Source organism: Plectropomus leopardus, chromosome 8 (genome assembly GCF_008729295.1).
Source record: "Plectropomus leopardus isolate mb chromosome 8, YSFRI_Pleo_2.0, whole genome shotgun sequence".
NCBI lineage: Eukaryota > Metazoa > Chordata > Actinopteri > Perciformes > Serranidae > Plectropomus > Plectropomus leopardus.
The window spans coordinates 128,189-267,086 of record NC_056470.1 but is presented as its reverse complement, the minus strand read 5'-3'; the positions used below and the strand labels follow the sequence as shown (position 1 = coordinate 267,086).

Genomic DNA, 138,898 nt, shown 5'->3' with positions numbered 1-138,898 from the left:
AAGAGGTAATGCCCTGCCCGGATCTGGCCGTCTCAGCGGACCATAGCTTGCCTTCCGTTCTCTCCTGTGGTTGGTCCATCAGCCAAAACCAATTAGCAAAGTGAGCTCGAACATTCGCTGCTACAAAAATGGACAAGTCAGATATGGAAGAAGGAAATAACCCACCACCAAAACGTCATAGTCAACAGGAATTGAGTTGAAATATAAATGTATATAAATAAAATAGAATATTTATAATATTTCCCCTAAGTTGAAATTCCTTTTTTTTCTTTTTTTTTTGCAAAAAGATAAAAAGGAATTGTCTTTCATATTGTGTTTCTAGAGTCACTCAGCTTTTTAAAATACTGCCCGATTGTATATTGTACATACATTTGGGCATTATAGAGTTGAATGGAGTTGTGTACAGCTCAACAGTATAGACTCATGACATTGGTCTTTAAGTATACCATAGCTTTTGCTGATTGGTCACATTAGGCAAAGGTGATAAAAAGTGGAAACATTTTTAATTGCGTCAATCAAGTTTTAGTGAAAGAAAAAAGAGGAGAGAGAGAAACAGAAAACAGAGAGGAGTGGGACAAACTCTGACATGAGTGAATATGTGGTATATGTTTAGGTTTATCTGTTTAAATGTTGTGTATTGTTTTTTACAGATACATCGAAATGCCCAGGCCATTCTGTTTCGAGCCCAGTAATCGTTACGTGGTTGCAATCCGGTTCCAGCGTCACGATGTCACACACAGACACCTCACTGCCTTCATTCTCATTGACTCGGTGAGAGTTATTCGACACCTTTAGTACAAATTAAGAGTTTTGCCAACAAAACCTAGAGCTCATGTTTCGTTTAAACTTAAGCTACCTAATTTTTACTTGATTGGTAGAAAATTAGTCAGCAACTATTTTGATAGTCAAATCATTTTCATGTAAAAACATTTCATGGCTTTAGCTTCTCAAATGTAAATATTTGCTTCTTTTCACCATAAATATTTTAATAGTTGAAATATAGATTTAATCATTTTAAAATGTTATATTATTGATTGGACGTTGTTAAGACATCACTGAGGGCTGATAACTTTTTTAAAGGATTTTTACAAACCAAACAATTGATCAATTAATGTAGAAAATGTTCAGCAAATGAATCCATAATGAAAATAATCATTAGTTCCAGTCTGATAGAAGGATAGAAGAATAGTAGGTGAAATTCAGAAAAATCAAACGGACTAGTAAAAAAGTAAAATCCTGATTTTACATTCATGCATGAGTAATAGTGATCTTAAGATATAATAATAACAGTCAAAAGGGACTTTTGTCTGCAGTGAGTACTTAAACCTTTAATGCTTTAAGTCAGGGCTGCTCAAAGTGGGATCTGCAGACCAAAGTTGGCCCACCATAAGGTTCTAGTGGACCCACCAAATGTTTCTAGCAAAAGAAATTAAAAAAGGTTTAAAGAATATAATATAAATCATTGTTCATGCCGTTTCATTTTTTTGTGAGGTAAAATGCTCTTTAAATATGTAGGATACCAAATTATAAGTCATTTTTCCTAATCTACAGTGACACTTAGTGCAGGAGGACAGCCTGGCATGGGTGAGACACGAAAAATGGAGCCAGAGACAATGGCACATTGACAAAAGCATTTCAATGAAAAGAACTTTGGATTCTAGAGTTATTTTTGCGTATTCACAATACAATACATGTTTTTTTTTTACCTGTCAAGTTTAAGTTTGCCCTCAAAGGTAAAACATTTGGGCATCCCCTTTTTTAAGTACATCTTCCTGGTTATACTTTCATAGTTTTAACTTCAGTTACATCTTCAATGCAGGACTTTGACCTGTAAGAAGGTATTTTTACAGTGGTACCTCTTCCACCAGAGTGTGTCACTGGGTAGTAAAACCTGGAAACTGACACACCTATTTTAACAGGATAGGTAAAGATGTGCTTTTGCTCTGTGAGTTTAGCTCTCATAATTAAAAGAGCTAAAGAGTCAAAGCTTTCTTGTTTCAGGAGAAGTGACTTTGCCAAGATGTTGCTCACTATGAGGTTTCCCCCTTGTGGTGAGAAAATTCAAATGCAAAATGTTGACTATATCAGAGTTTGGAATTAGATTTTCTAAATAAGTTAAGAAAGTCTCTTTAGGGAACTTTTAAAGATACTGAAGTGTCTTTTTAAAACATGAACTGATTTTGGTAGTGCAGTATTTGACTGTCCTCCTTTTAATCACTGTCATTCCTGTCAGTATAAAGTACATTTCTGTAAAAAGTGTGGACAGATCTCTGGCTTTTACAGTTGTTTTCTTTCTTCTTTCTTTTCTGTCATATTTTTCTGTCTTTTCTGCAATAGCAATGTTAGCTTTACTCCCTCCTTTTGCTCATACTCCCAGACATTAACTGTAACTACAATTTAATCCTTTTCTTTTTAAACCTTTGCTTCTCTCCTAATAGCTGGTTTTGATCCCCAAATACACTGAGCTTCCTGGTTTCCAAGGTAACGAGCCGGAGGCAGAGGAGCGGCGGGATGAGATGATTCGTTACATGTGTCTGGATTCCTTTATGATCACACCGATGCCCGCCCTGGCTGAGATGTGCTCCAAACTCATTTGCAGTATTTCATCCATCATTCATGATGGCGCTCTTTGTAAGTACATCGAGAAACACACAAAACAAGCACAGATTTAGAGAATGTGCGTTAAAACTTATTGATAGCTCAAATACTTGGTTGCTTTTGAAATAATAATAATTGGCTGATATTTTCTGCATTGTATCCAGCGTGTCAGTGTGACCCTCAGGGCTCCCTCAGTGGTGAGTGTGGAAAGGTGGGAGGTCAGTGTCGTTGTAAGCCCAATGTGATGGGTCGACGCTGCGACCAGTGTGCGCCAGGAACCTACGGCTTTGGAGTGAATGGCTGCACTGGTGAGTCTGTTCGCTGATCAGTCTGTCTTTTGATAAGACCTTTACCCAACACTGTCAGTCCCACAAGGTCATACCAAAGCTGACATCAAAGCTGAAGATGCTGTCCTCCTCATAATTTCCCTGAAATGTATTTACATTAAATACATGACTCTAATCTGATCCAAATTTGTGCTGAAAAAATAGGTCTAATAGTATATTTCATAAAATAAAATGTTTTTATATTAAAACATGTATTAGAAGCTTGGGGCTGGCATGTTTCCTCGCACCACTTCTCTTTCTATTCTTCCTTCTGTTTGTCTGTCATCTCGCGCATGACAGATTCGGCAAGCAGGCTGCGTCCCTCGGTGTGTCTTGTACAGAAACTGCCAACCAATTTGCCTTGCAGCCCCACTTTCTCTCTCTCCGATTATTCACTGTTGATTAATTAATGGCGAAGCTCCAGAGCCCAGAAAATGGAATTTGGGACAGCCCTAAAAAATACACACATATGATAGACCTACTGTCTGTGCTGGGCCACTTCTTGGGTTTGTTGTTTAGATGCATGAACACAACACAGTCTGTTTCAAGCAGGAAATATTCATTGCTTCAGCTTCCATTAACTGCATCGAGCTCGAGTCAGGTTTAGACAATAAAACAGAATGCCTGTCAGGTTCAGGTCGGGCTTGGACAGAAATATGAGACCTGACTCCAAATCAGATACCAATACAAAATTTGAAAATGGAATATTGACTTTGCTGAGAAAAGTCATTTTCTAGAGGTCCTCCAATCACATTTCTATCAGTCCCAATTTAGATTAACTCTTAAGTAATATTTAATCCCATATTTTGCATTGAGTTTAGCTGTGTAGGTTTGATGGTGATTGGTGCTAATGAAACTGCTGCGTAGCTCTGTTTGCTAGTGATGATGATGATGATGTGCTATTCATGTAAAAAGAAAGAACTTTTTTTTTGTTCCCGATGCAGTAGAAAAACACTGGATATCCCTTTAATTTCTCCTTTCCAGCCTGTGACTGCCACCCAGGCGGCTCATTGAGCCACCAGTGTGACCCAGTCACAGGCCAGTGCCAGTGCAAGCCAGGAGCCACTGGGCGTCAGTGCTCAGACTGCCAGCCAGGCCAGTGGGGCTTTCCCAGCTGCAGCCCCTGTCAGTGTAACGGCCACGCGGACCTCTGTGACCCCCGCAGCGGAGAGTGTAGAGACTGCAGGGACTACACAGCAGGACACCTGTGCGAGCGGTGAGAATCACTCCGGCTCAGACTTGACTTGACTTAACTTCGTCTGTGGTAATCAGACTCATGGTAAATGTCTTCGTCATTCGTCCCAGGTGTGTGGATGGGTTCTTTGGGAACCCGGTGCTTGGTTCAGGCGAGCACTGTCGGCCCTGCCCCTGTCCTGGTAACCCCGGCTCAGAACACTTTAACGGGCTGTCCTGTCACGCTGACCACACCTCCAACCAGATCATCTGTGACTGCAAACAAGGCTACACTGGTAGGCGTTCACACTGCAGTGTTATTTTATTTTTTGACCACTTTTAAATATTCTGTTGGTCAACTGACCTTGACTCATTGAAAGTATACAAAACCATAAAAACTGTGACTGACTTTGCAATTAATATCCACTACCAAACTCTCTACTGTAGTCTCACATCAGTGAAAAGCACCTTTAAGCTAACTGTCATGTTCTCCCTTTTTCTCCCCCAGGGCCCCGCTGTGACCAGTGTGCCCCTGGTTACTATGGCAACCCAGAACAATCCGGTGGGCAGTGCCTCTCCTGCAATTGCAACGGCAACATCGACACCCAGGACCCCGAGTCATGTGACCCCAGGACTGGCCAGTGCCTGAAGTGTCTGTACCACACCGACGGCCCGTCCTGTGCCCACTGTCAACACGGTTACTACGGCAACGCTTTAGCCCACGACTGCAGACGTGAGTGACCATGGTAGAAGCGGACCTGTTTTTGTTGTTTTATATGATTGCAAAGCTCAAATTTTATCTTGACACCAACTTTTTTTCTTCTTATTTTGGCAAGGCTGAAGTTGCAGTACTTGTATCATTAAGTTCCTTGTAAGTTGCCTTGGATATGTGCAACTAAAATATTTGATTTGATTTGGATTTATTTTGAATGTATAAAAAAGGACAGAGAAATTATTACACAAAAGCAAACAGACAAAAGAAGTAATATTTACAGACAATGAAAAACAGAATGCAAGACAAATGGTCAAAGACACGATGACTTGCTTTACATGTTCGAAAAGGAAAGCGAAAACTCATTTAATCCCACCCTTTCTCCACAAGTCAGTGAATTTAAATTGACAGTGTCTATTAGTTTAAACAGAGACTCTAATTAAATAAACACAAATATGCATACACCCACATACCCCAAATCAAATATCTATAATTTTTCATTATTAATTTTAGAAAAAAGTAGAAGATAAACTAGAAAAATAAGTAATAAGTAGCAAAATAAATAAATAATAACCCCTGTAAAAAACCTGGTCATTGTCTAACCCCCTTTTCATCCCTGTACTTTGTGAAAATCATGTTTTTATACATTATTTTAAAACCGGTTTGTGTTTGGACATTGCTTTAGCTCCACATTAAAACTGTTCAATAGAAGATTGAGTAACAAAAACTTCTCCTGGTCTGTGAACACTGTACATTTTGAAATTAAATTTTCCCCTTGAATTGTAACCCCCCGATCAATTTCTCTCAATATAAGTAAGTTGCCTTGGATATGAGCAACTAAAACCTGTCTATGTATTCCTGTGCCGTGAAAACATGCTGAACGCACAGAGCAGAACCTCTTTGTCTGTGCACTGAATTCATGTTTCTCTACTCAGGCTGCACCTGTGTGACTGCTGGCACCGTCCAGTCTGCTTGCAGTGATGGACATTGTCACTGTGACCGGCAGACTGGAGCCTGCTCTTGCAGGGAGAATGTGGCCGGCCACAACTGTGATCAGTGTGCTCCTAACCACTGGAACTACGGTCAGGACCGAGGCTGTGAGCCCTGTGGCTGCGACCCACAACACGCCCTGGGAGCTCACTGCAACATGGTGAGGAGGCATGAAGTACAATGCAAACGTGAACTCAAACAAAAAGCAATTTTGTCTTCTTATTCAGTAGATATTTTTGTCTTTCTGACTTTGGCTTGTTGTGAATCTGTCTTTTATAGTTCACAGGACAGTGCCGCTGTCAACCGGGCTTCGGAGGTAAACAGTGTACTGAGTGTGAGCAGTTTCACTGGGGAGACCCGAAGGTGCAGTGTCAAGGTAACTATCCTTGTGCTAATATTAATGAATAAATACCACTTGTGATTTCTTTGCTCTGGCAGAAGAAGAAACCAATCACAGATGTTGATCTATTGCACGGTGCATTTCAGATGATGACTCACAACTTGCTCAACGTATGCAAAATATGTGATAATGTCATTTTTGGCATCGCAACGCAGCGCAACCTTGCACCGTGAACACCACAGCTAATATTAACCAAATTTTCCTTAATTAAGAGGAGCAACCCTGAGGCATTTTTTAAAACACTCAAGATGACTGCAGCTGATGTGGAACTATCCATTTAAAGGTTCAGTGTGTGGGATTTTGGGGGAGATATTGGCATAAATGCAATATCTTATGATGAGTATGTTTTCGTTCCTGTCTAATTCTTGTGCTTTTGTCACCTTAGAATGAGCTGTTTATATCTACATAAGGAAGCAAGTTCTCTCCCACAGTCTGCCATGTTACACCACCTTTTTCTACCGTAGCTCAGAGCAGATACACCAAACTCTGGCTGTAGGCCCATTCAGTTTTTCATGTTTTAGCTCCTCTGTGATGATCTGGACGGCATCAGAAAAACTAATTAAAAAAAAAAAAATCTGCATTTTTACCATTTTAAATTAGCTGGTAGATTTCTTTTTGGAGAGGAGACCTCAATGGATAGTTCGGCTAACGGTAAAAACATCCTGAACAATGAACACTTAAAGATTCCTAGCCGGGAGTTCACAATTATCACAAGGGAGAAGTCTTAGCTGGTTGCAATCCTCAGGCCACACCACAAAATGCCCCTTAATCCTGCGCAGTGGTCCGTTTTAAAATTCTGATAGTAAAAATGGCAACACTTAATCACATATTAATGCTACACCATCACAGCTCATCTCTGCATCCTGTAGTGTGGTTATATTCGTCTATCACTAAAGACTATGTGACGTTTCGTTGTTCTGATTGCTTGTAGGCCTATTCAGTGTCCACATGCATTTTGATCTATGGCCATTGGTAACGCCTCTAAAACTAAAATTCCAATCTATCACATAAAAGGCGATATATTGGCTTCCTGTCATGAATTGATCCAGCCTTGTTCACCTCAGCTTCAGCAGCGGCTTAGATCCTCAGCCTGTGTCCACACAAAGGCCTGATTCCTTTTATAGGTTTTAATATATAAAACCTAAATATTTTAACATCATCATGCACTGTGTAATCATTGTTGATAAATCTGGAGAAAAACCCTTTGTGCCGTGTTCTTTAAGACATGACTACATTTTGTCTTATACTCTTTGGACCTGCAGACCATTTTGATGGGTTTTTTTTTCTCTGTGTCCCGCCCTCTTGTCTTTTTTCTATCCCCTCCTCCCTCCGTCCACTCAGAGTGTAACTGCCACCCACTGGGCTCAGAGATGGCCCAGTGCGACCGATCCACGGGGGCGTGCGAGTGCAGGGAAGGAGCAGCGGGGAAGCGCTGCGATGAATGCGCTCGTGGCTTCACTGGCGAATTCCCCAAGTGCGTCCAGTGTCACCCGTGCTTCCAGCTGTGGGATGACGCTGTATGCCAGATTAAAAGGGACCTGGATCACATCCAGTACACCGCGCAGAAGATCCTGGAGAGCGGGGTCACGCCGGGAGTCGGGGACACGCGCATCAAAGAGCTGGAGAGGAAGCTGAAGCAAGTGCAGGATCTAATCAGCAGGGAGGACAGGGACAGGATCCACCAGCTGATTGGACAGAGCATCGATGACCTCAGGTGATGACATCACATAGTGTTTGGATGTTCATTGAGTTTGGTTAGGTTGATTTTTTTACCTGCCACCAACCTCCTGGACATTTTATAAATATCCTGTTTTATGTGTTGCAGGGCTGAGATTGCTCTGACAGACGGGCGTCTGATGAGCGTCACCCGAGAGCTAAATACAACCGCAGAAGAAGAAGGGGCACTGAGGCATACATTGAGTGACCTAGAGAGAGAGTTGCGGGACATCAACACCACTTTGGCCCACAAACGACGCCTGCTGGATGATTACCTCACCTCAGGATTTGCAGGTAGCAAACTTAAAAACAGCATAAGCATACATTAAAAAACATGAGTGATACCCCATGACTGCAAAGAAAAAAGTAATAAACATAAATGTATATTATTTGAATCTCAGTCAAGCAAAAATATTGTGAAAGAAATTCTGATATTAAGTATTATACATAATACTATAAATACCAGCGCTTGTTTCCTCACAGATCAGTTTGAGAAAGTGAAGAAGTACTATCAGGAGTCGCTGGAAGCTGAGGAGAAATGCAACGCTTCAGTGTCCGGTCCTGTCAGTCCTGTGGAACAATCCAAAGAAACCCGAGCTATCACTGAAGAGCTGCTGGACGCCAGTAAAGACAAGTTCCTCCGCGCTCTGGCTGCCCAGAACAAATCATTAAACGAGCTGCAGCACAAAGCCCACGACCTGGATAAGAAAGGCCACCACCTCAGTCGCAAGGTAGGAGACACTGGAGGTTTCACTCATGCATTATTTTATTTATTGTCCTGGAAGACGATCATCTTGAAGTGGATAATCTATTTAACAAAAAAAACCTTCTGATTTTTCTGTTATTTTGTTTCGTACTGCATTTCTCCATCATGCAGAATCAAAGAAAAACATTTAAGAGGAAATATTTTACACGCGTTTTTTAAGTGTTATTTTCAGTCACTGACACATCTTTATTATTGACGGTTCAATTCAAAGTACCCTGGAAAACAATACTGGTTCCATTTTGAGATGTTTTTGCAAAAACAAGGAACACTTCACCCCCAAATGACTTTCACATTTCACATTTTTGGATTCTTCGTTCACTGTGGAGGCATGAAAGAAAAACAGTTTTCTTCACAAATTCAAAGTAACACAGGGTGACCAGTTAAGAAACAAAGGGTCACTGATTGTATTTTTATTCATTTCCTTATTCCATCGGTCCAATCATTTTATGTAAATGATAACGCACTGTTGTTCCCTCCAGGTATGCGGTGGACACGGAAATGCCACTGTCAATGGCAGCTGCTCAGACAGCCAATGTGGAGGTGCCGGTTGCCGTGACGATCAGGGCAATCGTGTATGTGGAGGAGAGGGTTGCAACGGGACAGTAAGCACCTCTATAGCAGCACTGAATCTCGCCAAGAACGCCACTGACAGTGTAAACGCTGCCAACGAGGAGCTGCAGAGCATGGCCAAAAAGGTCATTTTTATTGAATATAGTGCGATGGTGTGCCCCTCTTACCTGTCATGACTGGAGACTATAAAGAATCTCTGTCTGTCCCTTGACGTTCTGGTTTCCTGTTTCCAGCTTCAGGATATTGCCTCCCTGACTCAGGATGTGAAGAACCAGGCAATGAACACGCTGGAGAAAGCCCAGAAGAAGAAGGACCACTTTGAAAACAACAACAAGAAGCTCAAAGATTTCATTAAGAAGATCAGAGACTTCCTCACTGGTATGTGTTGCTGTTGTTGTTATTATTATTATTATTATTATTATCATTATTACGCACCTGCAGCGACTTCGAGTCCAACCTCTGCACTTTCAGCAAAAGTATCAAACAAAGAAAAGTGAAACATTAATTAAGAAAGGCGCTAAAAATCACTCTCACACAGAGGAAATGCAAAAACTAAAAATTACTCTACAGAGGAAGCCAAACCTTAACAAACAAAAAATCACTTGATTGAGGAAAAACTACTTTCACTTGTAAACAAGGATCTCTCAAAGTAACAAACAAAACTTGGTACTTGACCTGATTGAGAAGCTGAAGCATACAAACCAAAACTTGACTTGACTTGACAAAGAATCTAGGCATGGAAATGACGCTGGTTCACTGACTCAATGGACAAGACAAACTGGCACAGGACAAAGGGAGACGCTGACTATATATACATAAGGTAAGGGGGAACAGGTAGAGACATCAGGGCGGGGCCGACAATCACACTTTTGGGAGAACACACAAAGGGAGGAAGTAAGTGACCTGAAACGAGAGGAGAGTTAGGATTTCAAAATAAAACAGGAAATCACAAGACAACATAGACACAAGACAAAAAGCAAGTCAACATAATTTCCTAGACATGACACAGTGGCAGGAGTGATTTTCTGGTATTTAATTGATTTATATATTTCTCTTCTTCATCCCTTCTGCTGTCCAGAGGAGGGAGCCGATCCACAGAGCATAGAGAAAGTTGCTCAACAGGTGTTGGCCATCACCTTGCCGAACAGGACCGCTCTGGACAAAATGGTCATGCAGATAAAGGACAGCCTTTCCAACCTCACCAACATCGAGGGGATCGTCAACCAAACCTCGCAGCACATCGGCACAGTCAAGGAGCTGCTCAACAAAGCTAAAGAAGCAAAGTACGTAAAGCAACTGTTTTTTGTTGGGTTTTTTTTAATGAAAATGCACAACAAATGCAAATGCAAAACAATCTCACTCGTCTTCAAAAAAACCTCACAGTTCTGGTGTGAAACGCAGGCTTTAAGGCTGCCCAAACAAAAGTCGTGATGAGACACTGGTCTATGCATCTCCACAAACACTGGACGCTGCTCACGCAAGTTAGATCCTATTTCTTGTGTGGAGTGAGTGACACAGGAAATGACATATTGCAAATTTTGTACCACTTCGTGTGTCCACTGTGTGGTGCAAAAGTCACACAACAGAAGGTTCCACACAGACCTCTCTGAACCGACTGAGGTATAGTGAACATTTATGCACATGGCATGGCAGCGGTAACTTTATTAATAATGTAAATCTCCTCAGGACGATGTAGGCGCTGTTTGAAGTTTTTAGCAGCGTGTCCTCCTGACAGTTCTGGCAGTTGACTCGTCAGTTTATCTTATCCAAAGACATTTATTTCCTGTTCACGACCACAGGTGATGATGCACCAGTCAAACCTGTGCAGTGTCACCAGACTATCAGTAACACACAGACACACACACATTAAGACTGTTGCACCACCTTTTTCTGTTTTCACTTTTTGTGCCATCGCTATGAAATTTGGGGGTGTTGTTGGTGCCTCTCCTGTTGCTGTTTTTATAAAACTTGTTTGTAATTTTGAAGTCTCTGTGACCTTAAAAAGACTTACTTAATTCATTTATCTAAAATTAAGGCCTTAATTAATCTTTCCAAAATCTTAAAAAAAACTCAGACAGGCTAAGCAGGATATTATTAACTGGTTTTTTTTTCTGACGTTGCGTTGTAAGAACTTTTTTAAATGATTTAATAAATTTCTTGTACTCATCTTGATGGGAATTCAAGCAGTGCCATCTCACATGCAGACTGAGAAAAACAAAACCATCTAGAAACAGACCAGGAATGCCAGATACTTCCCAATTCTGTTGGTAAACTAAAGATACCTTTATGATAATATAATATATTCAAGTCTTCCATGAGCTCCACTCTAAAAAGGGTTATTTTTCCAACATTTGACAGGTTATCTAGCTTTTTCTTTGTTTTACAATAAACATTTGGGCAAAATAAAACTGTCCATGTTCAATTTTGGGTATTAGAAAATTGGTCTCCATGTAGCATTACAGGTACAGTAGGTCTAAAAAGTTTCAAATCTAACTTGCCTTATGTTGTAGGAATCTTACAAAAAGAACCTTTAATTAAGTTGAATCTCATTTCCTACACTGATGACAACATATACTCATTACTTAAGACTATAACAATAACTTTTTTTTTCTGTCTACTCTCTGGTGGCACTGTGCAGGAAGCGAGCAGAGGGAGTGAAGGATGCAGCCAACAACACCAGGCAGGCTCTGGATGTGTCTGAGAAGGCCATTCAGAAAGCACGCACAGCCCTGCAGGAGGCCCACGACAACCTGAACAGCACAAGGAATGCCACAGTTGAGGTAGAGCACACTGGAAAATTAGCTCTTTCTTGTTCTTTGTTTCACACTCTCTCCCTTCTTACAGGTTACAGTCAGAGAAGCTGCTGCCTAGTGAGCACTTTATTTTAAGCACTGTTGTTTCTCGCCGTCATCAAATTACCGTATTTTTCCATATCTCTCCATTCGCACCATGAATTCTGCTTCATGTGTCTTTCTTTTTTAAGGTGGATGAGAGGCTGACGGAGCTGCAGGATAAGCAGATGGATGTCATGATGCGTTTGAACAACCTCTCCATGGAGGTGGAAGCTCTGAGGAACAAGACGGAGCAGAACAGACAGATGGCAAAAGAAGCCAAAGTACTGGCTAACAACGCGACGCACCTAGCATCCTCACTGGAGAAGGTCTGTGCTTTTATTTTGAAAAAAAAAAAAAAACAAACCTGGTGCTCGGCCCAAAATGTATGAAAGGAAACAAAATATTGTGAACAGCGCCAGGATTTCTTTATGATAAATAAAGCAAAATCATAAGTAACAATATTGTGTCTTTCAGAGTCTCAACGACACAGAGAGCCAGTACCGGGAGCTGCAGAAGAAGGTGGACTCTCTCGGTGGGGACGCTGGAAGTCTGAATAACATTAACCAGAAAGCCAAGGACATGAAGAAGGAGGCAGAAGACCTCTTAAACAAAGCCAGCAAGGGGATAGAACAACTCAGGAGTGAGTACACGCAGCTGCTCTCAGCGCTGACAGTTGAGCAGTGCACAGTTTTGCACTGCTGTTTTGTGAATGATTTGCTGTGATGATATAGTGATATCTGTCAGGTTGTATCAATGGAATAATGTACATTAAAGTGGACTTAAAAGGATAGATCATCAAAAAAATGAAAATTCAGTCATTATCTACTCACCCTCATGCCAGTGGAAAGTCAGGTGAAGTTTTATAGTCCACAAAACACTGTTGGAGGTTCACAGGGACAAGGAGTAACAATCATCTCCCAAACGATTAAAGCAAATGGTCCAGGTTTCAAATGTTAAAAAACACACAATAAAACCACAAAATGTCTCCATACTGCTCGTCCAAAGTAATCCAAGTGTCCTGAAGCTCTAATGTGCCAGGTTGTTCTGAGAAACGTCACTGGCGTCATGTTTTGAGCCTCGTTGTAGCCTGTAGCTCCTGGTGTTTGAGCCATGTTCACATATGCACACTCGTGTGAGACCAACAAGAGCTCGCAGTAGCTGCACACCAACACACACTCCAACCATGGATTATAAATCAGTCTTTTTGAAAGAAGCTACAAAAATTGGATAACAGAAAAACAGAAAATATAGTTTCAAATTTGACAGACTTGCTGCTTGCTGTTAACTCCACAAGTCTCTCTTTGCGTGTGCGGGAGGCTTCCAGATAGCATGTAAATACTGGCGTGCAGATACCGCGAGCTGTCGTTGGTTCCCTGTGAGCTCGCATACGTGAACGCGGCTCCCACACTAGGAGCTGCATGCGTTAGAGATTCATTGGCTCTGATTTGGTGCTTTCACTCAGCTGCTGTGGATTCTTGCAAATGCCATGAAAAGCACTGTCAGGAGGAGGAACAAAAAGTATTTTTTTATAAAAGTTAGCAACTGCAGCTTTAATGACTCCTAAAGGATAATTTGATTAACCACTGATAGTGTTCATCTGTTAGGGATCCCCCTGTTGTTACCCATTTTTGAACCCTCTTTTCCTCTCCGGTGTTGCAGAATTGGAGAAAAAGTTCAAGAGTAACGAGCAGCGGATGCAGAAGCAGCGCATGGAGCTGGACCAGCTGAAGGAAAACGCCACAGTGGTGCGGGACGAGATCCGGGAACAGGTGCAGAAGTACAGTAACTGTGTGTGAGGATGCTCCAGTTCCCCGTTTACCATTTGCTGCTGTAGAGCCAAGCAGATATGACTGAAGCTGTGACTGGGACAGAAACACGACATCACCCATGGAAATAAAGCACTGCTTTGGTACCTCCATTCTTTCACTGGTTATGCATCAAGTTTTACACATTACCTGTCAAGTGTTATATCACAGAAATGCCTTCCTCTGTCCATGTACTGTATCTCTTTTTGACTCCAACATATCAACACTGTCCTATATGGTGTTCATGTCTTTAAGCTATTATAACAGGTGGATGACCTGTGGAGAATATTTGTTTTATGATATTTGATTACTAAACAGAAGAGATATATCAGATTATGTTATCAGAAATTTGTTATTTTGACCAAAAGTTCTTAAAAGATTTTGTGTGTTTTTTTGCTGTAATTTGACCACATTAGTATATTTACAATATGACATTCCTATTAAGAAATATATGGAGAAGCTTGATTTTTTGGAATTAAATGTGTCTATTTTTACTACAAAAGAAACTTAATTAAATACATATTATTACATATACAAGTATTCTTGTAAGCAAAGTTCATTCTGAGGAGTGATGGTGGAGACAAATAAATTTGATACCGTTTATGTAAATTCATCACATTGTGTGTCCTATTTGTGTGTATGCAGTATTTACAATATTAAGTTTACATTTTTTAACACATTTGTTACAGAAGAGCTGTTGTTTTAATAAATCACTGTCACCAGGAGGCGCCCTTTCCGTATCAAAGCAGTGTGCTCCACTTCAGCCTCTCTGTTCTCAGACAAACGGACTCCTCACAGCAGACAGGTCGCAGTGGTGGAACTAAGTAGCTGCATTTACTCTAGCACCGTATGTACGTATGAATTTGATGTACTTATACTTTGCTTTAGCATATTCTTTTCAGGCCACTTTCTACTTTTACTCTGCTACGTTTCAGAGGAAAATATTACACAAAAACAACTGTTCAAACAGTTTATATATTTGCTAAGATTAGTGAGTTATCAGTTCACAGAAAATTAATTGCCAGTTAGTTTTTGTTTTTCTTATCTTTTTTCTCCTTTTTTTCTTATAATTTTGAGTTTTCTGGATTTTTTTGTAATCTTCTTTTTTAAAAATAATTTAAAAAGTTTTTTGTGGTGGTTTATTTTCTATTTTTGTAAAAATTTTTGGATGCCCCCTCTCTTTTCTTCTAATAATTTTGAGCTTTTTCGATTTTTTTTTTTAATTCTGCAATGGGTACTCTTACCTTTTGCTTTTAATACTTTCAGAACATTTTCTTGCTTCTATTTACTTTTACTTAAGTACCATTTTCAATGCGCAACTTTTACTTGTAACTTGTTGTATTTTTTTGTACTTCTTCCACCGCTGATAATTTGACATGTTATAGCAGGAAAGGCACAGGTGTAATCAAATAATATGTGCGTTCCATGTAGGTGAGCCTGTTGCAGGGTCCTTGTATTGTGCATGCTCACTTATAGGTAAAGCTTATAGGACACGATCATTAACATTATTGTTTTCAGCTGTGTATTATTTTCAGAATGCCAGCTGTGAAAAAAGCCTGTAACAAACCCACTCAGGTGTTCTCCCTTCATTTGACTGCTTAGACTTTTAGCTGAAGCCTGTGTGGTTGACATTTCCGCTGTGAAGTCAAAGCAGAGACCCCAAATTAAAGTGCGGCTCCGATCAACATTTTTATAATAACCATTTATTAAATGGCTTCTTGTACATGTTCGCTTGTTGTCATGACCCCACAGATAATGATCACCTGATTGCCCCTCAGCCAACTACAGTGGCGTGTCCTTTTTTTTGCTGGGGTGGCCCAAGTGGGGCACTGACTTATGCAGGGGTGACATGAAGTAGGAGCACTGCTGCAGGCACCAGCCCTATATATATACTTTAATTACTAACACTACAGTGTCTTACATTCCTGTTTATGATTTAGTTTACAGTTTAGAGAGACGCAAAAAAAAGAGGTTTAGAAAAACAATTGGATTGTAAATCTATCTTTGCAGATAAACACTTTTATGTGAAAAGAATTAAAGGCCTGTCCCATATAGACTCCTTTCCCAAATATAAGCTTGTTTAGTTTAGTGGTTAAAGCAAATAATAGCCCAGGCTATTAACTGAAGTTTTACGGTTTTGTCCCATTCATCCCTCTGCTGCTCTCAGTATGAAGGAGCTCTGCTTTTCTCTGTTGGGTTCTGGCACTGGAACCTGAGCTCGAACAAAGAGTGGCTGTCCTCCGGCTGCACAGGGAATGTGTAATATGACAGAGATTTACAGCAGCCTGCAGCACCTGTACACATCACACATGCTGTAACACAGAGTGAGCACAAATAAAGAAAAATGATTAAATTCAACGTGCAAAATGTGATAGATTGTATTTCAAATGTGATGTCTAAAGCCCGCAGAAGATGAATGTGCTGGGTCAAATGAAAATAGAGTCTGTCTCTGTGTCCCTCTGCATGACTGTGAGCAGTGGAGACAGTCTCAGCCACCTGTTGGACCAGACTGATGTTGTGAGACTGAGCAGACTGCCGGGGGATGTGGTATCTGTGCACGCCCATGGGTTGCTCACTGGGTGCAATCAAAGGGAATCTAATCCGTCCAGCAGGGAGCGCGCATTCCTGCTCTCAGACACACACACACACACACACACAGACACACACGCACAGGGGCTTGCTGGAAAACACGCACTGGGTTTGTTCAAGAAAACTTGCGAGGGAATAAAACTTTCATATCAAGTAGTTGAAACATTCTTTCTGGCCACTAATATTAACCTCTCAAGACCTAAGCAAATTGGCTTAATCTCTAAAAAATTACCCAAAATTAGTAAGGAATGAATTAAAAAAAAACAAGAAAATGACCTGCACAAAAAGACAAGAAAAATGTTAAAATAAATATACATTAATTAAAAAAATAAATAAATAAATACAGAACATTGCTTGAAAAAAAAGTACAAGAAATTTAACAATTTTCAACATTAAATGAATAATAATAATTTTCTGATGTTTCTCTCTCTCTTTCTCTCTCGCTCGCTATCTCTCTCTCTTTTCTGTCTTTTTTAAAACTAATTTTCAGTTAATTTTCTACCCAGCTTTTCCAATTTCTTGCAATTTTTGGGACATATCTTGCCAGATTGTTGTAACCTTTTTAGCTTTTTTTTTTTTTTTTTTTTTTTTAAAAAAAAAATCAAAAATCAGACCAATTTGCAATTTGGGTTTCAAAGTTTTTAATGCTGTGAAAGGCATCTGAACGCAACATGAGAAACTAATGTCAGTCAGGATTTTAAAGTTTTTAAACAAGATTTTTTAACAACATTGTGCAACATTTTTTTAGCAATTATGACTTGAAAGCCATGGAAGAGTGTGTCTGTAATATCAGTTTATGTAGCTCATATCATTGCCTACTTTATGTTTATCCTGTTACAGAATAACATATCTGTGTTTCTTCTGCCTATGAAAAGTTACTGAGAGTCATATATATATATATGTGTTGAATCAAGAATTAGCCCATTTCCCCCCAAAACAGTAGGCAAGTAGGATAGGGATCAGATATGATAGCGACACTGATAGTGATTGTATAGGCTTTTTATATTATATCCCCAGTGATATTATGAAATCGTTCTGGCACAGTGCATTTATAGCTAGTTGATATATATTTTTTTAGTTTTAATTTTTAGGACCACTAAAGTCTATCGTTTGCTAGTGTACATGAAAGAAGCAAATAATTGCTTAGTCTCGAACTACTCGAACCAAAAATAAATAAATAAATAAAATATTGGTATATAATTTAGTAGTTCACCACCATAAAATTATAATGTTCTATGAAGGTTCTATCTGCATTCTGAGTGATTTTGAGATAATGAGCTTCAAAGGTTTGCATTCCAAACAGCATAAGTGCAATTGACCTTTAATTAAAAAAAAGTTTAATACAAGCCCAAAAATGCATATATCTTAAAACAAAACAAACAAACAAAAACACCTCAAATAATATTAATGAGGTACTATAGAATAAGAATATACGAATAACTCATAATTCTAAGGTGAAGAGTTAAACTAATCGATTAATCGTTGTAGCTCTTGGTTTAGCCTAATAATTAAAGAGGTATTATCTCGATTGGTACATCCCCACGGTTCCTACGCCCACCCGGGGACTCGCACACGCGCCCCTCTGCACCCCCCCAATCCCCCCCGTAGCTCGCGCCCTCCCCTCGCGCTGCTCTGCTCCGCTCCGGGAGTCCAGCTCGGGGTTTCCGGGGCAGAGGAGCAGGAGCTGAGGACTCCTCACAGCAGAAACGCCGCTCAGCCTCGCATCCGTCCGGTAACTCCGCAGCAAGTGGACCGAGAGGGAGACTGTGGCCGGACAAAACACAGAACCGGACACCAGAAACGGGACGGTGAGTGGCGTCTTTGTGATTAACCGCTAACGTGTGAAGTGTAAAGACGACAAACAGTCATTGGACAGCTGAAAACAGTCTGTTGTAAAGAGTCCCATCCGAGAGGAGAGTTTTTAATTAACCGGTTTAAGCTGCTCAGAGGGACTCACCGAAGTATCCGCAGACATTTTTATATCGTGGAAAGTGACGGTGAATTCAGAACTACGAGAAAACACAAGGACCCCCGTGTGTCTCTGAGTCTATGCACTGTGTACCTCCTGCTGGACAAAATAAAAGTCAAAGTGTCCAAAGTCAAAGTGTGTTCTCCTCTGCACGCACTTTGAACTATATTTGTAATTATTTTTTTAATCAGTGTTTCATTTTCATCCAAAAATCCAGACATTTTTTCTGCTTGTTAAAAGTCTGTGTTATTTCACTGTTATTTCATCCCAAGCTGTTGTCTCGCGCAGGTTCAGGTCGCCTGCAGCCTCGCGGGTTGATGTGCGCGCGGAGATGCAGGCGTCACTGCTAATGCTCGTCTGCGGTAAGTCCACTGTACTCCAACGAGCTCTTTAAAGTCAGCCCGTGTTTTCTGCTCATGAACAAATCCTCAGAAGTGATCCGCTGAAGGCTGAAGACTGTCTCCAGGTCACTGGGTTTTCTTTGATTAGTCTCTGGAAAATATGGAGCTCGTGCATTCCTGCTAAACATGTGGATGTTGGGTTGAAATCTTGACTTAAAAGGCCATTGAGGTGATTTGATGTGAAGCCATATCAGTTATTTTTTTGGTAATGGTTTTAAGATCCTGACTTTTGTTCTAGAGAGTGACAATGCTTTGAGAAGTGGTGGTATTATGCAGCCCACTGGCAGACATGCTCACTTGTTTTTATGACAATAAGGACTTAAACACTGGCTACTTTGCCCTTTAGAGTAAATTTTTTTGCAGTGACATGGCATATATTTTCTGTTTAATTGTGTATTGATTTGTTTTTGTGTTTAGATAGTTATATATTTACTCTTTGATAGATTCATACATTTGTGTTTCATGTATGTATCTAATTATTTATATATGACAGACTGACTGACTGACTTGTTGAATGAATGTGATTCACCCAGATGGAGCTTTTATTTTAAAGTCTTACACGTACTTATAATGCCTATTATATACACAAACTCCCAAACAAAGTGGTGGCTAGTTAGACCATTTTTTGGAGTGAAGGCTAGTTTGATTGCAGTCTGCATTTTGCGTTGCGGCGTGGATATTGATTGGTTGATCGCATCAGTGCTGATCAAATGGATGGATGAGAGGAGAAGCAGAGTGCAGAGTGAGTGAATGCAAACTTTTAGACCCAGCACAATGAACTGTTAAGTTTCTCTTTCACTGCGTCTGGTGTTCTGCAGTGACAACAACGCGCTGGTGACAACAGTGTGCTCTACGCGTAAAGAGTGTGGTGTGATGAATAACCATTCATCAGTGCCAGAAAATATGGGTGTTTAGGGTGTTTTGGGGGTGGCAGAGGTGCACTGTATAGTGCCAGTAAATCACAGTAGGCCCCATGATTCGATAATCAGAATACCTCAGTCAACATTATTACAATATATTGAGATTTTAAATGTTTTGTGATACGCTTCGTATTGCGGTAACATATATATTGTGATATATTGGGATTTATTACATTTTTCAACTATAAATGATGTCTCCAAAGGAAATCTTTATTAACATAATCTAATTAAGATGAAGTTTTGAAGATAAAATTTCTCACCTCAGTTATTATTTCTGTTGCAGCAAAATGTAGTGGGCTGAAAAAGCAATTGATTTGATTACTCTAGTAGGCTGCCAAAACTTTAGTTTGTATTTGCAACATCTTTAATTGAAATAACAGCAAAATTGATACTTGGTGTCTGTGTACTAATACAATATTGCCACACAAAATATTGCGACATTACATGTATCGATTTTTTAAAATGATTATTAGTTTTTGCCCCAACCCCAAATAGTGCTTTTATTGTACCTCTTCCTTTGTTACCTCTGTGAATCATAATTGGAATCAGGATTTGCTTTCCTATACAAAACAGCACAGAGTTTTCTGTATTTAATTCTTCCAAAGTGAAGACAAATGTAGATTTTTCAATCCAAGTCAGGAATAAAAGAAACATTTGTGACATTGACTTCCAGCAGATTTTATAGTAACATATCTTTTTCTCTGTCAGTATACAGAGCAGTCAGCACGGTGCAGAGAAGCAGCAAAGGCTGTGGGCAGAAACAGTAGCCTGAACATGCTGGATGTAAGACTGATGGGAGTATCGGCCCCTGCATGGAGATAAGATAGCTGTGGTTTCTTTTTTAGGGCCCCTGGTGCCCTGCGGGTCTCTGGGGTCGTCCATGCCTCTCTTTCTGTCTCTGTCTGTCGGCCTCTCTCTGTGGGTGGTGTCGCTCTGTTTATGGTCCTCCTAAAACAGCCCAGCTGAATCCGCAAATAGAGACACCCACTCCACACTTACCTCCAGCTCTGTTTAGGAGCCTTCTGGATGCTTGCGTGCTCAGTGCTGCATGTGTACAGTATATATGTGGGTGGGTGACAGAAATAAAGAAAGGCTGGTAAACTAACAGATTTAAAGAAAATATAACATAGCACACATTATTTGATTCTTTTCACCAAATCAGTTGTATTTATCTTATTTAAAAATGACACAAAAAACTTCTGACACCTGCACCACTCAAACCAAAGTGTGTGTGTACTCAGTATTATCAGTTAGCCAAAGATTTATCTGAGTAATGACCCTCAATAAAATGCCTCCTGATGCTTTGTTCCCTGTAGCCGAAGACAATGGGCTCATTGCTCCAGTTAAAGTCTATTAGTGCCTGCTGTTAGCTCTCAGGGTGTCCCCTCACATATCTCTGCTGCTCTTTACGGTGGCTGAGAGTTTTCGGGACACACAGCACCCACCCACCCAGGTTTTTGCAACTCTGTCTTTTGTAGATGAAGAGGAAAGACACTGTAAAGTAACAATAAATATAAATAAATTTGCCTTGCCTTGCTGAGGAAAATGCAAATATGTTTGAAAGTGGTGCTACATGACCATAGAAAACAGAAAAAAGGACGCTTTTGCTGAAAGGTAGAAAACCAGAATGCACTGCATTGCACCAGACCAATAAATGCTCCTACAAACTTGTACATGTTAAACAATACTGGCCAGCTGAAAAGAACCCACCTCAAGGCCTTGAAAATATAATTTTCTAATATGTGTTTTTGGTAGTATCCTTCATAAACACAATATTTTTTAAGAGCAGTTTTGGGATATTTACATTCTGTCAGTGTGGTTGTTGCTGTCATCTCATCACTGGTATGGATTAGGTGAGGCTCAGTTGGAAAAAGGTGATTTCACATACTTTTTCTGCTATATTGGGGAGCAATTTACACACTGATTTATAGGTCCAGTGTGTAGGATTTAGGGCGTTATATAGAAATAGAATATATCCGGGTAAATAATAGGTTTTCTTTTGTATGTAATTAAATGAACATTAGAGTTGTATTTTCATTATATCAGAATGAGCTGTTTTTATCTACATAAGAAGCAGATCCTTGTTTATGAAGGTTGCCATGTTGCACTGCCATGATTCTGTAGTAGCCTAGAACAGACAAACCAAGCACTGGCTTTTAGATAGGGACTTTCACATATTCACCACAGTTCACAGCCCCTTTTTGACGAGTGTCGGTAAAAACAAATCTGTGATACAGCTGTATTCAGTGTTTTTCACGGTTTTATTTGGACAGGAAGAGACCTCTGCGGATAATTTGGCTCCTGGTACAAACCTCCTGAATGTCTGGATCTTAGTGAAAAAAGATGAACACACATCATCAGGTGCTGGGCGAGCGATCCGTCTCCAACTCACCAAACAGGGTCTGAGAAACCGGATTTGTCACATGAACCTGCTTTATTTGGTGTTTTTACTGGTTTAAAGCACCTCATCTGCTTGTTTTGGAGATGAAGAGACCTCTGCTGATAACCTGGGCTCCTGGTCAAACATTTCCGAAAGAAAGAACACTGAAAGAATTCTAACCAGGAGAAGTTTTAGCTGGTTGATATCCACAATCCTCACCACTAGAGCCACTAAATCCCCCTAAATCTCACACTCTCACACGCTCTTTTAAGAAAGACTTGAAAAAATGTGAACCTGTTCTTTGAAAGAAGAAAGGCTGACCTCGTCAAACAACACAGTGGTTAAATGGATCAGAGAAATAGATTCAGCTATCTCAAAATAGGTTCAGGTTTCTACTAGGTAGCTGATGGCTGGATCTTGTTTCATCATTTTATTATGTACTGAGTATTATGTTCTTGGCTGCGGTCATGTCCCACATTAATGTGTGGTGTTTGCTTTACAAAAAGAATCCTTCTCATTGAATCTGGTTCCCAAATTCATCTTGTACCTCTGAAGCCCATTCGTCCCAAAGATTTTTATCATATTCCTCAGAAGTAAAGAATCGCAGTGAAAAGATAAAGGTGTAAGAGAACTTCTTTTGCAACCTCTGAGCGGTGTGGAAAGACTGAAGAGTGTCTGGAGAGGAAGTTAGTGAAAACAGAGAGAGAGACTGGATCAGCTGAGAGAGAATGAGAGGAGGAAATGGGAGACGAGTATGTGTTTTCAGAGTGGAAAGGTGAACAAGTGTCTGACATGACATGTGTGTCCATAAACCTCACACACTGTCATTATACAGATAGGGAGCTGTCCATTCAGACTCCTGACGCCTCTGAAGACAAGCTCCAAGGTCAGGGGTCGTGTCTGAACCCCTGGGGTGGAGAAGGGGTTAATTGGTGTGTGTAAGAACGTATGGATGTGTGTGTGCTGAGTGTGTGTGTGAGAGAGAGTGAAAGGTCTCAGGCTCTCAGGCTGATCACAGGGACAAAAGAAGCAGCAGTGCCTCTTCTCTTCTCTTTCTCTTTTCACTTTCTTTTTCTATTCTTCTACTTAGGGGGTGGGGATGGAAGGAGGACCTGTAGGAAGCTTGTAGAGTGTGTGTGTGTGTGTGTGTGTGTGTGTGTGTGTGTGTGTGTGTGCATGCGCGTGTGCGTGTGCATGCTCATATGCATCTGCAGAAGTGTTTGCAAGCAATTTTAATTTTGCGTTAAAAAATAAGGCAAGTGATCTTTTTTTTAAGCCAAAGTACTATGGTAATACTATACTACTCCATACTTGCTGAGGGTGTCATTTGCAACTTTTCAAGAAGTGATGTGATTTAGATAAACTCAGAGAGGGATCAACTAATTTCGGAAGAAGGAAGGAAGGCAGGGAGAATGTAAGGAACTGAGAAGCAAGCAAGAAAGGAAAACTCCACATGAAAGAGGATGGAGGTAAATCCTCTGTAATTCACCTTTCTTAGAGGAGTGTGTGTGTTTTGTCAAACTGCTAACACTCTCCTCAGATGTGTGTGTGGGCAGGTGAGGGCCGGCATTAGGCAGCAGGAGTGAGAGAGCGTGTTCCCCCAAGCCTTTGTAAGCGACAGCCTCCGGAAATGTGCGGATAGCAGAACAATGGTGCGGTAAAGCCCACTAACCAGCAGCAGTAGAGACAGAGAGGCTGAAAAATTAGAGGAGGGGGGGCTGAAAGGATTGGGACAAAGAGAAAAGAGGGAGAGAAAGACTTTATGCACAGGGGGAAGGGGTGGAGAGAGAGGAGAGGGAACAGGTTTGTTTCTGTGAAAGGACAGTGAGTTAGGTTTCTCCGTTCCTGTTGGCAGGGGCTTTTCTGGATGAAAGGGGAGGTGGAGATAGAGGAGGAGGAGGAGGACTTGAGGGGGAGGATGAAGGGGCATGGAGGAGGAATAGGAAATGGAGATGGTCTCATTAAAAACAATAGGGTGGCTGGTACAGTGGTGAACCTGAGTGGAGCTACCATGTGCTTACAGTGTGGAGTGGAACAGTACAGTGTACCAGCAGAAAATTTTAAAGAGTCATATTGTCCAAAGTTTTTGGACAATATGACTTAATACATCATGTTTCCATCTTCATTTTTTGGGTTGTGTATGTTATTTGTGTTGCTGTATACTGACCCATCATAACTTGCCCTGATCCTTAACTTTCAGTTTCCAGTGACCCTGCTGTGAAACAGAGAATTCACTGCTGGAAAGATGGACTTAAATAATAATTGGCTGGTGTATGCAGTAGAAATGTAGTAATTATATTATTATACTTTGTGACAGTAGACTTCAAAGATCACATTGAAGTTGAAATTAAATTACTTTTGCACAGCTGTTTGGGGCATACTTTATGATTGGGCTACAATGAACTTTGACTCGATAAACCTGGAAAGCACTTTGGGTTGCCTTTGGGCATGAAATATGCAATATAAATAAATTTGCCTTGCCTTGCTGAGGAAGACACAAATATGTTTGAAAGTGGTGCTACTTGACCACAGAAAACAGAAAAAAGGACACTTTTGCTCAAAAGGTAGAAAACTTACAAGTACCGTACATGTTAAACAATGCTGGCCAGCTGACAAGAAACAATCTGTTATAACAGTTAAAAGTTAAGCTTAAAGAGTTTGAGGAAAAAAATATGCAACTCTACAAAATCTTGGTTTATATTTGATCAGTGCTACTTTGTTTGATCTCTTTTTTGGCCTCCGTGTTCACTGTGCACAAACCAGTATTGTGCCCACTTCCTGCTCACAATTTCTCGATAATACAGCCAAACATGGCACTAAAATGTGTTTCTAAAAACATTTGGGGTAAGAAGTAGGCAATGCAAGAACATCATCTTTATTGATCAGCACTTGATTCATCAGCACTGCCTAGTTTCACTGTTTGATTAGATTTCGGTCCATGTTTGAGAGAGAGAGGCGGGTCTGTCTCTTGATCCACTTCTAAACTCTTCGTGTCCGTGGTGGCAGCATGGGTGGTGGGCAATACGAAAATGTGGAAGTATAGCCTGTAGTTTGAGCAGCAGCCTGAGAGCCAGGGAAACAAATTTTTCAGCAGTTTGCATCATCTGGTGGAGCTTTACCGGGGGAGAAGGTATACCTGGTTAGACAGAGGGAAGTTTACCACAGTTCATTTACACATATTACCCACATTGTTTTGATACAAAGCTGCTTGAAAATGGGCGAAGTATTCCTGTAAGACTAAGACAAATCGTAAGTGCTGGACCAAGCACATACAGCGCCTTAGGGAAGCCCACTGCCCACTCCACCGAAGTCGAGCTGACTGATTCTGGTCCAGCATTGTGACATGAAACAGTGGTTTCTGGTTTAAAATGAAGAACAACGAATGAGCACGGGTGACTTGACTAGCCAATCAATGCCATGGGTAAAATAACACTTGTCAACTGCTGCGCCAGAACCAATCAGAAGTAATAAAAACAATGGTGAACGCTATTGACAAGATAGATGTGCTATCAAGGCTGTTGTAAATCCAGATCTTCTCAGTATCACAAGACTTTGTTGTTTCCACCCTCCTTACCTCTCACATATTACTTTGTGATTGTGTTTTTGCTCTCAGGCACAGGCCAAATCTAATAACAGGTCGTGTTGTGTAGCTTGTTAAAAAGCACTCTCAGACACCTCCGCACCTCTAATTACCTAATAGCAGACAAGCAGCAATTACAGCACTGCACTTTACTGCAGCATGTCAGGATGGAAGGATGGAAAGAGGGAAGAATGGAAGGAAGGAAGAGAGAGGAGAAGAAAGTACTGTGGAGAAAGATACAAATGATGTGATTTTTTTTCATACTTTGGCAGATTTTGACAGAATGTCTTTAGTGACAATGTGTAGTGGTGTCATATTTTAGCCATGTAATCACACACGCACACACACACACACACACACACACACACAGAGGTCTAATATAATCTTATAAATGTAGGCCAGTTGTCTCATGTCACCTGTATTTTGAATGATAACGACGTGACAAGTGTTTTTATCTGAAAAGAAGCAAAGAATAAGAGCAGCGTTGGTTAGCTTATTGGGGATCTATGTGTGATGGATCAGTATCTTATCTATGTGTTTTGATAGGTCTGATTTTTAATGTAATACTACAAGTTAGCCTGAAATAGGTACCCTGGCAATTTAGTTTTGCACCCTAAACTTTGGGGGCTTTGGAGAGACTTTTTTTTTTTTTTAAAGAATTGTCAAAATTGAGAAATTGAGCGCAGGTTTCACAAATACCAGAATCTAAATTTCTCATCATACAAATTGATAGTGTTTTGTATTTGTTTTCATGAGATTCTCTTCAAACTTTGTAGCCTCTTTGTTGTTCCTCTCATCTCTGAAGTATTTCTCTCAAACTTGACAAAGCTCATCCAGAGCAACAGAATATCCCATTATGCACTAATATAGCCCAGTAACACTCACAATACCATGAAAGCAGGATGTAACATTGACTGCATTAAATATACATATATGCAGATTGGATATTTACTTTGAGCACACAGCATTAGCTTTCGGAATAAGTTTCTAAAGTTTACTAATTGATTTTTATATCATGCAGAAGATGATTTTTTTAGAAACACTGGGAAAGTGTACACATGATTTGAAGTTAAGGAGGCTAAACAGCAGAGGTTGGATGAAGTCTGTTTTGCAAGCCACAAGTAAGTCTTTGCAAACCAATTTGCCTATGTTTCAAAGGGGTAGATATCATGCTTTTCAATCTTTGGGCTTGGGGGAAGGTATCAAGTATTTTTTAAATTAAAAAGGCTTAAGTCCAAATAAAGTATTGAGTTGCAAATGTTTTATGATTTTGTCTAGTTGAATCTTAAGTCATCAGATTCATGGTTGGACTCCACACCTCTGCTAAACAGTCAGCTCCTGTTAGCCTGCAGATACTGTACCTGGAGAGAGGGGGACATATTCAAGCATTGCTTGGCAGATTTGTTTTTTTCCCCACTCTTTTCCCGGGCTCCTCTCCCTGGGGAGACTTGGGGTCATCATCAGTTCAAATCGAAGGTTTAAAGATGCCTTCACACAAACACAGACGCAGTACTCCCCTGTGTGTTTTAAATTATACTCAGAGTATGTGACCTTTGCCTTTGACCACACAGAGGATACCCTCTTTTCTCTTAAACAGGAAATTATTACGTTATTACACTCATTACTGGTCATATGCTTACATACAGTCATGCAAACGGAAAAACACAAATGCATGCATATAGCTAAACACAAGTGCACTAGACAGAAAAGTATTTGTAATTGTGTATGTGCACACACACATTAGCCTGATTCATATGGCTCAAACAACACACAGGCAAACACACTAAACGCTTCAACTAATGAAATGTGTTCTGTAGTTTTCTCTGTTCTTTCCCTCTAAGCGGAGCCAGATTTTCCTCATCAGAGCTCTAGCACCTATAGTGAAGCCATCATGCACTCTGAATAGTGCTCCATGTCTCCCTGAGCAGCTGCTGGGCACCAGGGCAAACACATAGCACTTTAATCACTAACCAAACCCACAGAAATTCACTCTCTCCGGCTGAGTAACTAGTGGACAAGCTGGTTGACCGACAGACTGCACCCAACATCTGCTGGCCATGTGTGCATTTTAGGCAGCATGGCAGGCACTTTGTTATCAGTGGCTGGCTGCAGAGGAGAATTTTACTGATAGGATCATCGTAATCATCTATGTCCCACTGCACCTTAAGTTGTATGTGCTATGGCTGCACTATTGCACAATTGTTTGTGGTGGGGACTTTAACTTTAACATTTGCTGAGCAGAGCTAGGGATAAAGAACATAGGTTGTTTTTTAATATTATCCAGGTAATAGGGATTTGTTTATCAATTTTCAAATGTGGTCTGACAATACAAACTTGCAGTAGTCTGATCACAAGCCTGCATTTTCCCAGGGTGAATGCAGAGGTCTGACAGACTGTTATGAATGCCGTTTTCTGTTGATCTCCATTAGGGAGTGTTTGTTATTTATGAGAATGGTGTGGTGATGCAAAAAGGGGGAGGCGTATCAAATAAATTTTTAAATACTGGGGAGGGACTTGTGTTTTTTATTTTGGCTTAGGGGAGGGGCACATAACTTTAAATGGTTGTATTTTGTATTTATTTTACCGTTGATTTATAAGATTTTAAATAATGCCAAAATTACATCATTTATCATAGCCAGAATCTGTAAAAACAGAATTTTTTTATTGGATCAGATCTTCAGTCGTTGGATACATCAGGTGTGATGATTTAATCTTCAACTTTTGACTCTTTACTTAAAAACAAAACAACAACAACACCACCCCAGCCACCCCTCTCCTCTGATAAATCAATAACAGTCCTCTAGAATGTGAGTAAATCATCAGTTGCTGCAGATATGTGGGAATGAAGGCTGGGCAGAAGCAGGATGGACAGTGAATGTGTTTTGCGTGTCTGCTGAGTATCAGTCCGTCCTCGCTCTTCACTGTCCACCTGTTGCTGACGGTATTCCATGTTTCCTTTCCAACATGGAGTGATTCAGACGTCTCCAGGATGGGACAGGAATGTGAATGTCTCCTTCAGTGGGACCAGCTGTCTCCCAGTGCCAGGCCTTGTTAATCTAACAGCCTGTGTAATAGCCAGCGTCTGGCCACACTCACTGAAAGCCTCTGTCTGTTTGACAGCCAGGCAGTCAGTGGCAAACACAGGAACAGCTGAGGAAACTCAAAGTCCATGTCAGGCCGAGACAAAACATATAATGAATGCAGTCCAAGTATATGAACAATGGCAAGCTGCTACAAATAAGCTCTGCCTGGATTGTGGAGTATAAAAATTATTAATATAAAATACAAGTTTAAACATATCTGGGCTGTCCTGTTCTTTCATATGAATTTGATATTCAATTCGGCCAGATAGCTCATATTTCGTCGTTTTACAACACATTAAAGATTAAAAACAAAGCAGAAAGAACTTTTCAGAGAGAAAAGTAAAAAAAAATTAATAATTTTAAAGTCGATAAAAAGAACAGATTTTAGTACCAAGGTTTTGTGTGCTCTCAGTTCTGTTGTGGTGAATTCCTCAGTGCGGCATTTTTAGACAGTTTTACATATTTGATTAGGTTTAAAAAAGGCCTTTGAACAGAGAATTACAATAATCGAGATGAGTAGTTGTGTGACTTAGCAAGTTTCTTGTTCAATGCATCTGTTTTGCCCTGTTCATCGGAACCAAAATCTATTTTGTTTTAATTAACCAAAGAAATGTTTGAACCATCCAATTACTAATTAATGAAATGCGGTTTAGAAGAATTAAAGATGTAGGGCTGAGTGAATGGATGGATGGTTTTCGGTTGATAGACTTTGATAGCAGCATTTACAAACAAAAAAAAAGCGGCCCAAGATTGATCCATGGGCCATACCACAAAAAATCTTTACAGAATCTCAGTATTTTATCTATACATTTTAAGCTTCTAGCCAACTGAAAAACACATTGCTCCAGATTAGGACTTAAACTACATAAATCAAATGCTAAAATATATATTTAATTTCCCAAAGTACGAATGTTATGTAGACCAGGCCTCGGCACTACAGCCTGTTTCTTGATATCTCCTTTTTTCTGTCCAGCTGTGGGTCTTGTGCCTTGTCACCAACTTTTACACCACTACCTCTCATACTCTAAAATAATACATGGCATTAAGGTCAGCGATTATTTTCATCAGTGAGGCCCTTGGGGCTGATTAAGGAAGGGAGGAAGTGAGGAAGGTGAACAGAGGGGAGTTGGAGCTGCTGACATGCAGCGGACATTAGAGGAGAGATGGGAGGAGAGAGCTGAGAATAATAAAGAGGTAAGGAGGGAGGAGAACAGCTGGATGTTTGGCTGTGGGGAGTTGACCATCCATCAGTTAAGTGCAGAGCAAAGAGAGAAGAGAGAGACAGAGAGGGAGAATGTAAACTAATTAGCTGGGGGGAGTTGAAAATAAAAAGGCTGTTGACTTTTCTCTGCCCGTGGTTTAAAGTAGCTGTCTGATGGTGAATGCTAAACATATCTGTGCCGCGTTCTAGCACCACACTCACTCCGGTCAGGTATGCAGCTCATTGCCTGTCTTAAAACCATGCTATTCTTGTCTACTTTCTGTCATAAGCAAGCTGATATTGGATCTGACCATGCTGTCATTTCAATATTCTTGGCAACAGGTTTTGTATAACTCGTAACACCCCTTCTGTGTGAGCAAATTTGTCCTCGGTGTCCATGTGTGCTCTCTTGTCCATCTGTTTGTGTGTTTTTCTTGGTTTCCTTCGTTGTTTACGCTGGTGGATGTGACAGCAAACTGTGTCTTGACAGTCTGTACCAGTGGAATGTGTCATGTTGATGCCACATCCCCTCCCCAAACCTGACACATAGAGCTGGAGAGTTATTTACTCTGTGGGCTCAGATAGATACAGATGGGTGACAAATTAAAGGTAAAGCCAACACAAAATAAGACACTGGTGCACAACTGGCCTCTAAAACAGATTCTACTGGAATTTGGAACATTAATGCAGGAAACAAACAGCTTTCTTCCAAACTAAATTCACTCCATGAGTTTTATTTTTAAATGATGACAGAGTGCTAACGTGTTTGTGCAAACTCTCACATAGGTGTTTCATCTGGGGAAAAAAAACATTTTCTCATAGAGAATTAGGTGAGAAGACTGATAACGCTCTCATATTTCTAAGCTAAGTAGAAGCTACAGCCAGCAGGTGATTAGCTAAGCATAACGGCTGTAAAACAAACAACAGCTCCTCCCATCTAACTCATGAAAGCAGAGGTAAACATTTTCTTTTATAATTGCTGCTGCACCTGTGAAGCCTTCACAGTCATTTTTGAGACAGTGTGTCCTTGATTTCAGACAGATGTTGTTATATGCAGCCTTCCTTTTTTGTCAGCGATAACTTCCCCTGGCAGATTTTATCTACTGTAGCTAATGCTCTGTCTCCTCCTGCCTATTTTTAAATGTTTCCAGCTGACTCTTATCATTATGAACCCTGCCAAAGGATACAAAATACTACCTATGTACTCAATGATGTGTAATGTGTTTTAAAAATGAAAAATAGCCTGAAGCTAAAGCTAACAGCATCTAATAGCTCAATTATGATTGGAAACCTTTGTATGACATCAAAATTACATGAACTGTGTATTATTTCCAGTGAAATATTACAGTATGCAAACGCTGGTTACTACACTGGCATAACTATCCCACAATGCAATGTAGTAGTGACTACATCATCCAAAACAGACAGTGATCAAGACATATCTGTAACATCAATAAAGCCTCAGTTTAAGTGTAAGATTAAGATTTCACTTTTGAAATGATTTTTAAATTAGCAGTAGAGCTGAATTAAGGTTGGTACAGGCTACCGTGGTTGCACATTTCCAACTGGCAAGGACGCTCTTATGAAATGACACGGCAATTACAGCTCCGTGCGTACAAAAAGAAACATACTGCTGTCTATTCACACATTAGTATGTTCAACAATAGCACATGTATTGGGTATGTAGTGCATAGTATATAATCAGGCATAATGCTGGTGATTGCACGGGCCACAGCATATGATTCACAACCATGACAGTACTCAATAAACCATTCACTGTATAGAGGCATTTGGATTTATTGTGTTTCTTCCCTCATTTATCAATTTGCCACCCATCTGAAGATAATCAAAATATAATAAATGTAAAAATGTAGAAAAAAACGTGTTACTTTTTGGAAAGAAAATCATCTAGTTGCTCCAGTCCCATGACTTGGACTAGAGTCAGACTCAAGTCACAAATTTGATGACTTTAGACTCAACTGGACAAAATGAAAAAGACAACTCGGACTTTAACAGCAATGACTCATGACTTCACTTGGACTGGAGTCTTTTAACCTGACAAGACTTGATGCCTTTCCCCTAACCCAAAGAATAAAAAATATCTTGTTAAAAAAATGCGTGAAGAATAAATTCCTTTGCCTTCATGTCCTTATGACAACTATCATGAACACTATTACCAGGAAGTCAACACCCTTCCCCAGATGATCCAGTCTTTTTGAACCAGTCTGACATCCAATCAAGTAACGGCAGAGAACCATGAAGAACTAACGTTACGCCAGTCGGGAAAAATGATAACAAACATAATTATGTGTGTGTGCAAAAACTACAGTTGGTCAACAAAAACGGTATTGCAGTATGCAAAATGTGCAGGTCAAAAACATACAGTGTGAGATGCAACTTCCAACAACAGAGTCTTGACAGAATGGGACTTGACACTTTACCTCAGCCATTTACACAGTCCATCCTGCAGGAACCTCCATCTGTGACCGTCCCAACAAACAAACTGACCTGCTCTGTGTCCCTGTTCATCTGTTAGTGAGAGTTTTTCTTTCGCTGCCTCACATGTAGCAGCACTGTTTGTAAGGAAATGAATGACAAATAAATGTTGTCACATGCTGGCAGCTGAGGCACTTTTTAAAAGGTTTGGTGAAGGCTGCTCTTGTGTGCTGTACTTTCTGTTTACTGACTGGTCCAGAGCAGGAGGGAAATCAAAGGCAGGGATGAAAGCTGGGAATAAGAGCGGAGCTCACCTGGGGGGGGGGGGGGGGGGGTGGAATTCATTTGTGGGAACTTGGATGCCCTGCAGACTACACAGTGCGTTCTGTATCACTGCCTCTGACAGTTAAAGCATTGCCTCATGTGGAAGACCTGTTGGCTCAGAGTCACGTTTCATCTCCCTCTGGCATCAACAGAATGATATCATGTCTTTTTTAAGTGTTAGCCAGAATAAGTTAACAACAGCAGACAGTTTGTCACCTGTTTGGCATCCTGAACGGCGTGCTGCAGTAATACAGATGTAATATCATACATCTGCGTGAAAAGCAGTCTTTGTGGAATGATATGAAGGCTGTCACCTTTATGATACCAAAAGCAGGTCAATAATGGACCCTAATGTGGTGTGAGGCTACGAGCGGCTAAACAGCTCAATAGTGCACAACATGGTGCAGGGCTACAGTGCACAGCCTGCTGTTACAGGCGAATGGCTGGTTGAATAGCAGTGCTTTGTGAGCGGAGACCCTCCCATACGCGCACACACACACACACACCTTCTCTTCTCTCAGCTGTCAGCCTGCATTCCTCTCGGCTTCTCCATTTATGGCTACAGACGAAAGATAAAGAAGAAGGAAAGAAACTCTGATGTCTAATCAACCACTATATCACCCCCGTCCCTGTCAAAGCTACAGTATTGAGTTTTATTGTTGTTTTTAAACATTATGTTGTTGAGCTTTTATTGCCTGTAATGGACAGGCGTGAGAGGGAGAGACAGAGGGGGGCGACATGCAGCAAAGGGTCGAGGCTGGAATTGAACCCACGGCCGCTGCGGCGAAGATACAACCTTCGTTTTTGGGGTGCCGCTCTATCCACTGAGCCACCAGGTGCCCCACAATATTGACTTTTAATTTAAAGAGAAAAAAAATCTCTCTCAGTCTTGACTTTCCTCACAGGGGAGTAGGAGCCCACTTACATCTTGTACAGTAAGCCACAGTGTCAATACTCAGCCTCCCACTTTATCCACAGCAAAGCATAACATGAACAATGAAATCCAGAACTAGGCAAAATTTGGGATTTAGGAAGTAATTGGACATTTTTGCACATAACATAACCTCATTTTCTTGCCAAAAGTTAGATGAAAAGATCAATAGCGCCCTTACACATGAGGACTCAGGTATTCATTCATTTTATCCTTTGTACGTTTTTGTGAAATTCGTATTACTGCTTAGTCTTGAAATTTTGATCAACTTTGCAATCTTATGAAAGATTATAGTTATTTAATAGGGGAGGTATCTCAAGAAGCCACCTGTGGCTTCTGACCTCTCCTGCACAGTGTTTCAACTTTTTAATTTTCTTCTTTTTCATTCCTTTCTATACATATATAAAACTTAACTAAATTACACTGAAGCAGGGTTGCACCAACAAGGATTAAAATAATCTGAGATAAATTCTAATCGGAGTTTAGCAAAACTAGGTTTTAAACTAGAATACAGATTTCAAGTTTTAACTTTCACCTGCTCTGTGTTCCTTCACAAAATGTTAGAGGAGGCAAAGGACAGATATGACCATTTTCTTCAATTTTCCCAATAAATCAAAAACTGTTAATATATAATTAGCTTCAATGTGTCAGCTAATGGAACAATGTATATAAAGGGTCTTATGAACTATGCACAAGTTGCAAAACAGATTTAAATGCCTGCTCTGTATTCTTTAACAAAATGGGTGACTACAGTGTTTGCTAGCTAAAAGTCAGTTTACCTCTTGTACACACAATAAGTCTGTAGACAAATTCTAATTTCACCTCCTTTTCAAAAAAAATAGAAGACATAACAAAGACAGCAGCACAGGAAAAAAGAGACTGCCTGGCAGCAACTGGCAGGCAGCTTTAATGGAAAACGGTAGAGAAATTGAGCAGCATCATATAATTCACTGAAGTTGAAAGTTTTGGTGCAAAAGAATTAGATTTAATGTCGGTTTAGAATAAAAACTAGACATATGCATAAATACAGGTTCAAATGAAATCTTTCATAATAATTATAAGCTTATTTTAAAGTAATCTAAAGTTAAACTATGATCAATTGTGTTTAAAAGTGAATATTGTTAGTGAAGCTAGCCTAGACTTTTATAGCATCAAAATTAAATTCTCTTAAGAAAAATCAGTCTCTGAAATTGTTTCTTCTGATTTGGTGGGGAACGGACTGTGGACAGGCATTAAGTAGCCAATCTCCTTGCTGATGGTCTAATTTTCTTATATAGGTCATATGGAGGCATAAGTGTTATACTGAAGCTGTTTCATAACCAGTTAAAACTTCTTATAGCTGCCTTAAATGCCAAATGAATCCTGAGTTTAGACACAACAGACCAGTGTTTGATAGAATAGTCTATGTCTGTATTGTTCATGTCATAAAGTCACATTTGGCATCTTAATGTACTTTCTAATGCTCAAAGTGCCCGCTTGCTTCTCACTACATCTTTCTGCTCACTGTCTTCTCATCTTCCTCCTACCTTTTCTGTCCACATCCTGAGTCTACAGCTTCTGCACGTCATGAGTGTTGCACTTAAACAGCTACAGCCTCTACACTATTACTCAGTGCACTGTAAAGTGTTTTGAAATCACCTAATGATAGATGTCGTCCATTTATCTCTCCTTCATCCCTCGCTCTCTCCACTGAGCTTTGCCTACTCCTCTGGTTTGCATCAAGGCAGCGGCGGTCTGATCACTGTCCACCATACAACCCGAGAAGGCTTTGACGTCACCCAGCCAGCCCTGTTTGTGACAGCTTCAGCGTGATAAGAATAAGAAATGCATTGGCCTTAACATTTAATGTTTGGACTCATGAAGTTCTGGATTGTATCGCACATAAGTATGAAAATGGTGCGTTTAAAAGGGAAAATGTATAACTTTGAAGTGGTTTAAAATGTCCTAATGTGTCCACCTTTTCGTTCACACACCTCTTATTTGTGTGTAATAATAAGTAATTCATCATTCTGCGTCTTGTTTTTATGAGACTGTGGTCAGCCCAGCTCGTGCTAAGCCTGTGTAGATTTCACAGGCAAACAAACACAGGCAGAAACACAGAGATAAAAGACAACAAGAAACCTGTGATTATACGAAACATCAGATGTCTGCTTCGCTCCCCCACCCTCCCTGCTCTCCCTGCTCTCTCTCTCTCACACACACACACACACACACAGACGTTTGAGTGTGTGCCAGCAGTTTCCAGAATAGATATCAAGTTGTGTCTGGATGGTTCTTCCAACTGTCATTACAAAGACTCTGTACTGTGTTTCTCTTTTTCTCTCTCCCACCAACTCACCCATCTGACCCGCTCTGTGTTTTTTCACACTCTCTTCTTGCTTTTAGACAAAGGTGAAGGGAACAACCTCAGGCCTTTTCTTTCTTTGTCATTATGTCATTTCGCTGATAATGATGTGAAGCAGCTCAGATCTTATTGTTGAGGAAATCCTCTAAAAGGTTATTTTCATGTAGTCAACAAGCACTTAGTAGATGCTTACATTTGCCTGGAAATTAGAACATCTGTACAGTGTTATGTGTCTGTCAGGTTTGAGTAAGGCAGCTAGCTTTTCATTTTGTGTTGATTTTGGTACCCCCTGTGGATAAAAGAGGTGGTGTTTCCATGACTACTGCCTCATGTCATAAAGTAGTGTTGTATCCAAACCCATATTAAAAATGCTCTCACTGACTAAAACAATGCATAGGATATTGCCAAGTTTGTGTGTTTATGCACCGCTGATACCTTGTAATTTATTAATAATTTTTACAATAGTTTACATATATATGTGTATATATATTTTTTTTTTTTTAAATTCTCTTTGCCCTGATCCTGCCCCTGTATCAGCAATAACCACAAAATATAACGTCAAAAATAAAAGTTTCCAAAGAAAAATCTCAATATAAATTGTTAAGCCTGATTTGGCAGTAAATCAGACTTGACGACATTAAAATCTTCTTGCTTAAGGCTCTATTTTTTTTCATATAGGTCACTTAGAGGCAAAGGTGTTAAATTGAGACTGTTTCATAACCAATTAAAACTCATTTTAGCTGCCTTAAATACCAAATGAATCTTGAGGTTTGATTATGTAACTATGATTGAGTGTGTATATATCCAAATGTGGGTACATGTCTCTTTATAGATGTGCAGGTGCACATTGGGGCCCTCTGTACTGTAGGCGTGTGTTTGTGACCTACAGTATGTGGCTCATATCTTCATGTTGCTCACTTGGCTGGCACCAACATGAGACTTGTCCCGATGCCAGGCAAACAGGTTTCCTCTGGACTCAATGTTTATGTGAAATCCTCCTCTGCACTGTTCCCAGCAGGCTCTCTATCTACAGCTGGCCCCATGGCAGTGTCAGCCTGTGATATTGCACTGTCTCTGTCCACCTTAATCAGCAACTGTAGACCTGCACTGTGCATCCAGGCACTGACAGGTACAGCAGCCTGTCTCACTGTACTCCGGTGCAGTGTGCAGGCAGCAGAGACACACAGTGATAGAGGAGGCTCACATCATGCCAAGCTCACAATATAACGACCTGTGAAGTAACTGAACTGAGTCTACAGATGTTATTGAAGTCTACAAGGAAGGACAAGTGCTGCAGCGGTGGTATAATAATTGACTAAATGTGTGGTCTTTGTTGTATTTGCCAGGTAATTACAATTTGCTAGGCTAATTTGTTGAATTACTTCTTCATAGAAAATGTGGCTTTATTTATCTAAGAGTTTGAACCAGGGTGGGAAGTTAACTGTAAAGGCTCAGACACATCAAACCAACATCAAAGAACTGGCTGTGACCAAAGTCAACCGTTGCAGTTGCACATGATCATATCGCAAAGACTACAACCAACAGCCGAAGTGCATGTATGTTCTGCGTCTGCATGAGAGGAAATAAGGCTCCATTACAGCAGATTTTGGTTGTCTGTAATTATTACTCAAAAAGGGAAACCAGAAGACCGCCATGTTGCTAATTAGCAAGTGAGCACATTAACAACACAATCCAGTGCTGAAAGAATTGAAACTACCTTTATGTAACAAGTTTTTTTTAAGCTCACTCCCTCTTGACTTCAGCCATTTGTGTTCCTCACTTCTGTTTCTCTTTGCATGTGCTGAGCTGAACGGCCAATCAGAGTGATTTCAGTCACCGTCAGGGTTTGCCGTCTCCAACGCCAATTCAAAGTGCTGAATTGGCGGGAAAAAATAGCCGACGTGGGCCAGCAAAGCCCGATGGGGGCCAATAATTAGGGACACAGTGTAGGGACTAGGGCGACAGATGCTCACCAACAGCCCAACACTGACTGACGGCCAACTGTTGGCTTGGTGTGTCAGGGACTTAAAATGTGAACATCCACCAGGCACTGACAAATACATGTTTAAATTCACAAGCCACTCAAAATAAATCATTATTTTATGAATGAAATCTACAAGCCGCTTTCCTATTTTATTAGTATTATGGCTGATTAAAAAAGTCATATAGCAGACTCTTAGTAGTATTGTCCAAAGAGCCTTACAGTGAAAGATTGCTGATCCTGATCTGTCTTAGAAAACGTGGGAAAATGTCATCTGGAATTATATTTGTGCCTTTATTTGTATGCAGTGAGACATTTGTATTACAGTGAGGAGTTTTTTTTTTTGCAAACACATAAATTGCAGATACATTTTTACGGCCCAAGAAGAGTGCAGAAAAAAATCAATACAAACCAACATAATGTATTTCTATGTTTGCTATTATTTACATAAGCACACAGTAATAATTCTCACTGAAGTTTCCCTCCAGCCAGCTTTATGTCATAATAAATTGTGTCGTTTTTTTTTCCTTTTTTCTTTTTTCAAAATGTCCTGTGAAAAAAAGCTTTTGAGTAGCACTAACTGCTGAAGCAAGAGCCCTGGTTTGATCTGTGTTAATATAAAGCAGACTGATGCAGGAAAAGAGTTCATCTTTTTATCTTTTGGGAAATGTGAACCTTATTCTCCAAAGCTTTTGGAATTTCACCCTCAGTGTAGGAGTGTTTTCCGGAGAGGTTAATGTTGCTATGTTGTCTGAATACATATGAGGGGAGGATTAGAAACACCTGTTGTGGACAGACCATAGACTGACAGCAGGACCCCCTGGGTCACCACTCTCCTCATAGCAACAGACACAGACCACAGCTCCCACAGGGATGTAGGAGGAGAAATTCACGTCAGGATGTCCAGTGGAATGTGTTGCGGCTGCTGCTGGTTGTCATGAAAGTTTATACGTTTTTTTTTAACTCCCACACATAGCTACTCAGTCGCACCAAGGCTCCAGTACTGTATCAAAAAATGACACACTGTGTTCATTTTATAGCTCAACATTCATACCAAGTCTATAAAAAACAGCTTTTCTGTTACATATTTATCACTTAGCAGTAAATAATCATTCATTTGAGAGATACTCGTGCCTGATGGTCTTTAGTTGACCTCTGTGTGACCTGCATTAGTTGGTGTCCAGATTTAGCCTGTAGCTGGGGCCTCTTGTCAGCTCACTTGTTTGGGACTCCTGCAGACGGCAGAGCCTGCTGACCTGCAGGGTAGCCTTGAAATAATCCCCCTCCCACTGGATGTTGTCTCAACATTGAATGGGCTCTTGATCAAGCAGTAGCTGTCTAGTTGCAGGGGGCCAGCGTCCAGCTTATTAAACCCTTCATCCTTCATTACCTTTATGAGGCTTCTACACAAGAGGTTTGTAGAAAATGACAAATATGATAAGTTACCAAAATTTGCTAAATTGTCCACAAAAACAATAGCGAATACTTCTGCATTTTTAAGTTTCTGCACCTTATATTGCTTCACGTCTTTTGCTTGTTATCAGCCCATAAACTGGTCGTAATTAGTTGTTATCACTACCATAAAAATGCTCCAGTCAGCTATCAGCAGGCCAGAAGGTGCATATCCAACAGTGTGAATTGGTTGCAATTTAGGCCTCAATAGGGCTGTCTGTAAGCAAACTTTCCATATTTTAGATCTCGTGTGTGTGTCCCTTTTGTATCACGTTGTGTCCCCTGTCTGAATTCGTTTTAAGGGTCCGTGAGCACAGCGCAGATGGAACTTGTCAGCAGTTTGAGTGTGATTCGCATTGTGGATAACTGATCTATTGATGTACTCAGAGCTGATCAGATCAGATTGATGGATGAGAGGAGGAGAGTAGAGGCGAGTTAATGGAAACTAGACCCAGCAAAATGAACAATTAAGTTTTCACTGCACCTGGTGTTCTATTGCTCAGTCTGTGCCACGAGTATGCTCTGCGCTCGAGAGCGAGAGTGTGGTGCAATGCACAACCAAATAGTGCATATATTCCAGTAGTGCACATAGTGAACAGTCCTGCTCCAAAAATAGAAAATCAATACATGGTGGCAGATGTTTTAATTGTGGCGGGCCACCTCAAATAAATGATTATTTGGGAAACCCTGAAGTTGAATTACGTACGCCAGTTTCAATAAGTCAGCATTGAGTCTTGGTTTCATATAGAACACAAACAGCATTCTCCTGGGTTAAAGTCCTGTTTTTTAATAAATATGTTTGGCACGTAACTTAAGTTACATGCCCAAGTTAACTAACGTTATGTAAGTAATGTAACTTAAGTATGTTACGTAAGTTAAAAGTTCTGTGTTTATTTGACCCAGCCATCCATTCTCCCCAACCTCTCCCTGCGTGTGTTACGCTCGTATATTATGCCACCTGTTCTCCTTTGCTCCCGTCATAATTACTACAGCCACTAGAGGTCATGGCCTAACATTAAATATCAAAAAAGGAGGAATAGGGATTTATCTTCTAAAATCTATCCTCACGGTGACAAATGACAACAGCCGTTTAATCGGCTGGTAACAGTCGAAGAATGTCCTTAGTTGTAATTTCTAAGATGTAATGTCTCACACATCAAACAGATTTTTTTTAAATGCCAAACTGAAAAATAAATTAATGATAAGAACTTGCTTTGGTGAGCTCACACCAAACAAAGATAAACAAAAGCTGCATTATAGGATGACACTATGTTTCCGAAAAGATGGCTCCAATGCAGGTTTCATCCTGCTAAACAAAACCTTCCACCAAACCATAACCATATCTCTAACTAGTGGGTGACATAATATGTACGATTTGGGACTGAAATTGAAATTATAATTTGAAAAAAATCTCAAAAAACATTAATGGATTTCTTAAATGGCATAACCAAAGCATATGAATGGTTTTTCAGATTTTTTGGCATTTCCAACAATATGTTTAATCTCTAAACCCAAGTCTAAAAATTATGGATGGGGAATCTTCATCCTTATTACTCTGATTTTAAATCTAGAGACATGTCCTTGGTATTTTTGAAGTACAGAATCCTAGTCTGTCTTCCATTGCCTCTTTATTTGCTTCTTCATGCCCATGACATTTTTGTGCTGACAGAGCACAACGAAGAACTTCAGGTTACTGTAACAGAATGAAGTAGAGCCAGACAGACCCACAAATTTGGCTCTCAAATTTCCTGCAGTTTTGCTTCCCATCCTTTAGTCTGCCTTCCCCAGGAAGCAATATGAACTTTTGATGTCTCTGTTTTTTAGGACAGAAAGAAGGCCACTGATTTCAAGAGTTTTATTTGCCAACACAAGCTTGTGAATGGGTCCTCTATTAAAGGACTTTGCAGTGCTGTTTCCTGTTTTTTGTGATCAAAATCCTGTTTCCCTCCCTCCAGCCCTGGCTGCTGCCGTTGGCCAGGAGCCTGACCACAGCCACGGTTGTGCCCATGGCAGCTGTTACCCGGCAACAGGGAACTTGCTGGTTGGACGAGAGAAGAACCTGAAGGCCTCGTCCACATGTGGGATGAGGAGAAAAGAGCCCTACTGCATTGTCAGTCATCTGCAGGTCAGTGTGTGTGTGTGTTTGTGCGTTTGAATGCATCTCGGTCTTTCTTTACATTTTGGGCTTCTTGTTGATCCCTGAAGTCCTTCCCCTTTGCCCGTGTAACCATGACCTTTTCCTTGTCATGCTGCAGGATGAAAAGAAGTGTTTTGACTGTGACTCCAGACGGCCATATGACCCAGTGTACAACACCATCAATCACCGGATAGAAAATGTTATCACCACCTTTAAACCTCACCGCAAGAAGTCCTGGTGGCAGTCTGAGAATGGTGAGAAGACTTTGTTCTTAAAATGATCGTTTTTGACTACTACCTTATCCACATCCATCTACAAGTGCGATCATCCGATTAGCGATTAGCCTACCTGTCTCACACTCATGTTTACTTGGTCCAATCAGTAAAATCCAGCTCCACTACAAAACTGCTCACACTTCCTTTAAGGCACATTTTATAAAGAGTTTCTAAAATGTATAAAAGCTTTTTTTAACCCTTAGGGTCTGCCTTAATATTACACACACTTGTGTCGCTTTGTGCACAAAATGCACTTTTCAAAATCAAGCAAAAATAATGTTCATCAATAAATACACATTATTATACAGGTATTATTTTACAAGCTTTCATTCTTCATTTCTTGACAATTTTGCCTGTGTTCATACATATGGCATACATTTTGGCAAGATTGTATATTTTTGTTTAATCTTGGAATTTCCAGCTCAGCTCCTACAATAAGTCCAAAATACACTGTGGAAACAAAACTGTTGCATTCACACTGTTAAGTGCAATAAATGCACCATTGAAACCCATTCAAACTGACATTTTGGATCTCACAGCCATCAAAGCATAAAAACATGCACTGTATTATTTCTGGGTGTCATTCTGGGCTTTTGCCCTTAGATTTGTAATGACATCATTTTTTACCATATTTGGCATGTGGAGAAAATACATGCTATTTCCACTAGGTGCACTGTCACAGTCAATGTTCTGCTAATAACTGACATATCCCAGGCTGTGTTAATAAAATAAAAATCTACTTTCCATGAAGTGCATTGAAAATATATATATTATTTTTTTCATCTAAAAAAACATAGGTGCATCATGACAAAAACTTGACATTTAAAGGGTTGAAATTCTGAAGATTAATGAATATTTGATATTAATGATTAGGACTGATGTTGGTTAAAAAAATAAACTCAATAAAAATAGAAAATCATATGAATATATAATATTTTTGATGATTTTGCCTGATTTTGAAAAACGCATTTTGTGTGCAGAGCGATAGGAGTGTGTGTGATATTCAAAGGGTTAACAATCATGATCTTTAAAGCACTAGTAAATGACATGTTAACATGATTAAAGAGCCATTAGTTACGACTTGTATCTCTTTATTGAGGGTGCCTTATTAGAAAGCGGGACTATATATTTCATGTTGCAATGGAAAAGGGCAATGCACAGAAGGATTGTGGGAAATGAAGGGGGACTGGATACACTCGAAAGCAATGGATTGTCCACTCAGGTTTGCATTTATGCATGTCTAAACTATTCTGCGAGCATCACTGTTACATGGCAAACATATTCAACTTTATTGCCATTGCACATGGTAAGTACGACTACTATAAAACACATTCTGAAAACAACAGTAAAAGTACATATAGAGATACAAAAAAGATACACTAATAAACAGAATGAATAATATTCCAGAGGTGATAGAAAGAGGGGATGTAGCTGTGATTTGTCCAGTATAAACAGAATCTAATTAACAGTATGCACAGGAGAATGATTATGTAACATAATATGAACTTGAAGCCATCAGTCGTGCTTTAAATAAAATCCCTGTGAACTTGCAGTAGTCGCTATTTGAGATGGAAGATCCTTTCACAGACTCTCACTTTCATGACTACACATTTGCACTGAACCTTTAATTAAAGCTTAAATAATTAATAGGCTCCTAAAAGTATTAACAAACAATAAAATACAATAAAAGGGACATAAAAAGATGAGGTAGTGGATATCATGAAGCAAAAATAACTCAATCGGAAAGTAGGAAAATATTGGAAAAGGATCAAGATCCTAACAGTTGATTGAAACCACGAACAGTAAGAAACTGGTAACTTAGAGAACTTAAGAAGCAATATTTTGTTTGCACACGCACCCTGTGGCTAACGTCCTCTGACCAGCTGCAGATGGGCTTAATAACAGAGTAGGCCCTGCTCTGGCATCTCCACCGAGTGAAAGAAGGAAGATGACAGGGGGAGGAGAAACGTAAAGGATCTGATTGCAAGAGACAAGTGAAAGTTGGGGCATTATTCAAGACTGAGAGACAGTAGTGAAGACAGTAAGGGGGACACATTTGATTGATTTTCACTCATAATGACAATGAATGACTGTGAAGCTCTGTGCTGGGGGTTGAACACAAGGCTCACTTCAGCTGTTTGTGAGCCACATTACTGTAATGGAGTGCTGTTGATGAGTGCAGCGTGCAGCGTGCAGCAGTGCCAGACCCAGAATAGAACAGAGAGAAACAGAAGAAGAAGAAGAAGGAAGTGTAGTGGTTATTTTTACTCCTGGTTGCTACTGCTTTTCCATGGCATCTTTGTGGCGTTTCCATGGCGGTGGTGGCACAGTACACGCATTTGATATGGATTACAGAGGTTTGATTGTGTGCAGTTATTAATTGGAATTCATGCATACACGCAGGCATTATAAGGCACTGTGAGTCAGTGTCGGCCAAGCAAAAAATGGAACAGGTGCTTTCTGCATGTTGTGTGTGTATTTTTCCATTCCAGTTTTGTAGGTATGACTTGCCCAACAAACCTCAGTATTAGCAAGGCTTAAATCTTTCTCTTTAAGTTGTCCTCTCCCTCTCTTTTCCCTCTGCTGTAGCTGTGTTACACCCTTCCTCCTCTTTCTTTTGCATCTTTTCCTTCCTGAACCTTGTCAACTGTTGATTTGTGGTTTATTGTAGAGGTGCTAGTGCCTGTGCGTGTGTGTGTGTGTGTGTGTGTGTGTGTGTGTGTGTGTAGCTCTGGTTTGAGAGATTGGCTGGCCAAACCCTTTAAAACGTGAACCTGTTTTAGTTTAGTTTAGTTTAGCTTAGTTTAGTTGCAAAAAATCCAGATGCATAATATCTAGATTCATTTTTAAAAAATGTGTCTGGAGAGGTCAAGAAGCTATAGGCTTGTACAAACAAACACCGCCACAACTTGTAAACAACAAACAAAAGCAAACAAAACCCCCTAAATTAACATTTCACAGAAAAATTCAACCAAAGATAAATGACAACCAAGAGCAGAAAAAGTAACCACTCAGTAAACATTAATCCAACCAAAAAGTATTTAAAAGTCAATACAAAGTGCAAAGACAGGAGGATAGATAGATAGATAGATAGATAGATAGATAGATAGATAGATAAAGGGATAGATAGATATGATACCTCCTGCATTTCTTCTTTGCTTGGGCTTTCACTGACATGCCTCAGGAGAGTGCTGTGTGCCGTTCACACTGTCATTAGCTGTGAGTTATATATGTTAAAAAGGTGATTTCCTTTTGACTCCGAGTAAGAGTCAAAAGAAATTCCCCGTCTTTCACGTGTGTATGAAAGAGCTGCACTGTGATTTGCCTCCAGATCAACAGTTTAAACATGCAGTTGTAAAGTACAAAATTCACATGGTGCCTCTGTTATGTGTGAGTATGCAGGGATCGGAACGTCCTCCTGGCTTTGTGCTGCAATGTAATATAAAACAACGAGAACAAGAGTGAGAGTGGTCTTTCAGAATATTTGGTGCTCTACAACTCAGGAAGTGTGTGGGCTTTTCCGACACGCTCTCTACATTTGTCCTGCCAAGACTGAGTGCCTTTTCCTGTCAAGATGCCATTCCCTGAGCCAAAATCACTGTTGCTACTTCACTTACTGCAGCTGGCTTATTCCCAGTCATCCGTCTGTTAGAAATAGATGATGCAGATGGAAAACGGATGCTTTATGAGTTATTAATACAATGAAAGTGACTTGGCTTAAGGTGAACATGACATGTCTCTCTCTGTCACTTTCTCTCCCAGGAAAAGAGGAAGTCTTTGTCCAGCTGGATCTGGAGGCAGAGTTTCATTTCACTCACCTGGTCATGACATTCAAGGTAGAATAAAAGCTCTTGTCATCGGTTTGTTGACCTGTATCACCAAGTAGCTAAAAAAGTGACTTACAGCTTCATTTATTGTGCTCTACTGGATTATTCTACTTAACAGAATGCACTTTTGGCGACAATACTCTTCTCTTGCAGACCTTCCGTCCGGCAGCCATGGTGATTGAACGCTCCGCAGATTTTGGTCGCACCTGGCAGGTCTACCGCTACTTTTCCCATGACTGCGCTTCCAATTTTCCCAGAGTCTCCCAGGGTCCTTTGCGTAACATTAATGATGTCATCTGTGAGTCACGCTACTCTGACATTGAGCCGTCAACAGAGGGAGAGGTGAGTGGTTAGTTAAAGGACTGGGACAGCTCAAATGATTTGCTCTTGATGGACACTAAACTTATTTTGTGTTAATGAATAAAAAAATTGAAATTTGACATAGAAGGTTTATTGTTTTACATTAATATTGTACAAGACACAAACCAGTACAAATGAATGCACGTACACATATATAATGTATAATAATAGTAATGATGTATCGCATAAATTAATTAAGAAAAAACAGTTAAATAAAAAAGTGTATTGATTAAAAATATAGAAAACATGAAAAAAAGGAAATTGATGATGGATGCCATCTTAACTCTTTCAGAATATTTCAATTAATTTAAGTTATCTATAAAAGGTTGCCATATTTTGTAAAATGGCTCTTATTTGGGTTTTTTTCAGAGGTAATTACATTTCCTCGTGTTTTATTCCATCATTCATTAGATTTTAATATGGATGTGCAGTAAACTGTTTTCAATTGAGTAAGATCAACCAGTGTGCCAGAACACTGACAAATGATACCATAATGTGTTCCACAATTATTTTCCTATTTTAGACTCTGTACCTCCTGGAGCTGCCATCAGAGGCTCTAAGTCAATAGGTCTTTGTATATTTCTTGATAAGGTCTGAGAAATATTGCTCCATTAGTTAAATTTGCTCAGACAACTCCAGAATAGATTTGTTAACAATTCTGGTGCAAGCCCACAGCGATCATATGAGGGATCTACTTCTGGAACTATCCTGTTGAGGTTTTGATTAGACCAGTATAAGCCATGTATTAGCATAAATTTCAGGTGGTTCCGCCTGTGCACGCTGAAGATTTATGAATCTGTTCTGGAGCTGTCTCCCAGTGGTCTTCTGTAATCTCTTTACCCAGTTTATCCTGCCAAGCTGATCTCAAGTGTCCATATTTTTTAAACTGAGATCGTTTCTCATATATATTTGATATGCCTCCTTTACTATGAGGATCTCCCAAAGTGCCCATTCCATTACCAAAGTGTCAATTTTTCTGGTTGCTGTGACCACAGACATGACCTGACATGAAAAAATAGATCCACATTTTGAGAAATACCCTTATGTGCTTTTTTTGCTGAGAATTAGATAACACCTTTCTAAGTTTAGCTGAACAGCCAAAAACAAAGACTAGACTACTTTTTGAAGTTCTTTTCGAACATATGTTATGCGTACGAGATATAACATTTTGATAAGGGAAATTCAGAGGTGTTGATAGACAAATTTTGCAGTTGCTGTCCCTGCTGTTTCCAGTCTTTATGCTAAGCTATGCTAACTGTCTCCAAGTTATTTCTTTTTTTATCATACAGACACAAGAGTGGTTTCAGTCACCTCAATTCTTAGCAAGAAAGCAAAAAAGACCAGTCACACTATAATTTTTGAACCATAAGTAGCATGTGAAATGATCAGTTTCCTAATCAATCTTTGTCCCAAAGAGAATTTAATTTCAAAATCCTGAATTTAAAGGGATGTTTGGCAAAAAGCGAAAAAACAGAGAGGACAAAGAACCCGAGCTTTTGAAAAGCACAGCACAAATCTATGATGCACACACTGAACGCTGCTCAGACATGCAGACCACAGAGTGCAAAGTCTGATTCAGACTCATGCTGCATTTCTCACTGCTTGTTGCATTATTATTTTAAGTCTCAGATAGTTTAAATATGTGATGTGAGTAATAATATAATATGTATATCCTGGCCTAGGTCATCTACAGAGTGTTGGATCCAGCCATCAGGATTGAGGATCCATACAGCCCCAGCATCCAGAGTATGTCACGCTGATGTTTTTAACAGCAGAGTGATGGTGTAAAATATTACAGGGAGGAAGAAAATAATTTAAAAAAAGATACAGAAAATAGAAACTAAAAATCACTTACATGTTTTAGTTTGTCCATGTTTTTGGGTTAATGTTGCTTTATAGGCAGAAGGCTCTTTGATGTAAGGAGCTATAAGAGCTCTACAACCAGTTAAAGTAGAGCATATGTTGTAAAAAAAAATACGCTTTTATTACAAACATATTATTGCATGCATCATACTAAAGTGCACTTAGAAAAGTGCCGCTCTCTGCTGTTTGGGGACATGTGGGGGAGGAACAGGGAGTGCAGGGCAGACTGTGTGTTCAGTTTGTATGCATGACAGTAGTGGAATGAATGGGAGACAATATGCAGGTTACATTATCATTATGAAACCAGAGTAGACACACTATATGAAGACAAGTCTAGGATACAATGTCTAATAAAACCCTCTCCCTAAAGAGACTCTTGACTCCATTACAGTCAAGATGGCAGCAAAGATTTAAAAAAGATTTATTCATCTTGTATCAGGTCAACTTTAATGACTTAAATCATATGGGGTGTGGAGTTAATGTGTAATGATATCTGAATGAAAATGGGTTCTATGGGAACCCACGAATCCCCCCTAAACTTTAGAAGGCTTGTTCCTAATAAATTTGGTGCAGAATCAGAATTTTAGTTTGAATTTAATCATTAAGTTTAACAAATTATTCTGCAGAGTGCTATCCTTTCCCTTTGACACATTTGTCACGATAAATCAAACTCTAGCCGACACAGTGAGCTCTTGTTATCCAGCTGTGACACATTAGGGACTGTAACAGCCCCTCTGTCTCTGTGGGGTGTGAAACATGGCCCTGCTGTGCAGGAGACATGGAGAGATGTGAAAAGCAGCTGTTTCTCTCCCACACAGCCTCACTGTCCAAGCCCTCATGTTTAGACTGGCAGGACATGAGAGCTTTTCCCAGAAACCCGAGATTGGTTTCCAAATGCAGCAGCAGCAGAGGTTGTCATGTTCTGATGTTAAATTTCTCACTGCAAACGGCCCACGTGAAGACCCCTGACCCTCTCACAGCTGAGCAATCCATATTATCTGTCTGCTGTTGTCAAGACAATGAATCAAAATCCAAAGTTATTCCTGTTGGGTAGTTTTTTTTTTATTTGTTTCTGCATCACTTGTGTGAGAAACTTTTTGCCATAAGTTATTTTTATTATTATATTCTGCTTCTTTGACTGAGGGACCTTCACCCAAATCACAGCACTGTTTTCACCCACAGGGATGGATTACTGAATGGGCCAAGGGGGTCACAACCCGAGGGCTCAAAGTGTCAGGGACCTACGCTGGTCTTTACCTGCAAAATGACACACAAATTAGCACTCGCCCAGCAGCAAGGCTACAATAGACAAAAACATGCAAAGGAACTGCAAAGAAACACAAAGCCTACAAAAAGTAGCAAAACAACCACTGACAGAAAATGACCAAAAACTACACAAACTTACCTGAAACAGAACAACAAACATTAAACAATAAAAAAGAGCCACAAAAGAACCACAAAAAAAGTCACAAAATTACCTCATAGACCCATAAAGCAATCACAAAGAGACTCAACATTATATCAAAGATACACAAAACAGCTCAAGGAGACAAAAAAAAAACAAACACTTATCAACCACAAAAAGATACAAAATTACCCTAAAGACACACAAGAGTACCATTGAAAGACAAAATTTACCTTAAAAGACACACAATTACCTCAGGGAGACACAAAACAGCCACAAAGAGAAAAAATGTGCCCATGTTTAACCATCTATAAACTAAAGCATTTGACTTGTAGAGGTTTTTGGGATAATACACAGCTTGGGGGAAGCGTGTAAAGGAGGCTCCGTTGCGAACAAAAAGTCCTAAATATTCATCTTCTGTCTGACTAATTCTCTGTGTTACAACAAAGTGGGAAGAAGTGACTTGCTGCATTCTTTGTAACTTAGTCACAACATTTCCGAAGTATTATAAAGTAAATCAGCTAGTCATCCAGTGATAGTTGTGTGTACATCCATGGGAACACTGCAAACGGAAAAGTCTAATATCTAATGTTGCCAAGAAACAGACAGTGTCTCGGTGCAGTGGAGCTGGAGGGATTAGCTCTCGTCTGTCAGAGAGGGATTCTGTTACTGCAGATAAAGTCTGTGGGGTAGGGTCAGAATTTGGACCCAAATAAAGCCTACCATGAAACATTTCATCCATCTCATTGTAGCACCACTGCTTCAACTCCAGCAGGATTTAAAATGACAGGAAACTCAGGAAGTGGAAAGGTTTTTAAATGCTGGTCATGACCGAGGCATTTCCTTTTTTTTCTGACGAGGAACAGTTTGTAAAGAGGGCACTGTGCAGGCTGTAGCTGATATGATGCTAAAATTATAGATGTTTATAATCCTACTAATTACATTTATCATTTTGGTAATGATGATGATAAATTCATTTTAAAATTACCTCATTTTCTGCCTCATTTACTCATCAAAAGTGTTGTATGTGGAGTTATTTTTTATTTCTACTATATGAGAACCAGCGTTTTTGTAATTTCAGTAATAGCTAGAATAAAAAGTTATATTTGATATTTATATTTTTATATATATATATTTGTATATTATATGTGGCCAGTCAGAAGCCTATCAAGAGTCAAAGAGGAAATAGGCCTGGCCTTTATTTGCAATATGTCATGCAAATTAACACTTACTGGCCAGCAAGAAGGACACAAAAAGACCACAAAGAGATGTGAAGAAACTGAGAAGCGACACAAAATACGAACAAATTGTAGCATACAAACCACAGATAGAAATTGTCCAAAAAAGACACAATATCACCTGAAAGAGACACAAAAATACCACAAAGAGCCAAAAGATTCCCATAAAAAGACATAAAACAGCCACAAAAACACAGACTCTGAGTCTGCCGCTGTTTGTTGTTTTTTGTATCTCTTCATGGTTGTTTTGTGTCTCTGAGGCTGAGGCTTGTGTCTCTGAGGTCAGTAGCTAATGTTTCCTCTGCTGCTGGGAAAGTAGCCCCTCGGAAAGAGGAACATTGCCAGTGATTGTGTATAACAAAGAAGGAAAAGGTGTGTGTGCCTTTGTGAAAATGTGCTTAAAGTGTGTTGCTATGCTTGTATTTGCATCAGTTTGTATTTGCGTGTGTGTGTGTGGGTGGGTGCGTGCGGACTGTGTAGATGTCGACAGGTGAGCAGCTGGACTGTATCAGCTGCTCTGACCACAGCTTTTGCAGCAGATTGATAGTGTTTAAAGACAGACAAATCTCCCTGGAAAGGAGTTTCTTTCAAGAGAAACTCAAATAAATAATTTGAAATGATAAAGAGGCAGGATGTTTATTTAATCATTTTAACATCACATTTGTCTATTGATGGTCATTTTCGGATTATTCCTCTCCTGGAAATGAATGTGGGAAAAAAGGAAATTAACACGAAAGTTACTACTGACGTTTGGTGTCTTGCTTTAGCAATCCCATATTTTCAGTTATATTCAGAGACTATTCAGTTCAGTTACAGACACCTACGTCAAGGAATTGACTATTTATAGCAATTGGTTATACAGTAAGATTCAGCAGATAAGGTTTTGCTTTTTGTGGGAACTCTCAAAATATTCAAACAGCAACAAGGACTCAGCTGAAGAGCCAATCAAACACATAAATCAACACTGCATTTTTAGCAAAGACCAGTATCAAAAAAACTGTCACTTAAGGAAGAGATTTTGATGGTGGAGGAAATCGCTGCTGCAAACAGTGTTGAAGGTATATGTGGAGCAATGGTGAAGGGTCAGGTTATAAATAACTGTGCTGCACACAGATACGGATGCTGAATGAGCCAGTGATTGCAAAGCTTGAATGAAACAACAGATGCCAGTCAGCTTATGCAAGTAAAATGAGAAAAAAAAGAACACCCAATAATAAATTTTCCTCATCAGGTTCATGTTACATTGTTGTGATGTTGCAGTTTTGGTTTGCAATTTGTAGTACAGAGATGTACCTACCAAATGTAGGTACATCCAGACAAAGGCAAAAAAAAAACCTCATTGCAGGGCACAGAGGAGGTCCGCACACTGTGAGTGTCCAAATAAATTGTTTATCTTTTTCTTTTTTGAATATTTTGAAAATAGAAGAATATGAAGAAACCATTCCTTCTTTGTGCCTGCAAGTTGTAGCCATGCTAGCAGCATGGTGCTACTTCAGTCCGAACTGTAATATCTCAATACCTGTTAAACAGATTGCCATGAAATTTGGTATAGATATTTAAGGTCCCTGGAGGGTGACTCATAGATATTGGTGATCCTCTTAACTTTTTATCTAGCACCACCATCAGGTCAAAATTAGTCTTATTTAGGCATTTGCCATTACCCTTAGCTGTACTTTGTCAAGTGAAAATGATCAAATATCAGCATTCTAACACGCTAAACTAAGATGGTGAACATGGTCAACATTATTAGTATTATATATGTCAGCATTTTAGCTTACAGCATTACTGCACCTACATGCAGCCTCACAGAGCGTGGTTGAAAAGTAGTTCATGTTTTTTTAAGTTTCTCTACAAGCCCATATGCACATTGAAAGTTATTGGTCATAGTAATCACTCGTCCTGTCTTTACTGCTCATAGATGAATCCCACTCTAAAGAGACTCCAATGTAAGAGATGGAGGACAAATGCAAAATACTTTACAAAGTTCAGATGAAGCTAATTCGGTGAGAAGCTTCACCAATCTGAGTCAATTTAAGTGGGAATCTTCAAAGATTAAAGGCAATTTAGTACTTTGCTTTGCCACACACTCAGGTCTGTCATGTTCCACCAGCCTTGACTTCCTCTTGTTAGTGCAAAGGGGTTTTTTTAAGCTTTTAACCCATTCTTTAGCTGCCATCCTTTATCTGTAACCTCACCAACGTGTGTATTGCCAGCTGAGCCTTCAGACCTTCACCAGACTTCAGCCTTATTGTGAATAAATACCTGCTTCTCTCCTACTCATACTCCTCATGTCCTCTCCCCAACAGACCAGCTAAAGATCACCAACTTGAGAGTGAACTTCACCAAGCTTCACACACTGGGAGACAACCTGCTGGACCCCAGAGCTGAAATCAAAGAAAAGTACTACTACGCCATTTACGAGCTTGTTGTACGCGGAACTGTTTTTGCTACGGCCACGCTTCAGAGTGGCCCCCATCGAAGGCATCAGGGATGATATAGAAGGAATGGTGAGTGACAAGGCTTCAGTTACACCGCAGACTTTTAATTTGCAGTTTTTCTTTAGTTTTCCTCCTGTAATTTACTGTCAGGATTTCAAAGTGGTTTATTCTCCATCTCATGCAGATTGCTTTAATCCCCCCCCTCACATCTTCTTTTAAGGTTCACGGCAGGTGTGTGTGTAACCACAACACCAAAGGTTTGAACTGTGAGCAATGTGATGACTTCTACAACGACCTGCCCTGGAGACCAGCTGAAGGACGCAACACCCACGCCTGCAAGAGTGAGTACACAGAAGGGAGGAAATGGGACATTAAAGGAATGCTTCACCCTTAAATGGTCATTTTTATATCAATTACTCATCCCTTGTTATGTAGAATTTGTGAGGAAAACATTCTTTTTCTTGCATGCCTTGTGGGGTTGCAGCAATATACCTGTTTTAAGGTATACCATGATATAAATGTTGACAGTTATCATATTGTGTACATTTGCTCATCTATGATATTGCAGTCCTAGTGCCTTGACAGTGAACAAAGAATTCAACAAAAGAGAAAATTCTGGATGCATTAAAGTCATAGGTGTCTGCGTTTAACATCAGCAAATCTATATCAAACATCCCTTTACAAACTCTCACACAACTCGGGCAGTATAAACTGTCACTCTGTATCTGCCCGGGAACAGTAAACACTTGAAAGTAAAAAACAGAATGAAAGAGAGTCAGCAATGACTGATTCATTTGAAACAAATGTCTTTTTTCTAGAATGTAACTGTAACAGCCATTCGAGCTCGTGCCACTTTGACATGGCGGTGTATATGGCCATGGGAAACGTCAGCGGAGGAGTGTGTGACGACTGTCAGCACAACACCATGGGACGCAACTGTGAGATGTGCAAACCTTTCTACTACAAAGACCCTTTTAAAGATATCAGAGACCCACGAGTCTGCATCGGTGAGTGTTTGTGCACTTTGGTTTTTTGTACAGATTGAACAAACAAGATACAGGATGTTATGAGCTTTAGAGGTGCCTGGAGGTGGATGTTTCTTATGGGAATGATTTCAATCTTTCAAACTTTTCAGCAGAAAGCAAATGAGCATATTTTCTAAAAAGCGAAGCCACTCCTTCAAAGTTATATTTGTACTGTTGCACCATTAAGTGACATGCCATCACATTGTAAAGAACTGCAAGAGGCTCATTTACGTACCGTGAATTTGGCTGCATCTGCATTCTGAATTTTAAGACAAGGTTTTACCCTGAAGCCACGCCTACCAAACTCTTGCAATCAGTTAAGAAAAATGAGGAATATTGGGAAACAATCTGATAACATTTTTCGACTTATTGATACTTTATGTAGTAAAATTAGTCAGGTTTCCATCCAAATGCAGCACAAACTAAAACTGAATTTTCTGAAAATCTGCAGTACTGCGGGGGCATTAGAGCTCAGGCATAGTTTAGTTAAACTTTTCATGCAATTTAACTTGTCATTTAAACTCACTGGAGCCTGTTTGTCCCATAGCTTGTGACTGTGACCCAGATGGTTCTCAGAACGGCGGGATGTGTGATAGCCACACTGACCCATCCCTCGGCATGGTGGGAGGTCAATGCCGCTGTAAGGCCAATGTCGAGGGGCCACGCTGCGACAAGTGTAAGACCGGCTTCTTTGGTCTGAGCGCTGAAAACCCTCAGGGCTGCCAACGTGAGTACAGTCTCTTATAATTCACATAAACATAGCAATGTAAGAATGAACCAGATTGTACTCTGGGTCATTCTAACATTTGCCTATTGTATAGAAATGAATCTACAAATCAGATCATGTAGAAATTGATTTAGAAGTTTGCTTGACATTGGTGGCAGGTCGTTTTTCACTTGAAAACCTGTTTTTCAATGTTCTGCAGTGACTAGTTATCTACCTGTAAAAAGGTAAGGTCTCAGTTTTTCCCTCTGCCCTGTGCCATCAGCTTGCCGGTGTGACCACAGGGGAAACAGTGTCAGGTAGCTCCCAGTGTGACCCTGTCAGTGGAGACTGCTTCTGCAAGCGTCTTGTCACTGGACGCAGCTGTGACCAGTGTTTGGTAAGAAGGGCCTTTTTTTTTTTTTCTTTTTTTTTTTTTTTAGTGAGTTCAAAAACAATAGCAAAACATACACAAACACATAGGCAATGCAAAACATGGGGGTAAATGGAGACAGAATTTTTGACAAGACAGGCTGAAATGGGACAAATAAACAAACAAAAAACAACAACCAACATGCAAAGAAATGATCAGGCATGATGGTAATCTTACTGTTGTTGATATGCAATCCGGCTATTTTACTCTTATTGAGGTCATTCGTGTGTATGTTTAGGTGCATGTGTGTTTGCAGCTGAAAAAGAAGAGAGAAGATGGACTGAGCAAATAATACTTAGAGGACAAAAATAATGGATATAAAAAATGATAAAAGATATATATATATATATATATATATATATATATATATATATTGACACAAAACATAATGCATATAATCTAACAACATCAACAAGATATTATTAATATTATTGTTATTAATAATAATTATAATGATAGTTAAATTTAAAAAAATACTGGCTGCCTTAGTCATCCTCTGAGGTCCTGTGGTGTACTTAAGCTTAGGCAGAGGTCAGTTGGGCTTGGCCTGCTAGTTCTCCCATTTTACTCATTTTCTTTTGCTGCCCCGGGAGTTGCACCCTGTTTTACATTGAATTTGTGAAAAGAAGGGCACAACTTTTGTATTCTGGCTTGAATGGAAAATCTCAGATATCTTTATCTGTCATTTCCTCGTTGTCTTTCTCTCCTCACCACTTACTCTCTGCTTCTGTCAGTGAGGCCTGCTGGTGGTAATGGTCCTGTGTTTGACACAAAACATGATACATTTCCATTTTCAACATAATCTAGATCCCATACATTTAACTCCAGTACACATCACCTTTCTTTTTTTCCTTGTCATTTCTAAACCAGTGCTGCTGATTTGGCCGAGATCTTTGGTTGCTGATCAGCGTCCTGTTATAATTTAACCTCTTGTCCCAAACCTACCCAGCTAGGAATAGTATAAGCAGGAATGTGAGCTCCTGCTTGGGCCCTGTATCTAAATTTAGCCCAGGGATTTGAGGCTTGTCCGGTCGGTGCGGGTTACAGCAGGCCTAAAATGGTCAGGGCTTGGACCTGGTCCGAAAGTGGATTCTGTCTTAATAACCCTGGGAAGCCTTATTTTAGTAGCAAAAGTGTGATGTCAATATTGGACAGATTTTTTTTTAAAAAATCATCCAGAATATAAAAATTGCCTTACTGTCACATGGTCAAAGCATATTTAAAACAAACGTAAATATAATAAAAGTAAAACTATCTTACGCATAAAAGAAGCTGCCTCGATAAAGAGCAAAAGCTGATGTCATTACTGCCTCTGACTTTCTCTTATTAGCTTTCCAAATAGCTGTCCAAGTCCAGCTACAGGATGGATGGATGATTAGATTCTGTCCACAAACTTTGTGGACAGAATCTAATTATACTGTATTTTTGCAAATACAGTATAAAAGTAACCAGCTTTTTATAAGGGAGAAACCACAAAATGTAGTACAAACCCATCAGCCAAAACATACTCGAGAAAGAAAGGGAAATTGCTGACTGCAAAAGATCCAGTATTCACACTGTCAAGTCAGCTCTTTTGGAAAGAGAAGAACATCTCACAATGCCAGTTGAAAGGAACAGGACTGTAATAGTTTGCCCCAAAGCTATGAATGTTTGGTTTACTGGATTAGAGAGCTAGAAACAGTATCTGTGACTCAGTTAACAGCAGTCAAACTGTAGTGGAAGTTCCCCTCTCACTCTTTAATAGTATGGAGAGTGATGCATCCTGTCTGCCTGGAGCCAACTGTTTAACTGTCTGTCTGTTGAGTGGCTGCTCTGTCCTCCTCTGTTTCTGTCTGTCAATCACTCTGCCCTCTGTCTGTCCTTCTGTGTCTCCAGCCAGAACACTGGGCTCTGAGCCACGACCTGAACGGCTGCCGAGGCTGCGAGTGCGATATCGGAGGAGCCCTCGACAACCAGTGAGTGACGCACGTGAAGTCTGAGACTTTTATGAATAAGAAATCAAAATAATAGTAGCTGAAGCTTTGTGTATTCAGATTTGATGGCCCCACCTTTACCCTGGAAGAATGAATTTGTTACATCTGTTGTCATATTGATGAATTAATGGATGAATTTTCTATGCCACCAGACGTAACGCAAACGTCACAAACTATTTCAGCTTCCATACGATAACAAAAACTTCACTTTTTTGAAGTTAGCCACCCGAGGTGGTGACATAGATCTGTCAGTTAACCACACTGGTTCAAACTGAAATATCTCAGTAACCTTAAGATCTATTGTTATCAAGTTTTGTACTTATATTCATAGTCCCCAGTGGATGAATCCAGACGATCCAGACGATCCCCTTACTTTTCCTCTTTATTAGGTGAACATTTGTGGTTATAAATGAAATTTCTCACTAACTATTGGGCAGATTTTTATGACATTTGGTTCATCCTTAAGCTTTTCCACCAGTGCCATCACCCGCTCATAATCTTAATTTGTTCAATACTTTGCAAAATACTTTTTAAATGTTGAAATGGCAAATGCTGCTGCATAACAGAAATGACCAAGTTATGCTAACATGCGGAGCTAAAATGAACATGTTAAACATCATACGTGGTAAACATCATCATGTTAATGCTGTCGTGTGAGCATGTTAGCTTGCTGATGTTAGCATGTAAAGCACTGCTGTGCTTAAGTACATCCTCACAGAGCAGCTAGCATGATTGACTTTTTAGTCTGAGCTAAAAATTGAAATAGTGATTGTTTAGCGATTAAAGGCAAAGCACCCCACATTGGCAGCTAAACCACATAATATCATAGTAATAACAAAGCAATTCATATCTTCTCTGTAGATGCTCCATGGAGAGCGGCCAGTGTCGCTGCCGCAGTCACATGACAGGACGCCAGTGTATACAGGTGGAGTCCAGATATTTCTTCATGGCTCTGGATCACTACCTGTATGAGGCTGAGTTGGCCAAAATGGGGCAGGTGAGTCCATGTCTATTCTTCATCAGAACACTTTTGTATTGGAGTGATTATGTGGCTTTAGAATGGAAATATATAAAAAATACAGTACATATCTGAGTACTTCTGTCTGTTCTCAGGGCTGTGCAGTGGAGGTCAGGGAGCACCAGCTGGGTCGCCCCGCCACATGGACGGGCATTGGGTTTGCTCGGGTTCCTGAGGGTGGCACTCTGGAGTTCCTCATCAGTAACATCCCCTACTCCATGGAATATGACCTGCTTATCCGCTACGAGTCACAGGTCTGTGTGTGTGTTTGTACATGTACACTTATCCTTGCTTGTTGTAGACTGCTCAGATCAAAATGAAGTGATAAAAACGGATAGTTCAAAGTTTTGTGCAACACGTGTACTGCCTCTCTTGCTGAGAGTTAGATGAGAAGAGCAATTCTACTCTTTAATCCTTTATTGGGGTAATTGGGAAGTGAGCTAAGCTAAGTCGCATGTTTAACAGTTATACAAAGTGGTATTGAACTTCATTTAATAAAAAATAAATAAAATAAAATAATAAAAAATAAAAAATTCAAACTATTCCATGACCTGTGTTCAGTCTTTCCTGTCCAGACAATCTGTAAAGGAACCTGCTGAGGGTTGTGTTTCAGCCTTTTGTTTGTCAATCATTTATCTTTTACATTTTTAGCATTTTCCAAAGCGTTTATGATCTATTTCCTATCATCTAGGTAGCCATTATTTTGTAACTAGCCTCCTCCCCTTTTCAAACACTCATAATTCATAATGAGTTTGCTTTTGACTGCATATTAACCACATTACACTGATTTTAACCAGATGCCCCGAGACTGGGAGGAGGTGAGAATAACAGTGATCCGCCCAGGGCCGATTCCTACCAGCAGCCCCTGTGGAAACACCATCCCAGATGATGACAGACTCCTGGTTTCCCTGCCGGCTGGAGCCAGGTCTGTGCCTCAAAAAAACACACACACACACACAACTGCTGAATATCAACTGTGTGCTGACTGTGTTTGCTCCAGGTTTATGGTCCCTCCTCAGCCTGTGTGTCTGGAGAGAGGTGTGACCTACACCCTCCGCTTTGAGTTCAGGCGCTATCAGGATGCCAACAGTATCCTCAACGGAGCCAGCGCTATTCTCCTTGTGGACTCTGTAAGATCTTTTTTTTCCCTAGTCCTCTAAAATAAATAAACAAATTGTCATTTTCATCCCAAACATAAACATCTCCTCCTCTTTCCTTGTCATAAATCTCTGCTCTCTGCGCCAGATTGCCTTGATGCCACGCCACTCCTCCATGGAGATGTTCAATGCAGGAGATCCAGCCTCTAACATCAGGAAGCAGACCTATGAACGCTACCGCTGCCACGAGGGGGCGAAGAGTGTAACCCGCCCACTGATGAGTGACACCTGTGCCAAGCTGATCACCAGCATGTCGGCCATCATAAATGACGGGGCTCTGCGTGAGTAAAAAAAAAGCCTTGTTAAAAAGCTGTTGCATTGTTTGAATGATGTTCATGATGTTTATAATGTCAGTAAGGATACATGACCTTTACTCTGACCTTTGACTAGACTGAAATGTAAACAGAACCTCATTATTCAGATCAGTGAAGTTAAAATGAAAGACTCAACAAAAACTACAGCAATTCATCTATTACACTGGTTCCGAACTGGTCCAAATTTCTCCTGTTTTTACAAAATTGACACGTTTGCCAGTCACTTGTGGTCCATTCAGAACAGACATGCTACCCACTTTTGGACCACCCCCCACCAGTTGGTAAACCACTGATACAGTTTTAGTCAGTTTAGCCTCATTCCCACTGATAGAAAAGGGATTCCTTAACAGCACTGTGAAAACAATGTGACACAATGAATGGAGTCGCTTGTATTGATGAACCTACAGAGAATTATCACCTGAGTGTCCAGCACCCCTCTACCCTGTGGAACCTCACAGTGAGTTTCAGCTCATTATTTAGCTGTTTGGTTTGAAATTTTATAATTTTTTGTGTTGTTTTTTTAGCCATGGTAGGCAGCTGTTTTCAGTGAAAAAACTACAAAGAGCAAATATATATTACCTGCTCAGCACCAGCAGCAGACACACACAGTTAGTGACTCACTGGTGAACATAGTGGAAGATTTAGCAGCTAAAGAGACAGATATTTCTGATGAAACACTTTTATTGTCATTATAAAATGAATCAATACATGTAAAACAAATAATTAATCACAGTAACCTGACACTCAGTTTGATATTTTCAGCTTTTGTTCGACCCTTGTGGCCCCTAATTCAATGTGCAGGATGTTCCCATATGTTAGGGTTCAGTGACATCATGCCTGTGCTCTTTTCTCCTCCAGCTTGTAATTGCGATCCTCAGGGGTCCGTCAGCTCCATGTGTGATGTCCGCGGGGGCCAATGTCCCTGCAGGCCCAATGTGATTGGTAGACGGTGTGACCAGTGTGCTCCAGGAACTTATGGCTTTGGACCCTCCGGCTGCATGGGTAAGAAACTCTCAACATTGAAATCCAGACCTGTTTATGGAGGATATGATGTAACATAAAAACATTTTCGATATTATACACCCCTGAACTGGTAAGAAATTTCACTGGAAGGGCTCAGTGCAAACGGCCATGCAGCTAATATATAAATTTAACAGGAGAAGTTCAAACTTTTTGATCTCACACACAGCTGACAACATTTTTGCATTTTGTTTGTTTATTCTATTTATAAATGATTGTTACATTGGTCTGCAGAGGAGCTGAATTCAGATATCCTACTTTTCACCTAATGAACAGTGCCTTTGAATAGTTATATGCTATGCTGCTAGCACCCTCTACAGTCTCTCACTATACAATCACAAATCCAAAGTCCCTTTACTTCGGTCATCCTCTTCCCTCTTTTCACTTTCTGTCTTTGATTCCCTCTCCACTTGAATTCCTCCTATCGTTCTCCTTCACATTTGCCCCTCCTTCTCTTTTTTCCTCCTTTGGTCCAGCCTGTGGTTGTAGCTTGGAAGGCTCTGTGACTCGACTTTGTGACAAGTTCACCGGTCAGTGCCAGTGCCGTCCCGGAGCCTTTGGTCAGCGCTGCGACGGATGCCAGACGGGTCACTGGGGCTTCCCCAGCTGCCGACCCTGCCAGTGTAACGGACACGCAGACAGGTGTGACCAGAGGACCGGCGCCTGCATCAACTGCAGGGACAACACGGGAGGAGACAAGTGTGACAGGTGATGTTTCAGTGTGACGAGGATAAAGAAAAGCATTTAAAAGATAAAAAATATCGTCTTTTTATAGTTGTGTTAATTCTCCCGATCATATAAGAACAAAATAAATATAAATATGATAACTGAAAATTCCATTTATGCATACTTCTACCTTGCTGTTGACAAGAGGTTTTACTAGTATTTAAGACTACTTTTAAATTTCTGTAGGTGTGCCAATGGTTACTATGGTAACCCAGTTTTGGGCATAACATCTGGTGGCCAGTGTCGTCCTTGCCCCTGTCCAGATGGCCCCAACAGTGGTCGCCACTTTGCTGCATCTTGTTACCAGGACAACCGTAACAGACAAATCATCTGCAACTGTAACCAGGGTTACACAGGTAAACCTCGCACGATGCTCGTACCATTACAGTGCATCTATAATTCTTCTGTCCCTCCTGCTCCATCAGTTCTTGTTTTTTGCTCTTTTTCTCTTCCTCATTCTCAGTAAGTGATGCTCATGACATCATCACTATATTCAGATATGTGTGTGGGTGATGCATTTTCTATAGAACATTGTGAATGCCCGTTTAAAGTGTTTCACACCTGAACATTACAGCACAGCATCATCATACTGCTTCTCATTAGGCACTTCATGTCAGTGGGTTTGTCATGTTTTAAAACATGACTACAAAACCTCATCTGAGTTTAAATGTATCTGTGATGTGTTTTTATCAAGTCACAGGGCACTTTGGTGGGTGACTTTAAGCAGAAAGATACCTTTAATATATTTCAAAAAGACAAACTAGTGACATTTAATCTCATGTTGTTTTAGTGCATCAATAGTCCGGTTTGTAGGAAACTTGTCTTGCACTGAGCTGATGTTACAGTTCAAATTGATTTAGATCAACCTCAAAGAATGTGCAGCCATGCAAGCAGCTCTGTAAGGCTTTTCTTGGGCACAGCTGTGCTTTGACCTAAATGCTAACATCCGCATGCAAACATGCTGATATTAAGTGGATATAATGTTATGCTTTCTGCATTCATTTTACACAGTCTTGCTATGCTAACTCTATCGAGTTACTCTATCGAGTTAGCATGGCGTTATGGTGCTAATAAGCATTATGACAAAGTACAGCTGAGGCTGATGGAAATGTCATTACTGTCCCCAGGTACTTGGAAATTTTACTTGAAATTTTGACTTGATGATGGCACTAAATTAATTTATAAAGGGACTACCAAAGTAAGTACAATTCATTCTGTGACGGACTTAATGTCTGAAGCCAATAATATCAACCTCACTGTGGCGTTAGAGTAAAAGGGCTCATCCATGTCACTAGGAATCACCCACTGGGGACCACCAATATACATACATCCCTATTATCGGGGAGTCTAGCAGAGTCCATCTTTATCACCACAGATTCATGTTTTAGTCGACTTAAGGATCTTCAAGTTGACTTGATGAGTCAGCCACTAAGATCATCTTCCTCTAAAGCAGTTCTGAAAAATGTTCGCAATAAAACTCCAATTCACTACCTTGTGTGACAAGATCGATGTTGTAACACAAATGCGGTACGAATGCTGTTTCTCAGTGGGCTATGGTGAATAGTAACCTGTCTCATTTCCTCCCACCCCTGTACCACTGGCACAGGGATTGTTAAACGCTCCGGGGCGACCATTTTTAAGCGTGAGTAATGATGGTTGACCCTCGTCCCTTCCCCTTCACCTTCTCCTCCTCCTCCTTCTCTTATATTTTCCACCATCCCTCCACTTTGCCAATCCCACCCATGCATGGCTTCAGCACCCCTCCCATCAGCGGTGCTGTGCCACAATGCACTCCTGCCCATGTGTGAGACCTGGCTCAAAGAATAATATTAAGCCCTTTTCAGAGCTTTCATCTGACCGCCCATGTTTCATATGGCAAAAAAAGAGACAAATACTCAACATTATATCAGAATTATATTACATAAGTGGGTTAATTATATAAAAACAAGATTTGAACCAGGTCTATTTAAATATTCCGAATACAAGGACCTGACCCAGACTCATTATTTTTGAGTCATTGTGTCAAAAAGTGTCATTTAATGCTCAAAAATATACCCTTCAAAGTAAGAGGGAGACACTGTGAGGAAGGGCAATATGGGAACAGAGTATGCACTGGTATGTGTTGATTCTGAGTCTGGGTCAGCTTCTATTCTCTTTTGTTTGAATTAGGTTTAACCGTTCATCTGTGAATGAAAAGATGTTTGAGGTGGTTAAGCAATCATGAGCTGGAGAAAACTGATAAACTGATACAACAATATAGCCATAAAAAAGCTGCTGACCCTTAGATGTCCACTGAATCATTGTGTCTGTTAGATAAAGGAGGACAGGGCGCTGATTTTCAAAATGACAGCTGCCTCTGTCTCACCAATGCTTCTCCTTCCCTTTGCCCCACCCAATTCTTGTGAAGGCGATATTTCAAGACAGCCATGAGGGAATTTCTTAAAACTTTGCACTAAGGTTCACTTGTACTTAAAAATGAAGTGATTAGAATTTGGTGGTCAAAGGTCAAGGTCAAGGTCAACGTGACCTTGCATCTGTCTCATTCTCCTAAACGCAATAACACGTCACAGGAATTTCCTCAAATTCGGCACAAATGTCCCATAGAATTCAAGAATGATGTGATTAGAATTTAGTGGTCACAGGTCACAGTGACCTCACAAAACATGTTTTCATATCCTTTATCATAACGTCACAAGTCAGGAACAGAAGAGGACACATTTGGTTGGATACTGAATTGGTGACACTAATCTTGGGTGTCTACTCAGAACTGTGGTGATTGTATAGTTCTTCCGGGGGGGGGCATCCATTTCACAGACATGGATTAAAACTTGGATTAAAAATGGTTTTTTTGAGGCATGCAACTACGAAGCTCATCTAATCTCCCCTGTACTTCAGCCTTTACTCTGCCAGCACAGCACTACTTTTTACCTCTCCTCACTTTCTCATTTCTTCTTTCTCTAATTTCCTTCTGTGCTCCATTTCCTGCTAGACTCAAATATGCAAAATTTCATCTTTTGACTCCACCTGAAGGGACAACGAATAAGACATAATAGTGAGGAAAAAATACTAAAATAATAGTTTCACTGCCTGTCTGTTGTTGCGGGTGTGTGGGGCAGTCTATAGCAGGGGGTATGGTACAGATGCAGCAAAAAACAGTACACAGCACAGTGTGGGACAATATTGTGCAGTTTGAGGTGCTTCTGTAGGGGCTACTTTTGTGTTTGCGGAGTTTCTCAAAGCAAACTGAGACATCTTGTAAAAATCATACCGTGTTAATGTCCATGAATCAGGGATGCTCAACTTGCTTTTCTTGGGGGCCACTTTTGCAAAATGACCGGAGGCCAGGGGCCTGTTGCAGCAGCCCCATACATGTTTCTAGGATTTTATGATATATCTTGCATTTTGGGATGTTTCTAGAATTTTAGGACATTTTTAGGATTTTTGAAAGTTTCTAGGATTTCAGGACATTTCCAGGATTTGAGTATGTTTCGAATATTTTAGGACATTGGGGGCTTTGGGTGCAGAGGATCCTTTACTGTTACTTTTTTTTTGATGAACAAGCTGTTTTATGCACTCTGGCACCTTATGCATACTGAAAGTACGAAAACAATTCCCAGTGTGAATCACTTTATATTTATTGTTAATCAGAAAATGGTTTGGGGGCTACCCGGCACCCTGTTCGGGGCCAGATTTAGCCTGTGGGCTCTAAATTGACTATCAGTGCTACAAGCCCTATCTGGGGACCTCAGGAATTACAAGGTCATCTGTGATCTTAATCCCATTTGAATCTTCCATGTATGTAATTTGTCAAGACAAAAATACACAGAAAATTATCTACCATATTTCACCAAACACAGACTTCATCTGATAATATTAGTCCCCTGCGACCCTGCGTTTTTTTGTTTTCTCTGCGCTCCACTTCTGCCTCTTTCCTGGTTGAGAATTACAGAATATTAGCACTGCACATCACTGCTTCGGTTAGGGCCATATCTATTGTGTAATCAACAAATACATTATGTTGCAAAGTCTCCTGAAGAAGGGTATGATGACAAATACACAACTAATGAAAGCTGGTTAACCCAACCCACTGAGTGATGATGCATAACAACACTGATTCTAGTTAACATACTGTATTAATATAATATCATGTTCATGCTTTGTAGAGATGGGTACAGCCAAGTGTTGGACTAACATGTTACTTTTTATTAGAAGTGTCCACTGATAATATTTGAGTCCCAGTTTTGGAAAAATTCAGTTATATTAGTAGAGTCCTCATTACTTGTTGATTACCTGTTGATTGTTCTGCAGCTTCCTGTTGTTTCATACATCCTAATAACAGCTTTGGAAATCCCATGGAGCACTGCATCCATTCCTTATGCAAACATATTTCAATTAAAAACAATTATCTAAATATTATCATTACTTTCCTCCACTCCTCTCTTATCGTAACTCTTTCCTTTTTGCTTTTTCACCCAACTAAGGAGCGCGATGTGAGGAATGTGCTCCAGGTTATTATGGCAACCCCTCTCAGCCTGGAGGGCGCTGCCAGCTGTGCCAGTGCAACAACAACATAGACATGTCCGACATGGATTCCTGCGACAGGCAGACCGGAGAGTGCAGGAAATGCCTCTACAACACTGAGGGTCCCAACTGCGGCATCTGCAGGAGCGGCTATTTCGGGGACGCTTCCCGACGCAACTGCAGGAGTGAGTGACCTGTTCACTGAAAAATCTCCACAAAAAGAAAAGCATTGAATTGCATGTTTACATGATGATGATGCTTTTTTTTCCTGTCAGAATGCACATGTAACTTCCTGGGTACTGACCGGGGCCAGTGTATGGAGCGGGAGGACTGTGTGTGTCAGCGAGCCACAGGGCAGTGCCAGTGTCTGCCAAACGTCATAGGTCTGACATGTGACCACTGCGCCCCCAACCACTGGAACCTGGCCAGCGGGAGGGGCTGTGAACCGTGCGGCTGTGACCCCAACAACTCAGTCACCTCCTCATGTAACGAGGTAGGCACAGGTGGACCTGACTGCTTTCAGATAAGCACATCTCATGATGCAATACAAGAGTTAATGTGTTCACATTCATTCACACAGACAGAAACAAAATAAATTGACATGTCATGCTTCTATTTTTCCTGTTTCTCTGGTGTGCAGTTCACTGGGCAGTGTCAGTGTCGTGACGGCTTTGGCGGAAAGACCTGCACAGAGTGTCAGGAAAACTATTGGGGAGACCCTCGGACACTGTGCAGAGGTTAGAAACAAAAAGACATAAAGCATGCTATTAGGAATTGGTATTGTTGTTATGAACATGGTGAAGAGACCAAAAGTGAAGTGCTGTATGGTTGTATAGCTGCTCAGGCAGAGAGAGAGGGGTTGCAAAGTGGACTTTTTGCATCACTGTGCAAACAAGAAAAAGTGAATTACCACAGACCTATGGTAATTCGATCGATTGCAAATGAGATTGGTAATGCCTTAAGCACAATTAAAGAACAATCAATGTGTGTACAACTTATTCGAAGTTCACAGACACTGAGATCTATCTCCACAACTTTATCATCATCTTCTTCTCTTTATCAATCACCAACCCTTTTGATTGCTTTAATAGCAGGCCCAAATAATGATGATATATGTATATGATGGGGAGGGATAGGAGATAGCTACAACTGAAAAATATCAGGTTCCATTAAAACCCTTTGGCCCAGGTTTTACTGCTATATCCATATATATGCCTCCTCTCATTAGCTTCAAATAATTGTTGTGTTGTACATTTTATTTTCAGAATAATCCAGATTTAAATTCAAGATTAGATGTGAATAACTGCATAAAAGGTGATGATGAACTCAAACATGTAGAATTCAGGCTTGCCTAGAAAAATGCTTTATATGCTTTATATTAAAATTCTGGATGTGTCAAATTGACAGTTACTTTGAGCAGTGGTGTCCCATGGTGCCACTGCTTTTCCTCAACAACTAACCAGTATGAAGCCTTAAAACAGCCTCATAATCAATCAATAATACTCTTTTTGTGTTAATATACAGTAGATATTTGTAAACAAGATAAGATATTCTCATTGTAAGCTTGGTCCTGTTTTTCAGTATTCACTGCACTCTCCCTCCTTTTCTCTCCTTTCCAGCTTGTGACTGTGACTGGCGTGGCATTGAGACCTCTCAGTGCAACCGAGTGACGGGCCACTGTGTTTGCCAGCAGGGGGTTTCAGGTGTCCGCTGTGACCAGTGTGCCAGAGGCTTTTCTGGCCAGTTCCCCAACTGTCAGCCCTGTCACCAGTGCTTTGGGGACTGGGATCGCATTGTGCAGGTGCAGAGTCGTGCCACAGAGGCGCTCTGATCCTCAGTAGCCAAATTTGAAATACTGAATAACTGATAATGATTCAACCGTAATCATTCTCTTCACAATGTTGTCTCGTTGCCAGGACCTGGCAGTCCGTACCAAGGCTCTGGCAGAGCGTGCCCATGAGATTCAGACCACTGGGCTTACTGGGGCCTATGAGAAGGCCTTCAGAGACCTGGAGGAGAAACTGGCACAAGCTCAGGGCATTGTTAATGCACGCAATGCCACCGCTGCAGCCGTCGCTACCCTAATGGAGCTTATTGAAGACCTGAGGTACAGTTGTGACATTTCAATGCATTGTAAGAGTTTCCCAAGTAAAAATATCAATCTCAAGTCATTCACAGTCTTACACGTAAGATAGTAATATCAAGATAATGACACTTGATTTAGTAACTGATTAAAAAAAAAACTTGAACCCGATTAAAAGATTTATTAGATTTGTCGAACAAAGTACTACCTTTAACATTATCAGTATTACAGTTTACACCTCTCAATAACTGCTTGTCCTGCCCTTCAGAGCGCAGATTGGTGAGACCACTGACACCCTGAACCGTCTGGAAGGAGATCTAACCATCGTTCAGGACAGCAACTCTGAGGCCAGCAAAGAGCTGAGTGCTCTGGAGAGAGAGGCCAAAGAGCTCAACCTCACTTCAGAGCAGCTGCACCGCCAACTGGATATCCTGAAAAACTCTAATTTCCTAGGTGAGAAAAAGAGGAAGGATAGCCCTCCCTTATTCAAACATTCACACTCTTAACCCGAACATTCTGCTGCTGATATTAACTGTGCCTTCACTATTCAATTTCCCTCAAAGGCAGCATCAATACTCTGATTCCTCCTCTGAGTCAAGAGTCTAAAACCCCTAATAATCCTCAAATTTACTTCAGCATCAGTTCAATACGTTTGAGATGCAGTAGAGCTGCGCCTACGGCTGATTATTTTCATTGTCAAGCTGTCTTTTTTTCATGATTCATTGATAAGTTGTTTGGTCTATTAAATCTCAGAAAATGGTGAAAATGTGTTTCCCAAAGCCCAAGATGACATCCTCAAATGTTTTTTTTTCCCAAGCCAAAGAATTAATATCCACATTTAAGAATCAGGGAAATTTGCCTTTTTTTTTGTTAAAAAAATGTCTTGCTCCAAATAGTCTTTAATCATAATAGTTGCTGATTAATTTAGTATTGAAAACAAATTGATGAATGAATTATTGGATTAATTGTTGCAGCTCTAAAATTTGGTAATTGAAAATGTAACATCCTTCTTCTTTCCTTTCTGTAGGTGCATACGACAGCATCAGTAGCTCCTACAACAAATCCCGTGATGCGGAGCGACGTGCTAACGAATCAACAACCACCAGGCCCAGCACAGTCAGCCAATCTGCAGACACTCGCCGCCGTACAGAGCGCCTCATTTCCGCCAAGAAGGATGACTTCAACCGTAAAAATGCTGCTAACAAGCGTGCACTTACAGACCTGAACACCAGAGCACAGGGCTTGGACCTGAAGAAGATCAACGAGAAGGTTTGATGACATATTTCTTTATTAAAAGCAGCTGTTAGCATTGATACAGTTGTTTAGCATTCTTTAATACAGCCATACAAAGGCAGAGATTAGTAACTTCAGAAGGAGCGAACTTTGAGGAAAAAATAGTTTGAATCTGCTCAGAGCTGTTGCTAATCTGGATATCTGATAAACTGAAAAATCTTCTTTCAGACATTTTTTTTTAGATTATAAACTTAATTGTTATTATTTATTCTCCAAGTTCCATAGGGATTACATGTATCTCTGTTTTTTCTTTGTATTTGGTCTGTCCACTATTTATATTGAAATCCATAATAGCATAATTTATTAAAAAAACAAATTTAAAGGGACAGTTATATTTTTCTCATGGATCAGTAGTGGTATTTATCATTCTAGAATCTAGATTATTTTGGTGTGAGTGAGTTGCTGAGTGTTGGAGATACTGGCCATAGAGATGTAGGCCTTCTCTCCAAAATGTGTACTCATCGTATTTTGGCTTTATGGGGCAGTAGAGTGAAGTGTCTCACTCCTACACAAACACTTCCACCTGATAATTTACATACAAATAAAAGTACATGTTCACCTGTCCCAACAGGTTTGTGGTGCCCCAGGTGATGCACCCTGTGGGGAAAGTCCTTGCGGGGGTGCAGGTTGCCGTGACGATGAAGGAAACCGCCACTGTGGAGGCCTAAACTGTAACGGTGCTGTAGCAGCAGCTGACAATGCTCTGGAGAGAGCCAAACACGCAGAGAAGGAGCTGAACAAAGCTATGAGAGAGGTGGAGGGGCTCTTTACCAAGGTATGAGACAACTATGGTAGCTGTGCTTTTGACACTCAGCAGTTTTAAATATTCAGCATGGCATCCTTAACTGCATGACTGTATCACATAAACAATTCTTAAAAGTGCTGCCTTTAGGTCGTTACACTTTTTAATGCTCTTAATCAACCATTGTTTTTAACTACTACACTTTTGCAAACTGTAATTTTGTACACAACATAGTATTTATTATTATTGGATATTTTTTAGTAGTGAATATTTTTTTAGTATTCATTTTTCTATTTTTCCTGTGGATAATTACAGATAGGCTTTTATGTTATGTTATGTACATTTTATTCATACAATTTTCAATTAAACACAATTACAACAAGTAAGCACAACAGACAGAATACCAAAAAAGAGCAACAAACAAACAAACAAAAGCAAAAAAATAGACTGCCAGCACTCAGTCAAACCAAAGAAAATAAAATGTACATGTACACATGTCAAATCATGACAACATTTATGACAATTCATAAATTTTGAGTCAGAAATGAAGTCCAAGAGATCGGTACGCAAAGGGGATTAAGGCAGGCCCCTTGCAAGCTAGGATAGCAAAGTTCCGGGGTTAGAATACAAATAACAGTACAGTAAAACTGAGCAGGACAATCAACTCACAGATGTGGTCTCTCCCTCCTGATGTGTTTTATGAAAGGACCCCAAATCTTATTAAACCTGACGTGAGGGTCTGACAGAGTAAATCTGCTCGAGATGAAGACAAGAAACCATGTCGGAACAGCCCAATATCACCAAAAGATGTTATATGTGGTTACCTGTAAATGAACTGGCATAATAAATGTAGTTTCCTGTGAAGGATTAACAAAAAATCTATCATCTAGCCTCTGTTAGCCTTTCGTGTCCTTTTGTAAGTACGTCTGCCTTTCATTCAGGTGGCAGACGCCAAGACCAAGGCAGAGGAGGCCAAGGGTAAAGCTCAGGCAGCTCTGGACAAAGCCACTGCCACCAAGAACAAAGTGGAGCGCTCCAACAACGACCTGAGAGACCTCATCAAACAGATCAGAGACTTCCTCAATCGTGAGTCTGACAGTCTGCTGTTCTTTTTTCTTTTTTTTTAAATTCTTTATTTTTTTCTGGACAGCAGTTCAGGGTACAGAACATACATCAAACAGACAGTTTAATTCCCCCTGCTGTTCAGATTTTTCTAAAATTTAAGAATTTTGTACAGTTTGGGAGAGACAAAGTCCACATATAAAAGCTTTGTAAAAAAGGCTTTAGAGGAAAACAGAGTAGCGGTCAGAGTAGAACAACATAACAGAGTAATTTATCCAAGGCGAAGGCGAAGAGAAAAAGTCATTTTTAATCAATAACATAAATATAATTTACTACATCTATCCACTCCCGTATTATGGGGAGTTTAGGAAGTAACCAGTGCCTTGTGAGAGCTTTTTTTGCAAGCAGAAATCAAAATATCAAACATATATTTATCAGAGTGCATTGCATGAAAATCAGCATGTCTGAAGAATTGTGTGAAAAAGAGCAGATCAATATTAAGTATGCTTTTTAATGCTTTGTGAAATTCTGCCCAGAAAGGCACCACCAGGCATTTATCATGTCCATTTAGCAACTTTACCAAGAACATAGTAATGTTGCCTGTTAATTAGTCCCCTATGTGATCCCTGCCACTTCTCATGTCTCTCTCTCAGAGGAGGGTGCCGATCCAGACAGCATTGAGGCGGTTGCGAACCGTGTGTTGGAGCTCTCCATCCCTGCTTCAACCCCGCAGATCAGACACCTCGCCAATGAAATCAAAGACAGGGTTCGCAGCCTTTACAATGTGGACACCATCCTGCAGCAGACGCAGGACGATGTCCGCCGGGCAGAGCAACTGCTGCTGGATGCCAAGAGGGCAAGGTTGTCAAAAAGAGACAGACCTAAAACCGATGTATTGATATATAATTATTTGAACGAACAAACATTCCATATTTATTCATCCTCTCTATAACTGTTCTAACAGGCACAGTGCTGAGGGGGTGAAGACCACCGCAGAGATGGTCAAACAGGCACTGGTGGATGCAAAGACCGCCCAGACTTCAGCAGAGAAGGCCATAGAGAGAGCCAAAGCTGACATTGGAGAGACCGAAGCCCGACTGGCACAGGTAACCAAAAAAAACCCCCGAAAAAAAAGGTCTTAAGGTCTGAGTCGTAATAGTGGTTAACTGTAAAATAAGTGCTGTGCAATAAGTACAACTTCTACTGCCCATATCTCTACAGGTAGTTATTGTAGTTTATTGATGCCAGTCACTGCAAATGGAACAATTGTTTTAAGACATTTTATTTACCAGCACCAAAATATTAATAATCAGTGTTTTATACGGTTATATGAATGTTTTCTCTCCACTGGATGTGTCAGAAGAATCTCTCCTCTTATTCACTGTTATTATCCTGGCTAGGTTAATATTATTATCATTATTAGGAGTAGTAGTAGTAGTATTATTAGTATTAGTGTTAGTATTGTTATATTTGACCTGCTGCCATAATCAGTATTTTTTAATCATCATTGTTATATTGATATAATATATCATATATAATATAATAATAACAATATATAAAATTACTTTTTATATTATAAATAATGATATAATCCAATCAAATAAATAATAATTAACTAATAAATAATAACAAATTAATAACAATTAATAAGTTGTATATATGCATATTATAATTCTTATTATTGTGTCATCATCATTTTCCATTACAATGGAATAATGTGCAAAATGTGTCACTTGGAGTCACAACCCACAAGGAATTATCAGCCAACTCCTAGTTGATCTCAAGTGATCACGTTTTGGCTCTTTTAAATTTGTTGTTTTTCAGTCTCACTGCTCTCATCAGTGTTGATTTGTGCCTCAAAGGGAGCTGTTTGCTTGACTTATTCTCATTCCCAGGTCATCAAATACTGATGCTCTGCTACACCTCAGTTCCTGATACTTAAATCATTTGGCCTCTGTATGAGATAAATCAGGCTTTCAACCAACTCCAGTGTAAACCCATCTGTTGTAATATTAGATGCTCAGAGCAACTTACACATAAAGTCTGCGCAGGGAGGATGTAGGGGAGGTGGACGGGTCAAACAAACACAAGACTTTCACCCAGGAGACTGCTGTTTGTGTTTCCTTTGAAACACATTTTAACCCAAACCACAATCTTTTTTTAAACTGAACAGGGAAGTTTTGGTGCTGAATTTCCATTTCCTGTGAACATGTTGGTTTATTTTTAAATGATACTGTGCATATAACAAGCAGAAACTGACATGTCCAGACCTGACACTAGAGGGGTACCTAGAGCATCAAAGTTTGAAGCTTAGGGTCACTGACCAAGCTGCCCTATTTGAGGAGTTGGGAACGTGTTGGTTTTCAGCAAAAAAGCTTTCCTAAATCCAGTTTACACTCCCTGCTCAGCTCCAAACGGCAGACAAACACAGTTAGAGACCAGCTGGTGAACACTGTGGAACATATAGCAGGAAAAGAGCCAGATATGGTATTATATTGTAATATAATGATACCCATGTGTTGACAGGCTAGTGCAAGAAAATCTATGGATTTTTTTTCTAAATTTATGTCCGATCTGTATTCATAGCACAACTCCTTAAACATCCAGGCCTTGCACATAATAAAACACAATGCTTAATCCAATGCAAGCAAACTTTGTAATGATATTACTCCAGAAGAATCAGAATTCACTTTGCTTGTGCACGCTCTCTTCAGATTGAGTCGGAGACATCCAACAGTGAGAAGGACTTGAATGATGCCATGGACCGCTTGGGAACCCTGGGACGGGAGATTAATGCCCTGAAGACCAAACGTGCCAACAACAGCATGGCTGCAGCCCGAGCCGAGGAAACAGCCACCATGGCACGGGACAAGGCAAACGAAGCCAAGCAGGTGTGTGTCTGTGTTTGTGTGTGCGCACCGGCTTTTCCTCATTAGAAAGCACATACAACTTGTGAAGAAAAAACTATCTCCTGTCTTGATGCTCAGATTCTGGACGGCCAGCTGACAGATAAATTCCATGAGGTGCAGCAGCGGGTCGACACAAAGGCCAAGGCTGTGCAGGATGCCAAGAAAAGGGCAGAGAGCCTCAGAAATGAAGCAAGGGAACTACTGAGAGATGCTCAGAACAAGCTCCAAAGACTAGCAGGTGCTCATTAATATCTGTGTGTGTGTGTGTGTGTGTGTGTGTGTGTGCGTGCGCATCTGTGTGGTGTTGTTGAAACATGACAAGTGTACACAATCTGTTACAAATGTATAGAAGTGATGTTTTACTATGTTTTACTATTCACATAAGCTATTTAGATGCAATTTGAAATGCACAAACATAAAACAGAGGGTCAGCTGCTAATTGGATCCTCCAGCTGTAGTTTGAGGTCAAGACACCAGAATATTTTTTTGTATAGTACTTTTCACACAGGTTAGTGCAATTCAAAGCACTTATCAGGTGACTGATTAGCAGATAATAACACAGTACACATATAAATTTGCTAAGATTAATGCACACAGAAATAAAAATGTAAAGGGGAAATAATAGAACCAATAGAAAAAAAGCAGTTGGAAATACAAGTAGATTAAAGGCAATAAACACAACAGTACAATAACATACTGGCCTTACTGGTTCATGCATTGCAAGCATTATAGGGAAATAGGCTTATAGAAATAGAAATAACAATGCATGAAGAAGTATTTCATTATTGGAAAGATGGTCTTTTCATAAGACTGGGCTGTCTATGCAGTTGAAAGACACAAATGCTTTTAAAATTGGTGCTGCATGACCAGAGAAATCAGAGGAATAGGACTGGAGCTCTTGCGGTAGGAATAGGGGGCTTACTGGTAAGAAACAATCTTGAATTTTAATTAAATGGTGCACAGAAATATGTTTCTAATATTTCTGCCTCCCACAGAGCTGGAGAAGAACTACGAGGAGAACCAGAGGGCGTTGGAGGGGAAAGCTCGACAGCTGGACGGCTTAGAGGACAAGATGAAAGCCATCCTTAACGACATCAACAAACAAATCCAGATCTACAACACATGCCAGTAACTCACTACTCCATGTGATGAAAAACAGGAGCATCGTCATATTATTCTGGTATTTTCTCCAGATACAGCAACTGTACAATAGACTTTATAGAAACTATCAAAGTGGAGGGTCGGGGTGGTTATTTTATCACTCTGCATGTGAATTTAAAAAGATTGCTATCATATTTAGGAATATATACGTAAACATACCTAATTGAACATGAAAAGGTTTTATGATATCACATATTTTATTTTGATTTGAATTTGTGCACATTATTATATTCTGATAATAATAATTATTATTATTTCAAAATAATCTGGAAATGTATCTGTTTAAATTTGTGTTTTGAACATGAAAAATTAAAATTATAATCTAGAAAGGTGATAACAACTTAGATTTGGGTGAAAATAATTCCTTGCAAACAATCTGTAGTTGAACCATTGTTGATTTATATTTTTAATTTACTCAGAGTGACTGTGGCATAATAAGTGGGTCAATATAATTTTCTGCCCATTTTTCTCTTTCTCTTTGTAACTACTGGAGACATATTCTGAGCTGTGCTCATTGTGAGGACTTTATTTAAACTGCAGTGGACAGTGTCTTCTTTTAGAATGAAACACAACAACTTTTGGGTGCATGAGGACATAAAATCAGAATGAAAATCTGTTCAAATTGAAACAGATTTTCTGTAAGATCACTAAAAACTGAAAGGCTTTAACTATGTTTTCAAATATTTTTAAAAAAGCCAAAAAGCAGAGACAAGGGAATAGATCTTCGTCCCTGTGTAGTATCAACGAGCTTTAAGACGAACAAGGGTTATTGCATTCATATGGATTTTAAATTTAGGAATTTGTACCAACTGTGGTGCTAACAATGCATTGTTGTATTTTGTCTGCCTTTATATAAATAACAGGGAAACAAAAGATATGACCATTTTTATGTGAAAATAAAATGAACTGCTTGACTCTGCTAAGCCAATAGAGAACCAGCCCAAAAACCACCTCTGCCTGGAGTAGGAGGAGGGCTGTAAACTATTACTACACAGGAATAATGTAATAATGACAGCAGTGAAAGCTGCATGTTAGCGTAAAGTGTATGCTAGTGGCACGGCTCTAGTGATGCCATTATTGGTCGGTCTGTCAGTCTGTGTGGATGAACTTTGGTCCAGACATTATGGTCTGCTGAGCCTGACATGTTCTGAAGTCACTGTTCAGAGGATAGACTCTCTATATTTAGGTAACAATGTGTCGTTCCCTTTGGTACCCCCCTCAGGACAAACTCAAAGGACTATTTACACATTTTACAAAACAGGCTTTTTTGCTTTCTTGCCCAGAATTGGATGAGAGCATTAATACCAGACTGTGGGACAGTTATGATGCTACAGCCAGCAGTTGGTTAGCTTTGAAACTCAAGCAAATTAGCCTGATTTAACTAAAGAAAAAAAAATGGAAAAAGGCAATGAGAAACTAAAGAAGAAGTGACCCAAAAATTTGCAAGAATTTGCACAAAAAAAATACAAGAAAATGACCTTGAAAATAAAATAAATAGTAAAAACTTTTTTTTAAATTAAAAAACAAAAAACAAAACAAAATAATAAAAAGATAATTATAATAATTGTAACTATATTTTTGGAAGCTTTTGATAATTTTCTTGTATTCTCTCTACCATTAATACCTTTTACAAATTTCTTGCATTTTCTCCCGTGTTTTAGAAAAAAACCTAACCAAATTTCTAATGTTTTATAAGTTTAAATGCTTGTGAAAGGTGTCTGAATGCAGCACAGGAAAAATTATATCGATCCAGATTTCAGAAGGTTAAATGGCAAAATCAAGTCACCTCCTGGGAACGCAGAAGTTCAATAATTAACATATTATACTTCTGAATTCCAGGAGTCTTGTTGTCGCTGCGAAGTTGCCTTGCAACCAACTGACACTCCACCCATCCGGCTACCAACAAAGATAGCTGTTGATATTTGGTTGAATTTATTTTGGGTACCAAAATTCAAAGTTAGGACATCTCATGCCAATGTCAGTATGACGTAAAATACTGACGATGGTTGGTTTGTTGGTTTTAAATTGTGTTGTTAAGTAACAATTTATATATATAGCAATGACATTCAACCTAACATACAGAGAAGTAAAGTGAAAAACGTCATAATGTTAACGTCCACACAACGTGAAATTCTAAGATTGTTAGACATTTAGAATATGCCAGCCGGGCAGGTACTCAGCTCCTATCCAAGAAATAACCTGGCACATAAGTCCTTGTGAAACCACAACGTGTCATTTTTACGCAAGATATAACATGTCAGTGAATTTTTGAGGCAGTGGTAGGCATTTTTTACATTGGGATGTAGCCAGGCTAGCTGTTTCCCTCTGTTTCCAGTCTTTATGCTAAGCTAAGCTAACAGTCTCCTACAGTGGTCAGATATGAGTGTACTGATCTTCTGACTCTTGCCAAGAAAGCAAATACAAGTTATTTTCCAAAATGTCGAACTATTCCTTATAGTCATTAACAGAAACTCATTTTTATGAATGCCAAATGTGTGACCCGCAGATTGTGGATGTTTTGGGGTTTTTTTTAAATCAAATGTACTGTGATGGAATATGTGAGATCTGTAGTAATGGATTCCTCACTGTAGTGACATAGTACTCTTTGGTATCTAGTGTTTAATTGTGCCTTATAGTATTCCAGTGTCTTTGACATTTTGCTCATTGTACTATTTTTTAGTATGTGTATACAATCTAACTTTATACACATATTTCCCTTTAGATCAAACTGACAGCCACATGATTTTGATAACTAATTGCCAAAGCCAAAAATACCAAAAGAAGCTTGTGTAAAGATAATTTGTGTACAGTTTTGTGAATAAAGGTTGGATAACTTTCTCTGTGTAGAAAGAGCTTCTTTGAGCATCTTTATAAGGAGGCATTACGAAATCAAATTACAGTATCCGTGCTTAATACTGTCCTATTTTCTAACCTTGCTTCCTTGTGGTGTGAATGAGCACGAGTTCACACAAGGATCTGCAAGAGTGTAAGATGTCCCAGTTCTATTTTTGTGCTCTGCAATGATGCTCATGAGTCCTTGATGTGCCCGATGACAAACTCTGTGTTGTTGCAGACCTAACAGCTGTCTCTTTCCCAAACTTTCCAACAATGTCTGATCACTGCAAATGGGACTTAATATACTGCTGATATGACAGACGTAACAGCATTAGCCAAGACCAGCCCTAATGTTTTGGCAAGTAGAAAGGCACTATACAAAGAGAAAGCAAAAGTAAAGGAGTGACAACAAGAACTGGAGACATTTTGCCTGTAGTGCTTGGTTTGGCTGTAAAGATTTTTGGCAATTGCAATATAGTCATATGTAAATTATGTTTGGATGATGTTTTGGAGCACAGTAATATACTGGGATTTTTAGAACAATTACAGTTAGTAATAATAATAATAATAATGATTATATTGTATGTTGTTTTTTATCATTAATTTTACTCCTATGTAAAGTTGAGACAAACATGTGCATGCAAACACTAATAATAAATAATTATTATTAATATTGTTTTTAAGAACATGTGAATGTTAGAGCACAAAATAAACAGCACTGTTATGACCATATGAGGGCGCAATTCAAAATACAAGTTCCATAAATAAGTAAAATGTAGATATAGAATTAAGCTCATATATGCAGAAAAAGAGTAAAGAAACAACCATTAAAATAAGCAGTTTAAGATGCTAATAAAGAAATTATCTCATATAAAACAGAATGACAATAAAGGAACTAAAATAATGATGAGGTCAGGGGGTAAGAATAACAAACAATTCTGTACAAACTAAACAATTCTTGCAATCTGGTGTGTGATACAAAATGCAAATATGAGCTGATATACAGTGAAATGTTTTACTTTTTTTATTTCAAGGACTCAGACATCAGTGTTGTGATTAATTCTCTGGATGCTCTTTGCGTGTGGTCATGCTCTCCTCCACTGGAGTTGCACAGGTTTGCATCATCACTGTCAACAGCATAATAATGCAGACTCATAGGCTGACACAAGGCCCCGGGGTGTCATTTGGGATAAGGGTCCTGTCTAAAAATAGTAGGGGTCTTGATGCATGATGACCATGGCCCTGTCAGTCCCCTTCTCTGAAGGTTAAAAAAAAAATATGCACCCATGTAAAGAGCAGGCACATGGGCACCATTGAATACTGACTGGAGGATCTGGGATGGTCTTTAGCTGAAGCAGAAGTTCCATCAGTCACCTATGACCCAAACACCAGACTCTATTGAGAAAAACTGATTTGACATCACTGAACACAGGAGCTGCAGGTCTATCACTGCCTCATAGGACTCCCACTTTACAAAAAGCGAACTATCCCTTTAAGGGCCTCATTAATTCCTTTCTTCTCCTGTTGGTAATACAATCTTGATGATTAAACTAGAGCAAAAGATCAAAACGTATACTGTTTAAAAAAACAAATACTTCAACCTGGTTTGAATGGACTGATTGAAATGTATTCTGTGACAGAGAAGGAGAGAGAGAGAAAGACAGAGAGAGAGAAAGAGAAATGCAGAGAGAGGGGTAAAGGAAGGCTACAGATCACGTGAACGCGCCAGCCAGGAAGTGGCCGTCTGGTCGATGCGCGCACTCATTTCACATCACGTATGGCCGGGCGGCACTGTAATTTGTTCCAAACAAAGTAGGACTCACCCCGCAGAGGCTGAATGGTACCGACAGACCGAGGAGTTCTGCAGTTGGCGTCTTTTGTTTAAATCTCTGGGATGAATACTTTAAATTGACCAGAAATGGGTCCCGGATAAAGGAAAGAATCTTCCAGAAACACCGTGTACTGCGGGGTTTCGAGTGCGGGTAGGAGAGAAGGGGCCCGCGGCCGTGAAGGAGCTTAGCAGCCACGGAATCCAATTTTCGCCAAATTCAAGCCCCGTAAGTCTTCATTTTCAATGTCAATATTAACCTTGTATTTACTAACAGTCGGGCGTCAGGTGTCACGATGTGTCATGTTATGTTGCCTGTTTAAAGTAGGCAGTCCCTTTCGTGTCAGTTAGCGTTAGCTTGGTGTAGCTAATGACATTAGCTCCTCGAAGACTGTAGGAGCGTTTGATTGTTTGACCTGTCCGGCGCTCTGTTGTAACACACCGGCTGCAGACCAAGTGTAGTCATCGTATTGATAATTAACGTTATGTTGTAGTAATGTGGGCTGTTACTTCTGTCCAGTAAAGCCAAGACAGCTATTTCAAGTACAGCATATATGCAAACTCCTATCTGCAGCCCAAGAATTGTATTGCCTCGCACTCTTTGATATGTATCCAGGTACAATAAAGTAATATTTATATGTTAATGACTCAAGGAATTGTGCTTATTAAAATAAATTAGGTTGAGAAGACATGATTTTCAGAAAAATAACGTTAGTCAAACGCTAATGGCAGATGTATATGTCTCATGTCGACAGGCACATGACAGTCCAAAACACATGTGCATTAAAATAAACGAACCTCTGCAGTCGGCCGGCTAACTTGCCACTTCCCAAGCTAACAGCTCCAGTAACGGGAAGCTGCATTGTTAAGCTTGTTAGCTAGCTTAATGAACATCACCCATGTTTTCGGAAATGTGCTGTACTGAACGCCGAATAAGATGGCTGATGTAGCTGCTGTCCTTTGTTTGTCATTTGACTGTCCAAGCTAGCAACTTGCTACTTGCTGCTGCTATGCTAAGGAAACGAAGCAACGACGGTCTTGTTCGGCTAACGTTATGTGCTGAGAAATATGTTTACGTTTTAAGACATAATGTCCGTGTGTACTTCACATGGGCGTACATACCACTGAGGTCAAGACCTCTGTATGTATTATAAGTATACAGTTGTTTAAAAGGGAGCTTTGGGGGCCTGTTGTAAGTTATTTTGGGGGCAATGAGTTAGACTTGTAAGATTATCCAGTATTGTTCATATTTAACCATAATAGAGGGCCCTTTAGTTGGGGGGCTAATGGTAAAGTCTGCCCCTGATTATGATTATTCTCTATTTTTTTAATTCTGTGTCCACCCAGTGATTATGCTGTTCTCTACACCCTCAATCTAACTAACCTTGACTAGTGCAAATGGTGTAGAAATGCAGGAAATGTATTTGAATTTATTATTATTTTTTTGCTGGGGGACCACCTTTAGACCCCTAATAGTTATGTATTTTTGTATGATTTATGCTACTGCCCACTGACATGGTTTTAAAGCTATTGTTGTCCAATTATTGCTCTCCAGATGTCTTAAAATACACATATTTAGATCAGGGAACTCAAAACTTTTTTTAGGGAAGCATGCCCCAGAACCCATCTAGCAAGCTTGGTTTTTGGACCTTAGTGTTTGTAAACGTGTGTGTGTGTGTGTGTGCATTATACAAACTAAATATACTAATATACCAATGAAATGTTAAACCTTGCATTTTGCACATGTTGATGCCAAATACTCACTGGACATCACTATTAGATTCTTCACCACACCATTAAATGTCTCCCTGTCCTCTTCCTCAGGTCCCCATCCCTTACTAGCCTTCCTGATTCTGTTCTGGGAGAGTTCAGACCAGTATCATCGCCAAGATAGCCGGGCCAGGCAGGAAGAGGCACACCTCAGATCCAGACCCCAGCAGTGGTAGTGATTCCGGCGACGGGCGGCCTGTCAGTGCCAAGTGCCCGAAGATGGCCAGCAGTGGTGGAAGTGGAGTGGCTGGTAACGAAACGGTGGGCCGTCGAGGTGGGGCTCAGCAAAGAGGAGGCAGTGGTAGGGACAACAGCTCAGATTTGTCCTCCAGTACCAGTAAGAAGAAGCAGAAGGACAGGGCCAACCAGGAGAGCAGAGAGGCCAAGAGGTTAGCCGCTGCAGCAGTAGACGGGGTTATTGCAGAGGTCAAGAAAGGTGAGTAGGACTAAATGTGTTGTGCAAGTAATAAAACATTTGCTACTGATTAATAGACTAATATTTGTCAGGCTAAACAGTTACTTTTACAAGAAAATCAAATGGATTAACACATTCAAACCACACTGCAGGTTAGATATTGTAGTGTACACACAATACACATAATGAAAATATGGTAATGCTTTTCAGTTATTACCTTTTGCTAGGGTATGTGTTATCACAATACTGTATCCAAAATACAATATTATTGTGATTTTAGTGTTTTGTAGCCAAGTATTTTGATGAAACATATTGTTGTTTGTTAAACAGCTAGTAGCAGTAAATCTTGTTAATCTGCAAGCATTACCTGCCAGGGATCCAGGGACCCCCCACACATCCTTGAGGGAGTTCCAAGGGGATCCCAGAGCAGAATATATTTTCACTATTTTGATTCACTATAGAAGTGAGCCCCAAGTTGAATAATAGTTGTAAGAGTAAATATTATGATCATAAGTTTCACTTCCTCAGTGGGTAATGCCTCAACATTTGACTACTGTAGAATTCTAGTCTTAGTCATATTTAACAACCAAAATATTTTCAGATGGAGGTCCCTGAAGCAGAATCTTATCAATGTGGTTCTCTGACCTTATGTGTATCGGTGATGGGGTCCATGATATGAAAAATGTTGATGACCTCTGGTGTTGATCACAAGAACACACAGTTTGACATTATTATCTGGGAAACACAGTTTCATGTTTATAAGGTGTGTTCTGTCATTCGTTGAGACATTTATGGCATGAATTGTTAAACACATTAATACAGCAATTTCTGCATATTTAGTTTAGTTTTAGTCATCTGTAGTCATCACAATTCTGTGATGGAAAGAAAACACGCGGCCTCTTATGAAGTTGCAGTGTTGTCAATTTCATCCTTTTGTTGCACTTTATGCTGCCGCCTGATTGCTTTTTTCTATGAGCTGACCACTTTGTACATAGTGTACATTCCATTTATTCTGGGTTGTGTGTGTGTCACATAATACGTGTTGTGGTAGTCCTCAGTAAACCCTGCTTTGTGTATTTAAAGATCCAGGAAATGTTTTGTACATCTAGATATGATAAAGGATCAGTTTAAATTTAAAAAGGGAGAGAACTGTAGAACCTGCACTGAAGTATTTATCACTCTTAAGTATTCTGCATAATTCTTGTAAAGGTAAATGAAATGTGTGATTTCCCTTTACTTCAGATATCCATTTTCATGTTTACTTTGCTTTGTTTTCCTTTGTAGTAAAAAATCTGCGTGCTTATCCTTGTAGGTGTTCAACGGAAAACAACCTTATTTCCTCGTCCTTTATTTGTGCCGCATAAGAATGATTGCAGTATTGGGATTGCATTCATGTGATTGATATGCCTGACAGTAGTTCATCCCTGGAGATTGAGATTGAGACCAAAGAGCAGTGTTGGAAATGAGAACCAGCCACCCGCCAAATGTTGTTAAAATATGCAAGTGCCTGCGAGATTTTCTTCACTCGCCAGCTAAAAATGTGTTGGTATTCTATAAAGTGGTTGGTAGATTTTGGAGTTCACCAGCCACAGTGGCAGGTGGATAAAAGAGTCCACCTGCCAAAGAGCCTGATAATTCACAACACCATTTAGATATACAGTATATATAGATATAGATGGATGGATAAATCAGTAGATATTTAGACCATGTCAAACAAACCATCAAACAAATAAAAATTAACCAAAATGGCAATAACAAAAATGGCTGATAACCTATACTCAATGAATAAATACAAATAAGCAACAAGAACTTGCATCTTACATGTTGGAAAAGGAGTAGGAGGAAGTATAAACAAGTCATACAAGTCCAAAGTCTGTGAACATACAAGTCACCTAGACAGTGAAAAGCAGTTCCTCTTTAGTTATTTTGCCACAGAACTGGTGTATTAAAATGTTGAGTATCTGTCAATACTGAGTAACAATCCGGTGTTGTTAAATTAACTGTAGTGTTTTAATAATATTAATAGTAACACTCGGATCAACCCAGCATGTAGTTGTCACAGGTGTGACATGGCCAGGTGTAAACTATATCTGAAATGAGAAAGTCATTTCATTCAGCCCAATATTGTGTTATTCAGACCGTAAATATAGTGGGAACATCTTCTGCTTCAAACACAGTTAAAATACAGCTGACCCACCACTTCATATGGTAAAAAAATACCTTATTAAGTGTGAAGTAATCATGGAGAGTTACAAAAAGTATAATGTGGCATTGTATCTGTTCCACTTGTCAAGTGGAAAATAGGATGTGCAGCATTTTGTTTATGTGTGTCAACATGGAAGCAAATGTGTTACATTTCTTGAATAGATGGTTGTTTTTTTGCTTGCTAATTTTTGTGTTTTTTTAGATTTTAGGTCAAAGGGAAGCTTTGATAATAGATCTTAGCAGCCCATACGGATACTTGATATTGGATCAATGCATTCTCTGATAGATACTTAATCATGCTCATCAGCATCATTTGGTGTTTGCTCTCAATGTTGCCTAGCTGATTATCCCCAAAAGGTATTTTAAACAAATCATAGACTAGGCTACTTCTTGCTAATGCAGTGAGAATGGGTACACAAGGAGATTAAATGGGTTGTGTTTTGATTGGTTAGTGCTATGTATTGCAAGTGGACACTCGTTACTATGCTGGCACGGTGTGTATGTGTTATCATGCTGCTTCTTTTGATATTTTTCAAAAGAGGGCTGTGTTTGTGCTCCAGTGTTTGTGTTACTGTTTTTCTGCATTACTCTGAAATGCTGTCATTTCTAGCTGAGAGAGTGTCTGCCCCTTGCCTGAGAAACCTGGTTTTGTCAGTGTCACGAGAGTGCCCTGGCTCTTTCTTTCTCTGTGCATACCGTCTTCTTCAAAAGCTGCCAAACATTAATCCTGTTAGTACACATGCTGGTGCCAACTTTTAAACCATGTCTCGGTGGTTGCTTTAGTTTGCCATCTGAGGCGCTCTTGTCCATGTTGAGCAGTTGCATCAGGCTTAATATAAAACAACTGTCACTGCAGGAATAAGAGCTAGACCAATATTAGCGTATTGCAGATATAGTACATTGGTATTGTCGTATATGTCAGTCAATAAGTAACGAGAAACTGCAGAACAGAAATAGTTTTGAGGTCAACAGAGTTCCCATAAGGCAAACTGAGTGCAGGCATCCTTTTTCAATTGTTCCCAATAGGTTGGGCCAGTGTGAAAATTACTAAATTGGTTTGATATTAAGCCAAACACTGGACTGGACTGGTTTATCAAATTTTACCAGGTGTCGCCCTTGACTCAGCAGCCGCTCTTGAGTGGAACATAATAACATCATGTCCCAACAGAAAAAAAAGTCTAACTATCACTTAGCATCAAGTAACACTGGAGCTCTTGGTACACGCCTCAGCTCATAACAGCCACTGCAGCCAGTAAGGACACCCCTTTGGCGGCTCCGAGTCCAAAATGTTGCCATACTGGTGCAGTTTGTCTTTTTAAGAGAATCACTCTACCATATGTCCTTTGATAAATGCAAAATGTAAATAATACAGCATGCACCACTCTACAAAAAACCAAAATGGCAATGGCGGAAATTCTGAACTCACTTCTAAACCACAGTTCACAAAACAATTGGTGACATCATGGCAGCTACATCCATCAAAAATAAATACATTTTTAAAAGAACAAAATTTAAGAGATCGTTTTCAAGATTGTTTGTTTATGAAATGCGTACATATTGTTTTTTAAAAATCCTTAAGCTGATATAAAGCAAGTTATCAGACTTTGAAAACTCCCAAAAATCAGTATTAGCATCAGACTTAAAAAACCAATATCAGTCGGGCAAAAGTGGGAATATTATTAAAAGGCATAGTGGAAACATTTTAACAGGTTATGATGGTTACAGTGATCAACTGTTTATATGAATCTAAATGAATTATTTGTCCACAGTAATCATGTAGTATACGTACAATGTTCATTTCTGGGGCAAGGGGCATGGAAAGCTTGCCAAGGGTGCTGAATACACCAGGTCCAGCAGGGGGCATGAGAGTTCACTGTGGCGTGGCTCCACTTGAAATGCAACTGTCACCAGCTGGAGGGGATTGGGTGTTGCTTATGACCTTTTTAGAGCGATTAAGTTTGAGAGAGGGGGTGAGAGTGAAGAAGTGACGGTGGGAAAGTGGACGCTCTCATACTGTTGTTGAAGAGTAAAGAAAGTGTGTTTCAGATCTGTACGTGACTTCTTTTGCCAGCAGGGAATCTAGCCCTCTCTGTACATTTGGGATGATATTTTCTTTTTAATCACTGCTACGACTTTGAGGTCACTATGAAAAATGGTATGTGTTCTTGTTTTTCATGTGGGGATATTTCTGTCAAAGTTTCCACTCTTGATTCTCCTTTGAGAAGCATGTGTATAGCTTGGTTGCATGTTTTCTAAAATAAATTGATAATTTGCCTCACAGCCATTGTTTACTTGGTGTACAGTTTGTGTGGCGCAGACAATTTTAGATGTCCCATCTGTGATTGCTGAGTTCACTGTACTGTCTGCTTCAGTTTGTGCCTGAATGCTGGACTGACCCACTTGAGCCTGTGTGTGATGGTATGCCCCATGTGAATTTGTGAGCAGGTGCAATTCAGTGTGTGCATATTCTCTAAGGGTAGTAGAGATACAGTATGTTTAGCACTGTTGTTGCTTAAAAGTCCAATGGTTTCTGCTTTCGTGCCCAGTGTGTTTTCTTTTCATTCCCTGTGTCCATATTTGCCAGATGGGATTGACTGCTTTCTCTCTTATCTGATCCTAAAAAATTGAATGTCAGTGTTGCTCAGGCCCGTGGCTAATATTTAAGAATGCATTTTCATGATCAGGGCAGAGATGGAGAACCTTCTCTGATTTCACATCTAAGTGACTGTCCATTGCTTTGTGCGTTTCAGATGTGTTTGTGGACTGGAAGCAGAATGTCAATGAAGTGACTGTCAGACTGCGCTGTGGGGAGGGGGTGCAGAGGATAGAGGATATCAACACCACCTTTACTGACACAAACTGCCTTGTGTGCTTCCCAGGTAAGTCTCGGGAAAGTGTGTAACATGATAAGAAGCTGCAGTGAAGCGTAAATGAAAAAAGTGGGTTGAGCGATTTTAAAATACAACCACAAAGAAGAGAGGCATAACATCGACCATTTGGGTTTAGACCTTTTTGAACATCAAACCTGCCTCAGGGGTTTGCATGTGAAACAGATTGTTACCCTAAAATAAAAAAACTGTCATTTACTCACCCTCATGCTGATGGAAAGACGGGTGAAGTTTTACAGTCCACAAAACACTGCCAAAGGTTCACAGGGAAAAGGTGTTGCACAAATCTACCAAACAATTGAAGCAAATGGTGACCAGGTTTCAAATATAAAAAAAACATAATAAAACGTGAAATGTTTCCATACTGCTTGTCCTAAGTTAATCCGAGTGCCCTGAAGTTGTTTTGAAAACCACCCCTGGCACCATGTTTGTACTTTTGTTGTAGCCAGTAGCTCCCAGTGGGTGAGCCACGTTCCTGTAATTTGGCATATGCAAGACCAACGACCGCTCGCAGTATCTGCACGCCAGTGTTTACAGGCTACCTGCAAGTCTCCCCCACACACAGAGACAGACTTGTGGAGTTAGCAGCAAGCAACAAGTCCCTTTGTCTGATTTAAAACTACTATGTGGAGGAGAGGCTTCCGGGTAGCATGTAAACACTGGCGTGCAGACACCTTAAGCTCTTGTTGGTCTTGCACGTGCATGTACATATGAACAAGGCTCCCACACTTGGAGCTACAGGGTACAACAAGTCTAAAGACATGGCGACATTTGCAAAACAACTTGGCACATCGGGGCTTCAGGACACTTGGATTACTTTGGACAAGCAGTATAGAGACATTTTGTGGTTTTATTATGTATTATTTGTGTCAATTGTTTGAGTGCAACGCTTTTTTCCCATGAATCTCCGACAGTGCTTTATACTATAAAACTTAACTCAACTTTCCATCAGCATGAGGGTGGGTGGATATTGATCAAATTTTAATTTTGAACTATTTGAAATATCCCTTGAACCACATGTTCTAACTGAAAGGTCTAGTGTGTAGGATTTAGTGGCATATATAAATGGATTATAATAAGTATGTTTTCATCCGTGTGTAATCACCTGAAAGAAGAATCAACATGTTTGATTACCTTAGCATTAGCCGTCTCTATCTTCATAGGGTGCGGGTCCTCGTCCACAGCGTCAGCCATGTTGCACCACAATGTTTTTCCAGCAGCCCAGAACAGACATACCAGACTGGGCTCTAGATAAAGCCTTTCACTATTTTGTATCAGCCACTTGTAGAAACCTCCTGAACTTCTGGATATTAAGTTATCAGAGAAAAAAAGGTGAGCACACATTAGCAGGTGCTGGGCTAGTGGCCCATCTGTGATGTGTCAAACAGCATAAGAGAAACAGTGATTTGTAACATGAAACTGCTTTAATCAGTGTTTTTAGTGGTTTAAAAACCTTGTCCCTTAATTTTGGAGAGGAAGAGACCTCTATAGATAATTCAAATTCCCTTAAAATCCTCCTGAATATTGAACATTAATGGAATCCTAACTGGGACTTAGGTGCCACTAAATCCTACACACTGCTCCTTTAAACATACTGCTCATAGACTCTTCTATCTTGTCTTTATTGCAGTTTGAATAAATGAAAAAACTGCACAGTGTGTGTTCTGCTCTGATAACCTCTGTATGCTTGTTATTGATCAGATGGACGACAGTGGAGCTGCCATTTGCAGGAGGAAATAGAGGCCTCGTGTAGCAGAGTCCAGTACAAGGAGAAGGGAGGTTTCCTGCACGTCATCATGCACAAAAAGATTCCTTTTCACATCTGGCCTTCACTTAAGGTGAGTCACATAAGATAAGGTATTTTTCCTATTTGTCCTTATATGAAGACATTTGTATCTTGTTTTATGTGATGTGTTTTTTTTTAGCATGTAATATTTTATTTTAATTATGAGTGAGGGGTCTTCAGCACAGTCTGCTTTTGGTTAAATAATAAAATGTTTTCCCCTTCGTGTCCTCTGCTTAAGTCAAACAAAAAGGAGAGGGAGGCAGTACCCACAGAGACCAAAAAGGACAAGGAGCTGGACATGAAGCCTGTTGCCTCAGAGCCATTAGAGAAACCCAAACTGTCCTCCTCGCAGCCACAGCTCCAGCCTCAGCCTCCTTCCTCACCTGCACATGGTGAGTCAAAACGCAGCGGCAGCAAAGCCGAGCGCGGTGTGAAGCGCGGCCTGAAAAACAAACCAGCATGTGACAAGGCCGCTACAGACTCTGTAGGGGTGAAAAGTGGAGCTCGAGACGGCTCAACCACCACCAGCAAGCCTGTTCCAGTCACGCAAAGCAAGCAGCAGCCTCAGGAACCCAGTGCCAAGCGCACCACTGTACGGTTGCCCAAAACCACCAAGGAGGCCACGCCACCTGCCGACAGGGACACACACTCTGTGGAGTCGACAACAGCTGGTGGTAAAGTTCCATACACACACCTGCCCGCTGGTCGGAGCCCGCAGACGCAACGCAGAGATGGAGACAACAGAGCAGAGAGATTGGGCAGTAGCCAGGAACAGCAACCAGGAGTTGGTGTCACTGCCGGCAGCCATACCAACAAAACTCAGGTGCGAAAACTCTTGACATTTCAGTTACATTTCTGAACACTCCTAGTGTGTAACTTTCATTCAGAATGAACTTGTTTCAATAATGTACACAAACATGAATATTAGCCATGTCGTAATTTGTAGTTACAAAGTTCAGAATACTGTTTTAAAAAACAAATTAATACTAATTGTCATTCTGTGAGACTGACTTTATTTAAAACGTTTTTATAGAGCAGATCTTACAGTGTAATATCAGGGATTGTCAGCCTGACATTCTATTGCTGCAGCTAAATCATTGTATGCCATACCAATCCAAAGATATTGAGTTTACTGTCTCACAAGTGGGAGAAAACCAGCAAATATTCCCAGTTTCAGAAGATGACACCAGATCATTCTCGGCATTTCGCCAAAAAAATACTTAAATAAGCAATTGTATATCAAAATAGGTGCAGTCTTTTTGAGAATTGAGTAATGGATTAATCGAATAGAAATTGTGTAAATCGTCAGATTTGACTTGTCTTCATTTTATTTATACATGAGAGCGCACTTATCCAACACCAGCATTTTGCCAATTTACTAAACTATGTAGCTGATATCATGGGTAACATGAAGTATACCATAGCTTTGCTGCAGTAGTTTGTGTAACTGGTGTTACATTACATCACTGCTTCTAGCATCATTTTGGCTATTGTTGTGCTTTATTTTTGTCTGTTTGTAATCAAAAGACAGACACTATAATCATAAACTGACAGTGTCTGCTTCACACAGCAGCACAGCACAGCACAGAGTAGCATCAGTAAAATTTCACTTATCTCTGAAGAAGAGTTGACCAAAAAGACAATGGCTGAGGATTTGGTGTAAAAGCAGAAAGCAAAAGCACCTATTTGGATTTAAACCCAATGCTAAAATAACCTTACAATGTTGGTAAAAGAAAAGTAGTTGGTAACATCAATAAGAAGCTGAAATGTGCAGCTCACTGTGGCTGCTCCTTCCTGTTCCATTACTCCCTGCAGTATTTCAAACTGATCCGCCCATAACAAATGCTTAGCTTTCGTGCTGGTGTTGTGGGACAGTACTTTACTTTTCAGAGGCCAGGGTGTGACTTTTTTTATTTAAAACAAATAAAAAATCCTACCTTTTTAAGTTGTATGTCCCGTACCCAAGCCAAAATTAAACACACAAGTCCCTCTTTAGTGCTTACTTTTTTAAAAAAAATGCCTGGCCCGCTTTGCAGCAGCCCCCGCCCCCTTCTCCCATGAGTGACGGACAGTGCCTATCTGTACACAGAGGGAGGCCAGTGTGGCGACAAGGAGCATGCGTAGAACGCGTAGTTCAGTTAAAGTCCAGCTAAGGTGTTGACGTGACAGAATAGCTCAACTTCCAATTGCATTGTCTGGGTGTGTGAGTGCGATTTCAAGAAATTCAATTTAGTCTGATTTCAGACATGTTTACATGTATTTTAAAACTCCAGTTTTAGTCGGACTAACACAATAATTCCACTTTTTCTATGATCATGTAAACATACTGACTGTTTTGAATCCTTTGAGAACCTCAACAACAAGCCGTCATCTGATGCTGTTCATTTAGAAACAAAAAGAATTTGTGATTATGGTATATCAGCTATACTACTGTATATATACCACATGTAGGGAAAAAAATCACAGTTGGAATATTTCCTCAAATCATTCGGCACTCCGAGTGAGTAATATTACAGCCAGTAACACCATCTGGCTTGTGTGGGCTTTGCCTTTTCATGAGCTTGGAAGAGACTTGTGATTTTTATTAAACATCATTACAAACTGCAAACACTCTACCTTATAACTGCTTCTGCAGATGAACTCAATGCCTCTGTCAGCAGTCTCACAGATTGTTCACACAGATTGCCTGATAAAGAGTAGTGAACTACACAACAGAGAAACTGTTCTCTGTCTCGTGTGTGTAGTGTAGTGAGGTGTTTTCATCGCATCTAGTGTTAAAAGCGTCAACTTTTGATGCTTCAGCTGTAACAGAAGAGTTGACTTATACTGTACTGTTCATGGCATTGGTCTGAACTGGAATCAAGTTGTCAGCTTTTCTCTTCATAAATGCAGTGAGGGGAAGAAGAAATGGATTTGGGAGAAACTCTGCCAAACACAAGGAATTAATTGCTTCTACTTTGTCTCCAGTTCCTTTAAGAAGTATGACACTGTATTAGGGCTGTTGTAGATGAAAAAAAGGAAGGGCAATATTCTGTGGAAAAAAAAGTAATTTCCTACACTAATGTCGCAAAGAAAACTCTGATATTCTGAATTTCTGTAGTTGCAAATTTCTAAGAAAAAACTCAAACTCTGCTTTGAAGCTAACTTTCTTTGCTAACTTTTGGGCTAGCCTGCTTACGTGGTGTGTGTGTGTGTGTGCGTGTGCGTGTGCGTGTGTGAATGAATGATTACTGAGTAGCAGGTGGCACCTTGTAAGGTAGCCTCGGCCACCAGTGTGTGAATGTGTGTGTGACTGGGTGAATGTGACATGTAGTGTTAAAGTGCTTTGAGTGGTCAATAAGACTAAAAAAGCGCTATACAAGTATAGTCCAATTACCATCCATTTACTGTCCATTTACCATATTTTCTACAAGAGGGCAAAAGTGCTTTACAGAGTAATAAAACATAAGAACATAATAAACGTTACAGCTACACAAGAAAAGAGAAAAAAGATAAGATATAAAAGGTAACATGAATTACTAAATGATTAAAAAATGTAAAATAAAACTCTACAAAAAGTAAAAATAGCAGAAGTGTAGTCAAGAGGTCTGAAGATTAAAAGATTATTTAAAATGGTATAAAATCCAGTTTAAAAAGGCTTTGCTGTTCACACACTGCACGCTACGTTTAACTTGCGGCCTAGTTGCTGCAGATTTACTGTCACAGTCACTGACGTGCGCGTGCACACACACACACTCACACTCTCTCTCACTCTCTCCCCTCTCCCTTACTCTCTCTCTCTCTCTCTCCCTCTCCCTCACTCTCTCTCTCTCTCTCCCTCTCTCTCTCTCTCTCCCTCTCCCTCTCTCTCTCTCTCTCTCGCTTCTCTCTCCCTCTCTGTTGGCTGCACACTTACTATGCACACAGTACGGCACCTAAAAGAAGACATGAAAATCTGCATTGTGATTGGGTCTGATCGAATCGATTACACCGGGTATCGATACCCAACCCTAAACAGCAGTTAGGGGAAGGCATCCTTCAAATCTGAAAGACCTGGAGCAGTTCGCAAAAGCAGAGTGGTCCAAAATTCCAGTAGAGAGGTGAAAGAAACTCATTCATGGTAACGGGAAGCGACTGATTTCAGTTATTTTTCAAAGGGTTTGCTACCAAATATTAAGTTAAGGGTGCCAATAATTTTTTCCAGTGCCTTTTTTTGAGTTCTGTGTGGAATTGTATCAAGTTTGACTTTTTTCTCTTTTTTGTGTTTTTCTCATGCAAACAAAAGAAATAAACGTGAATACCAAAACATTTGTAATTTCAACAATTTTCTGGGAGAAGTGGTGTATTATCTGACAGAATTGCAAGGGTGCCGATATCTTTGGCCATGACTGTACAATTGTTCCTAATTTTTGTAGTGCAGACACAAAATGGGGTGCTCTTAGAACTGTGAAAAAGTTCCTCCAGTCCAAAAACACATAATGTATTTAACTGGCCTAATTTGGCAAGTGAGTAGGTAGATTTAGTAACCCAGGTTTGGCATTTTACTTGCCCTGGACAACCAGGCGGTCCTTATCGTTGAGCCCTAGTGAAAGCTCTCTGGAGGATTTGGACTATTATTTGTTGTGTCTTTTCTGATTCAGGTGGCAGAGAAGCAAAACCAGTCTTCAGACAGGTCTCGAGCAAAAGCACATGGCAGTGATAGCCAACCAGCAGCTCCCATCAGCACCAGTGACTGCCTCAAACCTGTGGAAGTGGACTCTTCTGCTTCTTCAAAAAACACAGGGTGATAGAACTGACTCTGAGCCAGAGAAAAAGCCTGTTGAGCAGGAATCGGAGCAGGATACTCTGATCAGCCGGCAGCTTGAATCAAGAGAGGCGGGTTCGATACTAGTTGCTGGCATGGCTGCCAAACAAGGCCATTCACCCGTCCAGCCCAGAGGCAGGGCAGCTGTGACGGAGAGGAGAAGCGGGACCAGTCCAAGGAGGAGCCCCCTCTGGAAATGAAACAACAAGGTTAGTTGAGAAGGTTTGGGGAATGCAGAGGACCCTGGGTTTGGATTATCATGCATATGTTAAAATTGTATTTTTTTTATTTTAAACCAACTTATTTAATTTATTTATGTAATTTTTTGTAACGCCACATTGTCACACATATATCCAATGTATGTAAATAGCTGCAGCAGTAACAAAGTATTACACAGTCAGGTTTGTTGCTCTTAAGTCTGTCAGAACCGATTTATTCAGCATCAATGAGTTTGTTTATAGCTGTAATAACTCCCTGCAGCCCCGGAGCCAAGGTAAACCTGCAGTTTGTGAAGAATGATTCGTACGAGAAGGGCACGGACCTGATGGTGGTCAATGTTTATATGAAGGGGATCTGCAGGGACACGGCCAGGGTCATCTTCAGGGAACAAGACTTCACCCTCATCTTCCAGACAAGGTAGTGAATAGGAATACACTAAAGGACTGAACAATTTTGAAAATATATTGCGATTATTTTGACTGATACTGCAATTGTGCTTATTCTCATTTTTGTTGAAAAATATGATAATGGTTTTATTTTTGCGGGGATCTGCACCAAACAAAGATGATTTCTTAGGTCTGACACACACTTTGAGTATAATAAATATTGTGCCTCTTACAAGTAGAAAATTGCAACAGGCCGTTCAGATAGAATTGTGATTGATTGTTCAGCCCTAATATGCTTCAAACAAAGGATGGCTGCCATCATGCTTCCATGTCTTTAAACAACCAGTGAGTGATCTTTCTTTGTCATCCTCTCACAGTGATACCAACTTTCTGCGGCTTCATCCAGACTGTGGACCAAACACAGTCTTCAAGTGGCAAGTCAAACTCAGGTAACCAATGCTAATCATGCATTTGTTAAATGTTTTATTCAAATTTTAAGAAGTAATCTTTTAATGGGCAGTTGGAGAAAGCAGAGATTGCACGCTTTCCTTTGCACTTTTGCATACTAACTAATGTTCCAAAAAAGGTTCAAGTGTCTCCAGTATCAGTCATTAGCCATGAATAAAGAAGAAGACTATAATAACCTTTATTCATAATTAATAAATAACATCAATCTAAAACTAACAGCTCCATAATAAACTACCATCCCACTATGGAAGTTGAATTGTCTCATGGCCATGCATTACTATCTCGTGGCCACACCTTTTTTTTTTTTTTTTAAATCAAATGTTACCTGAGGGGCTCTGTACCAATGTATCTTCAATTTAATTTATGTAATTGTTGATTGTCAATTTTATTACCACCCTGAGTGGTTCAGAGGTTATTTATATTTATGTGAGTGAGTGAGTGAGTGAGTGAGTGAGTGAGTGAGTGAGTGAGTGAGTGAGTGAGTGAGTGAGTGAGTGAGTGAGTGAGTGAGTGAGTGAGTTTGTGGTTTCATCTTTTCAAACATTTGACCTGACGAAGGTCCAAGCAGCATGGAAACTTGTCTTCAGTAAACTTGTGTGGTAACAGTTAATGTATTAATTCATTAATTTTGTTAAACAAATAATAATTATTCTCAAACTTCAGCAGGTAAAACACTTGTAACAGATCGGTGATGAGCTGTAGCCTCATGTCAGTGTTTTGTCTTATAATCTGACCTGTCTACATTTCTCCCTCCTGTGCTTTAGGAACCTGATCCAGCCTGAGCAGTGCAGCTACTCCTTCACCCCGTCCCGACTGGACGTCACCCTGAAGAAGAGGCTCAGCCAGCGCTGGGGGGGTCTTGAGGCCCCCGCCACACAAGGTGTGCAAGGTGTTTTTCTCACACAGACAGGTGGCCTGTCTGCCTGTGTGTTTCTAAGTTAAACCCCTGGCATGGTTATTTGTGTGTGCATTTTTACTGTACAAGTCTGAGGCAAATGTATGTGTGCTGTAGGGTAGCTCTCAATGACAGGAATTTGAACTTTGTAACTTAGCCAGTAAATAGATATGGGTGCCAGTCTATCCTGCCAGGCTTATGTGGCCTGTAGACTCTGTGACCCCTTAAACTTGCTGCCCTTGAGAGCCTGTGAAATGGTTCCAAAGTAGATTTTGTCAACAGTTTAAGTCATGCGTTTGTAATTTTTGAAATTACTTCCCAATAAGTTCCTTGGAAGATTTCTGGAAAGAACTATTGTAATTTGCTTCTTTTTATATAAGTGGAGACAGTGTGGGGCACCCAGTAGCTCATCTAGTAGAGAGGGCTCCCCATGTACAGAGGCTACAGCCTCACTGCAGAGGCCACAGGTTCGATTCCAACCACGGCCCTTTGTTGCATGTCATAACACCATTCTCCCTTTTCACGCTTAAGCTGTCCTATCAAATAAAGGCAAAAAGCACAAAAAAAAATCTTTAAAAAAAGTGGAGACCGTGTTCAGATGATACACACAGGTCAGCTGAAGATACAAAAAATGTGTACAAGCAGACAGTGAGAAGAATAACAATTGTAAATCACTCTAATTTTATAATATAATATCAAATATCACAAAATTAATTTTTCAAAACTATTCCCAAATGAAAAGGATTTTTGGGCTTCATCTTTGGACAGTGGTAGTGACTGGAGACCTGTCATCCATCTTTATATACAGTCCATGTTGTGCTGTGTGTTGTAAACCACAGTTTACAAGTCTGTGTGTCCAGCAGGGTCAGGTCTCTTGTTGTATACCTTCATCTTCTTACCACAAGCTCCATTCTCCTCTGTTTAAGGTGCAGTGGGTGGCGCCAAAGTCGCCGTGCCCTCCAGTCCTGCCTGCATGGAGAAGAGCCAACCAGGCAGCAGCCAGCACAGCCTCCCAGCCAAGGAGGAGCCTCCCAGGGTTGGGGAGGAGAAACCCAAGGCCCCTAAAGCTTCATCCAGAGTGGAGGATGGCGGTCTGGATACTGTGGCTCCTCGCACTGTCTCGGAGCATGTTGCTATCACTAAGCCAGAGCCCACCGTTACCACAGTGAGCAGAAAGATAAATCATAAGTGATCAATGTAAATCATCTCAAGAGATGGGGCAAAGAAAAGCACTGTTGTTTGTACACTGGTTGGTTTGGTCTGGCATCATATCACTATTATTATTAGTCTTAGAATAGAAAGGTGAGAACAAAAGAAATATTGATAATATAAGAGCTGTTAATACAGCAGTGGTTCTTGCATGAAATGTTAAACTTTTGTTGCGCTTTGGCAGCATTTTTGGGGGCTTAAAAATGCAAACTTTTGCAATCGGGTTCCAGAGTGTTGTCTTTTGAAAACGACATCCCTTCTGTCGCCATGTAAACTGGAAATGCGTGGATCCTGTGAGAATGGTGATGTCATGGCCGCACTTTGTGCATGCGCTTGGTGTTCTTCTATGGTGTTCCATTACAAAGTTAAGGGACGATCACACCGAGGCGTGTCGCTAGAGAAGCATCGCCAGCAAAACCATTGTTGGTACAGCATGCCTGTCAGTGCTTTTCTCTTGCTGCTGCCTGGTGTGGTTTTCTGCTGGTTTTTGGGTGCACATAAAAATTAAAGTAAATTCAGTTTTTTGCTCAAGATGCGGAGTCGCACTGCTTGTCAATGTCAGTTTGGCCACGTGCGCAACCCAGCTCCACGGGGTTCACAGCTGTTTTTCCAGATGTGCTTCCAAGGTGTTTTCGGAGCAGTCACGCCTGGTGAGATGCGTCTCTGTGTGATCACCCCTCTACACCAATAGCTAATGGCATGGCAAAAGTATTAAAGCGTTTTCAGTTGTTTTTGCAGATCCATGTCCAGATCGTTCTCACGATGTTATCATATGAACGCAGACCTTTTAAAAATGCAAAAGGAAAGACTTTTCCGTCTTCAGTAGAGCCATTCAAGTATTGCAGTGCAGTCAATAGCTAGAAGGCAGAGTTGAAGATAAATATTTAATTGTTCTAATTGTAAAATTGGTGTGTAAATCTTTTTTCTCTCAGCCTAAACCTACCTGCATGGTGCAGCCCATGACCCACGCACCTCCAGCTAGCAATGAGCGCCATGAAGAAGAGGAGGAGAAGAAGGTGTGCCTGCCTGGTTTTACAGGGTTGGTCAACCTCGGCAACACCTGTTTCATGAACAGTGTCATCCAATCCCTGTCCAACACCAGAGAGCTCAGGGATTACTTCCATGGTAAATAGATTTTTTGGGCCTGATCCTTATTAAGTATGTTCAAATTAGTGCAGTTATAATATAATATGTATTTGATTAAAAGCTTTTAAAGGTAACCAAATGCATAATTCATTATGTTGCTTCATTCTACTGCTCAAGACAGTCATTTGCTAATGTTGCTAAGAAATGAGACAGGGTGTGAACAGATGAACAGATAATGCTATGATAGTTATTGCTTATTAATTCTGGTTATATTGGCTGCCTCTGCTTGCATATTCTCTTAGTGACTGCTTACATGAGCGTTGCCAAGCTGCCCACAAGGGCAAATTTAATGAGGACTTCTTCTAGTTTAATCTGCCAGTTAAAATGTACTTTCTGTAGTTCATGCATTGAAAAATTGCTACAAAATCAGGTAAGTTTAGGCATGATGACTGAAGCAAAAGGTTGAATGTAGTAGTACATTACCTGATTAAACTATATATGACATATAAAAATACAAAGGGTATTACTTTTTTAGTCATTACAACAATAACCAGCAGCAAACTCAAGGAGGAGCTGTCCCTTCCATGTGCACTGAGGCCTGTACATTTTTAAAACAAATGGAAGGTTCATCTGAAGTATTGCTGTGTTTCAGTAGTGTTTAAGACTTCTTGCTTGTTTCTGCATTTATTCACTGAAACTTATTATTTTTACTATGATGTCTAAGCTGCCAGTGACTCTCGTAAGTGATGTCTGGTTCCACTTCCTCACGCCTGTATTTACTGTGTCCCTGCAGATCGAGCATTTGAGGCAGAAATCAACTGCAATAACCCACTGGGAACAGGAGGCAGGCTCGCCATCGGCTTCGCTGTGCTGCTCAGGGCCCTTTGGAAAGGAACACATCATGCCTTCCAACCCTCAAAACTCAAGGTATGAAAGCAGCACCTGAAGATTTTCTTATATACACACTGTGTAATATACACTAGTATACGCTAAACTTTCTGCTGGAAGTGTTCGATCTGTTTTTTACTGTATGGATCAGATTTCTAACATTCACTCTTTCTGTGGGATAAACTTGTTTATGCTAAACAGAGTAATGTTTTAAATTCTCCTTTCCTTCCTCGTTGTCTGTGTTTGTATCTGCACAGGCCATTGTGGCCAGTAAAGCCAGTCAGTTTACAGGTTACGCCCAGCACGATGCCCAGGAGTTCATGGCTTTCTTGTTGGACGGGCTCCACGAAGACTTGAACCGCATCCAGAATAAACCTTACACAGAGACGGTGGACTCTGACGGAAGGCTCGATGAGGTGGGTGTTTTCCTCACCCATTAGATATCTACAGGGGGTCTGGTTTCGAAGTCTCTGGCAGGAATTGCATTGCAATTACCGCTATTAGTGGCTTGTTTTTAAGTATAATCACTTACATTTAAATATTTTCTTTACACAGGGTAACAACAAAATAAGATAAATTATTTTAGTGATATTTTTATTGAAATAACAACTACTGCTCCTTCTACAGTCTAGTCGAGCCTTGGCCTGATGATGTATATTGTCTTTTGGTGCAGGTGGTGGCGGAGGAGGCATGGCAGAGGCACAAGATGAGAAATGATTCCTTTATAGTGGACCTCTTTCAAGGCCAGTTCAAATCCAAGCTTGTCTGCCCCACATGCTCCAAGGTAACGCACAATAATCTTTCAAAAAATGTTTCACTTTCTTTAAAGTCAATGCTTTTAAATGTTTGTCTTGTTATAGTTAACCCACGTCCTTTTACCTTCTTACTTCTCTCTTCTCCTTCAGGTGTCTATCACTTTTGACCCTTTCCTCTACCTGCCCGTGCCCTTGCCCCAGAAACAAAAGGTGCTCTCAGTTTTCTACTTCGCTAAGGAACCTCATAAAAAACCCATCAAGGTAAGATGAAATAACTGGTTTCCAGTCTCCACTTTAATGGTCAGACTACTTACAGTGTCAGTTCACAGTCTAATGCAGAAATGTGGCTTTGCTTTGTTTTGAAAAAATGTTGTGTCTTATGTATATTTATGTTTATTTGTGTCTCAGTTTTTGGTGAGTGTGAGCAAGGAGAACTCGAGCACTGCTGAAGTCCTCGAATCCATCTCCAGGAACGTCAGGGTGAAACCAGAGAACCTCAGACTGGCAGAGGTTGGATATTTAAAAATATACAGGATATTATACTGTAAAAGTAATTTGTATTGCTGCTGCTTTTTAATATCTGTACTTTGTGAGTTTGAATGTGTCTTAAGTGTGTTTAATAATGTGTTGTATTTATTGTTGGAGCCTTGTCAAAGGAGAATTTCAGGGACAGACAATAAAGTCAACTTTGTCTTTTATCTCTTATCTTATTATTATTTGTAGCCATATTGTGTGTTCTCATTTTTTAGATGTGCATTATTGGCTTTATAAAAAGATGAACAACATGACAGCTCCCCAAAAGTGAAGCTATAGCACCCTGGTGGCTGGCTACAGTGTAGGTCATAAAGGTGTGCCAATCGGTGTGCCTGCGCTCAGTCGGGCTGCTCACAACCGATCCAAATAATGTCATTGGCACAAGATCGCAGTGATTGTATCTGGGATTTTTGGGCTTCATCTTTGGACAGTGGTAGTGACTGGAGACCTGTCATCCATCTTTATATACAGTCTATGTTGTGCTCCTGAAGAGAATCCTTAGTCAAAGAACACTACTTATGCTCTTAGCAAAAATTGAACAATTAGTGATGGTAAGATAAAACAGAACTTGTTTTCTCCTCTCAGGTGGGGAAAAACCGATTCCAGCGCATGTTCCTGTCGTCCCATTCCCTGGACACGGTGTCCTCCTCTGACATGTTGTTCTGCTTTGAGGTGCTTTCCAAAGACATGGCCAAAGAGAGAGTGGTGTTGCTCCGAGTGCAGCAGGTAATTTAAACTAGGTCCCAATTTTACATTCCTACAGCATATTATATATGTCAGTGTTTACAGATATTTACAGGCCTTTCCTTGCCCTCTTGTTTGCCCTACAGAGACTCCAGGTCCCTAATATTCCCATCTCAAAGTGTGCCGCCTGCCTGAAGCCTCCAGTGTCTGATGAGGACAAGCTGAAGCGGTGCACCCGCTGCTACCGTGTGGGCTATTGCAATCAGTGAGTTCTACAGGAAAATGCTGACTTAGTCAAAGTCAAAGTTACACATCAGACTTGTTAGAGACAGATTTGCTGTGGTGGAAAAATCCTTTCAAATGAGGCATCTGTCATTTTTGTCTTAAATCCATAAACTTTTCTATGAACATGTTAACTCTCTTCCAGAGTGTGTCAGAGGACCCACTGGCCCAATCACAAGGGTCTGTGCCGACCCAACACGGAGAATGTGGGCCTGCCCTTCCTGGTCAGCGTGCCGGAGTCCCGGCTCTCTCATGCCCGCCTCACCCAGCTCCTAGAGGGTTACTCCAGGTACACAGTCTGACTTACAGTCCTTAGTGCTCATCTTCAGTTAAAATATAACATGGCCTACACATGATTGTTAAGGCAGATTAGTAAGGTTTTTGCTGTGATTCATCTGTATATAGTTCACTTTCAGACATGCACTTTGCTACAAAAATGTATGAATTTCACATGTCAATCTCATATCTGAATGAACACCTCAGTCACTTAAAGTCAGTACCCAGTAACATTTCCATAACACTTCCAACACTGTCTCAGTTGAATGCTGCCTAATGGTGAAACACACAGAGAGAGATTCAGTAAGCATGTTGTCTTGGCCTTATTACTCTAATAAATCTGTCAATCAGTTATTGTCTCTTAAGCACAAAAAAAAACACAATCAGCTTTGTAAACATTTGAATACCATCCTGTTTCATTTGTTGAAGAGACTCTCCCCATGTCAGGTCAATAAAACAAATTTTTGTCCCTAGAAAACAATAACAATCCCTCTCTTATTATAGAATTTCCGTTCACATCTACTGCATTGAAGAATAATGAATAAATATCCAGCCAAACCTGTTACATAAAGAATGTGCCAGTCACAACGGAACATCTTTCCATTTTATTTATTTTATTTTGTTTGTGCACTGTCTGACCTTACGTAGACAGCAGAATTCACTATTAAATAGGATAGTAGTAGGATAAGTCTCCTCTGTAACTGTACTCTTAATATTGTTCCAAGTTAGTCTGCACCAATTTTTAGAGGGGGACTTAATGAGCAAGAGTAAGGTATAAATAAAGAGGAGAGATCGCTAAAAGACCTCTGATCCTGCTGCTGTCTGCTGTTTACCTGTTCTCCTGCCTGTCCGTGATGTCACATAGACAACAGGACAACACACACACACAATCACGCCAGCAGACAGAAAGGCAGACTTGCTCTCCAACACTAAGTTCAGTGGCAGTGGGAATATGGCCAATTGCTAATATATAATGGGTGTAGCTGTGTTTAAAAAAAAAAAAAAAAAAACACATGGGCATGCTGATTTTGGTGGGAAAGGGGTATAACAGATAAATGAAGCCAGCAATGTTACTGATTCCATATCTAAACACAGCTCAGGGCAGAGAAATACACACTTGATTGTTTTGACCTGTCATCTCTACTTTTTAAGAAAGAAAAGCACAAAACACAACTCATTCTACCAATGTCAGTATAAAAACAATCTTATCTCGAGTGTCATGTCCGTATCACAACATGGGCAGAACTAGTAACAGCTGGCTGCTTTTGTGTTCATCTTACACTGAAGTGGAAGGAAAATCTTACCTCAGCTATCATCTTAACGCTTCCTGCCGGATGATAAAAAATAAGAGAAAATATATTGCATGTCACATCCACTCATATATATATATATATATATATATATATATATATATATATATATATATATATATTATATATATATATATATATATATATATATATATATATATATATATATATATGAGATTAATTAACATGCCTTTTTCATGTAGGTCTTAGATCACTGTATAATAAGGAATTTCACACAAATGTAGTGAGCTGTTAATCTTTTTTTTTTTTTTTTTTTTGACCAACTGTTTTGATTCATTTCCAACACAACCTACGGGTATAAATTAAGCCATAACTGCTGTCCATATGGCACAGACATATATATCAATAATAGCAAATGAAATACAGATTTGACATTCCCTCAACCAATAAAAAAAAAAAAATAATAAATTCATGCAGCATATGATACAGCCCTACTATTATAACAGACAGTTTCTTGCATGTGCAATATTGAATAAATAATATAAATACAAATTCATATCATATTTCTAGCTAAGGTGAGTGCCTCCTCCCTTTCCTCAAGCATGTAATCTCTTCAATGTATCTCTCTGCAGGTTTTCTGTCAATGTTTTCCAGCCTCCATTTCAGTCGGGCAGAACATCCCCAGAAACATCCCAGTGCCGGGTTGACCAGCCCCCGATGCCAGCGGGCTCTCCTGAGGGTCTCGGGCCGGGGGATGAGGCCATGGGGGGCAGCAGTACTGTAGGAGCAGCTGATCTGGAGCTGGAGAGTCCCTCTCTGCTGCCTGAATCCCAAGCAGAGTGTGCTCAGGCCTCAGCCCCCCACTCTGAGGGGCCGGACTCCCTCTCCTCCTCCCAGACTTCTCTCTCCACCACACGGACAGCAGATTCAGGATTTTCAGAGCCAATCTCCTCCACTTCCTGCTGCTCTCTGGACCCTCATGCTGAAAAAGAGACGTCCTGTGAGAAGGCAGTGCGGCCAGAAGGTAATAACATAGCTATTAACGGACAGATGCTTCAGTGTTTCTGTGATATTTGCTGTCTGTGTCTTCATCCCTTTATTCCTTATTCTTGGCAATTCTTTGCAGCCGCAGTAACAGGGTATCAGCATCCCAGTGAATCAGCATCAGGTCATGCCAGTCAGTTCTACATAGCTCTGCTGGACTCTAACAACAAGGAACAGAGGCTGGATGAGAAAGGTACGAACAGAGTAGTCTTAACTACTCACAGTCAGTTAGATTCCTAGTTATCATATTTCCATGTTCAGTGATTCTGCAAAATTTCACGTTTTTTTTCTTTTTTGTCGTGTGTGCTGTTACTTAACCCTTTGAAACTAGAGCAAATTAATCTGATTTCTTTCAAAAACATAGGGAAAATGCAATAAGCAACAGAAGATATTACCCAAAACTTAAAAAGAAATTAGTAAAAACTAAAAGAAAATGACCTGAAAAATCAACCAATCACCAAACAAACAAAAGATAAATAAAGAAGAAAGTAAAGAAGAAAAAACAAGGATATAACCTGGAAAAAAATGCTTGGAAATTATAATTCTGTCACATTCTAACTTTAGTTTTCCCCTAACTTTTTTCATTTTTCACCTAGACATTTTTTCCTAACTTATTAAAATAAATTTGTTTTATAAATCTTCTTATTTCTTGCAATTTGAGGAACATTTTTACCAGGTTGATTATTGCCCTTATTCCCATGATATTGAAGGAAATCAAACCAATTTTCTCAGATTTAAATACTCGTAAAAGGCATCTGAATGCAGTACAAGAAACGGGGTGTCGCTCCAGGTTTCAAAGGATTAAAGAAAGAAATCAAGTCTAACGCTACAATGTTTTTTTGTCTTCCCTCCACCCCCTCTGTAGAGGACCTTCTGGCGGACCTCCCTGAAGATGCAACCTTGGAGCTGGTGTGGAAGAACAACGAGCGTCTGAAGGAGTATGTGCTGGTGAGCTCCAAGGAGCTGGAGTATGAGGAGGACCCTGGCTCTCTGAGTGAGACAGCCAGAGCAGGACACTTCACCCTGGAGCAGTGCCTCAACCTCTTCACTAAGCCAGAGGTGCTGGCTCCAGAGGAGGCATGGTAGGGATCTTACTTTGTGATAAGACTCTAAATTAAGGCAAAATTGTCTCTATAATTCTGGCTTCTGTCCAGTTACCCATTCAAGGCTGCATTTGCACCACATTTTTGCAGTAGTACATCAAACTCTAGAGAATTTCCTAATATCTTTTCCAGTTTGAATGACCAAACTGGTCTGTCACCTTTGTAGCGGGAGATTACATCTTTTCCAAAGACATATAACTTACTAAAATATTCCTAACTTATGTCATCATCAGATTTAATTCTGAAAATAATGTGTATTTCCAGTTTGTACATAGTAAGTAGAGAATGCTGTAATCAGCTTCGGGCAGCCACAAGTCTGATGTGCCGAGAGATTAATACCTGTCTGCTAGTCATACGTGCTATTTTTCAACCTGAAACTACCTGACTTCTTTCAGCATTTCATCACTTAAATGTGATGTTTGTATTCCTGTTTTTCATCGGACAGCAGGACAAAGAAAGCATCTGTCAATAACCACGTTGTCTCTGTGTTTTAGGTACTGTCCAAAGTGCCAGCAGCACAGAGAAGCCTCCAAGCAGCTGCTGCTGTGGCGTCTGCCCAATGTTTTGATCATCCAGCTCAAACGCTTCTCCTTCAGGAGCTTCATCTGGAGGGATAAAATCAACGACATGGTAGACTTTCCTGTCAGGTAAGTGCCATTACATGTCATTTTGCAGCACATCACTAATTTTTATTTACTTTAATATAAAAAGACAGCAAAACCTTATTGCGGTTCTGGTATTTCCATAGCAAGGCTTCTAATTTAAAGCTTTTTTCTAGGAATCTGGATCTCAGTAAATTCTGCATTGGACAGAAGGATGAGATGCAACAACCTCCAATCTATGACTTATATGCAGTCATCAACCACTATGGAGGAATGATAGGAGGCCACTACACGGCCTACGCTCGCCTGCCAAGTGACAAGAACAGCCAGCGCAGTGATGTTGGTGAGTGTGCAGTCGCCAGGCAGGTTTCCATTACAGATTGGCACAAAACGTAAGCGAAATTTTCGAAATGACTGCCTTTTCATTAAGCTCCTTATATGTGGGAATGAGTATGAGAGATTTCTGGGAGGTGATAGTCCACAATTTCGGATTCAAAACTTTGAGATGATCCGCTCAACTTTTGAAGAGTAATGTGATGCAATAACAGCTCTTGTAGCTCCTGCTGCATCATGAGGGAGCCAGTTCCTACTGACAAGCACACAGCCATAGCATCATGTGACCTAGAAAAGCCCCCAAAAAAATGTTGCCATTGCATTTTTGTGAAATATGGCTTTTTTTAATTGCCTGAATACCACCTCATGTTTATTATCTGCAATTTCAATTGGCGCAATTTAAAGGTTAATGGAGACCCATGTTATGAGTTTTTTTTCCCATCTATATACAGTTTCTTGTAGTTCAGAAAAGTGTTCCCTTCTCGTCTTAATCTCTTGTTGTTTTCTACCACCCTCTTGCCAACATCTCTTTCCTCCCTCCTCCTCTACCCATCGTCCCTGTCCCACAGGTTGGCGTCTATTCGATGACAGTACCGTGACAATGGTGGAGGAGAGTCAGGTGGTGACGCGCTACGCCTACGTCCTGTTCTACCGACGAAGGAACTCACCTGTGGAGAGGCCGCCGCGCTTCCTCAGGCCAGTAGGAGCCGAGTCGCCCACTGCTGCAGGAGCTACTGCCAGCCAGGTGAGGGCGCCACAACAATAAGATACAGAAAATCTCGCCTAATAGAAAGGCTTTTCATTTTGGAATTTTGTAGCCGAGGTTTTATCCAAGATGATAATGCCCCCCACATTTTACACCATCTGACCCCTGAGATTTTGATTTTTTTTTTGGGAATGTTAGTCTGTACTTAACTGTGTTTCTGGTGACTAGAATCCAACTTATCAGGTAAAAAAAAGCAGCCAATGTTAGTTTAAAGTGTGTCCATGTTGTCCAGGGTTAAATGCAGGGTATAAATGGATAAACTAGGGGTGATTTTTTTGGAAAAATACCCAAAACTGCAGCATTCACCTGAGAAAGTTGACTTTAAGACTTCAAATAGTGTGCAGATGCATTCCTGTTTAAATCTGGAGGTCGTATGTGTTTATGTTACATGCTATAGAAGCAGATTGTACCTGCTTGGTTGAAAAATGATTCTTAATACTTCACCAGGCATCGTGTGTTGAAAACAGATGACTATATTTGAATGCCACAAAAACCAAAGTGTTCGAAATCCACTTCTCATGGAGTTTGGGAAATTGATAAATGTGTCAGCCGCTTATCAGGAATTAGGTGTATTTGGGGGATTTATGCAAGACGCCTGTGTGTTCAGTGTCTCTGAGTATCAGTCTCTGTTTTTAATTAGTTTATGCTCCTGCTGTGAGATGCTTCAAAACTGCTGCCCAAAAAGGTCCTTCACTGAGACAATTGTTTTCAACAAAGCTCAGCTGTCAGGCAGCAGACATTTAATTCAGTGAAGTGCGCTGCTTTAACCTGAGAGAATATAAGGATTTCTGTTAAGTTGTTGAAAGAGAGAGCTGCGAATGCTCTTAAACTTTGCACATCCATGTGGAGTCAGAAAGTTCAGTGGGGGAAATTACAAAGCATGATCTTCACTCCATTTTTCTAACTTCAGCCTCTCTGAATTTAATTTCTGTATCCAGGTTAGATCTTCTTCTCTCTGCAGAAATGAAACAAATGCTGTGTTGTGTTTATACACGTTCCACAGAGGTTATCAGGAGTCACCGTGTGATGTAGATAATGACATGAGACTGTGTGATCTAATGGAAGAAAAGTGATGAATGGGTCTCTTGTAAAATCACATTTACACAAAGACAGAACTTTTTTCTGTAACTTCTTTTCCTTTATTTGAAGTTCATCAACTTTTATATCAGTTTTGCAGTGAATGCATCCAGGTCCACAGTCATTTTAACTTTGTCTCATATGCACCATGTTGGAAAGTGTTGTAGGGAGTATGGTTTTTTGGTTTTACCCGTACATTTATTTCTATGGGATCTGACAGGAAAGGGCTTCAGGAGATCAGATGAGGTGTTCTTGTGCTTTTCATTTACTCAACTGTGTGACTTTTAAATCATGTGAATATCCTCCACACTGAACCAGCTGATTCCTGAAAAACAAGCCTCTCAAACTGTCCTAGTTTGTCCTTAAATGATGAAGAAGGCATGTCATTAACTTGTCACAAATCACTGTTGATCTGAAACTGTAAGGGACGACCAGCTAAATGATTCTATATGTAATCATAGTATTTGTTAGACTACGCCTTTTCCCAGAAGCTGACACCGGTTTCCGCCAATCGCAGGCCTCTCTAATATGGCGGGAACTGGAGGAAGAAGAGGAGGGGCTCGACGAAGGTCCTCGTGGACTCTTCCGCTCGTCACTGCGGAGGCGACAAACGCAGAGGAACCGGGACGAGGAAGATGAAGACAGAAGTGAAGGGTCGGTGCGACGGCACCGCAGGCAGAGGATGTCGGACTATCACGACGATGACTGTGTGCGCTATTTTCTTCTGGGCACCCTGGCAGCCGTGTTTGCTCTGCTCGTCAATTTGGTCTACCCTCTTTACAAAACCAACTGGACCTGAGAAATGGCTTTCATTTGGCTAGCATTATCGTTCAGAAGCATGAATGTAGGGCACTCCTGTGGCTCAGGGGTGTCGCTCAGCAGCTCAGGTAGAGCGTGCACTGGTCTGATTCCAACCTGCACCACTTTGCCACGTCATTCTCTCTCTTCCTGTCTATCAATAATATTTAATGAGGGCCAAAAATTATTTTTAAAAAAATATATTAGCATCAATGTGAGGTTAAAGGCAGTTTAAGTTTTAAAACTTAACCAGTCCTCTAGAAAACGGAACAAGTCATCATCTATTTACTGTTAGTAAAATGGTCCTCCTTTCTACCCAGCAATTGTATATAAAGATGGACGACACACCCCGAATTACCCCCACTATGCTTAAATGAGGTTAAAATATCTGAGATATGGGCATTGCCATCTTTTGAGGGTGATGTCATTGAGAGCCGGATTCTGTGCAGTAGCATATCTGCAGTGAGGGAGCTCCCGCCAAAACACCTATCTGACCAATCGCTCCATTGAATGCGAGAGAACGGATTGGCTGTCACAGCTGTCAATCATGGCGGAAAATCTGCCTTTTGTATCATATAATAACTCATTAAAACCAAACTTATAAAAATGATGACTTGAACAAACATCAGGGTGATGAGAACTAACTTCAGTGACAGAAACCATCTTTGGGAAAAATGTATTTGACGTGAGTTTTTAGTTTGGCCTATGTTCCATTCACTAACATGGAGGGGTGGGCTTTATGACCTATACTGCAGTCAGACACCAGGGGGCGATCCTGATGGAAAAGTTACACTTTGAGGGAGCTGTCATGTTGCCCATCTTTATATACAGACTATGGTTTTACCCAACAGTGTAAAACTTGAAGCGTATGTATAAATGAACATGGCTCAACCCTTTAAATACGTTGCACAACTCCACACTAAAGGTCCTGTAGAGTTATACGATCAGCACACAATAATGGTACTTCAGACTACTCACATCATTACCTCTATGCATTGTATTGACTCTGCTTCCAGTGTATATGTGCTTTCCAACAAGTCTGTATGGTTTTATTGTCACATTTTTTTGAAATAGTTCTCAGATGACACGCTCTAACAGCCTTAATTACCCACACTGATATATTGCTATATTGAGCTAAGTTATTATAATTATATTAATTCTTCACCTTGATAGTAGTAGCTTGGGAAAAAAAATCTTAACTCAAGGTCCACAAGGGCTGAGGTTTGGTTTAAAGCTGTGGAAAGAAGTAAAGCTTTCAGTAGGTTTTTTTGCCTAAGAAACTACATATTTGTACAGGAACATCAAGTGTTCATAAGCTGAGAAATGCAAACATCCTAGTACACAAAGAGACTTGCTGTAGAGCTACAGATGAAGCCCCTCAAAGCTCTGCTTTTGTTTTTTATTGCACTACACTTAAAAAATGAGATGCAAATTCCTGCAGCTTGAATGCAAGAAAGATGAATGGAGTATGTAAAGGAGGCACTTCAACAGTGACTTGTTTTAAACTATTTTCTGTGCGACCAATTGCCTTTTTTTAAGTCCTTAAAATTGAACACAAATTGTTTTATGGGCCTTAAAATAGCTGTTTGCCTCCAGCATCCATCATGTTTTGTTTTAAATGGTCTCTTTCAGCAATATGAACTGCAGTTCACTGTAAATAGATTTTCTTCCGTATTTTCCATGGTTTTATATTGGAATGTCGTTCAGAGTCTGTTTTAGTTGCTGTCTGTGTTACATTTTGAAGCCATAGTCGGTGAGGATTTTAAATTCTCAGGATGAAATGTTTAACAATAATGTGTTGCTCTGTGTCTTTTTAAAGTCCTACAAATTAAGATGAGACTTAATGATAATGCAGTCACATGACAGCCAGGTTAATCTAGGAGTGTGCAATTATTGATTAAGGAATGACCGTCCACCTCTGAATGTAACGTGTTTTAATGTGTTGCTCTGTTTTGAGGGGAAAGCTATCGATTATGGACAGTTTTGGAACCTTAAAACATGAAATTATTCAGACATTTTACACTAAAATAAGAAATAAGAAATCCAAATGATAATTGCACACAACAGCTAAAAAGTTGTGTACGCTTTCTTTTTCTTTCTCCTAATTTCTCTGCACCTGTGATAACTGTGGCCAGAGGCCCTGTTTTTCTTTGTTGCCCATCCGTTCCATTCTCGTCAACGTGATATGTCACCTCGAGGGAAACTCTACAAATTTGGCACAAACATCCACATGGACTTAAGAATGAACTGAATAGAATGTGGTTGTCTAAGGTAAAGGTCACCGTGACCTTGCATCAGTGTCATCAGTGCAAGATCTCAAGAACACCATGTGGGAATTTCCACTAGTTTGGCACAAATGTTCAATGGACTCAATAGTGAATTGAGATTTTGGTGGTCAAAGGTCAGTGACCCCACAAAACATGCTTTTGTTCATAATTCAGGAATTCATACATAAATCTTGACAAAATTTCACCAAATGTCTAATAGGATTAAACAATGAAGTGATGACACTTAATATCTAAAAGCTCAACAGACTTCTTCACTGTTACTTAAGGTTTTGCAGAAACGCTTCTCTGGCCATATCTTAGAGACAGAAGGGGAGACATTTGGTCAGATACTAATTTGGTGACAACGATCTTGGTGTCCACCTTGAAACTGTGCTAACTGCATAGATATCTTAATGTTCTGTCAGGAAAAGATGTGTATGAAGCGTTCATGTTTTCACAGACATGAATTTAAACTGTTAGTGTAACTTGACTGGTGCGCAGAGGCATACACTAAACACTTTGAGATTCCAAACTGTTCATTTTGACTTCACTGCTGCAGTGTGTGTGTGTGTGTGTGTGTGTGTGTGTGTGTGTGTGTGTGTGTGTGTGTGTGTGTGTGTGTGTGTGTGTGTGTGTGTGTGTGTGTGTGTGTGTGTGTGTGTCTCAGGGAAATCCCTCTGGTATCAAGGCAGTGCAGAGTGATTTATGTTTGCCTTAAATGCTTGGCAAAGCAGCACCGTCAGACTGTGTATACTTGACTCGGATATATGCAAAGGCTCAAGTCTGTCTACTTTTAAAATTCTTTCCGAGGTCTAGCTTGTGCTGCACATACACTACTGCGTGAAGTGTGTGAAATTTCCCAGTACTCAACATAAACAGCAGTAGTGGCATGTCCAAGCTCATATGTAGACAGAATATTCACCTCAAAGGCGTTTTCGGCATAAGCTGCACTGTTTTTAACATTGAAAGGTGTTTTTGTTTAGTTGACTGGATGTAAATGGACTGAAGAATGTAACTGTGTGTGTACTCTGATATGAAATGTTATTAGAAAGAATAACCATGACTTATACTTTGTCTGGAAATGATTCAAGGTCTCTATCTGTAATATACTTTGAATCTCTGTTGATTATTGCAAGTACTTTATTTAAAAGAATATCATAACCTATTTTTAATTTCCCTGCAAAAATGTATCTCGATACCTCCATCTAAATGCTGCTTTCTAATATAAAAAGCATTGTACTCCTTTTGGAAATAAAATCTCCATCTGTTCATAGTCTTAATGCATGTTATTTAAGTCAGATAAACTCTCCCAAAACAGCAAAATTTATCGTTAACACTGGTTTATTTTACAGGCCTCTAGCCAGTCACTATTCGGGGCAGACCTGGATCCTGAAGGACCACCTACGTTGACCCCAGAGGTTCCCTCTGACCTCTTTGCCCACTCAGGAGAGTGCGCAGCGCCATCCTACAGCAACATGGAGGAGGTGGACTAGTCACGGAGAGAAGTGAAGGGAATCCAGATCAGGGCGCGCTGATCCGGGGGATGTGGAAGGCTGCTCCTCAGCTGAAGACACATCGGTGCTCTTTAAAAACACGACGCCTGAATCTGTGTCGCAATAACAGTGCGACGCTGGAAGATCTGGAGGTGGTCTTTGAGGATTCGACTGTATTCACTTGTGAAAGACCTTCAGACGCACATACAGATGTGTACTAACCCGACACGGCTCATCGATATACTCACATTAATATACTTACTCATTGGTAAACACTTAACAAGCTGTATATGTAGTTATATTCATTCAATGTATATAGCGGCCAACACATTCGGGTCATCTCTGAGCTTCTGAACAGAGCTCAGCAGAGTGGCTGCCAGGCTTCCACAACAATGACGCACCTTGTGATGTGGTGTCAACTAAAAACTTCTGCTGACCAGACCTATTAATCCCTGGCTAAAGCTACGGTCGATTATTAGGGTCGTTTTGGGGAGTTTGAGTGAAGGTTGTTGTAACGTGTGTACATTTCTTTGTTTGTTTGTGTTTTTGAGGTATTGCCTGGGTTGTTTCATTTGTGGCAGGGTGCTTTGTAACTCAGATTGGATTTGTAGCAACTGATGAAAAGAAAACGTGAGACGGGTGCTGACCTGCTACCTTTTTTTTTTAACACAGTGGGCACACGCTTCTGTCTTTTGTCGCTTTATACATTTAATTTGGCTTTTGTTTCTGTAGCTCATCATTCTTAATATTTTTTGTATTTGTTTAGATATTCGATCCTGTGGATGCAATTGTCAAAGGCTTCAGTATAAACTGAAATGTGCATGACTGCATGTTGATACAGGCTGTAACCCCTGCCCTTGTTCAATACCCCCCCGAAACTTTTTCAGTTCATTATTTCAGTTTTGCGTGAGTTATTCGGTCTCGCCCCTCCTCTCCTTTGTAATAGACTGCATATATAAAGTGGGGATCGTTAAGAATGCTGCTGTGGATACATATAAATGGTTAATATAAATAAAAACAATTTTGAGAACTGCTTATATCAATGGTTCTTATTTACAGTTTTAGCTAACATGTTAAATTATTCTTCTAGTATAGTTTTTTCGTAAGATTTCATTGTCAATCGGCAATTTCCAAATAGTTCTGATTTTTTTAAGGTGGGTTGTATTGGCTAATGTCAGTCAGCACGCCCTCAGTTTTGGAGAAGTAGATTTTAGTCTGACATGGAAGCTAAGCAATGTACTGCTGATGATGGGGTCACAACAAAACATATTTAAGCTACCTAAAGTCCAAAAAAAATTCCAATATTAATGTATGTGTATGCTACATTGAGAGTATTTTCACTGCTTCACCTTAATGTCAATGGTTTTCAACAGGAAAATTAAGCTGCTGAATACTCTTCAAAGCTATACTCTATTGACAAAATTATTTAACTAATTTTATTTGGGCTGCACCGTAAAGCTGAAGATTCGGATAATCAGTCAGAGACCCTCAGTCACCTAACGTTGTGTCAAGTCAAGTCATTCATTTCTTTGTTGTTGTTTTTTTTTTTTGCTGTGTATTGTGCTGTGCAGTGTACCTTTTGCCCTCCAGATTTTTGCTCTTGATGTCATGCTACTCTTTGTCACCGTTCATGATGCATCAGCACAGAGGGAGAAACTGAACCTTAGCCTCCGAGATAAAATTATCTTCTCTCTTCTTAGAAGTGGTGATTCCGCTCACAGCAACTTAATATGACACAGTCTCCGGCTTTTGCTTGAAATTTTACCTCACTGAACGTAGGAGCTGCTGGTCTACCACTGCCTCCATCAGTTAGTGTGTGTTATACCTCTTTCCCACCAAAGTTAGCACATGCACACAGCTTTTCCAACATGGATTAATCCACTAAATATGTGACATTTTCTGATCAGTAAGCCATCACCTCATTGATACATCACTAAATGAGTGAGTGGCTGAGACTGCTGCAATTCTTTACATCTTTACATCTGTAAAAAGATTATTACATTGATCTCACGTTTTCTTGCAGGAGTGGGAGCATCATGAAAATAAAAAATGTTTTGCTTTGCAGTCCACTATCTGCACAGGATGTGTTGAAACCGGAGACTAACAAACTACACGGGACTTAAGTGATGCTTTATCTCTGAGAAAGAGTCGTATAAGGAGAACTGGAGTACGACCAGAGGATTTATGACAGGATGACCTCAGTGATCGCATGAACTCTGATCAAGGTCTCAGCAAGCAGTAGGCATGGCTTCCTCGCTCTCATTTTAAAAGAGCTGGAAAGCTGAGTTCCTTAGACAGGTGAGGCGTTCCAGACTCATACAGGTGAGCTCAGATTGAGTTTATTTGAATTGGGGGATAAACAGTGAGTTCTTCTCTGGGTGACGGTCATCAAATCTCTGCTATTGAGTCTGAGTATTTCAGTCGTGGTTTGATTCAGCCTCAGGGCTGATTAAACACCATAAAAACTTGACTTATCGTCAGCACACAATAACATATTCAACTAACCTTTTTTTCAATTTTTATTGCAGCAAACTGTGTCCAGGCTGAGCAGTAATGCTGTAAGTGATTCCAGGCAGCTGACTGGAACTCTGAGGAGAGAAAAATAACGTCTTACATGGAACCCAACAGCGCTGGTGGTGTGCAGTACGATCGCTGGAACGAGGAAAACATCAACATGAACGTAGAGGCATCACAGTCGACTGCAATGAGGTGAGTGATGTGATGCCTGACATAAAAATGCAAAAACATAAAGTTTTCGTGTATAGAGTTCTCTTCTCTATGCTTATGGATACTATTGTGTATGCATGAACAGACTAAACTACTGTATAGGTTTGATGGTGTTATCCAGAGTTTTTGCTACTGGAAGAAATGAGCAATAGAAAGGTGTGTTATCTGCTTAAAACTTTACTAGTAAAGATAAAGTGTAATGTGGTGAAACCAGATGGTATTGTTGGGATTATTATTTTCTGATGCTTTTGAAGAACAAATCTATCATGTATGCATAAAAAGACAAAACTAGATTTGATGGAGTTAAGAAAGGAATTCAAGAGTTTGTACTACTGATGAGGATAAGCAATATTTAAGTGTGTCATCTGCATAAAATGTCAATAGTAAAATGACTGTGGTAAAACTGTAATATTGTGCAGCGTTCTCTGATGCTTTTAAAGAACAAACATATCCTATATAAATAAATGGACTTAACTAGTGTGTAGATTTGATGGGGCTAAGAAAGAACTAAGAGTTTGTACTACTGACAGGGATAAGACATAGATATGTGTCATCTGCATAAAACTTTAATAGTAATGAAAACGTAAGTATGTGGTGAAACCAGTTCATACAATATTATTACAATGACAACAGAGCTGACTCTGCCTCGCTCTCTGTTACATTTACAGGATCTATAACCGAGCGTGTACCGGCACCACTGGAATAGCAGTGAAAGTAACAGGAGCTTTGGCTGCGCTGGTGATCATCTACATCATAGGATACGTGACGGGATACTACGTCCATAAGTGTTGATTTGTGAAGCACAGTCAGGAGAGAAATAAGTCCTGAAATTCTGTATTAGGTTAGTAATCAAGGTTAGGGGTTAGGGGTTATGGGGTGAGATTCTGGATAAGCCACAACTTTAAAAGGTTGTGGAAATAAAAATCACTTTGTGTAGTACTCACCATCATCATTTCTGTCCTCCCTGAGCATCTTTGTCATCAGAGTCCTCAGTCTCTCTTGTTTCTTCTGTAGATTACTTTGAGGGTTTTGCTGCAGCAGGGGTCAGTATTGCAGCTGGTAGAGCATCAGAAGTCCTCTTTTTTTTTGATGATGATGATTTCAAAGCAAGCAGTGGTGCCCCCAGAAACTGTTCATGGGGTAGCCAGATTGGGTCACTGAAAATCTTGGGATGAGCGTGCCAAAACTGAAAGTCATAATTGAAATTCAAGAATTCGATTATATTGCTGAAGTATATAGCCTAGTGGAAAGCTATGTCAATATGAGAGTTTAAGAACTGCATACTGATATACATATATGGTTTCTTGTTTTACTGTTGATATTACTAAATATCTGATGTGCACAAACTAATACCAGTACAGTTAACATGTTGAATTCCACAACAATCCTACTTTGTGGTGTTGTGTATCCATATATACATGCAAGTTAAGTTTTACTATTCTTTAAATAGGTTGGGTTTTTTTCCCTTAAAAATACAATTATAAAGCTTTAATTTGTGTATGTTGATTGGACAAGACTTCTCATGTTTGGATCATACCTATAGGACTTATAGAGTTTTAGGGACCCCTTTCAAAATGGCCATGTCTGTTTTTCCCCTCGCCAAACCACTGCAAGCAACAACTTTCCCTCTCAGTGACATTCAGCTGCAAACATAGAGCTTCAAAAACATGTTTGTGTTTTTAATGCAATGCAGGACATTAATTCTGCAGCTAAAATTCATTTTGGTAACCAGTTCATGTAACAGACTAATGATGGGGCCAAAAGGCTATTCACAAAAACACTAAGTTTGCTGCATTAAACGCCAGTGTCTGTAAGCTCTTCTCAGGAAGAATATCATCTTCTGCACAATAGTTAGTATGATCACCTCTAACCACTGCATGTGAACCAGAAAAGCACCACAAAAAGAAACCCAAACCTCAAAAACTTTATGAAATGTAGTGCTTAACAGATCATCTTAAGTGCTGTCTGAATACAGTGACAGTTTCAACAAATATAAAAGTTTTAATTTAATATAAAAACATGTTTGTGCAATAAAAATAACTAAACGTATGATTCTGTATTGCTGAAACAGATTTGCTGCACAATGAAAACTTCTTCTGTATTTCAAATAAATACTGTAAAACTTAATTTCACACACTGTCTTTGTTTTCTCTGATACATCCTCCCCCGTGTGTGATCAGTCACTGATGTTGTGATTATGTGGAACTGCACGGTCAAAATCAAGTCATCTTTAACATTTGTCGTTTGGTTTGTGGCCTACAACAGAGTGATCACACAACCTGGGTGTGAAAGACAGGGCGTCTGAGACCCCGTGATTGACACTTGAGACCCCCTGAAAACCTTAACAGCAAAATTTTGGTGGGGTCTCTGGAAAAACCTTTAAAACATTATTTTTCACTTTCTATTGTCAGTAAAAATGCCATTTGAAAGTGCACTATGTCTGTAATCATTTTTGAAATAATAAGAATAAGAACAGACAAAAATATGGCCGGGAACATTACCTACAAGTTGTGATAATGTTTTAAAGGAAACATTGTTATCTAATTTTAAAAGAACATTTTAAGGATGTATATCAATTCAAATAATGTTCCTCTAAAATTAAATGCTGACTTAGACATAATGTCTTCACTGCAATGTTCTGTGAACGTTTCGTGATTTTGAGAGGTGACAGATCATAGAATGTTCTGTTTTCAAAAACGTTACCACAATGATACATGAGAACAAAGGAGAGAACATTTTCAAAGCAAAGCAAAATTCAGAGAATGTTATTGAGGACTGAGATTACAGACCTTTTTTTAGATGAAAATGTAATGTAATGTGATATGTTAACGACAAAAAAATATTACATTTTGACTTTTCTTTTATGTCTATAGAGAATGTTGCCCAAACGTTAAGAAGAATGTTCTGGAAACATTAAGAATAGTTGCCTCTGAAAACATTACTAAAACATTCCTTGGTTGCATTTAAACGTTCTCAGAACGTTTTGAGAAGCAAAAGTTGCTCGCTGGGTGTAGGAAAGCCTCCCTCTGAAGGGTAGCTAATTTAACCCCGACATACAGCCTGAAATTAGTGGACTTTTTTCCGCCTCGGTCTCAACGCGGTTACACTTGGTTAGAAACTGTGGAGTCAGTGGTGCCTAGCTATGCTTGATAACTTTGGATAGTTCACTAAAAAGTTGAATCGGAATAACAACAACGAACAACTGAGAAAGATTATGCTTGTTGTGATCCTTCCTCCTTTTCACACTGGCATTTAACACTGAAAGAAGAATTGGCAGTGAGTAACTTAAAAAAATGGCCCCAAAATGAGCAAAAACATTGTAAAAAGTTAAAAAGTTACATGAAAATTACCTAAAAAAAAAATTTTAAACAGAAATTTAAAACAAAAAAGAAAATAAACAAGTAAATTACCTGGAAAAAAGTGAAACTACAATAAAATGATGACAAAAAAATTAAATGTGTCTTTTAAAATATATTCTGTCTGTTACATAATTTCAAATGCAAAAGTCTGAGTGAAACAAATCATGTGGATATCTTCCAAAGTTAAAATCTCTTTAATGCCAAATTCCATCTTTTTTTTTTAATAAAATTGTGTGTGTGTGTGTGTGTGTGTGTGTGTGTGTGTGTGTGTGTGTATTTAAAATTTTGTCCGTAACACAAGTTAAAATGTATGATAATGAGAATTGAGAGTATTATAACTATATAATTATAACTATATATTTTCCCCTATTTTTATTTTTTTCTTAAAATTCTGATAATTATTATCTCCCCCATCTTATTTTTCACCTTTTACAAATGTCTTGCATTTTGCAAGACATTTCCTGCCAAACTCCTGATTGCTTATCCCCCATATTTCTGAAAGAAATAAAAACAATTTGCTCTCGTGTCAGGGGTTTAAATGTTTGTGAAAGGCGTCTGAATGCAGCACATGAAAACTGTTGTCGAAAAAATAGAAGTTTGTCTGAAGATTAAAATGATCACTGCTGTTTTTTTCCCCCATTGAGCTACAGTGAGTGGAAAATAAAAAAAAAAGATGGAATTTGGCATTAAAGAGATTTTAACTTTGGAAGATATCCACATGATTTGTTTAACTCAGACTTTTGCATTATTTTAACATATTTATTATATTATTATATCATATGTATATCCCAAATACTTCTTCAATAAAGCAGAAAAATCTCAGGTTACAGTAAGATGATGTGGCATGTGAAATAAAGCTGACATGTATATTTATTGGGTTAGAGTTCATTTCTGGTATTGTCAAATCAGCTCCATCATATCTGCTCCAAAACTTATTATGGTCTTTAATGTAGTACATAACAAAAATTTCCTTATCTGAGGAAACAATTTTGATATTGAGGAAGCAAATATAAGTCCGGTAGTAATAAAACATTTCATTCCGACCTGTGCTCTCAGCTAACGTACAAAGTCCAATAAATAAATAAACCACTGAGCTGTTTCAGGTATTCATATGTACCAGGTCTGCTTAACTTCATTAGACCATAAAGATCAAATTCTAACTCACCATCAAAAAAGCCAGGCTCAAATTAAAACACACAACACACACGCGCACGCACACACACACACACACACACACACACACACACATAAGTATATATATATATCAGTCATTATACATAAAAAAATCTGATGAGTTTTTACTCATGCGGTACGAATGCTTAAATAACAACCGTAATTCTTGATCAGTACACCTGTACTGACTGCACCTTCTCTGTTTTACACACACATTGTAATTTAAGTACTTTTCTAGGAAATCTATAAAAATAAATATTCTCTACATTGCCAGACTAATTTGACAGTTGCCTTCCACATTCAAATATGTGTCGAGATCAACAAAATCACATTTTTCAATACACTATAATGTGACGTTTTTTCTTTCTTTTGAAACACTAAACTAGGACTTTATTTGACATGCTATGATAAAATGAAACATGATATGACGTTTTTTCATTTACACTTACACTGCTATGACAGTTTTTTTGTTAATATTTCAACATGCTATTTTATGACTTTTGTAACTTGTTTCAGTTTATTTACACACACTATACCATGACTTGTTTTTCATTTTTTTTTCAACATGTTAGACTATGGCCTTTTATTTTCAATGTGCTATGAAACCATGACCTTGACATTTTTCGTCATGCTGTTGTATGGCGTTTTCAGTCATATTGTCAACCTGCTATATTACATCTTTTGGGAGATTTTTCCATCATTGTATACTACGATGTGTCTAGACATACTATAGTATGTGGTTTTCAGCTGTTTTTAGGACATGTCATATTTTTCACCATACCATAGTATTTTCTGTCATTTTTTTGACATGCTATATAATGATGTTTTTGGATGTTTTTTTTTGACATTCTGTGTTTTACTTTGTCGCTCTTAATGCTGAAAAAGTCATAATACAGCATGTAAAGGTAGTTTATTGTATAGCCTGTTGAAAAAAACAGTCCAAGATGTCAGTATTCGGAGCAATTTAAGCCAAAGTACAGTATGATGAAAAAGCCATACTATAGTACAGGGAAAATTGGTCAAAAAAGTGATTCCTCCAAATGCTGGAAAAAGTCATAGTACAGCACGCTGGGGCAGTTTATACTACAGCCTGGTGAAATAAACAGTCCAAAAAGTCATTATTTTGGGCATTTTAAGACACAGAACAGTATAGCGAAAAAAGCCATACTATAGCACAGAGAAAATGGTCAAAAAAATTGCTGCTCCAAATGCTGAAAAAAAGTCATAGTCCAACATGTTGGGGCAGTTTAGAGTATGGCTTGTTGAAAAAACAGTCCAAACTGTCAATATTTTGGGCGTTTTAAGCCAAAGTACAGTATGGCAAAAAAAGTCATACTATAGTACAGGGAAAAATTATCAAAATAATTGTTACTCCAAATGTTAAAAATAGTCATAGTATAGCATGTTAAGGCAGTTTACAGTATAGCCTGTTGACAAAACAGTCCAAAACGTCAATATTTGGAGCAATTTAAGCCAAAGTACAGTATGACGAAAAAAGCCTTACTATAGCACAGGTAAAAATGGTCAAAGTGATTCCTCCAAATGTTGGAAAAAGTCATAGTACAGCACGGTGGGGCAGTTTATACTACAGCCTGGTGAAATAAACGGTCCAAAAAGTCATTATTTTGGGCATTTTCAGACAAAGAACAGTATGGCGAAAAAAGTCATACTATAGTACAGGGAAAAATGGTCAAAAAAAATTGTTACTACTCCACATGTTAGAAATAGTCATAGTATAGCATGTTAAGGCAGTTTATAGTATAGCCTGTTGAAAAACGGTCCAAAAAGTCAATATTTTGGGTGTTTTAAGCTGAACTTCAGTATTGCGAAAAAAGTCATACTATAGTACAGGGAAAAATGTTCAGAAAAACTGTTACTCCAAATGTTAAAAATAGTCATAGTATAGCATGTTGAGGCTGTTTATAGTATAGTCTGTTTAAAAAACAGTCCAAAACGTAATTTTTGGTGTGTTTTAAGCCAAAGTAGAGTATGGTGAAAAAAGCCATACTATAGCACACGGAAAAATGGTCAAAAAAAATTGTTGCTCCAAATGCTGAAAAAAAGTCATAGTCCAACATGTTGGGGCAGTTTAGAGTATGGCTTGTTGAAAAAACAGTCCAAAATGTCAAGATTTGGAGCATTTTTAGCCAAAGTACAATATGTTGACAAAAGCCATACTATAGTACAGGGAAAACTGGTCAAAAAAGTGATCGCTCCAACAGCTGAAAAAAGTCATTGTACAGCATGTTGAGGCAGTTTAGAGTATAGCCTGTTGAAAAAACGGTCCAAAAAGTCAATATTTTGGGTGTTTTAAGCTGAACTTCAGTATTGCGAAAAAAGTCATACTATAGCACAGGGAAAAATGTTCAGAAAAACTGTTACTCCAAATGTTAAAAATAGTCATAGTACAGCATGTTGAGGCTGTTTATACTATGGTCTGTTCAAAAAAACAGTCCAAAAACGTCAATATTTGGAGCGTTTTAAGCCAAAGTACAGTATGGTGAAAAAAGCCATACTTAGTACAGGTAAAAATGGTCAAAAAAGTGTCGTTCCAAATGTCAGCATGTTGAAAAAGTCTGCTCAAAAAACAGTCAAAAAGTCAACATGTTGGGGCAGTTTTTTAGAGTATGGCTTGTCAAAAAAAACAGTCCAAAATAGTCAAGATTTGGGCAGTTTATTTAAGCCTGTTGAAAAAAGTAGTCAGTTTTGGGCGTTTTAAAACTTCAGTATTGCGAAAAAAGTCATACTATAGTACAGGGAAAAATTATCAAAAAATTGTTACTCCAAATGTTAAAAATAGTCATAGTATAGCATGTTAAGGCAGTTTACAGTATAGCCTGTTGACAAAACAGTCCAAAACGTCAATATTTGGAGCGTTTTAAGCCAAAGTAGAGTATGGTGAAAAAAGCTCATGCTATAGCACAGGTAAAAATGGTCAAAAAAATTGTTGTTCCAAATGCAGAAAAAAAGTCATAGTCCAACATGTTGGGGCAGTTTAGAGTATGGCTTGTTGAAAAAACAGTCCAAAATGTCAAGATTTGGAGCGTTTTTAGCCAAAGTACAGTATGGTGAAAAAGCCATACTATAGTACAGGTAAAAATGGTCAAAAAAGTCCAAATGAAAAAAGTCATTGTAAGCATGTTAAGGCTGTTTACACTATAGTCTGCTCAAAAAACAGTCCAAAAAGTCAATATTTTGGGTGTTTTAAGCCAAAGTAGGGTATGGCGAAAAAAGCCACAGGGAAAATTGGTCAAAAAAAAAAAAATTGTTACTCCAAATGTTAAAAAAAGTCATAGTATAGCATGTTAAGGCAGTTTATAGTATAGCCTGTTGACAAAACAGTCCAAAAAGTCAATATTTGGAGCATTTTAAGCCAAAGTACAGTATTGAAAAAAGCCATACTATAGCACAGGTAAAAATGGTCAAAAAAAGTGATTCCTCCAAATGCTGAAAAAGTCATAGTACAGCATGTTGAGGCAGTTTTATACTTCAGCCTGGTGAAATAAATGGTCCAAAAAGTCAATATTTTGGGCATTTTTAAGCCAAACTTCAGTATGGCGAAAAAAGTCATACTATAGTACAGGAAAAATGATCAAAAAACTGTTACTCCAAATGTTAAAAATAGTCATAGTATAGCATGTTAAGGCAGTTTATAGTATAGCCTGTTGAAAAAACAGTCCAAAAAGTCAATATTTGGAGCATTTTAAGCCAAAGTACAGTATGACGAAAAAAGCCATACTATAGCACAGGTAAAAATGGTCAAAAAAGTGATCGTTCCAAATGCTAAAAAAAGTCATAGTACAGCATGTTGAGGCAGTTTAGAGTATAGCCCTTTGAAAAAACAGTCCAAAAAGTCAGTTTTTTTGGCGTTTTAAGCCAAAGTACAGTATGACGAAAAAAGCCTTACTATAGCACAGGGAAAATTGGTCAAAAAAGTGATCGTTCCAAAATGCTAAAAAAAGTCATAGTACAGCATGTTGAGGCTGTTTATACTATAGTCTGCTCAAAAAACAGTCCAAAAAGTCAATATTTTGGGCATTTTAAGCCAAAGTAGGTATGGTGAAAAAAGCCATAAAATAGCACAGGGAAAATGGTCAAAAAAATTGCTGCTCCAAATGCTGAAAAAAAGTCATAGTCCAGCATGTTGGGGCAGTTTATAGTATAGCCTGTTGAAAAAACAGTCCAAAAAGTCAATATTTGGAGCGTTTTTAAGCCAAAGTACAGTATGGCGAAAAAAGTCATACTATAGTACAGGGAAAAATATCAAAATAATTGTTACTCCAAATGTTAAAAATAGTCATAGTATAGCATGTTAAGGCAGTTTACAGTATAGCCTGTTGAAAAAACAGTCCAAAACGTCAATATTTGGAGCGTTTTAAGCCAAAGTACAGTATGGCGAAAAAAGCCATACTATAGTACAGGTAAAAATGGTCAAAGTGATTCCTCCAAATGCTGGAAAAAAGTCATAGTACAGCATGTTGGGGCAGTTTATACTATAGCCTGTTGAAAAAACGGTCCAAAAAGTCATTATTTTGGGCGTTTTTCAGCCAAAGAACAGTATGGCGAAAAAAGCATACTATAGTACAGGGAAAAATGGTCAAAAAGTGATCGCTCCAAATGTTAAAAATAGTCATAGTATAGCATGTTAAGGCTTTTTTATAGTATAGCCTGTTGACAAAACAGTCCAAAAAGTCAATATTTGGAGCAATTTAAGCCAAAGCACAGTATTGCGAAAAAAGCCATACTATAGCACAGGGAAAAATGGTCAAAAAACTGTTATTCCAAATGTTAAAAATAGTCATAGTATAGCATGTTAAGGCAGTTTATAGTATAGTCTGTTGAAAAAACAGTCCAAAAAGTCAATATTTGTGAGTTTTAAGCCAAAGTACAGTATGGTGAAAAAAGCCATACTATAGCACACGGAAAAATGGTCAAAAAAAGAAATTGTTTCCAAATGCTGAAAAAAAGTCATAGTACAACATTGGGCAGTTTAGAGTATAGTTCTTTTGAAAAAAAACATGTCCAAAAAGTCAGTTTTTTTGGCGTTTTTAGCCAAAGTACAGTATGACGAAAAAAGCCATACTATAGCACAGGGAAAAATGGTCAAAAAAGTGATCGCTCCAACAGCTGAAAAAAGTCATTGTACAGCATGTTGAGGCTGTTTATACTATAGTCTGCTCAAAAAACAGTCCAAAAAGTCAATATTTTGGGCATTTTCAGACAAAGAACAATATGGTGAAAAAAGCCATACTATAGCACAGGGAAAATGGTCAAAAAAATTGCTGCTCCAAATGCTGAAAAAAAGTCATAGTCCAACATGTTGGGGCAGTTTAGAGTATGGCTTGTTGAAAAAACAGTCCAAAATGTCAATATTTGGAGCGTTTTTAGCCAAAGTACAGTATGGCGACAAAAGCCATACTATAGTACAGGGAAAATTGGTCAAAAAAGTGATCGCTCCAACAGCTGAAAAAAGTCATTGTACAGCATGTTGAGGCTTTTTATACTATAGTCTGTTCAAAAAACAGTCCAAAAAGTCAATATTTTGGGTGTTTTAAGCCAAAGCACAGTATGGCGAAAAAAGCCATACTATAGAACAGGGAAAATTGGTCAAAAACGTTATTGCTCCAAATGTTAAAAATAGTCAAAGTATAGCATGTTAAGGCAGTTTAGAGTATAGCCTGTTGACAAAACAGTCCAAAAAGTCAGTATTTGGAGCAATTTAAGCCAAAGTACAATATGACAAAAAAAGCCATACTATAGTACAGGGAAAATGGTCAAAAAAGTGATCGCTCCAAATGTTCCAAAAAAAAAGTCATTGTACAGCATGTTGAGGCTTTTTATACTATAGTCTGTTCAAAAACTAGTCCAAAAAGTCAATATTTTGGGTGTTTTAAGCCAAAGTACAGTATGGTGAAAAAAGTCCTACTATAGTACAGGGAAAATGGTCCAAAAAATTGTTGTTCCAAATGTTAAAAAAGTCATAATACATCATGTTGAGGCCGTTACTACTATAGTCTGTTGTCATGTCCAGGAAATTAAGTTGTTTTTTTTGTCTTGTGTCTATGTTGTCTTGTGATTTCCTGATTTATTTTGAAATCCTAACTCTCCTCTCCTTTCAGGTCACCTAATTCCCCTCTTTGTGTTTTTTCCCGCCAATGTGATTGTCGGCCCCGCCCTGATTGTCTCCACCTGTTTCCCCTTACCTTGTGTCTATATAGTCAGCGTCTCCCTTTGTCCTGTGCCAGTTCGTCTGGTCTCATCTGCCAGTGAACCAGTGCTTTGTTTATGCCCAAGTCCAGTTTTTGTTGTTCCTTGCTTTATTGCGTTGTTCAGGTTTGAAACCTATTTTCATTTGATACTTTGTGAACTCTAGTTTTTTTATGCACCTCATTCGAGTGATTTTCTGTTGATACTTTGTTACCTCTTCTGAGAGATTTTCTGTTGTTACTTTTCCTCTTCGGAGTGATTTTGAGTTTTGCTTCTGCTTTTGTGAAAGACTTGTCGTGCATTTGGGTTCAATTCCAGTTCAGTCTTGTCATCTGTTCAAAAAAGTGATCACTCTAAATGTTAAAAGAAGTCATTGTACAGCATGTTGAGGCAGTATAGAGTATAGCCTGTTTTGAAAAACAATTCAAAAAGTCAATATTTTGGGGTGTTTTAAGCCAAAGCACAGTATGACGGAAAAAGCCATACTATAGCACAGGGAAAAATGGTGAAAAAAGTGGTCGCTCCAAACACTGAAAAAGTCATAGCACAGCACATTGGGGCAGTTTATAGTATGGCTTGTTTTTTCTTTCTGTCATTTTTGATATGCAATATTACAATGTCTTTGGACGTTTTTTCGACATGCTATATTATGTCTTTGGACGTTTTTTCATCATTCTATACTATGACGTGTCTCGACATGCTATACCTTGTGTTTTTCACTTGTTTTGCTGACATGTTATTGTAGTGGAAATTACAATTTTTCCATTCAGAGAAGTGAACAAATAAATGATGAAATCAAATCAGCTGTGTTTTGTATATTTTGCTGAAGTAATAAAAGAGAATGAAAAAAGAGAACGGTTTTAACAGAGTCTATTTCACCTAGAGTGCACTGAATGAGTCTAACCAAGAAGATCACATTCAGTCACATATTTATAATTGCAAACACAGTGTTAGGAAAATAAGGGAGTTTTCCTCCACTGAGATAAGGTGTACTGGCACGAGGAATGTTTGTCTCCTCTTCCTGCAACATCAAATTTTCTCACACACAAACGAAACTTCAAGGACAGTTGGTCAGATCGATATCACAAGTTCATATGAATTAACTCCAGGTCAAATCAGAAGTTATTATAAGATGATTAAGGTAAATGTATAAGGTAAATAAGGTGATGGAATATTTCAGGTAAAGAACATTTATGGTCTCTACAATTCCCCGTGTCCATACTCTGGCCATAACTTGTCAACAAAACTTATCACTGTATCATTAAGAGCACACATTTACATGTTTAAGCAAACACTTCATGAAATGACCACTAGAAATTAGTATTAGCTGTTTTTGTAGAACATAGACATGCAGATGTCGATAAGAAAGTATGAGGAAAAATTACTATTTAAACTCAAGCATCAAAGTCTTCATCAGGTTTTTCATGATAATAAAAAAGTGGAATGTATTTAGAAGAAGGGAACAAATATGGAGTGTCTGTTATCAGGGTTTTTTTTAGTTAAAAAAAGAATTGGGTGACACAAGGAATAATGAAGCATTCTGGGTTGAGGCTGTGTCGTTATGAGAATCGGATGTGTAACTGTTGTGTAAAATTGAGAAGGAAACACTATAATTAGTGCAAGAGGAACATGAAGGATACAGAGCATCTGAGACGACTGGAGGATCTGGGTTCAATCGCTGATCCCTCACTGGTGACACAGTTGTCTACTGCCGTCACTTAGGTGGTAGCTTGGCACGCTACATGTAGGAGGAGGGCGCCATTGTCCCCCCTCGCTCATTGCGTTGTTTTGTTGGAGTCCTCAAACAGTATGCCAATATGGTCAGCTTACACTCCTGACAAATCCTCAATGCATTGCGATGACTTTAATTTGCTCTAGCCAATGTATTTGTAAGGGAAATGGAGGGCCCTGTGTCATTGTATGGTTGTGGGACAAGTTTGGAATGGCTGGCGTGGACCAAAGTAGCTTTTCCTGCGACCTTTACAGCTGTTTTAGTGGGGAGCGCCTGGAATGGACTGTGATTATGATGTTTTGTGACGTTTTTTCATCATTCTATACTATGACATGTCTCGACATGCTATCTTTTGTGGTTTTCAGCTGTTTTTAAAACATGTTATATTTTGATATTTTTCGCCATACTATTGTATGGCGTTTTCAGTGGGGTTTTTTTCGAAATGCTTTATTATGATGTTTTTGGACGTTTGTTCAACATTATATACTGTGACATGTCTCTACATGCTATTTTATGTGGTTTTGGACATGTCATATTTTGACATTTTTTGCTATACTATAGTATGGCGATTTCCATCATTTTTTCAATATGTTATATTATGTTGTTTTTGGACATTTGGTCGACATTCTATACTTTGACCTATCTCGACATGCTATACAGTGTGGTTTTCAGCTGTTTTTTGGATATGTCATATTTTGACATTTTTCGACATACTATACTATGACGTTTTCATTCCTTTTTTCGACATGCTATATTGTGATGTTTTTGGACCTTATTTCAGCATTCTACACTATAACTTGTCTCCACATGCTATTTTATGATGGTTTTCAGCTGTTTTTGGACATGTCATATTTTGACATTTTTAGAAATATTGTATGTGGTCCCAAAAGTGATCAAAATGCCATAGTATAAGTATGTGGTCCAAAAATTGATCAAAATGCCATAGTATAAGTATGTGTCCAAAAATGACCAAAATGCCATTGCATGCTATTTTGATGTTTTTTCAACATTCTACTATGATGTATCCCGACATGCTGTACTATGTGGTTTTCAGCTGTTTTTTGAACGCCATAGTTAGACATTTTTCGCCATACTATACTATGACGTCTTTGATGATTTTTGAAACCCATACTATAATATGACATTTTGGATGATTTTTAAGCACCAAAAAAAGAAAAAAAATCTCATAAATAAATAAATCTTTTTTTCTAGCCAAAGAAAAGAAAAAGAAAATTCTCACCATTTTTTTCTTCACTTTATTTCACACATGAAAAAACTTTTTTTTTTTTAACTTAGAAGATGGACCACCAGAAACCACTTTCTCCTTAGGGCTTCAGTACTACAGCCATTATGCATACTAGGAAAAAAAAAAAAAGCCATGGGGATAGTAAACGATGTATATCAAGAACACACAAACTCACTGTTTATAAAATCACAAACCTTGAAATTTAGGGATCTGGTCAAATTTAAGACTGCACAGACAATGTTCAAGACAAGAAATAACTTCTATCCAAAAAAATATCCAAAAAAATCAGAGAGAGAGGGCAGTTATCATTTGAGAGGAGAGCCTAATTTAAAAAAAAAAAAAAAAAAAAACTCAGTCTTTTGTATGACATTGAAGAGTAAGTGCATATCAATCTGTGGGGTGAATTTGTGGAATGGTTTGGAGTAGAAGCTAAATCAGTGTACAAATATAAACCAGTGTAAAAAGATATACAAAAAAACTCAAGTAGTATATAGATGAGGAGGTGAGTTAACGGCTTTGGATTTTGTTGATTGTGGGGCCACCCTGTGGACGGAGCGGTGGCATTACCACCATTAAGGCCATTAAATATAATTGTCTAAGATCCTGCTCCTGCTTATTCTTTTTTAACTTGGAGTTTATTGTATTGCATGTTCATTAAAAAGGGGACAGCTGTCTAAATTGTCTCTTCGCCATGTTATAATATGACATTTTTTCCCATTTTTTGGACTATACAATGACTTTTTCCACAAGCTATACTATGACTTTATTCAGTTTCTTTTCAAAACATTAGTGTGTTGTAGTCAAGACCATACTAACTGAGACCAAGACTTGACTGTGACCAGAGAGTGAAGAGATCGAAACAAGACCAAGAATGTAAGGGGCAGAGCCAGAGCCAGAGTCAAGACCAAGACCAAAGCATATATAATATATACATATATATATATATATATATATACAGTATATGACATTTCTTGACAAACTTTACTATACTATGACTTTTTTAACACATTATACTTTGTCTTTTTTAAACATTCTATATTATGATATTTTCTTGATTTTTTTCAATACACCATACTATGACATTTTCAGTCTTTTTTCAACACTTTGAACCTTTTTTCACTTTTTTATGACTTGGTATGCTTTGGCAGTCTTTTGTTAGTTTTTCAACATGATGTATTATGAATAAATTTCAGTTTTATTGACATATACCTTGACTTTCTTAAATGTGCAATACTATGATATGTATTCAACATGGTATACAAGGACATTTGTATTGAGTTTTTTTTTTTTTTTTTCATACCATGACTTGGTGTGAGGCAAAGCTACAAAGTAAGGGGCTTTTCAGTGCTGTTTAAATCAAAGAAAGAAATATAACAAAAAGAGGGCTCTTTAAAACAAGATCTGTTAATCTTCTCGAATGAAATCATATGTGGAAATAAAAACCTGGCTGTCGTGAATTGCTTTGTAAAAATGAAATACAACTCAAAACAGCACTCAGAATCTCCTGTATATAACAAAGGAAAAACTGTGTGTGTGTGATGAGTATTTAGATGTAATGTCCTGCAGTCTCCAGTCCCAGATATAGTTACTCTAGTGCCTGGAGCATAATACATATAGTACCATAATTTTTTTTTCTTCGACATGCTAGACTATGACTTTCCTCAGTCTTTTGACATTCTATACTGTGACTAAAAAAAAATATTAACTCAAATTATTTTTCATAACACTGTACTATGCCATTTTTGTCAACGTGCTACATAATTACATATTTTTTCAATTCCTCTGACACTCTACACTATGAATATTTTTCAACAAAAAATACCATGTTTTTTTTTCTTCTAAGGCTATACTGACTTCTTCTGTTTTCTTGACACACTATACTATGCCATTCTTTTCTAACATGCTACACTGTGACTTTTCTACAGTTTCATCAACTTATAATACTTTTTTTAACATGTTACACTATAACTTTTTTCTGTTTTTTTCTCTATATGCAATAATGTGATATTCTTTTTTTAGTTTTCTTCAAAATGCTATAGTATGATTTTTTTTTTTTTTACATTTTATTACTGTGACTTGTTTTGACATACTGTACTATGACTTTTTTTTCAATTTCTTGGACTTGTTACTATGAGGGTTGGGTTTTTTCCCCTAAAACACTATACTATGACATTTTTCAACATGCTGTACTATGACATTTTACCATTTTTTTTCAACATGATACACTATGACTGTTTTCAATATACAATACTATGACATTTTCTTGTTTATTCGACATGCTATACTATTACTTTTTTATTTTACATGCTAAAATATTGCTATAATATATGGTTTCAACATGCTATACTTTTTTTCCCGACATGTTATACTATCACTTTTTAATTTTTTGAAATAGTGCTATACTATGACTTTTTTCGACGCTTTAATATTACTTTCTTTCTTTTTTTTTTTTTTTTAACATACTATGACTACAGTCCCTTACTCATTTGAGATCATGTGTGTTCTGTCACACCAGAATCTGTGCAATGAGAACTACAATTATAGAAATTAATCAGACATGAAGTTAGATAATCTTAATTGATAGACAATATGTTTTTTTTGTTGTTTACATTACGCTCTGTATCACAATTTTGAGTGTCACAGTTATGAGGTTTTCAGAAATATGGGGGGGTAGAGCAAATAAGGAAACAGTCACTGGGTTAATCACAGTTCACAAACCTGTAGCATGTTTACGATTTGTTCCTTGTTTACTGTGACTCTGCTGAAATGTGGTTAGCCACTTAGGGCCCGTTTCTTTCAGCTGGTCAGCTGTGCGGAGCGGTGCAGAGGGTGCAGAGGGGTATCATGCGGTGGGGAAATCCGTCAGTGTGATGTCAAAGCCTGAGAACAGCCGAGAGGCGGGTCTGAAGCAGACCAGGACGTCCAACTCCACAGCGTGTCTGAGCAAAATGAAACATGGATGAGGAGGTCGCTGAAAGTTGGGAGGAAGCTGCTGATAGTGGGGTAAATAATAAAAGGCTCAACTTACCTTCAGCCAAACGCGAATATCAATTTGATAGAGTCTTTATATCCACCGGGTTGCTTTTAGAAGTTCTCACAACGTTGCCTTATGTCAGCGACTCCCACGGGCCAACAATGTGGCTAATGCTAACGTTAGCTTTGAGAAACTTGGCTAGCTAACGTCAAGTAGCTTGCTAGCGAACGAGACGGGCTTAACCTGGACTTAGCCAACTAACTAGCCAATGTATGTTTGCTAATTTTAACTAATTTCATATGAGATAACGTCAGTGCGTCTGATTTTTGGCTAACGGAGACCAGCTAACGAATATAGCAACACGACGCGAGCTAAACCCATGAATTTAGAGTTCCTGGTTAGACGCTTAGGTTGACGTTAGCTAATGCTAAGCTAGCTATTCATTGCATGGCTAACACGAAAATGAAATCAATGTCGGTTTAGGTTACTTTAGTGACAAATAAACACAGCTCTCATGAGACTAAAGACCTTTCCATGACCCATTCCTGTGTCGAATTCAACTTGGCATAATGTAACAGTATATTTTGTAACGCTATCAACTCTTATTAAACACTGATACACGCAATAACGAACCATTCTGAGGAGGACGACTCGCGTTGGGAGTCAGTTATGTCGAAATGTTACTGCCAAAGTGAAGATAAGTAACTTAGCAAGATCGGTCGTTTGACATATATTTTTTAAAATGTGTATAACAGCTGTTACTTTGTCTTTAATTAAGCATATTTTTATAAAGACTGGTTTAAATTCTACATACTGTAAGGTCAGTTTGTCTCACTAAGTGATTTCCTATAGTTGACAAGGCCAGTAATGGGACAACAATTTCGGCCATGTTGTTAAGTGCTGGCCGGGGCACGAGCTAGTTATGTCGCCAAACTGGCAAGTTGGTAACATTTAGCTAAAATTAGCCATCGTCTCCGCAGTTTGGCAGACTATTGCTAACTCGTGACGTCAAGAACATGGCTCTGAGAAGTTGAACCTCAGCAGCTTTTCTTACACATCATCGTGCAATCAGTCGGTATGAAATACACCATCGAGCCTTAAATTAACAGTTTTCGCTGGCAACATCAGCCGGCTAATGTTAGCTAGTGGAGCACTTTGTGTTATGACTTGTCAGCTGTCTAACATGTATAAATAGCTTGTAACTGAATCCTGCTTCCCATCCAGTCTGTGACTTGCTGCCGTACTTTTCTTTCTACCCCCCAAATCAATGGGACCATGTGGTTTGTTTACATGAAAACATGTTTGTATTGTTTTTCCCCCTACAGGAAATGGAAAAACGGTTAGAAGAGAAGCTAAGGATCAGCCAGAAAGAAAAGTAAGGCCTTAGAAGGTAGAAGAACCCAAATTTGTGACTTTTTTAAAGTTATTTGCTTTATTTTTCATTCAAAACTTTGCTGTTTTGCTATGTGTCTTGGCTATCTGTAAAAGTACACAACTGGACATAATCTATAACTTTTAAGTTATTATTAAGAGCCACTCTCCAGCTCACCACACAGTGGATTTACCAAGAGACAATTTATTTCTAGTGATGCACAAATTTGATCCGCTTATGTTGTCCTTTAATTAATTAATTCATTTTTTTAAGTGAGCTCGGTGGTCGAGCATATCCTACCAGTTCAGAGATTGTACAAGTATGTAACATGATAAGCAGGGAACAGTGGATCAGTAATAATAAATGTTAGAGATGCATGATAATGTCAGCAGGTCAATGGTATAGGGGGATAAAGGCTTTAAGATGAAATATTAACTGAAATGAACATTTCTGCACATATGACAGGCCAGTGAGATCATGCTTTAATTATGCAACTTAAATTAGTGGAAACAGGTCAAATTTGTCCTGGTTGTGGCTATTGTCTTTGGGAGAGCATTATCCGATCCTGTTACAGCTGGAGGAATTTCCCAGCTTGGTTTGAAAATGTTACTCAAATAGAAGAATTAAGGCATGTCTTACATAAAAACTGAGTTGAAGTAGTTTTCTTATTTTGCCAAGTGAATGTGTACATTTTGAAAAGAAATTGTACTTTAATGTCTGAATCTGCCATCAGTGAGCCATCACAAAAAATATTAATTCCACTACAGGAGAGACTTGAGGCTCTTCTGCAATTAAGTTGCAAAAATCTGTGTATATATAAGTATCGGTAATCAGGCAGAATGAGTTGGAAAACATTGAGATTGGATATCTGCAAAAATCCAACATTATGCACAAGTCTTTTTGTCATTGATGTTCCATCTTAGCTTTTCTCAGCACTACCTGCCTCACCTCATGGCCCCTTCCTGTCTGTCTATCGCTAATTTGGGGTCGACTGTGTCCTGTTGATCTGTTTCTAGGGAGTCCAGCAATATAAACATCACGATCTCCACTGAGGACAACCATGGTGATACAGGACGACTCCCTCCCAGCAGCACCCCCACCTCAGATCCGCATTCTGAAGCGGCCTGCAAGTAATGGGTCATTGGGCTCCTCCTTGAATCAGAACAGGCCCACACCGCAGGTCAAATCTCTGGCCCAGCGTGAGGCAGAGTACGCCGAGGCCAGGAAGAGAATACTGGGCAGCGCCTGCCCAGAGGAGACGCCTCAGGATAAACCCAGCACAGACAGGTAACAGTCTGCAAATATTGACAGCTAAACGGTTTTACTTGTTTTACTCGCACCCTAATACGGCCTTGCTGAGGGGCGCTTGCATTTGATATATTCTAGGTTGTGCTGAAGACGGTTTTATTTTTTTGAGAGCTAAGTATATCCAGTTGAGAGAGAGTCAGCAAATAAATAGGTATTATTTTAGGATAGCCCTATGCACCTCTATTCCAGTAATTAACATGTTTGGTTGTTGAGAATTGAAATGTGCTTATCACTAAAGCACAGTGTCATCTTTTCCTCTGATTCCAAAACAGTGTTTTTCATTTCATCTGTGCTGCATTTAGTGTACAGTGGCAGCAGTTTCTTAAAAAACAAAGAGAAATATGTAATCACTATAAATAAACCTGAAAGAAGGCATGTAACAGTAGCAACACAACCAGACAAACAGAAGAACATAATGAAGGCAGTGGCTGCTATAAAACAAGACTTTCCAGTTGAATTGCAGATGAATTATCAGAATCCACACATCAGCAGGACTGTGTGGAGCCTTTTTGACTTCCCTACTGGCGCTACTTTTGGTTTCACTTTAGCTGTCAGAAGCACATTGCTTTCATCTTTCTTTTGGCTTGACTGGGTTTTGATTGACAGGAGGCGGAGTCTGATAATTATAGAAGGGTTTCTAACTCAGCTTGTCAGAACTTGATTGACTGTTACTTGCTTTAACTATGTAAGATAGTTGACTGAATAAGATAAAGTTGTTTGAAACTGTGTTCAGTTGGATTTGGATAGTGGTGAATTTGTGCCAATATCACAATTCAAAGAAAAACAAAAGAATGATTGATTATTATTATTATAATGATTTTTAGCTATTTTGAAGCTAGATCCTGTAGAGAACACTGTAACTAAAATCATGCGTGGATCCCATAGTTATAGTTTGGGAGAAAGATTTCAATAAAACAAGAACGCTGCTGAAACTTTTTAACTGGAAACAAGTCGTGAGTCATTTCTGTCCGGCTGCTGGCTCGTGTATAAGGCTGCCGTCACTAATTCATTCCCATTTCCATTTTTTTTTCCTTCCAGAGCAGGGCGCAATAACTCTACATTGCCTTCCGAGGACACCCGATCAAACAATCACACTGTCCGGCAACCAGCCGGCCCAGACGGCACCCATGGGTTCCGACAGCACAGATAAGTGGGCCCTGGGGCCACCCAGCCATTGAGGGGAGAGAGATAAAGGGCCACCAGAGAGCAAAGACAGCACTGTGTTCTTAAAACTTCCTTCCTTCGTCCAGTATATCAGATGGGCTGTGAGCACAGCCGCACTGCTGCCCCACTCTGCCCACCAGCAGTGGTTTGGAACTGACAGGGAGCAAGGAAACCCCCAGAGGAAGTCAAATGGAAATGTGCTCTCTTCTCTCCCCCACTCCAGTCTGTTTGACACTGTGATTATGGACATCTTCTGGACTCACTGTGATGATCCCTTTAAGAGACGCCCCTCGCCTCCATCTCTGTCCTCCTTCAGTGCCCGGCGGCTCCGTCTCAGCCTGCAAGGCAGAAGCAAAGACTTAAGCAGAGGACGGCAGAGAGGAGCAGAAGTGAAGGGCGCTTAGCAAAATGAGATGAGCTGGTACTCGGGCAGCAGCTTATCCCCAGCAATAATACCAGACATCACTTACAAACCTTTTACATACATGTTTTTAATTTTCAGTTGTCGGCTCATTAAATTTTTATATCTTTTGTTCTTCCTGCTTGTCTCTATCTATACTAGGGATGCTCTGATATCTATAGAGTACAGATACTTCACATTTATACATACATCACCAAGGACCTGTTCATTAAACCAGTATTTAATAAGATTTTTTAAAGTGAACTTAACAATATCTGCAGTTTTTATGAAATGGGAAGCATTCACATTTTTCACGTTTGTTTTATGGTAAAATAGTCTCATACTATGTTTTGGTTTTTTTTTCATAAAGTTTAAACTCAGACAACATGTGGTGGGCTGCAGCTTGTGGTGTCAGATGTCCGACAGTAAACTCACCACTAAAACTAACTGGTACCTGCCCGCTAACTGGGCTGTATGCATTATCAGTGCACCCCCAATATGTAAATTTGCCATTTGTTTTTAAAAACTGAGGGTAAGGGTCGTGTGTCAAGTTGTATACCTGGCAAGTTCTGTTTGAGATTTGTCTTTTTGTCGTTTTTTTTAATTACGCTTTTCAGCCGTCTTCCTTGGACTGTCACATCCTTATTTCTATTTAAAAGTAAAGGCAAAAAAAAGAGAAATGAAAAGATGGATTCAAGTCCGTTTTTAAGTAGCTTTTCTGCCTTTTTTGTACGAGATGGCACCGATGTCGGAGCAGTATTTTAATCGTAATGAACCAAAATCCCATTGTAAAATCAACCTGTACATACAACAGTTAATTCAGATGTCATTATTTGAAGGTGGTGTCAGCAGCAACTCCAGGGAGAGTCAGACATGGGGGAATGAATTTACTGCTGTACTTAACTAGCCTCTCCATCATATCACCAACTCGTCAGCGGCGTGCTCGTTTCTTCCTGTCTAAAAGTGGCGTTCAAGTACGTATGAACTCAGGTGCAAGTGAACGAGACTGAATGAATGAAATGAACTAAGATTGTATTTTTCCAGCGGGTTGCTCAAACAGCAAATGTCCGTATTAAAGCTTGGGTTGGCACTTTGTTAGAAACAGTGCTGTTCAGTGAAATGTAACTGAAGCGATGTCTACATCCTGAGATGAATGAATGCCAGTTTTGTTTTTTTCTCTGACTGTTGGCATTTCAATCGCGTCAGAAACGGTAATATCACCCCGAGCAATTGTTCTAACCCTCCGCTGAAATGGAAAATGGAGACACAGCTGTATGTAAACCAGAGACGCACCTGTTATTACCACAACCATTGTGCCCAATAGATGTTCTTTTATTTGTCCAAACAGAGAAGAGATCTCGATAAAGCCATATTCAGCGGTGCACATCATCAATAGAAACTTGTAATGGTCGATTCAGCTTGTGCCTCCTGTATCACATCTTTGCTTCCTGGTTGTTAATTTTGTTACTAGTACTTCAAGAATATATGCGAGGGAGAATCACAATACTGGTAAGAGATTTTAGTTGAGGAACTAGAGCAGCGGAGCAGGAGACAAGACGGGTTTAGCTGAGCTCTGAGTGAGAACACAAACTGCCTGTAAATACTGATTTAATAAAAATGATTTGCAAAAAATGTTTAATTTTTGTGATGCATGTTCTTTACTTTACATTGAATTGGCAGGCAGTTGCTCTGGTCCACATCGGTTCATCTGTTCACATTATTCGGTTGAATGTAGTTCCAATAAACGCTCATCACAATCAAAATTGTGGACTATCTAGAGTAACAAGTAACAAATAGTTCAGAGTGGACGTTTGTTCCAAATTTGAAGAAATCTTTAAAGGTGTTCTTGACATACTGTCCACAAGAATTAGATGAGATTACAGTGACCTTCACCTTTAACCACCATAACTTAATCCGTTCGTCATTGAGTCCATGTGGATGTTTGTGCCAAATTCAAAGAAATTCCCTCAAGACATTGAGATATTGAGACATAATGACTCCGGCCTCAGCTATCGCCAGTGCCAAAGCATACAAAAAGTCTTGCTGCTGAAAACTTTTAATAATAGTAGAGGTTAGAGTGTTGCAAAATCTGGGACAAATCAAGCCAAACTGCATGTATGGTTAGATGCACAAGAAAATGTTTTTGTAATTTAGCTAAAGTTGACTGAAACTCAGAAAATATCCAGTGTAATATAATCCTTTCACAACCCCAGGACCACACCAGTAAATCACACTGAAAGTTTTGCATAAAAAATAGTTTTATTAATACATACTGCTGATTGAGTTGGGGATGTAGCTCAGACAGCACATTTTTTGTCTCGGTGATTGACAGTGTCCAACAGAGAGGGGTGAGTAGGTGCTAGCTAAACTGGATGACTGTGTGATCTGTGGGATACAGGGTTTGATTAAGGGGTGGCCATGATTGGGATTCAGAAAGAAGGACGTTCAGACGTTTATACTGTTTTTTGGATGGACGTTTCCCGCGCAGCAATTGAAGACAGTTGAGGATACCCATGTCTATCAGCACCTGGGGGAAAAAAAAAAAAAACAACTGTAAAGTTAAAGGGTTTTTAGGAATATACCACACCACTACTACTGTCTCAGTAACCCATGAAAGTAAGCCAAAGGAAAACTATGTGCTTTGCATTTGAAGATGATTACACTTCTAGATGCAATTTCTTTTTAAAAATTCGGTTCATCTAATGCAGAAAGCAGACAGTCAACCAGCCCTGTTATGTTGGCAAGCCTGCTGTCACCTTGTGTTTGCATGCCGGTTACAAAGTTATATTTGTCAGAAAAGGCTCTGCTTTGTTGGAATTCAAAAAGAATTACAGGGTTCAGCTGGAAGAACTAATCACCACTAACACATAATGGTACAGGAGGATCCAAGATAGCTGATGACATACATGAGCGCTTTTCAATCAATAAATTAGTTCAACAGTAAGTGGAGGTAAGGATTAGGCTTGGGCGGTATTATGATATTTCAGGGTATTTATAAGATATGTTTTTCAATAATGTCATAAATTCGGGCATTCCTCTTTCTATTAAACTCTATGTATGTAGTGCACAGCATGCACCACCAGAACTCAGTCTCCAGTCTCTACTGGTGGAACAGGAAGCTGAGCT

At 39.4% G+C, this 138,898-nt stretch overlaps 5 protein-coding genes across 5 annotated transcripts in view; 4 read left to right on the top strand and 1 right to left on the bottom strand.

The window, feature by feature from the left end:
* Positions 1–14,466, top strand: part of lamb2l (laminin, beta 2-like) — a 61,184-nt gene extending 46,718 nt beyond the window's left edge. The window contains exons 18-35 of the mRNA XM_042492274.1: positions 651–771; positions 2,439–2,631; positions 2,763–2,906; positions 3,909–4,140; positions 4,230–4,393; positions 4,606–4,830; positions 5,745–5,959; positions 6,079–6,175; positions 7,541–7,913; positions 8,025–8,209; positions 8,399–8,646; positions 9,161–9,376; positions 9,485–9,629; positions 10,330–10,534; positions 11,890–12,031; positions 12,235–12,411; positions 12,560–12,725; positions 13,745–14,466. Of these exons, the coding sequence (XP_042348208.1) occupies positions 651–771; positions 2,439–2,631; positions 2,763–2,906; positions 3,909–4,140; positions 4,230–4,393; positions 4,606–4,830; positions 5,745–5,959; positions 6,079–6,175; positions 7,541–7,913; positions 8,025–8,209; positions 8,399–8,646; positions 9,161–9,376; positions 9,485–9,629; positions 10,330–10,534; positions 11,890–12,031; positions 12,235–12,411; positions 12,560–12,725; positions 13,745–13,881 (3,385 nt within the window). The 3' untranslated portion in view covers positions 13,882–14,466. The remainder of the gene's footprint in view (positions 1–650; positions 772–2,438; positions 2,632–2,762; positions 2,907–3,908; positions 4,141–4,229; positions 4,394–4,605; positions 4,831–5,744; positions 5,960–6,078; positions 6,176–7,540; positions 7,914–8,024; positions 8,210–8,398; positions 8,647–9,160; positions 9,377–9,484; positions 9,630–10,329; positions 10,535–11,889; positions 12,032–12,234; positions 12,412–12,559; positions 12,726–13,744) is intronic.
* Positions 14,467–18,201: 3,735 nt separating this feature from the next.
* lamb2 (laminin, beta 2 (laminin S)) lies at positions 18,202–75,403 on the top strand. Its single transcript, XM_042491459.1, is given in 39 exon segments — positions 18,202–18,287; positions 18,737–18,810; positions 41,437–41,606; positions 41,737–41,872; positions 45,656–45,729; positions 45,874–46,062; positions 47,763–47,826; positions 52,893–53,018; positions 53,021–53,050; positions 53,053–53,093; positions 53,245–53,365; positions 53,843–54,031; positions 54,597–54,776; positions 55,039–55,061; positions 55,063–55,152; positions 57,061–57,140; positions 58,020–58,155; positions 58,272–58,430; positions 58,974–59,101; positions 59,177–59,306; positions 59,422–59,614; positions 60,506–60,649; positions 61,144–61,375; positions 61,580–61,749; positions 63,000–63,035; positions 65,875–66,099; positions 66,190–66,407; positions 66,555–66,651; positions 67,534–67,715; positions 67,831–68,021; positions 68,266–68,450; positions 69,025–69,266; positions 69,862–70,065; positions 70,974–71,118; positions 71,748–71,955; positions 72,059–72,200; positions 73,809–73,985; positions 74,082–74,241; positions 74,999–75,403. Coding segments are annotated over 38 exon segments (5,385 nt in total). The 5' UTR covers positions 18,202–18,287; positions 18,737–18,779; the 3' UTR covers positions 75,136–75,403.
* Positions 75,404–79,766: 4,363 nt separating this feature from the next.
* Positions 79,767–113,140, top strand: usp19 (ubiquitin specific peptidase 19). Its single transcript, XM_042491126.1, is given in 28 exon segments — positions 79,767–80,056; positions 81,652–82,033; positions 86,968–87,096; positions 88,807–88,943; positions 89,130–89,714; positions 93,511–93,648; positions 93,650–93,797; positions 93,800–93,887; positions 94,155–94,310; positions 94,657–94,728; positions 95,512–95,627; positions 96,575–96,807; positions 97,784–97,976; positions 98,731–98,864; positions 99,083–99,241; positions 99,499–99,609; positions 99,731–99,841; positions 99,989–100,090; positions 100,700–100,840; positions 100,945–101,063; positions 101,226–101,369; positions 103,260–103,651; positions 103,754–103,864; positions 104,537–104,753; positions 105,269–105,421; positions 105,553–105,719; positions 106,279–106,454; positions 111,970–113,140. Coding segments are annotated over 27 exon segments (4,590 nt in total). The 5' UTR covers positions 79,767–80,056; positions 81,652–81,816; the 3' UTR covers positions 112,111–113,140.
* An 18,268-nt stretch (positions 113,141–131,408) lies between these two features.
* LOC121947430 (SUZ domain-containing protein 1-like) lies at positions 131,409–135,446 on the top strand. Its single transcript, XM_042492491.1, is given in 5 exon segments — positions 131,409–131,557; positions 132,854–132,903; positions 133,917–133,938; positions 133,940–134,187; positions 135,247–135,446. Coding segments are annotated over 5 exon segments (480 nt in total). The 5' UTR covers positions 131,409–131,509; the 3' UTR covers positions 135,359–135,446.
* Positions 135,447–138,012: 2,566 nt separating this feature from the next.
* The window catches only part of atp13a2 (ATPase cation transporting 13A2), a 27,420-nt gene continuing 26,534 nt past the window's right edge, over positions 138,013–138,898 (bottom strand). The window contains 1 exon segment of the mRNA XM_042491972.1: positions 138,013–138,299. Within this exon segment, the coding sequence (XP_042347906.1) occupies positions 138,132–138,299 (168 nt within the window). The 3' untranslated portion in view covers positions 138,013–138,131.